General features: G+C 45.1%; 4 protein-coding genes across 10 annotated transcripts; 2 read left to right on the top strand and 2 right to left on the bottom strand.

Moving 5' to 3' along the window:
* Window positions 1-3,405: 3,405 nt before the first annotated feature.
* On the bottom strand, window positions 3,406-18,906 carry LOC308124152 (beta-1,4 N-acetylgalactosaminyltransferase 2-like). The gene is made up of 13 exons (XM_080486981.1): window positions 18,877-18,906; window positions 18,506-18,674; window positions 14,561-14,679; window positions 14,264-14,404; window positions 13,699-13,805; window positions 13,201-13,238; window positions 10,701-10,764; window positions 9,774-9,887; window positions 8,509-8,595; window positions 7,593-7,774; window positions 6,588-6,731; window positions 5,688-5,916; window positions 3,406-3,937 (listed from the first exon to the last, which is right to left on the bottom strand). Exons 2-13 carry the CDS (start codon window positions 18,506-18,508, stop codon window positions 3,744-3,746), a joined length of 1,422 nt encoding a protein of 473 aa, XP_080343107.1. The 5' UTR covers window positions 18,509-18,674; window positions 18,877-18,906; the 3' UTR covers window positions 3,406-3,743.
* A 51,262-nt stretch (window positions 18,907-70,168) lies between these two features.
* LOC308124785 (NACHT, LRR and PYD domains-containing protein 12-like) lies at window positions 70,169-82,641 on the top strand. Of its 4 annotated transcripts, XM_080488074.1 has the most exons (11): window positions 70,188-70,230; window positions 70,373-70,447; window positions 71,353-71,469; window positions 71,625-71,713; window positions 72,259-72,461; window positions 72,582-74,436; window positions 77,751-77,924; window positions 78,189-78,371; window positions 78,678-78,860; window positions 80,458-80,631; window positions 81,970-82,641. In XM_080488074.1, exons 6-11 carry the CDS (start codon window positions 72,755-72,757, stop codon window positions 81,977-81,979), a joined length of 2,406 nt encoding a protein of 801 aa, XP_080344200.1. In that variant the 5' UTR covers window positions 70,188-70,230; window positions 70,373-70,447; window positions 71,353-71,469; window positions 71,625-71,713; window positions 72,259-72,461; window positions 72,582-72,754; the 3' UTR covers window positions 81,980-82,641. The 4 variants fall into 4 exon arrangements, with proteins under 4 accessions (XP_080344198.1, XP_080344200.1, XP_080344197.1 ...); XM_080488071.1 differs by lacking the exon at window positions 71,625-71,713; XM_080488072.1 differs by lacking the exon at window positions 71,625-71,713 and having other exon boundaries at window positions 70,169-70,447.
* Window positions 82,642-91,220: 8,579 nt separating this feature from the next.
* On the bottom strand, window positions 91,221-103,582 carry LOC308124755 (NLR family CARD domain-containing protein 3-like). 3 transcript variants are annotated; one of them, XR_013936327.1, is made up of 9 exons: window positions 103,468-103,582; window positions 102,465-102,554; window positions 99,533-99,735; window positions 97,619-99,413; window positions 97,290-97,511; window positions 96,830-96,920; window positions 92,802-92,984; window positions 92,475-92,648; window positions 91,221-92,172 (listed from the first exon to the last, which is right to left on the bottom strand). XR_013936327.1 is itself a non-coding variant. In XM_080487994.1 (8 exons), exons 2-8 carry the CDS (start codon window positions 102,509-102,511, stop codon window positions 92,163-92,165), a joined length of 2,634 nt encoding a protein of 877 aa, XP_080344120.1. In that variant the 5' UTR covers window positions 102,512-102,554; window positions 103,468-103,582; the 3' UTR covers window positions 91,221-92,162. The 3 variants fall into 3 exon arrangements, 2 of the variants coding, with proteins under 2 accessions (XP_080344120.1, XP_080344119.1); XM_080487994.1 differs by lacking the exon at window positions 96,830-96,920; XM_080487993.1 differs by lacking the exon at window positions 96,830-96,920 and having other exon boundaries at window positions 92,010-92,166; window positions 92,471-92,648.
* Window positions 103,583-109,810: 6,228 nt separating this feature from the next.
* On the top strand, window positions 109,811-122,185 carry LOC308125207 (uncharacterized protein). 2 transcript variants are annotated; one of them, XM_080488768.1, is made up of 6 exons: window positions 109,811-110,034; window positions 112,046-112,290; window positions 112,389-112,635; window positions 118,196-118,381; window positions 119,369-119,500; window positions 121,138-122,185. In XM_080488768.1, exons 1-6 carry the CDS (start codon window positions 109,900-109,902, stop codon window positions 121,303-121,305), a joined length of 1,113 nt encoding a protein of 370 aa, XP_080344894.1. In that variant the 5' UTR covers window positions 109,811-109,899; the 3' UTR covers window positions 121,306-122,185. The 2 variants fall into 2 exon arrangements, with proteins under 2 accessions (XP_080344894.1, XP_080344893.1); XM_080488767.1 differs by having other exon boundaries at window positions 119,369-119,548.
* The last annotated feature ends 21,994 nt before the right edge of the window (window positions 122,186-144,179 follow it).

The following is a 144,179-nucleotide window of genomic DNA, read 5'->3' as shown; positions in this document are numbered from 1 at the left end:
CCCGCGTCACTCGAGCCAGCCGGTGATACGCTCCGTGAGGCACCAGGTGTCTCCCGGCGCCGCGGTCTTCCTCCCCGCAACGCTGGCTCCCCAGATGGACCCTCACCTGGATCTCCGCTATCTCCCCTCTCAACCTCACTCACCGATCCGCGGGTCAAACTCTCCCACGGTGTTAACTGTTTATAACCGCCCTTCTTCGCCATGTCTCTTGCTATCCTGTCTCTCTCTAAACCGCTATCTCTCGCTAATACTAACTCCCGCCGCTCCGCTACCTGCTCACACCACTTTCTCCAAACACTCCACACACTTCCGCCTCTCGGCAGACTTTTGACCCCACCGATCGCGCAATACTGCATTCTAGTGGCATCGATTAATCATTACAGGTAATGTCTCAGTATAAAGGCTCATTCATAAGGTGCGCCAGACATTTCTACAGCCCGCTGTGTAAAAAAATGAAAAACTCGTCAAAGTCGTCAATGGCAGTGAGCGTTACTATACATTATACTCGTCAAACTCGTCTTTGGCAGCCAATGAGTTAATATACAAAGTGACTTATTGAACTGAGATACTGAATGTCATAGGCCCACTAAAAGTAACCAAATAGCAAAGATGAGCCAAAATGGCAGCCACAGGCATACAGTTGTTGTTCCGGCTGTTCTGCCCTTTCTCCAACTGGAGTCCCCACCTTTAACCCTTTGTTGGATCGAGTAGCAATGTCTCCCTTTAGTCTCTGTGTCCCACTCTCTCTGCCAGATTTGAGACATCTTCTTACCTACAAAGCTATAGTACTCTTGAGTACCCGATAGACGTGATTACATTGATAGAGATTATAGACATCGATCTGAAGCCAGCTTTATGGAGAGACAGGTGCATTATTTGGTGAAGCCACGCCCTGCTTCAGGTGAGTGCACTCAGGTAATCAACTGACGACTGCACTCCTCCACACCTCACACAGCAGACAGGACACGCTCACCTTGGAAGAAAAGGAGGGAGGGGGAAGGGAAAAGTGCTGCCACGAGGCCGAGCCAGAGGTGGAGGTCATGACGTGTCTACCAGGACTAAAATGGGGACTTCCTGTTCACATCATCCAGATGTTGATGGTAGATGAAGAGACAGACAGATACTCCTTGCTAGTGATGGGCCGATGAGGCCTCGTGAAGCGTTGTGGCACATTACCCAAACTGTATCGGTCCTGTGTCACTGCATCGCCGTGTGCCTCATTACTGACACCTGCTGGATCTTAAAAATCATTGCAGGAAACCCAGTTGAGAGACTAAACTGACATACTGATTCATTGACATAGCATATTAAATCATATTTAAGTGATAGTATTTTATATTGTATATGTATGTATTTAAGATCAAAATATGTTTTATATATTTAAAATATGCAGTCAAAGTTGGAAAATCAAAGGGGAAGTGTAGTGAATGTGATGTTGCTTTTGTACTTTTATTTAAAAAAAAAGTGTTTTATGTATTGTTTTATGTATTGCTGACTGTGTCTGCAATTTTGAAGCATTACACTCCAGTGCATGATACAGTATTTTCATCATGGAAATATCTTTGAGTGTGAAACTCTCTTCTCCTCAGACAACTCCACTGTAGCTTGAAGGAAAGGAGCGATCACTCATCAGCTGTAAGGACTTCTATCTGTTTTCAATGAGACAACAGACACACACTGGCTCCTTCTCATCCTTGCCAGGATTTGATATGTGCTGTTCCAACATGTTGGTACCTTTTTGATAAGTTTCACAGTGGTTTGGTCCCTTCTGTTGTTGAACTTGAGCAAACTTCTCTTTGGCTGAGGTGTTTGATCTGAACTATGCTACGATTTGCGTCTGACTGGTGGAAGTGTCTGGATTTGATCAGATGGTTTCTTTACTAATAAATCTAGAGTGCACAATGCAAACTGAATGAAATTTGTTTCAGATTAACTCATGTGTGGTGCTGCATTGGTCACAAGACACTTTGTTATGGCCAGTCTGAAAAATTAAACCAAAAGCAAATCCAGAGGCGCCGCGACGGGGTAGGCAACACAGGCAACTGCCTTGGGCCTAAAGCTGAAGGGCCCCGAGGGACGGCTGACAGTCAATTTCCATGACAAAATAATGTACCTGCTTTGAGACGCTGCAACGACAGAACATCGAAAATGTGCTTCGTGTGTGTGTTTTGCAAATTACCTATCAAATATCAAAACATTGTAGTACTGTTTAGCTCACTATGAACATGAAAAAATACATTAATAAACCAAAGCTGCTGAAGCGGTGACTGAACTTGTTTCAACCTATTCTCCAGTCACATGTAGTCAGTGTTCCTCAGTCAGTCAGTCAGTGTTCCTCAGTCAGTGTTCCTCAGTCAGTCAGTCAGTGTTCCTCAGTCAGTGTTCCTCAGTCAGATGTTCCTCAGTCAGTGTTCCTCAGTCAGTCAGTCAGTGTTCCTCAGTGTTCCTCAGTCAGTCAGTCAGTGTTCCTCAGTCAGTCAGTGTTCCTCAGTGTTCCTCAGTCAGTGTTCCTCAGTGTTCCTCAGTCAGTGTTCCTCAGTCAGTGAGGAGGAGACATGAGAGGAATCTTAGTTCTGTTAGGGTGAAAGAATTACTGGTGAACAATAGAACCTGTGTCACCTGGTACAATGTGCTGGTCCGTGTTATACCAGCAGTATTTGGTTGATTTCTACTCTAGAATTCATGTGTCTTTTGTAATCTAAGTATGTTGTGGAATGTGATCTATAAAGTCTCAGTTGGACTAGAAGCAGGTGAACAGGCTGTAAACAAAGTCCAGATCATGGCAGCTGCTCTGAGTTCACTAGTGGACAGAGATACACAACAGTAAGTTTACATTCACTAAATTCAAACAATAGTAATGTTCCATCTAACTGTGAAAAGTAATCCCCTGAGCCCTGCTTTCTACAGTCCCCCCATTTGTCCAGAAATACTCCACACGGTGCTCTGGGGTCTTGGATTCTCTGCTGCTGCAGTTTGTGTTTACAGGTTGGGCGACTGGACCAAGATGGCGGCTGTATTTCCTGCACCGCGGTAGCCTATGTGGCGTCTACTCTTTATTATGTCTGTGTATTTCATCACTCGCTCTGTTGATCAGCATACATGTAGATCAGGGGTGTCCAACCTCGGTCCTGGAGGGCCGGTGTCCTGCAGGTTTTAGCTCCTCCCAGCTTCAGCAAACCTCAATCTGATGTTGATCATCGTCAAGCTTGTAAAAAAAGCCAAGTGACGAGGCCTTATTGCATTCAGGTGTGTTGCAACTGGGAGAACCCTGAAACATGCAGGACGCCGGCCCTCAAGGCCCGGAACTGGGGAACCCTGAGGTAGAGAGAGCCCATATGGAACCTGTATTGGCTGCCTATTGACACTCTATAAGTAAAATAAAGAAAGAATTACCAGAATTCGTTTAACTAGAAGTTTGTTTTTCTACATTTGTTTTTATTATGCAAAGTGTGAAGCACAACTCCAAATCCTACACAGGCCAACATATCACAATGTTCTCAAATGTTTTGAAGAAAGAAAGATGGAAGCTGAAACATCTGCCCAGAAAGGAATGAATCCTTTCACATGCTTTTAAGACTATTTTCCCTGAAGCTCATAATATAACATTTTATCACTGCTTTGACATCTTTTGCAAGTCACTAATAATCAGATTACATTTGATCCCACATCACAGAATAGATCATCATAAAATCTGATTAGAAAAAAGAAAGGAAGTAACTCTGATGTATTGTGTCCATACTGTGTTACAAATGAACGCACTTGAGGTGGTTTTTAAAGTAATAAATACTGAATCTGTAATCGAAGTCTCTATGTTTAACATATCTGAACTTGTTGTATTCTTCACTGTTGCCCTTGTGAGATTGGTGGAGGACGAACATGGACGCTGGATCATTGCAGGTGGCGACCATCAGGGTACCCAGGCCATCCGTGAAGATCTCTGCGGACAGAGGATATAAATATAACACTAATATAACATAAGGGGAAACTTGGAGCCTTAAGCTGGGGCCCCAAGTTTCCTACTGATTTCCTAATGAAAAATGGCGTCCGCTAGAATCCAGATAACATTTTAAACACAAAGAAATCCAGATGTATGAATCCGTGCCTATTCATGAATCCAAGCACATTTCCTTTGTACATCCTGATCAACGTGGAATTGAGCACACATGTTGGAGTAGCTGACTGCTCCTTGTCCTCACCCTCATTTAATTATGTAAATCATATTTAAATTAGCCCTGCACCTGAGATTCCCCTCTGCATCAGCAGAAAATCAAAACAAAACAATGAGTAAGACGAGATAGAAGAAGAACTTCAGAGGATGTGAATTGAAGACGCTTCTCGCCACGGGCACAGATTTACCTGCCTGTGGCGCCCTCCGGAGGGGGTGTTGATGCCTGTTTCGTTCAGGTCAGAGGGAGACTTTTATTTATGTAGATTGGCTATCCCCCAGTGGGTGCTCAATCTTTTCAGTGGCAGTGATCTTGATCACACACTGTTGTTGCACATTAATGCAGATGTGCACCGGGGGAAAGGTGGGGCTGATGAAGACATTTCACACTTTACACACGGGGTTATTAATATAAGTATTTTTCACACAGAGACAATCTGGGGCTTGTTACAAAGATCTGAAGCTGAAGTTCAACCAGCAAAAAGCAGCAAGTCACTAACTTTAACCACTGACTACTCTTCTCAGCTTCAGCGCTCTGTTCTTCATGTTGTTTAATTCTCTTTAACAAGAAATTCAGTCTTTATAGGTTAAACCCAAGGCTAGAACCTCGGCTAGTCATGCAGAACCATTTAATGTTTAAACAGTCAACCTAAAACTCAACATCTGGGCAACAAGAAACACCCGTCACTCACATGATCCAATGGTTTGGCTCACTTGAAAAATAGGTGGGTTCAAAGAAAGGATGCTATGACCTGAGGTGTTTAAAACATCGAAGTGTGTGAGTGAGTGTGTGTGTGTGTGTGTGTGTGTGTGTGTGTGTGTGTGTGTGCGCAGCAGGGAACACTTAGACAATGATGTAGTTACTATGCCGGGCCACAGGATGACGCTATTACCTGTTTTTGTAATGAAATGACACAGACATGTGCAGAGGCCAATGCACTATAAACGTGAAGACAATGGAGAGCACCCGACATCCGTATGGACTGATGACACATCAGATGCTATCAGGGGAGAGTCTCAACTATTAAACTACCGATAGGGACGATATAACTAAAATATGGACCGCAAGTCATTCCAGCACGGGGGCGCCATGTTTGTTTACTGGCGCATGAGCAGAAGGAACTATTTACCACGAGGAGGGATACGTCTGAGCAGTAAGAGCGCTCCATAGCCCCCAGCAGTCTCTGCAGGGGAGCCTGAAAGAAACGTTTGACCTTGGGAGTATAAAAACTTCTCTGAAGCAGTGGATCTGCACACCGATGTCGTGTAAACGGACCCCTCAAATGTGAAGAAAGTTCTGCTAGTTTTTTAAACGGGACCTTTGCCTACGGTTCAGTTTGAGGAACCAGTTGTAGACAATAAATACCAAAGGCATCTAACTATTCTGCTTCAAGTTTCTAAGTAGCTGTGCAATCATATTTTAATTTAAAACACAGGAAGTTGACCGATGAGGTCAAACCTGCAGTTTAGTGTGAGAAGAGGAACGTGAGGTGTGAGACTGAGTTGGTGTGTGCGGACTCACCATGGTGCGCCACGCGCTGCAGTTTGGGGTCGAATCGAACTCTGCGTATGGCGTCGGTACGACCCAGGAAGAAGTTGGTCATTCCATTGACCAGTGCACATTGTGGGTAGCCTGGAAGTGAATGGTAGCTCTTTCCAAAATGTGTGTGCATGCAGCCACCCTCTGTTTCATTTCCTTCCTGATAGTTAACGGTGAAGAAATAGCGCCTCCCCACGACTGCTCCGCCCACCTGGAACAAACGTAGACCTGATCACACCTGTGTTCACATCCAGGAAAGTCCACTTTGTACGTGGACCATGTGCAGCATCAGGGTCTGGAAGTGATCAGATCAACAGCAGCACTAGGGTTTGCACATTACCAAGAAGGTAAAACGTTGGATCACATGTAAATGATTCACCTACGTCCACAATAAGCTTTTTTCCTGAACATGAATGTGAGCAGAACCACCACACCGTTCTCTGGCAGCTTCATTCTTTCATCCATTAAAGCTTCAGCGGGACAGATGATGTCCCACTGGAGTTCTTACATTTGTTCTTAGCTCATCGTGTCGTCAAACTGATGTCGTACAACCTTTTTTACTTCCAGCTTGCTCAGAGTAGCAGCTGATAATCCTAAAATACTGATCAAGTCACAACGTGTGAAGGAACCCTGACATGAATTAAGCAAAAGAAACCATCTGTGAGAAAGTGGAAAAAAAATAACAACAAAAAACTAGAAAGTAAACAAAAAGTTTGTTTTAATAATAATAATGTTTGGAAATAATATATAATAATACAATTTGAGACACTTTTAAACAATGACTATTGAAAAATGTATCTTGATTTGTATTCTAGAATAATTTGAAATTTCACGGTTTGTAAATTAACTTATACTAATTTTGGGACGTAAACAAAGTCTCACCAGGTCCAGCTCAGGATTGGCCTCCATCACCTCCACAAATTTCTCAATCTTCGTTCTCTCTGAAAACAAAAAGTCGTCGTCCACCCACAGGAAGTACTTGGTGGTTACCTGGGAAATGGCCAGATTCCTCCCAGCGAACCAGCCCTGAGTGTGAGAAACATTTCACCGTTTATTTCTTTTCCTCATATCAGGTCCAAGGAAACACAGCACGGGATGTAGAATAGAATAGAATAGAAGAGAAGAGAATAGAATAGAAGAGAATAGAACAGAAGATCAGACTGGGCTCCTTCGGCCTCTGGTCTTGCTGGGGCTAACACCGCCCTGGGAGAAAGGATAAAGGACGCTCATGAGAGGAAGAGAGAGAAGCTTCAGGACTTGGTTGAGGACTGATGGAGGAACGGGTGGATGACCTGGCGGATGCCAGTGGAAGTGGGCAGTTTGGGATTTGAGACCCAGTCCCTGAGCAAGGCCTCCAGCTCACTGGGCATAACCGACACCAACCGGAGTAGAACCGCCAATAACAGCAGTAGAACGCCACTGGGACACAGGAAGAGCTGTGATCAGCCTCGGTCGGGTCGCCTGGAGGAGGGAGTCTCTTGTCAGACCCAAACCCCAGAGATTCCTATAAACCACACTGACCATGTGTCCAAGTTTGAGCTCCAGAAGACGCTTCTGTCACTTTAACTTCATTTAGAGGGAAAAGTAACAACATGCAAATACTCACATTACTACAGGAAAGTAGTGCTGTGTAGTATTTGTACTTTGTTGACGATACTAATTAGTATATTATTGAGTATACTAGTCTAACAATGTAACTTCACTTATACTTCATACTGTAACTTGTAGTTACTTTATTGTCTGAAAACCTTTGGATACAGATGCTCTTTCACTTCCAAACCCTACAATGTATACATGTAGCAGCAGCTGTACTCAAGTACACATATTCAGCATGTTTTCCACCTCTGGAGTGTAATATCTTTAAACTGTGAGGAAGCTGTTCTGGACCTTTTCTGGAGGCATGATGTGGTGTTCCACGTTCTCTCCAGTGATGGCTTCAGGTTCCATGCTGTCGTCTGCGATGATGATCGGTATTCTGGGGTAATAGTTCCGTATACTGTCCAGCAACAACCTCAGTTTTTGGTATCGCATGAAGGTTTTCATGGTGATGGTGACTTGAGAGTTGATGTCTGAAAGAAGCAAACAAAGAGTGTTGCTGAAGCCATTTTTGTTTTCATCAGTTCTTCTCTTATGGGAATTCAATACAATTACGTTTTGGTTCATCAGAAGTAAAACAATTCTAATTCAAATTATCACTCACCGAATATTTCTGTAAATGAACATTGAATAGGAAACTACTTCATTTCTATATAATATATGTTATGTTCCTTTCTGTCGGTGGGAGGACAAACTCACGATGGAGGGCAGGACGCACAGGTTGGGACTCCCACCGACCAATTGCTATTTTAACATGTGGACAGGGAGGGGTGGGGAATTGAACCTTCAACCTTCTGATTGATAGACAACCACTCAGCCACAGCCACCCAACTTGTACCAGCTCTTACCAATGTGGAACCAGTGGTGGTTTCATGAGAGCAGCAGATTGTTGAGGCGTCTTTATCTTATCAGGGATTTATTCTACATTTCCTTCTTCTGTTTGAAGACAAATGTCTGTCCTTTCTGACAATCTTTGAACTGACTCGATGTTTGTTTTGAAGACAGTCAGAAAAGACAGTTGAGTCCAACCAGATTAGCAGATTAGAGACAAACAGAGACGATGGTTTCACACTAAAGGACACATTTAAAATACTTTTTTAGTAGGTTGACTCAGTACTTCAATCAGCAAAGTCTTTTAGTAAAGTGTATGTACTTGTAATTACTTCAATGTGATCTACGTACTGAGTAAAGGAAGGGGGTCTCCTACCTTTTCCCATGTCCCACAGGATTGGCACTTTAGGTTGCTTGATAGAAATGGAGAAAAAAGCTTCATGGTCCTCGAAACGGAAGTTAACTGGGTACAAAAGAACACAGGACAGGATCTTTCTTTTAAGAATTCACGAGTAGACACCAGGAAATAAACTGACTGCAGTTTGTATTGATTGATATCAATAACAATCAGTGACGTTCACGTCCTCAGGGAACATTTATACTGTTTAAAGACACTGAAAAACAGATGTGTGCACCTTTATGCGTCCATGTCTCCTTTGCATTGGAATGAGGAATCAGGTCAAGGCCGAGACATTTACATGTCCTTGTAAGACTGTCGATGTCAGCAGTTCTGCTGAGTGAAATCAGTGTGTTCAGTTCAGTCACTGAACAGATGTGTGAAGTTCCCTCAAACTTAGGCTATTTATTTTGGTTGAATTGATGGACACAGCGGAGGTAGAATTATATTATTTTGTACGTTAGTGAAGATTTTAACAGCATCAATGTCAATAGTAGAAACTTCACCTCCAGGAAAGGAGTCTGTAACTTCACTCCTGATCACCTCATCAACTCTGACTTCACTCTTGAATCACATTTACACTCCGCTTCAACCTTTCAAATGAACATACATCGTTTATGTGTTTTGGTTACATAAAGGTTTGGCGTTTACACAGAAACATTTTGAAAACAATGTGCGTTTCCATGGAAACAGCATAAAGGTTGAAAATGATGTAGTCTTGGTGTTGGACCTCTTGGTGAAACCGCACACACATGCATTCTACTGGACAGACGATTGGATCGTTGTTACAGAGACTGTCAACCATAAAACTACCAAGTCGCAGGAGAAGATTGACTGGGACTCATGGCTCTCTGGAGGAAACGTTCTTCTTATTGTTCGTACAGTCTGTGATGTGATTGAGCTGAAAGAGTTTTCCTCCTCGATGGATCACCTCGGATCAGGTGTGTTTGTGCATAACTGAGCACCAGGTGAGACTAAGAAGGAATGTCAGTCAGGAATGTTGCGTAAATCATAAAAGTTATTAGTTTACTGCACATTTTGGGATATGTGAGGCCGGTCAAGGACTCAGGTCTACAAAGGATGCAGCTCGTGAGCTGGGAGTCAGCTATAAACTCATGACAGGAAGGGATGACATGTGAACACCTGAAACTACGATCTTTATTAACAGTTGTAATATCATGAGAGTAAAACACAAAACACACTTCAGGTCAGGATCTCTAACTTCACATGTCTTCAGCACTTACCGAGGTCTTTGCTGTTTATGTGGTAGTCAGAGCTTTTGTACATCAGGTTCTCCAGCTGGTCGTTGAGGGTCTCCAGGCTACTCGACTCGATTGTCATCTCATTGGTACCACCACCTGGAGTTTATTCACGAGGACACATTTCACATCTTCGGTTAATGCCTGAGCACTCCATCATTTTCTTTCCAGGTCAGTCCACACGGGATCGTTAGAGTAGAGCCAAGCCCAAACATCTCCCCGGGGGGACGCCAAGACTCTTTCAACCCAACCCAGAGGTCATTCTCTGCCTGGTGTCCTGGACCAACCTCAGTTGGATCTTCCTGATTGACCTCGAACAGGAGGCGACTTGGGACATCCTAATCAGGTCCTCTCATCCATCCGGACTGGCTCCTTCCTGTCCTCCTTCAATTCTTCCAACTGGATAATACAAGCTGTATTCTCCAGGATCATCTTTGGGATTAGCCTCTGAAGGATGTAGTAGCTTATTTATGTTGAGTTCTGCCACTCTCACCACCTGCTTCATGTCCTCCTGGTTTCTAGTCTACAGACGGAGAACAGCTGGAGAACCACTGGAGAACCGCTGCAGTAAAGAGTGCTCAGTGACTGATGCACACAGCGCTAATTTATTGTGCAGAGACCCAATAAACAGTGTTGATCGACGACCTGATGCCAGAGCAGTTTGATGAGCTGATAAATCATGATCAGCTAGTCGATAGTCAGTGAATGTGATGAGCTAGTAGTGAAGGTCCTGTCCTGGAGATCTACACCACTCTGGCTCAACAGTCAGGACCAGTGATTTAAAGGTCACATTGTCAACATTCTCAGTTACACCAAGGAGTGTTTTGGTGACTTCTTCCATGGAAACGAAGAGTGGACCTCTCAGACGTCCTGTAGCTCTGAAGCTCATAAAGTCTGAGGGTGAACGCTCACCTTTGACTGTAGCAGATGATTTCAGCCTGCTGGTCAGGAAACCTCTGGAAACTTTCAGGGACACCTGTGACAAACACACCTGGGACTGGTTAGAGTATCCACACTGGATCATACCATCAAACTCCAGTCAAACCATCAACTCGTCCATCCAGTTCCTACTGCCTGACTCTGTGGCCCCGTTTACCGCGTCACTTCGAGTGCAAGCACAGCTTCTTGGTTTTCATTTCAGAAACGTTTTGTGTTCAGACGGAAACATGTTGAAAATGAGGTCCAAACACACGGAAATGACAAAAACGCTGAAATCACCGTAGTTTTGCTGTGGAGTCATTAGTGGGTGTTGTTTCCTGTAATAACACCACTGATGTATAAACACACAATGTGAAGCTTTGAAGCTTCAAACTGTCTTATATCTTATTGTCAGTCTGTTGTTTGTGAGAAAAACAGTCTTCTAGATGATGGTGTAGAAAACTTTCTACATGATGGTGTAGAAAACTTTCTACGTGATGGTGTAGTAAACGTTCTAGATGATGGTGTAGTAAATGTACCAGATGATGGTGTAGAAAACATTCTAGATGATGGTGTAGTAAATGTACCAGATGATGGTGTAGTAACTGTACCAGATGATGGTGTAGTAAACGTTCTAGATGATGGTGTAGAAAACTTTCTACATGATGGTGTAGTAAACGTTCTAGATGATGGTGTAGTAAATGTACCAGATGATGGTGTAGAAAACATTCTAGATGATGGTGTAGTAAATGTACCAGATGATGGTGTAGTAACTGTACCAGATGATGGTGTAGTAAACGTTCTAGATGATGGTGTAGAAAACTTTCTACATGATGGTGTAGTAAATGTACCAGATGATGGTGTAGTAAACGTTCTAGATGATGGTGTAGTAAATGTACCAGATGATGGTGTAGTAAACGTTCTAGATGATGGTGTTGTAAATGTACCAGATGATGGTGTAGTAAACGTTCTAGATGATGGTGTTGTAAATGTACCAGATGATGGTGTAGTTAAAGTTCTAGATGATGGTGTAGTAAACGTTCTGGATGATGGTGTTGTAAATGTACCAGATGATGGTGTAGTAAACGTTCTAGATGATGGTGTTGTAAATGTACCAGATGATGGTGTAGTTAAAGTTCTAGATGATGGTGTAGTAAACGTTCTGGATGATGGTGTTGTAAATGTACCAGATGATGGTGTAGTAAACGTTCTAGATGATGGTGTAGTAAACGTTCTAGATGATGGTGTAGTAAACGTTCTAGATGATGGTGTAGTAAACGTTCTAGATGATGGTGTAGTAAACGTTCTAGATGATCCACAGTGAGAGATTTTCCAAAAGGTTATTTTTTAGTCGCTGTGAGTAACATTGTCGTGTAAACGGATCCCAAAACGTCCAGATATTTTACCGTTGTGTAAACGGGGCCTGTAGCTCTCCTGAGTACTTTGACGCTGGATTTTCTCTTATCGAGGTAACTTCAGCATTAATCCTGGGTTTTCTGTACTACGGCGCTCGCTCACTTCTCACCAGGATAAATCTCCCCGGCAACTTACGCTGAATGTCTAACCTGCTCTTGAGCAGGTTACGTTCTCGATAAGAGGTCAGAGCTCCGCCTCCTGACCAATCAGATCTTTGGAAAATGCCCCGCCCATTCTTAAATGATGGTGATTGGTGGGCAGGTTCAACACTGAGCTGCAGCAGAGCAGAGAAATTAATTGAGAGTGATCTTTTTGACATAATAAAATAAATCCTGGTCTCTGAGGCTCTGAAGGATGTTTTTGTTCTAAGTTCCAGGTCTGTTTGTCTTTATGAGGTTCATGATCACACCTGACTGAACTGCAGGAACATGAAGTTATGGAACAGAACTACTCCTGCCTTCACGGTGATGAATTAATATTCCAACATAAAACAACTGGATGAAAAATGTAAAGTTAGAGAAGAGCAGTGAGGAAGTTCTTTCCGACACGTTTCTGCTGTAATAAAGTGAAACTGAGTGATCACAGTCCGTTTATATCTGATAAATTAATCTGGTATAATCACACCAAGTCAGCACTAACAAGTCAGGAATGTTCTGGCTTTGGCTGCAGCAGCAGTGTTGCTTTATCCTGGTGGATGTGTTTTAATTCTTCATAATCTCAGAGAATAACTGATCCCTCAGTAATCTGTAAACTGCTCTGCAGGGTTTCTCCGTGTCTGTGATTGGTCAGACGCTGCAAACTCCGCCCCTTTCACGTGAACGCACACACGTAGGTCTGGGTTGAACCAGCGGGTTGATAACCTGCTTGGTATAAGTTAACCCAGGAAACAGAGAGAGATCCTGGTTATGTTTATCACGGGTCGTAGTACGGGCCTCGGAAGTCCTCCATCATGTCTCTTTGTTCAGCTGGAGTGAGATTGTCGACACCACCCGATAAAGTTCTCTGTACTGACTTCATGGCTGCTTCCATGGTTGTGCAGGAAGGTGAAAAGTTAAGAACCTTTTAATATCATACAGACCTTGTAGCTGCTTCTTTGTTCTGCAAACAGCCTCAAATCTGAAATGAAAACAAACAGATTAATTAGTGCTGCAGTTTCATTTATTTTCAGGTTCATGTTGAAGATGTTGAAGCTTTCAAGGGTGGAAATCCTCGTTTCATATCCGAGAACCTGATTCTTCCAGCTTCAAACTATCACAGGCATCATTTACATATTTAAGGCCGGTTGGCATGACAACGGCGCTCGGAGCAACTGAGAATTTAGCTTTTCAAAAACGGCTCCCAGGGTGGAACTTTTTGAAAACGGTGTGACTACGTCATCATGTAAACGGAGGACAACCTTCCTGATTCTTTATCAAAATGTTTGAACTGGTGCACACGGCCAAAGTGTGTGTAGATAACTCTCCCTACCTTGGATCCAGATTATTTAACTCGTCAGAGTTTCTCTTTCACTCCGTGGCTGTGCCACACTTCCTCCATACTGTGTGTGCAAAGTCCCAAAGGGACGTCACGTAGGTACCTGGTATCAGAGTCGGGGTCAGAGGTCGCACTGTGTACCCCTGGATGGGGTACTGCAGAGGAGAGTTGGCTAAAGCGTACTGCAGTCTGGGCTGTCGAAACGGGTTTCTGTTGAGGAGGTGAGACTGTTCAAACAGTACCCATGTGGATCGTGTGCACAACCAAAGGAAGGAGTAACGCTCATGTTGAGGGTGAAACTCACAATTCACTTGATTTGAAAAATGAGCGATACATTTTAATGAGCCAACATAAAACTGCCATACTGTTGTGATATTAGTTACTGGTTAAATTACTTTTAAGATTTCAAGAGAAAACAAAACCAATTTACATTTACGTTGACATGACAACGGTGATCGGAACCACTTGAAAACACAACTAGAAACAAAACAGCTCCCGAGGTGAAACTTTTAGAAAACGCTCGGACTCCATTGTCGTGTGAAGGAGTGAGAAGGAGTGAGAAGGAGTGAGAGGAGACTTTCTGGAGACGCTCAGGCTCAGTTCTGATCAGACCACAGCTGTAACCGTCGAGGTTATGACTCATTTACTCTTCAGTTCCTCCATCTTACCTGAGTTTGTACTCCTCATATTCCTGAGCTCGGCGTTGCTCCACCTCCTGTTGCTGCTCTTGAGGGATGTAAACCTGCAGCAGCGGCTTGAGAGGACAACTGCAGGAGCTGGGCTGGCTCAGGTGGGAGGGGAGCAGCGACCTGGAGGAGGGTGGGGGTGTGGGAGCTGAGTCACACACACACACACACACACACACACACACACACACACACACACACACACACACACACACACACACACACACACACACACACACACACACACACACACACTCACACACACTCACACAGCTTTACCTGTTTGTCGTCCCTCTGGCCTCACTGAGCAGTTCTCCTGAGCTGAAGATCTGAAGGGGAGATGGAACCAGAACCACGAGGGCCACAACCAAAACCCCCTGAAGCCACAATGGACGGATCTGTAAAAACACACACACACACACACACACACACACACACACACACACACACACACACACACACACACACACACACACACACACACACACACACACACACACACACAAGTTGCTGTGTGGTCTTTGCGATGGCTGGAGCGCGGCCGTCCGGTCAGCAGCTCGATGGACTGGGAAAGCGAAGAGGAGCCGGCTCAGAGTGGTTTGGTTCCAGCTTGGACCTCCAGCCATGTAGCCATGTTTTGGTCTGAGGTTGGGCCTGGGGGAGAGCTCCAGTAGAGCTATAGAGTAACACTGGAGAACAAAACGGCTTCTAACAGCCTGGGCTCAGCCCGGGCTCAGCCTGGTCCAGGAGGAAAACTATAGCGGGCCTCCAGAACACAAGAGGTAGCACTAATGTCACTTTAAATGGCTTCAGCTCAGATGATGAGTTTGCCAATTCTCTTAATTGTTTTTACAATCATTTTAATGTCCTTGATTTTAGCAAAGACACACAGGAAATAACCCTCAAACTGTGTGACATCCAGCACTTCTCTATAAAACCAGAGGAGGTGGAAAAAGCTTTTAAATGCTCAAATATTAATAAAAGTCCTGGAGCAGATAACATCTGTGGCCGGCTACTGAAAACCTGCTCACAACAACTGAGCCCAGTTTGTAATAAAATCTTAAACAGATCCTTGGAAGCACAGCATGTCCCCCGGATCTGGAAGGACGCTGTCATTGTCCCGGTCCCTAAATCCAATCGTCCCACGACTCTCAATGACTTCAGACCGGTGGCCCTGATATCAATCATCATGAAAATCTTTGAAAAACTGGTGCGTTCTGAAATCTTGGTAAATACTGAGAGTTCAATCGATAAATTGCAGTTTTCCTCCGGGCCCAGAAGAGGAGTGGAGGACGCTGCACTCACTCTGCACCCACTCTGCTTAACATGGTTTTTAAGCAGCTGGAGGGGAGTGGGCGTCACACACGGCTTTAATTTGTCCATTTTTCTTCTGCTTTAATACGATTCAACCACACATTGTAACCTGGAGGCTTTTAGAACATTTTAACCTTAACAATAATATGGTGGGCTGGATTTTAAACCTTTTAACAAACAGGACATGGAGGGTGAGAGTCAACGGGTGTACATCAGATAAACTGTGCTCCTGCACAGGCTCACCACTAGGGGGTGTGCTCTCACCATTGTTATATATTATTTACACTAATGTGTCAGAGCACTTTTAAAGACCGATTTATTTTAAAATATGCAGATGACTGGTAATTGTGAGGCTGCTACAGTCAAATGAAAACAGTCATGTCCCTGTCATTGATAACTTTGTCCGGTGGTGTGAAGACGCACACCTCCAGCTCAATATGTCTAAGACCGAGGACATGGACACTGACTTCAGGAGAAACACAAATACACCTGAGCCCACCATCATCCAGGGACAAACGATTGAACGAGTACAATCATATAAATATCTGAGGACTCTCGTTGACTCAAAGTTAAACTTTAAAGAAAACTGTGAGGCAGAGAACAAGAAGGGACACCAGCGTCTCTTCTGTCTGAGAAAGCTGTCCCGTTTCAATGTGGACAAAACCTTGATGACACTATTTTATCGTGCTTTTGTCAAATCCGTTTTATCTTTCTCACTGGTGGCTTGGTTTGGAAACGTTCATTTAAAAGAGAGGAACTCTGTCAGTCAATTAATAAAATGGGCCAGTCGGCTGATTGGACAGTCCCAGCTGAGCTTACAGTCGCTGTTCAACAGGCAGCTACAGCGGCTGTAAACTCCATCTCTGGAGATGACTCCACCCCCTGACCAGAGAGCTCCAGCTCCATCTCTGGAGATGACTCCACCCCCTGACCAGAGAGTTCCAGCTCCATCTCTGGAGATGACTCCACCCCCTGACCAGAGAGTTCCAGCTCCATCTCTGGAGATGACTCCACCCTCCTGACCAGAGAGTTCCAGCTCCATCTCTGGAGATGACTCCACCCCCTGACCAGAGAGTTCCAGCTCCATCTCTGGAGATGACTCCACCCTCCTGACCAGAGAGCTCCAGCTCCTGCCATCTAGACGGAGATTTAAAGCCCCAAAACTGAAGACGAGCCGCTACAGGAGCAGTTTTGTTCCTGCTGCCTTTTCATTTTTAAATCAATCTTGAAAGCTCTTTACTCTTGGGTCTTGTTCCATAATGAATTTTGACCTGATTTTTTATCTATTTATTGTTCCTTTTTTAACTTTATCAACAAATTGTCATAATGATTTTTCATGGCTCCTTCTGTTTATTTAGTTATTGAATTATTCACTTTTTCAGTTAGTGAGTCTGTGAGTGCCCGTCTATGTCTGTGTCCCTACTGTCTTTTACTGTCCTGCGTTTTAATATATCTGTTTTTAGATATTTAATAAATAAATAAATAAATAAATAAATAAATAAATAAATAAATAAATAAATAAATAAATAAATAAATAAATAATATATCTGTATGTACTGTCAGATGCCCTCTCTGCTGCACAAAAAATCTACCTTCAGGTATCAATAAAGTTACTTTGACTTTGACTTTGACTTGGGGCGGGATTTCAGATCCAGATGTGAAAACTTTGTTCTGCCCCTCCTGGAGAGTAGCGGCGGTGAAAGATGTGGAGTGCTGCCCCCTGCTGGGACGTGCAGAGTGGGGGTTGTTTCTTTGTTCTCAGAGGAACATGTGCTCCATGGCTTCTTTGTTTGAATCCCTGAGCTTTGGTCCCAACAATGTCGTCATGAGTAGGAGAGCAAGAGTGATGTCCGTGGTTTGGAGATTCTTTCACATTAATGAGATCGTAAGAGGAAAGTAAGACGGATTGTAAATTATGTTCTGACAAAATATCAAGAGAAAGAGAAAGACAGTTCCTACAACACCAGAGTTAGAACGATGTCGCTCAGTAGTTAAACTGCTCAGTGGATCAGGAGGGTTTTACTCTGAGCCATGCTACATGCTACATGCTACATGCTAAAGAGTTTCTGGGCTCACACACCAGTGATGCTACATGCTAAACGTGATCCAACTATGACTTTTACGCTGGAGATGACGTAATGTTGACGTAGAGGCTGTGTGGCGGCAACACATAACCTTCACATTGTTTGGGTATGGAGTATAAATTTAAGTACTCATATCGGTACTCTGTATTGGCGAGTAGCTAAAGGTTACTCGTGGTACTAAGTGGTATCGGTGCGTCCCTATTGTTAACCATAGAACAGTCTGGATGTCATTCAACAGTTTTCATCTCAGCTATTTTGGCTTTTAGTTATTTTTACTCTAAAATGTGTTGAATGATTGTTGTAAAGTGCCGTCCGATGACTCCGCTCACGTTCACTAATCCTGCCTTCAGTGGAAATCCCTCAAGTGCTTCTCTGCACTTTTTCACTGAGGTGGATTTTGCTAGACATTCTGTCCATCAAACCTGAAACATGCAAACCAGTGAATATGCATCTACATGAAAATCATGATGTTGTTTCTGATATTTCAGTAAAATTCAGAGATATTTTGATAAACATTTCCAAGGAGTTCACAGAGCAAAGCTGCCATGTTGCAACTTTATGTGACAAACAGCGAAGGTTTAAAAATGGTATTCACATGTTCTTGTTTTAACTTTCGAAAACAAAGGCTGACGTTCCTTTCATTTCTTTGTTACGCACAAATAAAAAAAGAAAAATACAACCCGTGTTCAGGATTAGTCGCTTCAGAAAACCTTCATCATCGCTCACAAAAACATGAAATGAATGGAAGCCTGCGGCACACCAACATTATAACTCACAATAAAAACTTAAAACCCAGTTAACTAACAGGATATCATAAGATTTTTACCATTTTGTCTGCGACAGTTCCAGTCTGGTTGTCTTCATGCAGAGAGAATAACTGAGTACGAGACAGGTGAGCAGTAAACCTGAGCTGACAGGTGGAGCCGACAAACCTGTTTGATTGTCAGGAAGGGAATTATGATGGGATCTGGTTGAAGATGAAGCTGGTCTTCTCACTAGAAGTCATGAGACAGGACGCAGACGTGTCTGTCCCTGTCAGACGATTCATACTTAGAGTCGAGGGTTTCATGTTTTAACACAACTCATGTCTTAATTATTACTCTTGTCTCTGGCATCCTTCTATCCTTTCCTTTCATATTAGTATTGTCAGTATAACCTCTCTGTAAATGTCAGTTTGTTTGTATGCCGATGACGTACCTGTGTAGGTTTGACTCTCGTCTCTGACACAAAGGCTTTAGCTCAGCATCAAATAGTTTTAATCCCTGTTCAGTAATCCAGTTCCGTCACAGAAAGTTGTCGGACTGGATTGAACCCGGTTTTCTGTTGATGTGGTTTCCCTTCAGGCAAAATGTTTTAAAACAGTTGAAGATGAAACTTCATATGTGGGCGTCTTCATTTCGTTTCTGTTTGAAATCATTTTTTAAGTCTTCTTTTTTCTCTTTTGAACATATTCCAGATATTTTAGTGCTTTAAACCTTTGATTCACTTTATTTAGTGATTTAATAAAAACCTTTGTAGCCATTCTTATGGGATATATATATATATAGATAGATAGATAGATAGATAGATAGATAGATAGATAGATAGATAGATAGATAGATAGATAGATAGATAGATAGATAGATAGATAGATAGATAGATAGATATAGATATCTATATATATAGATATATAGATATATATTCTTATATTCCTACTTTGATAGTTGTTCTATTTCTGAAATCTCTTTTGGAATTTATGAACTTGTGTCCTTTGAAAAACGTTTCATCCGGTGGTGAAATATACAGTATTTTGCTCCATTTCCTTTGCTTTAAGTACAATTACAGCACATTTCACAACTTAAAGTCTGTTACAATCTCAAAGAAGTCCAGGAGAGTCCAAAACACAAAAGTAGCATCAGCAACAACAACCATGTCTTGTCCAGAGTCCTCATTGGTTCTTTAACCTGCACTCTGTACCAGCAGATTATCCATCCAGCCATTGTTCATCCATCCATAATCCTTCCATCCATCCCAGTGAACGCTGGGGCAACTTGCTGCCGCTACTCGCCAGTAATTTTGTAACTTAACTTGGAGACATATGATTTGTGACCAGTGCAGTAGAAAAGTACTTTAAAGTCAGACTTAAGTAAGACTGAAAGCTTATATGAACCTTCTTTTTGGACATCTTTCCAGGATATTGCATGGATGTCTTCTCTGGAAGTCATATCAATGTCAATGAAAGAAAGAAAAAAGTGCAAACATAAACTTCTTGTTTCACTGAATCATGTCAAAACCAAAACCTGTTTGGCTGCTTTAACATCTAAATAACCTGGGAAATACCTTAAAGGGGTCATATTATGTCAAATTCACTTTCTACTGGTTTTACAACAGCAATAATCATCCCCATACCTGGAATGTTGTCCCAGAAGTGAAGACAGTCTGTCCTCTCAGCCAATCAGAAATCAAACCCTATATAGTGTCATCGGGGGTTTAGCCAATCACAATCAAGGTAGGCCCTCCCTTTGACTCCTCCCACAATCAGGCGGCTCTGCTCTGGCACATGGCACGATGAGAGGAAGTACTTCCTCCTCTTCCCAAGATGGGCATGTGTGGGCGGAGCCAGTCCAGCTCACCTAGACACAGCAGATTCTGAATGTAGCTCCTATGATCCAATATTCAAATCAAAATCAGATTCAGAATCGCATTTATTGTCATTGTACAAGTACAAGTACAGGTACAATGAAATTGTATATAAAGCTTGGGGAAAGAGAGACAACAAGAGGTGGGAAGAGGAGAAAACAGGCAGATTTCAGACTGTTGCTCTAAGGGAGTACAGTTTGTAATTAGGACAAAAAACACCTCAGCACATTTAAAGCATCAACACAGGTTACAACATATCTTCGGTACAAGCACTTGTGGGTATGGGGGGTGGGGGGGTTTGCAGCTCGCCGCCGGCGGGAGGGGGGTTCCAGTGCGCTACCACCAAGGGTGCACAGCTAGCCTACCCCCAGCTGTGTCTGCGTGGAGGGGGGCATGGGGCCATCGGAGGCGGTGAAGCAGAACTGTTGCTTCTCTCTGCAGTGCCAGTCCGGCATCTGATGTTGTGAGACGACCTTGATAGTCCTGAACAGAGACAAGTTCCCAGTGGGGCGGGTGTGGGGAGTTATCAGGGAAGGACAGAGCCTCCGTTATAACGATCACATCCAGGAGAAATAGAAAAACAACCCAGCCTTCGGCGTCTGGACGTCTGAGGGAATCCGAATGTAAATAAGATTTGTTTTCGGTCAGGACGACTTCAGCGTTGTCCTCGAGTGTCTCTGGTCTTCATGCTGCTCCAAATCAGGGGAAAATGGAGGAAAATCAAGGAAAAGCTGGATTTGGGGCAAGAAACCTTGAATAAAACATTGTAGGACCATCGAGACCATGTGAAAGTGTTGAACAGCTGAATAATATGACTCTTTTAACATGCATGAACAAACCATTGATTGACTCCACACATGCTTGACCGTCATAATAAAAAAAAAAAATAAAAAAAAAGTGTTCCAGGCTGTCTACAAGTGATCCGGTCCTCTGCACCATCATATACAACACAGAGTTCACAATTAATAATACAGTTTATACATATTACTCTCAGACAGAAGGACCACACAGGCCTGGATCAGCTTCCTGCTGAACTCGCCTGTTGCTGCTGTTAAGATATTAATTCTTAATATAACTGCTCCGCTTAAAAACTGTGTGAATGATACTAACTTGTTATGAGGAAATTTGCTAGCGCATGACTAACAATCTGCTGAGGTCTGCTCTAATGATAAACAACTTTAGATACAGTGATCATGGTTGCGCAATGCTGTCTGTAAAATCTGCTTATCTCAGTATTTGTAGGAGATATAGCGTATGAAACAGGAACTTGAGAGGGGAGATCGAAACCTTGACTGCAATCTGGGGAAACCCATTACAACTGGTTCCTCTGGCTGACCTCGCTCAAGTAACCCCGTGACCACAGCCAACCCTGCGGTGCCCCGTGACCACGAGACTCACCAATTGGACCGCCCTGCCTGCGAGCAGATGAACGCATAAATACACATTTTGCATAGGTAGACACGTCTTTCTTCCCGTGAAGTGCTCGCAGTTCACATCGCTCGGTTTAGAGTAGGAACCAGGACCCAGAATTCTGTAAATTCTGATTATTGCTTGGTCACTGCACTTCAATATAGTCTGAAGATTATTTTTTAAGAAACCTGACTCATGTGTCTTCCTTTAGTTCGACTGGCAACAAAAGGACTTGTGGTGCAACTAACGCACGCAAAAGTCAACAGCTAAACAACACAATAAAGTGGCCAAAACAAAATAGGTAAAACGGTTTCGACCGTTGAATATAATAACATGTAAACACTCTTTAACTGTAGTTTTTATTTGATAAAGATAACATAAGCTAAAGTTTTGGTTCATAAAGCATAATTGAATACAATACAAGATTCATTCTGAAATTTAAAAACGAGTTGGTTAAAGATTGTTAAAAGGTAAAAGCTGGTTACTCATGATGCTGTTGATGACTTCCGTCTCTTCCTGGATCAGACCGAGCGACGGGCTGCTCTTGTCCTGCACGTGGCCGTCTTGAGGCAGAGGAGACATGCAGGGAGTCATGTCTGAGGAGGAAGGACGCTGACTGACGTCAACACATCTCAAGTGAAGCTGTGTGTTTTACACACTCATTTCATGTAAACAATTGTGCTTTTTATTATTTTATTCATCATCGCAACCTTGAAATATTGAAATACGTCACATAATGTTTCAGTAGCTTCTTATTTCTGCAGTTTAAAGGTGTGACAACCTTTCAGTTCAATGCAAATGAACAGAAAATCAATCAAATCTAACAAAACCTTATTTTTACCAAAATGGTGGATCTAGATTCAGATAATTAGCATATTATTATCAATGACAACAACATTAATAATATTAATAACAACCCGAAATAATATTAATTCCATGGGTCTCTAAGGACAACCAAGGTCATGGTGAAACATTTTATGTTCAATTCAATATTGTAATGACAAAGCAAGAAAAAAGGCATTTGAACTATGACTTCTTTTTCAAAGTGAGAGAAGAAATAGAACTTCAAAAGATAAAAATTTAAATGGAAGAAAAACATTTTAAAAGAAAAAGAACAAAGATATGTAAAATTAAGATTTAAAAATATATGACTGAAACACTCAGACACAAATAAGAAAGAAAGAAATTCTCGTAAAAACAAAAAGTAAATGAAAAGATAACATTAGGTAGAGGATCTTTGAAATTAACTAAATGTGGAAAATGGCTCCAAGTGTGTGATAAATGGTTTGAATTCAACTGATTTTCCTCTGATATTTGTTGGGTTTCTCCCTGTTAAAAGCACCAAGAAATGACTTTGTTGTATGTGGTGCTATATAAATAAAGTTGAATTGAACTGAATTGATATTCTGACAGATTATTAAAATGGATGAACATTCTGGATCTGTGTTCTGGCTGTAGCACTTCTTAAAGATTTGACCTGCAGGGTGAGAGTGAAATGTGTTGTTGATTCAGCAGAAAGCTGCAGTGAAACTCTTCTTACCAGCAGGAGTGTTGTTCGGGACGCTCTCCAACTCCTGGACGATGTTGATGTCCAGCAGCTCGAAGGACAGAAGATCCTGAAGCCGGACTCTACAGGTGTAGTTACAGGTGCTGTTGCAGGCTCGGCTGCAGGTGCAGTTACAGGTGTGGTTACAGATGTGGCTGCAGGTGCAGTTACAGGTGTGGTTACAGATGTGGCTGCAGGTGTAGTTACAGGTGCTGTTGCAGGCTCGGCTGCAGGTGCAGTTACAGGTGTGGTTACAGATGTGGCTGCAGGTGTAGTTACAGGTGTGGTTACAGATGTGGCTGCAGGTGTGGTAACAGGTGCAGTTGCAGTTGCGGTGACAGGTGCAGTTACAGGTGTGGCTACAGGTGCAGTTACAGGTGCGTGATAAAGACCGACATGTCATCACATGTCAGATGATGCTCTGTCATGTCAGCCAGGTAAAAAAAAATCTTCCCTGTATTTTATCTATCGTTTAAGCATTTTCCAAAATAAAACTCAATGCAGACTAACGGACATTTAAATGGACATTTTCAAAATAAAAACTTTTATTCTCTCTTTGCGGCATCGCACCTGATGATCTTCAGACCAGTAGCGTTCCGTGGTTCGGTGGGTGGGAAGCTCTGCTTTCAATGATCCGTCACCTTCACACGTTTGAATCCCACACACAAAGAGGAGGTTCAGAACTCTTCCACACACAGACGGAGCGAGAAGGAGATGGAACTGCAAACCAGCGGCCCCAGTAATGTCCAAGACCGTGAGTGGCAACCAGTTCACATCCAGACCAACGACAACCTCCCAAGAAATCAGTGTCAACATGGACGAGTGATAGAGACTTTTCAAAGTAGTGATGGCCGAGTTCGTCGAGTTAAAGTGCAAGTTGGGGAGCGAAGACCTCATGAAAAACAAGACCCTCCGTCCAAACCCTGAGATATTGAGACCAATCCAGAAATTGGTACTCCTTCTTAAGAAGTGATTAGAAGAACGAGATTGATAACACTACATTTGTTGATTTATTGTATGATGCTACAGTTACACCGCTGATCGCTTAACTTGTCATACTTAATTTCGAGTCAAAAATCCTGTACAATTAATTACTTCCGTATATTTGTTCATTCATTGTACTATGTACTCGGATTTGGTGGAAGTGTAAATGCCTGATAGAATTTCAGAGAAGCTCTGCTCCGCATTGGAAATTCACGTATCATTAAGATATTGTGGTCCAACAGTGCCACCTTGTGGTCAGCTATGTCATCGTTTTATGGAGCAGCAGTCACTTCCTCCAATGTTTTTTTTGTCTGTGTTGAACGTCGTACGTACTGCTCCGTCTCCATCAGCAAGCGGACCAATAAATTCAATTTACAAAACTTAATTATCCGTTTGTTTATCTGCGGGACTCTGTCAGGAAAGTTTATATTGTTATTTACTCCATTACTTTTAATTCATTTTAATTTACGAGCTCCAAACCAAAGACATGTATATTGACGGCCCCAATGGCTGAAACCGTGAACTAGCGCCCTTTGGAAAGCAGATCGAGGTATGAAAATGTGGCTAGGATGCTATGAAATGTATTGTTGTCAAACGATTTATTCATTTGATTAAAGAATATCATTCTTTAGTTGTATATAAGTAGAACTTTACATGTTATATGTGTATCAATTACTAGTGTATTGTTTGTGGAACTCCAGAAAGGCGTTTTGTTTTGCTTCTGTAGTTTTCACAGTGTTTCGTTGATTGATTGAAAAATAAATCGACACAACACCCGTTTTGAAATTGTTTGCGTCTTCCAGTAACTACATCCGAGGGGCTGCTACACTGTTCAGTGGGAAACAGGTGCAAATGGCTTTGTGAGTGTTGAAGGTTGCCGACCCCTGGTCTACAGCAACATATACACTTCCCCACAGATTCAAAAGGACACACTCTGGACCTGGTGTGCCGAGGCAGTGTGTTATAATAACTTTTAAGGTAGAAAATATACCCGAGAAGTTTTGAGAATGTTCATAGAATAATTTAATACAAATATATTTCAATGTAAAATATAGAGCTACATTAATTCTTCCAGCATTCACACAGTTCTGTATAAATGTCTGTAAAGAGACTGAAAAGGAGGCGAGCATTGTTTCTGTCTCTATTCTGGATGGGGGCGTGGCTTAAAACTGATATGACATCACTGGATGTGGCTCAGTTTGAGCGTGGCTTTGTTGTAGTATGACACCACGGGGCACTGCTTTCATCTTATGGTTTTCATTTTGTGGCTTTGATCTTTTTGCTTAGGTCACAAGCCATGAGAGCAAAGTTCAGTTGGTTTATGTGACTTTGACGTGAAAAGAAGCATACAACATTCATCTCCACTAGGAAGAATAGAAAGATATAGAACGAGAAGTAGAAGTGTTGATAAACTTTAACAAGTTCAAACGTAGCTGGAGATTACAATAGTTTTTGAAAAAGGATCTCCAGATGATGGCTGAACGGTTGGAAGCACAAAGACAAAAGACTGGGGTCTCCTCAGAGAGCCACCACCCTCAAAGAATGATAAAGGTCTTAAAACGAGACATAATCGAGCTGAAGCTTGATAGCAGAGACACAGCCATTTTTGACCTGAAGACAGATGAGAGTCTTCCTACAAGGTGCCAGCTCACCTCTGAAGAGCTGCCTCACATAAAAAACCAGAACCTTCCAAAAGAAGAGGACTGGAGGCTGAAGTGCATAGCTCTTAAAGAGAGGCTCCGGAAGGAGGTGAAGGAGAGAAAGAGGGAGCAGCATGAGGCGGAGGCCCTGCTGGCTGAGATGGAGGAGGAGAAGATGGGTCTGATGGTTCACCTTGAGGTCTTCATGGCTGAAAAGACGAACAAGAACGAGACCCTGCAGGCTCAGTATGAGAAAATGCAGGCTCAGAAGGAGATCCTGCTGGCTAAGAAGAACAGCCTCCACTTTGACAATGAGACCGTGTTGGCGAGGCAAAATACCCTCAAGGCGAATAATAAGACCCTGACGGATCAGAATGAGATCATGATGGCTCAGCTTGAGACCCTGACGAATCAGAATGGGACCATGATGGCTCAGATTGAGACCCTGATGGATCAGAATGAGACCATGATGGCTAAAAACAAGACTGTCCATGCTGAGAATGAGACCCTCCTGGTCCGCCGAAAAACCCAGTTGGCTAAGAACAAGACTCTCCATGCTGAGAAGGAGACCCTCCTGGTCCAGCAAAAGACCCTGTTGGCTGAGCAGAAGACTCTCCATGCCGACAACGAGACCCTGTTGGCTGAGCACAAGACTCTCCACGCCGACAACGAGACCCTGTTGGCTGAGAAAAATACTCTCCACGCTAAGAATGAGACCATGATGGTTCAGATTGAGACCCTGCTGTATCAGAATGAGACCATGCTGGCTAAAAACAATACTCTCTGTGCTGAGAAGGAGACCCTCCTGGTCCAGCGAAAGACCCTGTTGGCTAAGAACAAGACTCTCCACGCTGAGAAGGAGACCCTCCTGGTCCAGCAAAAGACCCTGTTGGCTGAGCACGAGACTCTCCACACCGACAACAAGACCCTGTTGGCTGAGAACAATACTCTCAACGCTAAGAATGAGCCCATGATGGTTCAGATTGAGACCCTGACGGATCAGAATGAGACCATGATGGTTCAGATTGAGACCCTGACGGATCAGAATGAGACCATGCTGGCTAAAAACAATACTCTCTGTGCTGAGAATGAGACCCTGGTGGCTGAGCACAAGACTCTCTACGCTGAGACTGAGACCCTGCTGGATCAGAGTGAGACCCTGCTGGCTGAGAACAACAGCCTCCACGTTGAGACTGAGATCCTGCTGGTTCAGATTGAGACCGTGACGGATCAGAATGACACCATGCTGGCTAAGAACAAGACTCTCCGTGCTGAGAATGAGACTCTCCTGGTCCAGCGAGAGACCCAGTTGGCTGAGCACAAGACTCTCCACGTTGAGAATGAGAACCTGTTGGCTGAACACAAGACTCTCCATGCTGAGAATGAGGACCTTCTGGTCCAGCGTGAGAACCTGTTGGCTGAGCACAAGACTCTCCACGCTGAGAAGGAGAATCTGTTGGTTGAGCAAAAGACTCTCCATGCTGAGAATGAGAACCTGCTGGCTAAGCAAAAGACTCTCCATGCTGAGAATGAGAACCTGTTGGCTGAGCAAAAGACTTCCCGTGGTAAAAATGAGACTCTGTTGGCTAAGAATAAGACTCTCCACACTGAGAAGGAGAATCTCCTTGTCCAGCGTGAGAACCTGTTGGCTGAGCAAAAGACTATCTACGATGAGAAGAAGAACCTGTTGGCTGAGAACAAGACTCTCCACGCTAAGAATGAGACTCTGTTAGCAAAGAATAAGACTCTCCACGCTGAGAAGGAGACTCTGTTAGCAAAGAATAAGACTCTCCACGCTGAGAAGGAGAACCTCCTGGTCCAGCATGAGAACCTGTTGGCTGAGCACAAGACTATGTACGATGAGACTGAGAACCTCCTGGTTCAGAATAAGACCCTGCTAGATCAGAGTGAGACCCTGCTGGCTGAGAAGAATACTCTCTGTGCTAAGAACCAGAAGGTCCAGACCAAAACAAAGAAACTTCAAGTTGTGCAGACCCTCATAGCTCAGAACAAGACCCTCATGACTGAGAAGGAAACCTTCAATGATGAGAACAAGACCCTCCATGCTGAAAAGATCAGGTTAGAGGAGGCCACCAAGGTCTTACAGGAGGAAATCCAGGCCAAGAAAAATAAGAAAAGAGGTTTCTGGAGGCTGTTTTCAAGAAGAAAGGAAACTCAGAAGAAGAAGGCCGGAGAAACAGATAACAGCTGCTGACTGAGAAAATCAGTCATGGGGTGGAAAGTCCAGGTCAGTGAATTTCAATGAAACTTTGCATTCATGTTCCTTTTGATGAATTAAAACAAAAACAACTACTTTTACATCAAAATTTATTTTGGTTGACATGGAAACAAGCTGCAATGATTTATGCCATATTTTGGCTCTTACTGGGAGCAGTCTGAATTTTTACCAATCTTCTCAGGAACATGTACAGAAGGGTTTGCAAAGTAAAAATTAACTATACACATCATTGGAAGGTATAACTCTTGTGCTTTTCAGACACATGTTACTTTATGTCAGGATATAATTTTTTACCCTGAAAATATTAGTTTTGTTTCATGAAGTTTCCCTCTTTTGTAAAAATAAAACAAGGCCATCTTCATTGAGCTGCTGGTACTATAGCGCCCACTACTGGGCTATACCCATATATTGTGCTGAGAGAAGGATACCTGTACATATAAAGTTAATCAAATTTGACTTCTTCCTGTGTTAAGAGGCAATGCCAACATCTTTAAAGTTTCACTATTTTCATGGAATAACCTGATATGTATCAGTTGTTTTGTTCAGAGTTTATGTTGTCAGATCTTTGAGAAAATTGTTTGTATTTTTTGTGAAAACATAATTCATGGTTTGTCACTTGTTAAAATACAGAATGAATGATTCTTTTTTTAATTTCATAGATAACTGCAAGGTATCATTTCCAGTTGACTTTGGAAAAGGAGGAAGAGGCGATGCACCACGAGAGGTAGGGAGGACAATCAGTTTGGGATTTTACTGTGTTATTGGATCTTCAGCTGGACTGCGAGTTGTGCGAGGGTGCTGGTATTGGAGTGAGTCATTCAGGAGGATAAGTTGCGGACTGAGCGTGTCAGACATCGGCTGCCGTTGTCCAGAGGGCGGCTTCCTTTGTCTCCCCGTGAGGACGTCAGGAGACGGCGAGGATCCACAGAATTTTACCGGACGTTGCTGGAGTCGTGGTGGGTGAGAAGGATGGAGTTTTTCCCCTGCTGCCGGGTGAGACTGTGATTTCCTGCTGATTATCCCAAGGAGGGATTTCCTCGGGGAGGAGTGTTTCACATTCGCTACCAGGGGGCTCTGCTCCCTTTCTTATGAGCGCCAACGATAAGTGTACCAACTATAGTGAAAGCAAGCTTGCTTAAAATAACTGTGCACTGTTCTAACCCAAATAAAGACTATAAAACATACTTTTACACAGGTTCTTTTCTTTTCTTGTGCTGTTCAGTTATATGTTCTTAATACAGATTCAAAATGTGCCTGATGCTGTGTCTGCGTATTATTTAATGGTGCCGGTTCACACTTAAGTGGTTATTAGTGTTTTAAGTGTCCGTATAGTGAAGATTTTCCTAGTACTTCACTGTAACTGTAGATGTGAGAGACACTGTGTACCCTAGACAATTAATATTCATTGAAATATTCCCTATTGCCATGTACTACATGTTATTGGAAGTTAATAAGGGTTGATGCTCCATCTAGTGCAGCGAGCCAGTGACAAAAGGTTCTGACATGTTATGAAATGTCTTGGTTACCAATTGATCAAACACATTTTCATGGGCGTCTTTTCGCACCACAAGTCCTTTTGGTGCCAGTCTAAATAAAGGAAGACACATGAGTCAGGTTTCTTGAAAATTATTCTTCAGACTATATTGAAGTGCAGTGACCAAGCAATAATCAGAATTTACAGAATTCTGGGTCCTGGTTCCTACTCTAAACCGAGTGACGGGAACTGCGAGCAGTTCACGGGAAGAAAGACGTGTCTGCCTATGCAAAATGTGTATTTATGCATTCATCTGCTCGCAGGCTGGGCGGTCCAGCCTGGGGTCACGGGGTTACTTGAGCGAGGTCAGCCAGAGGAACCAGTTGTAACGGGTTTCCTCAGATTGCAGTCGCGGGTTTGATCTCCCCCCTCAAGTTCCTGTTTCAAAGGCTATGTCTCCTACAAACGCTGAGATAAGCAGATTTAACAGGCAGCATTGCGCAACCATGATCACGGCATCTAAAGTTGTTTATCGTTAGAGCAGACCTCAGCAGATATTTAGTCATGCGCTACCAAATTTCTTCATAGCAAGTTAGTAACAGTCCCCCTTTTGGCCTGAGCCAACAGATCAGGCCACAAATCAGTTAAACATATGACATATCTTCTTCAATATGGCCATCATCAAAATCAGACGCAGTTGGAACAAAAATAGACGAGTCATCAGTCCGAACCATTTGATAGGCATGTGGAGGGGGGCGGTCAAGGCTGGACTTTACAACGGCAGTCACAATAAGTCTGTTACAGAGGGAACGAATGCAGGGAATACAGCAACAGACACATGTAACTAGAACAGATAGAAAAATGGCCATAGCAATCAAAGCAGAAGTAACAAAATCCTTATATTTACCAAACCAAGCAGTCATGAATTGAGTGAAGGGATCCGGGACCGTACCTGAAACCTCCTTCATCTCTCTGGATAGCAGTTGAAACATATTGTGTCTTTAACGACGAGCGTAGGGCAATTAGAAGTGGGCAAAGGAGTGAGACGAGTCGTGTTAGTAAAGGAAGAAGACCGCGCATGTCTAGAAATGTTAGCCGTAGCGGCTGTAGGTGTATCAAGGAAGTAAATGAGCAAAGGCGGCAGTGGTGCTAACATCCAGAACAAAAGACACACACACACAATATCGCCTGAATGAACCCCGATCGGTCTTGCACCGTGTCTGGCCATGATTACGGTCAGTCCTCTTCCTGGAGAGGCGGAGCCAGAGTACACTGTGAGAGATGGTACCACGTGGGTCCTCTTCCGTGAAGCCTCACGGCGTGAGAAGTCCTCTCGACCACTTTGAAGGGGCCAGTCCACCTAGGCTCAGTCCACTTTCGTTTGAACACCTTCAAATACAGCCACTGAGATGGTGCTGGGTCTGGAGGGGGGCGGTTTGTCGTTCTCAGGAGGATCTGACGCCACCTGTCTAGCAAAAGCAGAGACCAGAGCATTGAGAGCCTCATAGTACGGCTTATACTTTACGTGTTCCACCGTGTCTCCAAGGGACAACGCTGCTGTTGGTCATGGAAATTGTTGTCCATGTTCCAGTTCATAGGGTGTGAAACCTGTAGAGGAGCAGATGGTACTTCGAACAGACATCAGAGCAACCGGCAGTGCTTGAAGCCAATTCATGCCAGTGTGTTTTTGGATTTTTGCTAATTTCTGTCTGAGATTCCCATTCATACGTTCAACTTTTCCTTGTGACTGGGGATGATATGCTGACCCGAATTTATGCCTCAGTCCCAGTGCTTGTTCTACAGCCGGCAAATGTTTGTTATTGAAGTGTGTACCATTGTCGGACCGAATTAATTAGGGAAAGCCGTGCATGGGAATGTAGTAGTTAATCAAACACTTAACCACCGAGGTCGCATCCTCCGATGCACATGGATATGCTTCTGGCCACCTGGTGTATGCATCCACCAGGACCAGGAGATATCTTTTGCCACTTACTCTCTCGCCCATGTCAGTGGAGTCAATCACTACTTCATGTCCTGCGGCCGCTGGGACAGGGAACTTTCCTCCGTCCGGAGTCAGACCTTTCTTCAGGTTCATCTGATTGCAGATTGAACAGTTAGTCACAAAGTCATTCACAAAGTCAACCATATGCGGGTGCCACCAATGTCTGAGCTTGGCCAAAACAGCTTTCTGGCCAACATGTGCCGGTGAGTAGGCTTCTTCAACTAATACCTTCAACAGAACCTGTGAAGGAATAGGACGTCCACCCTTACCTTTCCACAGCCCGTCCTCCCCTTTTATTGCCCCTGAAGAGATCCAGCCAGATTTCTCTTCAGGTGAAGCCTTACCTTGGTCATGGAGCAACATGTTCAGATCAATCTTTGGTCCCATGGGCTGTTTTGGTTCACTTACCATTAGTTGTAGGGTTGGTTTTTCCCAGCTGCCTTTTTGGCTTCTTCGTCAGCTTTGGCATTTCCTCGGTCAACAAATGTGTAACCCTTGCTGTGTCCCTGACACTTGATAATAGCTACCTGTTTTGGTTTGAATAGAGCCTGATATAACCTTTGAATCTCTGGCCCATGTTTAATTGGTGTTCCCGCTGCTGTTTTAAATCCTGCCCTCAGCCATTGTGGTAATTCAACATATATAGCTCCAACTACATATGCTGAATCAGTGTAAATATTTACAACTTCATTTTCTGACAATTCCAAAGCCCGAACGACCGCCATCAGTTCTGCTCTATGGGCAGACTGTTGTCCTTCCAATCCTTGTGCTTCCCATATCTGATACGTGCAATCCTGTCCTTGTCCTATCCATCTGGGTGCCTGTACCACTGCATATGCTGACCGTAATTCACCTTTCTCGTTCCCGTAGCAACAGCCGTCTGTGAAAATAGTGGATGTTAATCCCTCTGTAATAGGCTGAGCAAACAAACCTTCTCTCACTTGATTTTCCTGTTGCGCTCTTTCAGCACATTGGTGTGGTTCACCTTTCAACATTCCATCAGCCATGTTAGTGCCTTCACGGATATAAGTCAGATGAGGTGCACACAGGATCTTTTGAAGTCTGGTTTGTCTCAACGGAGAGAGTGTGAATGACATAGATGTGACGAATGAAACAACACTATGTGACGTCAGTATCGTCAGTGGGTGTCCCAGGACCAGGTGGGATGTTTTTTGCAAAAGATTTGCCAGTCCTGCTGCAAAACGAGTGCAACTTGGCGCTCGCTGTTCAGTGTTGTCTAACATTACAGAGCAGTACATCAGTACGTATCTTGCTCCCCCTTTTTTCTGAAAAAGAGCCCCAGAAACTGAGTGCGGTTTTTCAGAAACCTCTAAATAAAACGGTAAAGAGTAGTCTGGTCTCGTTAAAACAGATGCAGATGCCAGCGCTTGTTTGAGAGCAATAAAACATTCTTCACACTACATGAGTCCACAGAAGGGGATGAGTAAGATTTTTCATGCCCACGGAGGCGATCATGGATCGTAAGGGTGCGGTTAGTTCGACATAGTCTGGAACATATGTCCTGCTGAAACCTGTAAGACCCAGGAAAGACAGCATGTCGCGAACAGTGGTGGGTTCTGGATGGTTCAGGATAGAGGATTGGTGGGAGGAACTCACTGCCATACCAGTCTGGGTCACCAACCGGCCCAGAAACTGTACAGTGGGCCGAACAACCTGAAGTTTAGATTTAGAGACTTTAAAGCATAATCCTGCTAAATGAGAGAGCAGAGAGTGGGTAGCAGCCAAACAAGAAACTTCTTCCGGAGCCGCAATCAGCAAGTCATCTACATACTGTACAAGAAGAACATCGTCTGGGAGTGTCCAAGGTTGTCGGAAACTTTTCAGAACCTGGTTGAAAATACTTGGGGATAGCAAAAAACCTTGAGGCAGGCGAGTGTACCGATATTTACAGTCTCTGTGTGTGAACGTGAAGATGTCACGCAAAGCTGGATGTAAAGGGAGACAGAAAAAAGCATTGGAAAGGTCAGCCAAAGAGAAAAACTTGTGTAGGGGGCTAAGCTGGGACAGAGCAGAGAAGGGATTGGGGACCGATGATAATGGGGAGGAGGTAACAGCATTAATCAATCGCAAATCATATACCATTCTGTATTTACCTCCCCCTTTTGCAACCGGAAGAATGGGGGTGTTCCAGGAGGCAGATTAGGGTTCAAGCACACCTGCCTGCAAAAGGCCCTCAATTACCTGGTGCACGCCCTCCTCCGCCTCCAGATTGGACTTGTACTGGGACTTGTAAATGGGATCATGGGACAGGAGTGTAAATGTAACAGGTGGAATGTTGATGAAACCTATGTCAGTTGGTGTAGTGGACCACGTCTTCTGTACCGTCTGAGTCAGTCATTTCTCTACCACGGTCACATGTCAACCACTGTTCTTCGGCGGTGGCAGAATCCTCTCCTGTCAACAAAATCTTGTAAAATTTAGTGGAGCCTGAAAACCAAACGTTGGGGAGGTACGTAGGCTCCCAGTCAGTTAGAGAAAGAGCCTGCTCTACCATTGGACCCAATTCTTTGGCCTGGTGACCTGATCCTAATGCTAACGAAATATGTGGGACAGCAGTTTCACTCATTTTGAACCAGGGCAGCAGCGAGTCAGATAGTTTCACCACAGCAGCCACTCCCTGCGGTCCAGCCACAATGCCAACAGACGATAGGGTATGTGTGGTGCCTGCCAATTGAGTTTGAAACATCTGTTGGTATTCAAAATCATCATTGCGATCATAAAACAGAGTGCAATGAAATGAATCAATGGGAGGAGAGTAGGGATGGAGAGCTTGTAGCCAGGGTTGCCACAAACGAAACTGCGTGAGGATCGAGGACGATGTTGGCTCTCCAAGCCTCAACCAGTAGATGTTAGCCCCAAAGGAGACTTCTGGTTCAACCATCTGTGGTAGCATTCAAGAGAGAGTCTGGCCGTCATAGACATGAATCAAAACAGTTCCATCAGGCAGCATCACAGATAATCCATCAGGGGAACAGAGGATGCTGGCTCCCAGCTTGACTAGTAGGTCTCTTCCCATCAGGTTCACAGGGCATTGGGGTGAGTGAATGAACTGATGTAAGAGTACCTGCTTACCCACGCTGACAGGCAAAGGTTCGGTGAGGTGGCAGGTCTCCGTAGTCCCAGAGAAACCAATGAGTGGAACAGTGTCAGTAGATAGCTTTGCGGTTGGGGGTAAAACAGAAACAGTTGAATACTGTGCCACCGTGTCTACCATGAGAGGAATGGTAGATCATCCCACTATGGCTGTCACACATGGCTCTGCCACCTGCCCTGGGTGTGGCTCCTCCGGGCACCCCTATTGTCTCTGTGTCCACTGGCCCCCTTGTGGTTGAGGGGCGAACTGTGTGTTGGGTGCCTGGTGCGGTTGCGGAAGTGGCATCGGTTGCAGCGGTGGTGGTGGTTGCTGCATTATCTGGGGAGGCGGTGGAGGAAACGGTCCCCTGGAACTGAGGGTTCCAGGGACCGTGAGATAACCAGCATTACACTCACACGCCAGGTGTCCAGGGGCTACACACCGGAAGCAGACTATTGGTTGATACTGCATCGGAGCTTGCATGCGTCGCTGTGGAACCCGTGGCCTCTTTGGCAGGCTGCAGCGGTTGCGGAGGGGGCGGCGACTGTGATGGACCTTGCTGCTGGTTCATTTGTTTGGATTTTGCTTTTTCAGACGACAGTCGCTTCGCCTCCTGTAATTGTAAAGACAACAATTCGTTAGTTTTGTTATCAGTATTCGCTTTCTTTTGTGCCTTTTAGTCAAAAATGTTTTCATATGGAACAGGAAATGAGTCTGCCAATCCGTCTCAGAAGCAGTGTGGAGGGTTGGTGAGTCAGTCATCACGTCCTGTACCAGTTCAGGGCATCCTTTCAGCAATGCCGCCCTAAAAAGTGACAGCATCACTTCCGATGTCCCAGGTTGTTGTCCAGTCGTGTCCGTCCAAGCTCGCTTAGCATCCTGCAAATATTTCAATGGTTTGATTTCAGGTGAATAGGTAAAAGTCATTTGGCTCAACACACCAAGAGGAGGGGGAAAAAATGGTTCTCATTGCTGAGCCCACGGCTGTAGCTCGTGGACCAAATGGGGCTGCATCAGTTTGTCTGGCGGTACCTGCTTATCTTTCTATTTCCATAAGTGTGTGGTGATTAACAAGCCGGCCCATGATCGCTCTCCAATCTCCGAGAGCGACTGTCTGGCCTGCGGTCAAATCAGTAAAACGCTGCATAAAAATGGCACCTCCTTCTAATGGATTGGGTAACTTTTCAACCAGGCACTGAATGTCTCCCAACGAGAAAGGTACATAATGTTGTACTCCAGTAGTGGGCTCTGTTCTAAGGGGCATTGAAAAGCTAGTCACATTCTTTTCTTTGTTAGAGCTCAGATTATAATGTGGTGTTGATGTTGTTACCGGATTTGGCGTTGTATCCTCATCGTCATTCGACCCTGACAGCACTTCCCAAACGTCACCACCAAGGGGAGCCATTTCTCCTCTCACAGACTCATCCTGTGTGCCACCCATCTGAAAGCTTTTCTCCGCCCACTTCCTCATGATGTCTCCCTCAGTTTTGATGCTTCCTCTTTTAATTCCCTCAATTTAGATGTTTCCTCTCTTAGTTCTCAAAAATTTTCTGACAACTTCTGCTGCTTATGTCTTGCCTGATCCTGCTCCAGATGTATGTCTCTTAACACTTCTGATAATGCTGGCTGGTACTGTCCACCTCTCTGAGCACTCTTACAACTGCTATCAGCCCGTTCCACTCCAGCCCTTACTTCTCCAACCTTCCATTCATCCTCATATGTGTGTACAGCCTTACCTTGGGGTAGATGCTTGGTGTCAGGAGGTATTGTCGGGTAAAGAGTGTTACCTGGCTCCGTCTCCATCAACTGCTCACTTGCCTGGGCGTTGAAGTGGAAGCCCAGGCTCTTCCTCTTTGATCATGAAACCTCCATCTATGTCCATTTTACCCGAAATCTGTAACACTGGGGCTTGGAAGAACAGATTAGTGGAAGAGTAGGGTGGAGGCGTTTCGTGCTCCAGCTCAGACCATTGGGGACCCTCGGATGGTTTTTTAGTCCTGTCGGTTTTGTTCTTAGTCGAGTCATTTTTTCTGTCAGTAATAACTTTTGTCTGCATCGTCGCAGCCTGCGCTAACCGCAGACAGAAGCCCAGTCCGACTTCCAACACTTCCTTCTGCTTTCGTTGTCCTTTCTCAATGTCTTGGTCCAAATCTTTTATTCGCGCATTTGAAAAAGCAATCAATTGTTTTAATGCGGCAACAACATCCATCCGAAATTTATCATTTGGAAATTTTCCTTTTTTCTGCAGTCTGCCAATTAAATTTTTTGCCACTGTCAAACTCTTCTCTTTCTCTCTGTCCGTGCCAATTACTGCACTCCTGTAAAATGGCCATATTCTTTGCAATTGCACTCCAACCAGTTCAACATCCTCATTACCATCACCGTAGATATCCAAATGATTCTCCTCAATTTCCCGTTCAAATTCACCTTCCATCTTCAGCGGTCTATCGCTGACCCACTTTTATCACTTAACACAATCCTTCAATAAACTTCCAAAAATCCTCTCTCAACACAATTATTTCAACACAACAGTTTAAACAAAATTATTTCAACACAACAGTTTTAATAGATATACTAAGCCCGGGTCTCCCTGAGACCTCTATTTGGTCTAGTCTTCTGACCACTGGGCCGCCAATAGGCTCCTCAGTCGTAATCAGGCATCTGACCACTGGGCCGCATTAAAAGCTCCTCAGTCGCAATCAGGAAATTATTCGCAAAACTATTTATCTCACATTGATATTTCTTCCTTACCGCACACAAAACACTTAATTAAGCATTTCCACCCTTAATTTGAATTCACATCCAAATCTGACATTTTTGTCTTATAGAAACAGGTAATGTCTCACCTTTCGTCTTTCAGCCGGCTGGGATGGAATTCAGTTGCACAGAACGTCCCTCTGACTCAGTCCTTCAACTGACATCCTGTTCGTGTCGCCAATTTTCAAGTTTGTCTTTTCGCACCACAAGTCCTTTTGTTGCCAGGAAGAGACATGAGTCAGGTTTCTTAAAAATTAATCTTCAGACTATATTGATTTTTAAGAAACCTGGCTCATGTGTCTTCCTTTAGTTAGACTGGCAACAAAAGGACTTGTGGTGCGACTCACGCACGCAAAAGTAAGAAACAAAAAAAATTAGCACCTGATTGGTCAGACATGGTCACCTCTAGCCAATCAACAGGTGTCTGTGTGGTCACACTCCTTGATTTGTTTACCTGTGTCACCATCGGCCAGTAGCTGGAGGCGGACTATCAACAACTCAAACCCGAACCCTCCAGCCCAGGTGAAGTTATTGACCAGGCTGATTGCGACCGTCATCTTGTCTCTGAAGTGAAGTCTGAGGGATCGAGCTGAGCTACACACCAGCACGTTGTGTCGAGAGCGAACCGGGAATTATCCATGATGAACCATCCCCACAAATCCCATTGCCGCTTTATGCACATGTGGGTTTTTCAACGTCACATGCTTCTCGATATAAGATCTCTATTCAGGAGCAGATGATCTCCAGGGGAAACGTCCAGGTGATCTAGAACAGTGATTCTCCACCTGGGGTGTTAAACATAAGAGGAGGACGAAATGTGCCAAAATAAAGAAATAAATGAATGAATGAATGTACCATTAACTTATTAAAATTGTAATTGAATATATAGATGTGTCGTTAAATAGTTATTTAAATATGTCAGTAATTTATTAAAATTTGAAATCAATATATAGGTGTGTCATTAATTCATTCAAATTAGTTTTATATAAAAAGCATATATAATTATTTCACTATTTTATTAATCATTTCATGGTCTAAATGTGCCAAAATAAATAAGAAATAAATAAATAAATGTACCATTATCTTATTAAAATTTTAATTAAATATATACACTACCATTCAAAAGTTTGGGTTCACTTAGAAATTTCCTTATTTTTGAAAGAAAAGCACTGTTTTTTTTCAATGAAGATAACTTTAAACTAATCAGAAATACACTCTATACATTGTTAATGTGGTAAATGACTATTCTAGCTGCAAATTGCTCGTTTTTTGGTGCAATATCTATATAGGTGTATTAGGGTGGTCCTTCCTGAGGGGTACATTTTCAAAATAATATTTTTTCAGCTCCAACCCCCTAAATTTGTTGGAATAGCTGGAAAAACTCTCCTGGTGAATTTTTTCTCCAATTCCAACAACATTTACCCCTCCCTCAATGAGACTGAAGTTTAGCCTTATCTCGCCAAGTTCCACCAAGAGGAGTCAAGTTCCTAGCTCCAGGACCCATGCACCTTACAAGGTAGATGTCCAAAGTCATCTATGCACTGAAGGCATGGATTTTCCGGAGCCAATTCAAGCACACAGCAAGAGAGGAGAAGGGCCTGTGGCAAATCGCTGTCTTCGTACGTATGTCTCCTGTATGCTAAAGCATGGACACTGGCACCAGATGCTACCGCCGCCCCAAGACATGACCTTCAGTTGCTGAAGAATTTGATGGCCTACCCCTACACTCAATTCAAAGGTCACTGAGGGAGGGGTAAAGGTTGTCCAATTGAGAAAAAAATTCACGAGGAGAGTTTTCTCAGGTAATCCAACAAATTTCATGGGTTGGAGCTAAGAATTTCCAACTTCCATATTTAAGGACCACCCTAAGGTGTATAGAGGCCCATTTCCAGCAACTATCACTCCAGTGTTCTAATGATCCAACGTGTTTGCTCATTGTGGCAGAAGGATGATGGATGATTAGGAAACCCTTGTGCAATCATGTGATCACAGTGAAAACAGTTTAGCTGGTTAGAGAAGCTATAAAACTGACCTTCCTTTGAGCAGCTTGAGTATCTGGAGCATCACATTTGTGGGGTGGATTCAACGCTCAAAAATGCCAGAAAAAGAACTTTCATGTGAAACTCAACAGTCTATTCTTGTTCTTAGAAATGAAAGCTATTCTATGCGAGAAATTGCCAAGAAACTGAAGATTTCTTACAACGGTGTGTCCTACTCCCTTCAGAGAACAGCACAAACAGCCTCTAACCAGAGTCGAGAGAGAAGTGGGAGCAAGAAGAGAAGTACATTAGAGTCTCTAGTTTGAGAAATAGACGCCTCACAGGTCCTCAACTGGCAGCTTCATTAAATGGTCCCCGCAAAACACCAGAGTCAACATCTCCAGTGAAGAGGCCACTCCGGGATGCCGGCCTTCAGGGCAGAGTGGCAAAGAGAAAGCCATATCTGAGACTGGCCAATAAAAGAAAAAGATTAATGTGGGCAAAAGAACACAGACATTGGACAGAGGAAGATTGGAAAAAAGTGTTATGGACGGACGAATGGGAGTTTGAGGTGTTTGGATCACACAGAAGAACATTTGTGAGACGCAAAACAACTGAAACATCGTCTCTAACAATAGGCTCTAACAATAGGCTATGTGCCACAATCCTTTAAACTAGCAGTTATTAAACCTCTCATTAAGAAGCCAAACTTAGACACAAGCCTTCTCTCAAACTAAGAGGCTGCCAGTGGGGAATCCAAAATGGCTGACAATATGGCGGCTCCCAAGAGATCGCCGCCATATTGTTCCGACATTTTGTTCTGAATCACCACCACAGCACCACCCTTGGTGGGAGGCTGTAGTACATGAAATATGGCCACTTCCTTCTTGGGATCCTCGAACTCCACTCGCGTTTGCTCCGCTCCTCCCTTTCCTGTTTCTAGTCTGACGTCATGCGATCACTCAGGAACAGTTTATGATTACTCATACAGTATTACATTTTGAAAAGAACCGGAGAACTATATTCTGTACAAAACAACACGTGAAGTTAATATTGAAGAGAAAAACTTTATTACCTATTTTGAATTCAATGACAAGAAACTCTGCACTATTGTTACTCTCTATATTCTATATTATTCATCCTCATCACTCCAGACCCCCTACACACACACACACACACACACACACACACACACACACACACACACACACACACACACACACACACACACACACACACACACACACACACACACACACACACACACACACACACACACACACACACACACACACACACACACACACACACACACACACACACACACACACACACACACACACACACACACACACACACACACACACACACACACACACACAGTCCACTACTACGTGTTCTTCTAATCAAGGGTGTAGGAATGACTTTAACATTGGAGGGGACACATATTGGAAACCTGACAGATCCGTAAATAGTTTGAGCAGAAATATGTCATGAATGAAGGACACTGGAATTTTTTATATATCTCTTTATCTGGGAGACTCAAAGACGCTTTACTTTGCTTTACTCATTCAGTCCATACTGGACGTTGAAGCCTCAGCTACCCAGAGAGTGATGGCCAAATGAAGCTTCATGAAACACTGTCTTTATTTTCTGAAGCCACTAGATGGCGCTGTCTGTTCAACAAACGTTTGAAAGTCCACTTCATCGCCAGTCTTTCAGACTCTATCTTCAAACCAACAGTGCCATCTAGTGACAATCTGCACCATCAGCAACAACAACCAGCCACTCACGCTCACACTGCATTCAGCCAGGCAGTTTGGGGTTCAGTGTTTTGCCCAAGGACACTTCGGCATATTGGCAGGCAGAGATGGGAATTGAAGTTGCTAATTTCCAATTGGGAGACGAGCGCTCTACCAACCAAGCCATGCCGCCCTGCCCACATGCCCACATTGTTGAAATACATTTCAGTGACGATGACAAAGGAAGTAAAGGCAGAATAATCCCAGGAGGGGATTTCAACTGTGATTTGTGTAAAGAAAAAAAAAAGATCAATTCCCCTTGGATCGTGGACCCCCCAGCAGGAAATCCAAAGCAGTTAAATATGTGTCAGAAGAATTATACTTATTATACAAGTATAAGTTTAAAAAAAAAAGTTTCTGTGATACTTGATTCACTTATATATTTATGATAACATTCTAGAAAAGTCTTGTGGAATTATTACCATGAAATGTGAATGTAGACCATGAAACCTTGCACATTTGTGGAAAAACGCTTCTTCAACTAATGTCATATATGAACCATGGAGAACTTTGCCACACAAACACACACATCACTGTAACAGCATTGTTTGTTATTTACAGTGTTTACAGCGGCACGGTTTCATTCTTCTTTTCACAATAGATGCTTTTGTCACTTTACAGTTCATGTTTTTTTAATAGACCTCATAGGCTTTTATGTCTACTGTTTTTACAGGACGTTTCATGGTTCATCTCCATCACTGTCAGAAATATCATCTCATGTCACTATATCTTCTGTTTCCTTCAGAACATTCACACTGCTGGCACCCTATCAATCAGTCTTGTTGACATACAGGAACATCTGTCTGGATCACATTTGACTTGCTGGCAGGTGCAGTGGACGAACTGCAACACACCTTGAGGAGCAGGACTTGTAGTCCTCCAGGTCCCTGTTAACTCCACATCCTCAATGTGCCATCCACTGCTAATGGGTGAGGGTGAACACATGATACTTTTCAGACAACGATTCATTATTGCTGCTTGGTAGTTTGTCCTTTTGCAGTGTTGGTGTAGAGCGCCACATGCTGGGAGGCATGGATAGTTCTGACAAAGCTGAAGATGCCATGCAGAATGCTCTGTATCTTGCATTGTTCACATTTTCAGCAGATGACTGGACGTACAGGTGGCACACATATTTGTATAGTACTTCAAAGGCGGACTGGACCAGATAAAAGCTTCTACTCAGATTTGTAAATGCAGTGAGGTCAAATTGGCTTAAGTCAACGATTCTTGTTTTGTTAGAAACTCCTGTGTGAAAGTAGAACTACATGGTAGATCTTTCTCCAGACTTAAAGCAACGACTGCCACATCAGTACCAGGGCTCTTAATGACCGCAGTGTGATGTTCCTGTTTTCTCAAAGACAACCTTGGTATTTCACTTCCATTACCTGGAGTTTGAAGCATCAATGCTCTTTCACCATAGTGATGAACTTTCTTCTCAGCAATAGGTAGACCCAACCAGACCAGGACCAGAGGAAACAATAGGTAGACCCAACCAGACCAGGACCAGATGAAACAATAGGTCGACCCGTCTTGGACCAGAGTTTCTTCTCGGAGTTTCAGCATTTTCACCTCTCTGTGTTTCAATAACATATGGAGGCTCTCTTGTATGTTTCTCAGCGGAATCCAACAGCTTTCGATCAACTAATCGTCTGTAGCATGTTGCATGAAGCATCTTCTGGAACATTGTCAATGTCAATGTTGATGCAGTGTTTATAGATTTCCACTATGGTCTTGCTCTCACCACTCAAACAAAGTCATCTTTCGTCGCAGTTTCAGAACATTTCCCATCATTTTACCCAAAAGTTATGTATTTTCTTTACTGATATCAGGACCATATAGCCCATTGTTGATGGATTTTTAAAGGTTTTTGTCTTGTTTTCCTCCTCTGAACTGCTGTAAGATCTATACAAGCCACCGCCTGGACATAGACTGGAACTGTGTTTGGCTACTGCCCAGGAAATACCCTGTAAACAGTGTTATTTCAAAATATCACCTGAATGTAGATCCTCTGCTCTTTCTGTCATAACACTGAAGAATCAATCACCCATTTGTTTTGGGACTGCTCTTACACTCAGATATTCTGGAACAACATATTGTAGCGATCAGGGAGCTGATCGCTGTGTATGCAGCAATGCATCTTGGGTGTTTGGGGAATATGGGCTTTAAACTTCAATTAATGTTGTTCTAATTAGTTTTGGCTGTAGTGTTGGTGTTTGTGTTGTCATGCTTTTACTGTTTTATCAGTTGACCCAATTTAATTTATTGTTATTTTAGCACCAAGTACGAGAGTTGTACTGTGTTTGATGTGCTCTGGTCCGTTTTCTTCAAATGTGTTCGTTCTGATTTTTCACAATAAAAGCGCCTGTCTGTACAGCGTGCGGAAGGAAGCCTGAATCGTCCTTCTTCTTCTCGGCTCGCCACATTGGTGTCAGAAGTGGGATCTTCCGTCAGAAGAATGGAGATGGAGGTCCACGAGCGAAGCGTCGAGACCTCGACGTCCCCTGGAGGCCGGTGATCGGCAAGACGGCCTCAGCTCGCCACAACCTCATCGCCCCCTGGAGGCCGGGAGGGGTACTACAGCAGACGGCTCTAGTGCACCGCGGCTTCATTGCCCCCTGGAGGCCGGGAGGGGTACTGCAGCAGACGGCTCCAGTGCACCGCGGCTTCATCGCCCCCTGGAGGCCGGGAGAGGTACTGCAGCAGATGGCTCCAGTGCACCGCGGCTTCATCGCCCCCTGGATGCCGAGAGGATTACTACAGCAGATGCCGTTGGAGCTGTCGGCCACAGTTCATCAGAGAGCGTTCCTGCTGCTGCCTCAGATAACTCTTTGCCACTGATGGTTTTGTCAAACCCACAACCAATGATGATGCCCAGATTGCCAGTCAAACTGCCTAAATACAATGGCGCAACGCCATTAACACCATACCTAGCCCAAGTCCAACTAGCAGCACAGCACAGCGGCTGGAGTGATGAGGTTACTGCCACACATCTGGCCCTTGCATTAGAGGGGAAGGCGGTGCAAGTGCTTCTTGACCTTGCTCCAGCAGAACAGCGAGACCTTTCCAGCCTGACTACAGCACTGCAGAGGCGGTTTGGACTACGGCGATTCACCGACCACAGTAGGGAGCAGTTAGCTGATCGGCGTCGGAAGGAGGGGGAGAACTTGGGTACCTTTGCAGCAGATGTACAGTTATATGCCCAGCAAGGCTACCCACATTTTGACGCTGCTGCCCAAGAAGAGCTCGCCCTTCACGCCTTCCTACGGGGCCTCGCGCCTGAGAGGCTGCGGCAACATGTCCGCCTAGCCTTGCCTCAATCCCTCTCCGAGGCGCTGTATGAAGCTGAACGGGCTGAAGTAGTGCTCTCTTCTCAGCCAATGCGGCAAATGGCCCCTGCTCCACGACCACTTGTCAGGATGGCTGACTACGGTGAGGAAGAGGAGGCTGAAGAGACCCGCCAAGCCACGCCACGCCAAGTGCTGTCATCCCAGGAGAGGCCGGCGCGCTTCAGCAAACCATCCCGTTCACCTGGCCGCTGCTACCGGTGTGATGAGCCTGGTCACATGGCACGCAACTGCCCAGCTCCTGCCCCGATTATCAAGACAGAGGGAAACGACAGAGGAGTGGCTCAATGAGGGGACCGCCACTCCAACCTCCACTCCCCCTCCAAGGCAGATGCACGTTGGTGGGCCGTTGCGGCCACTCTAAAGGACTCTATCTGAATTGCCAACTTGATAGTCATCACTGCCGTGCTCTGGTAGACACAGGATCCACAATCTCCTTAGTACGACCGGGTACTCTCCCTGACACCACAGGCACCCCTTCCATGGCGTGGGCTCCAACTGATACGCAACTGATGACAGTGACTGGGGAAAAGGTTGGAATGGAGGGGAAGAGGCTGCTGACAGTCCGAGCGGGAGACCAGGAGGTGGTGCACGAATTCTGGCTTGCCAATATCCAGGACCCATGTATCATCGGGCTAGACCTGCTGAGCCGTTGGGGAGCTCAAATTGATGTGGTGAGTAAGACTGTCACCCTCCGTGATGAGATAGTAAGGCTCCAGTCTGGTCGGGAAGGAAAGAACCAGGGGAGAGAGCACCGTCGAGCAGCCGCAGCGGAGCAGGTGCCAACACCCAACACTAGCAACACACCACCACAATCTGTTGGAGCACCACCCATAGGGCTAACAGTCATTCCATCTGCTGAGACAGCTGAAGCTATACATCAACTCTGGCAGCGCAGCAGTAGCAGCGGTCTCGACTCTCAGCAGTGCCACAAGTTGAAATGCCTCCTCGATGACTACAGGGACATTTTTGCTGCCAGAGATGAGGACTGTAAGCAGACTTCCCTAGTCCAGCACACCATTGACACTGGGAATGCCCAACCAATTCGTCTACGCCCCCATCGGCTGGCCCTCTCCAAGCGGCAGGCGGCAGAGGAAAAGATCCACGAGATGCTCGCAGCTGGGGTGATTGAGCCCTCAGACAGCCCATGGGCCGCCCCAGTCGTTTTGGTGAAGAAGAAAAATGCCACCTGGCGGTTTTGTGTGGATTACCGTCGCCTCAATGCAGTCACCAGGAAAGACTCTTACCCTCTCCCACGCATCGATGACGCCCTAGACCACATTGCTGGGTCCAGCTGGTTCAGCTCCCTTGACCTCCGCAGTGGCTACTGGCAGGTGGAGCTGGCCCCCGAGGCAAGACCAAAGACCGCTTTTACCCTTGGCCAGGGACTGTGGCAGTTCCGGGTCATGCCATTCGGACTCTGCAATGCCCCAGCTACGTTCGAGCGACTGATGGAGAGGGTGCTGGCCAACGTTCCCCGGAGCCACTGCGTGGTGTATCTTGACGACCTGTTGGTGCACGCCAATAACTTTGACAGGGCTCTGTCCAATCTGAGTGAGGTTTTTGCAGCCATCCGCCGAGCAGGGCTGCGGCTGAACCCTGCCAAGTGTCGCCTACTGTCCAGGGAGACGGAGTTCCTGGGCCATGTCGTCAGTGCTCAGGGTGTTGCTACTAACCCGGCAAAGGTGGCTGCAGTTCGAGATTGGCCAACCCCTGCAAACGTCAGTGAACTGCGGAGCTTCCTGGGACTGGCTTCCTACTACCGGCGCTTCGTCCGTGGCTTCGCCACCACCGCCAGTCCACTGCATCGCCTCACTGACAAGGGTAAACCATTCAACTGGGACGACAACTGTGCGGCGGCCTATGCTCAGCTCAAGACAGCCCTCACTGAAGCCCCTGTCCTGGCGTACCCCAATCCGCAACAGCCCTTCATCGTGGACACCGATGCCAGCAACGTGGGCGTTGGTGCCGTCCTCTCACAGCAAGGAAAAGATGGGGAACATGTGGTGGCCTACTTCAGTCGAGGTTTAAGCAGAGCAGAGAGGAACTACTGCGTCACCCGCCGTGAGCTGTTGGCGGTTATCCTGGCCCTCCGGCAGTTCCGGCCATACCTGCATGGGAGTCGCTTCCTCCTCCGCACCGACCACGCCTCACTGACCTGGCTCCTGAACTTCAAGAACCCTGAAGGCCAGGTGGCTCGCTGGTTGGAGGCTCTTCAAGGGTACGACTTTGAGATCCAGCATCGGGCAGGGCGGCTTCATTGCAATGCCGATGCCCTCTCACGTCGTCCGTGTGAGGCAGAGGAGTGTCGCTACTGCTGGCGACAAGAAGAGCGGAGTCAGGAGACAGAGCAGGTGGCGGCCGCCTGCCCGACTTACGACACTGAGGGATGGCTCCCCCTCACCACTGAGCAACTGAAGCAGCAGCAAGAGGCTGACATAACCCTGTCAGTGGTGAGAGGCTGGATGGACGCGGGGCAGCGCCCTAAGTGGGCTGAGGTGTCGGCCCTGGGACCTGAGGTCAAGGCCTTTCATTCCCAGTGGGGCAATCTGGAGGCCCGTGATGGGGTGATGTACCGTAGGTGGCTGGCGCCCGGACGAGGGAGTGACCTCTTGCAGCTGCTGGTGCCCCATGCTCTGCGTCCCCAAGTCCTACAGGTTGTCCATGGCTCAGCAGGGGCGGGGCACTACGGGGTTGCGAAGACCCTTCGTCGCCTGCGGGGACGCTTCTACTGGCCTGGCTGTCGGCAAGATGTGGAGTTGCATGTGCACTGCTGCGACAGCTGCACCGCCCAGAAGGGTCCAACTCAGCGCTCCCACGCTCCTCTGCAGCAGTATCTGGTGGGGGCCCCGATGGAGAGGATAGGGGTGGACATCCTCGGGCCCTTCCCGATCACAGACTCTGGCAACCGCTATGTGCTGGTGGCTATGGACTACTTCACAAAGTGGCCAGAGGCCTATGCAGTCCCAGATCAGACCGCCGCTACCACAGCAGAGAGGTTGGTGGAGGAGATGTTCGCCCGTTTCGGGGTTCCTGAGGAGCTCCATAGCGACCAAGGGCGGAACTTTGAATCCCAGGTCTTTGGTGAGATCTGCCGCCGGTTGGGGGTGAGTAAGACGAGGACAACCCCCCTTCATCCTCAGAGTGATGGTTTGGTGGAGCGATTCAATCGCACTCTGGCTACCCAGCTTGCCATCCTCACCAGCCAGCATCAGAGGGACTGGGACCGCCACCTTCCACTGGTTCTGTGGTCCTACCGATCGGCTGTGCAGGAGTCCAGCCAATGCACACCTGCAGCTCTCATGTTTGGGAGAGAGCTCCGGACACCGGTGGAGTTGGTGTTTGGTGCTCCGCCAGAACCGGAGATTGCCGGAGGAAAGGAGATGGATTACCTCCGCAGACTGAAAGAGCGACTGCAGGTTGTGCATGACTACACCCGTCAGGCCCAAGCTAATTCCAACGTTCGGCAGAAGAGGGCATACGACACCCGGTGCAGAGGACAAGCTTTTGGGCCAGGGGACCTGGTGTGGATATACTGCCCTGTCCGCAAAAAGGGGATCTCCCCCAAGCTTTGCAGCCACTGGCAGGGGCCTGGCGAGGTGGTGGGCCGTCTGTCTGAAGTGGTGTATCGGGTGCGGATGCCTGGTAAACGCCGCATTGTGGTGCTGCACCAGGACAGACTTTCACCATATCGCCCCCTTGCTCCACCAGCAGTTGTCGGAGGGGGTGATGGCAACCCCCCAGGCTCCAACCAGACTGACACTCCGCCAGGTCCGGCTGCTGGCTGCTCTGGACGGCCTGATCGCCAGCGGAGGCGGCCTGGACGCTTGAGAGACTTTGTCCTGGGTGATGGGGTCGCCGAGGACGACTGACCCCTCAGGTGGGGGCTGTGTAGCGATCAGGGAGCTGATCGCTGTGTATGCAGCAATGCATCTTGGGTGTTTGGGGAATATGGGCTTTAAACTTCAATTAATGTTGTTCTAATTAGTTTTGGCTGTAGTGTTGGTGTTTGTGTTGTCATGCTTTTACTGTTTTATCAGTTGACCCAATTTAATTTATTGTTATTTTAGCACCAAGTACGAGAGTTGTACTGTGTTTGATGTGCTCTGGTCCGTTTTCTTCAAATGTGTTCGTTCTGATTTTTCACAATAAAAGCGCCTGTCTGTACAGCGTGCGGAAGGAAGCCTGAATCGTCCTTCTTCTTCTCGGCTCGCCACAATATGTTTGTTTGTGACTGGAAAGCTTAATATGGACATACAATTTGAAACAAAATATGTTATTTTTGGTATTTATGGAAAAAACATCCCTCCAAAAAAATCCTTTGTGATAAACCTGATATTATTAGCAAAATATCATATATCATATACACTGCTCTAAATTTTTCAACCAGAAACCTAAATTCATAGTATTCAAATCACTGCTGTCATCACACATAATCACTTTAAAGCACTGCACCAACTCCAAAGCTGTGAAGACCTAAGAACTCTGTATTGAATTTGATCTGTAAATTGTGTTATAGAATTACTTTCTCTCTCTTTCTGTATTTCTTTTCGTTTTTTGTATACCTGAAATGACTGATGTGAAAGGCCGACTTTTGTAGGCATACATAACTCAAGCCTCTTGCTATGTTAATGTCACCTTTTGTACTTTGTATTAATAAAAAAAAAAATACAGGCCGCCGCCATCTTGGATGCTTTACGCTCTCCTATTGGACCAGCTGGTTACACGTGACTCTAACCGCAGCAGGCATCACAACAATATCATTACGCTGATATTGAAGAAAATAGTACCGACTATAAACACTGATTAAACAAAAACTGCCGGATTACAAATGGAGAACTTTTACATCTAGCTCAGGACTATCTTTGCAATGTTGTAAATAGATTGTAGTGCCCCGATGTCGGATCGGGATGAAGCGATACGGCTTTCACCTTAAGGCCTGATGTGAATCACTGCGCCACCTCTCTGCCTATAAAAGACCAACCACCAAAAAGAAAAAAAAAAACAAAAAAAAAAAACAGACCAACCACCATTTGTGCGCAAGACCCGGGGCTGTAGAGTGTTCCGGGGGTTGTGTGAGGTTAATATTTAATTTGATTATTGAAACTTTGGCGAACTCTGAATCTGTCTCCGTGCCTCTGCAGGTGAACGCGACGGTGACGTGCAGCGGCTCCCGAGGAGACAGCTGAGGAGAAGTTGTCTCGGCTGGTCGTGGACTTTTCCCCGGTTTGCAGTGGGAACCCGTCCAGCAGGACCCGGAGCTGATGGACGCTCTCCTGTTGCTGCACGGGAGCATGGGGCGCCTCTTCCTGTCCCTGCTGTGTCACGGTGGTGGGGTGGTGGTGGCGTGCGCTGGACGATCATGGTGTCCCCTCATTGGTGGTGCCGTACCGTTTCGCTGGAGGTGGTGTATCTACCGAACGTGGTGCGGCCGAGAACTGCACCGAGGTGGACGATGGCGCTCAGGGGCTGCGGACCGGCGCGCATCGATGACGGTCGGGATGGCGGCCGCGGTGTGCCGGCAGACCATCTCCGGGGGGAGGAGAGCCGGGACGCTCCGGTCGAGCTCCAATTCCGGCTCCGTGGAGAACCGGGGTCTCAACGGGAAGGCGTGGAGGAGGTCCGGTGCCCCCCTGCAGAAGCTACCTCACCGTCCTGGGGCTGGTCGCTGTGGCCCCTGCCTTAGCTGCTGCCAGGGTGTGCGGAACCGTCTTGACGCCGTCCCCTCGACGCCCCGACTTTCTCCACGAAGCTGGGATTGGAGCCGGACCGGACCGGACGGGAACAGCGAAGGTGGGGGTTACAGCGAACAGCCCCAGGAAGGTGAGGTAGCTGCCTCCCTCCCCTGGAGACGGTCCTCCACCCTGACCGTCAGCGATGTGCGTCCTCCGGAGCCTCGGAAGTGTCGTCCTCCTCCGAGGTGCGGTGATCTTCTGCGTCCTGCTTGTGTGGGTGCGCTTCCTACTCCTCCTTGGATCAGTACGACAACACCGGTGTCGGGGCACAACGATCCTCTGGTACCCCCCCACCGCTAAGAGGAGACTCGAGGACTCGTTCCTGCATCCCCTTCGGCAGCAGCAGAGCCTCTATCACCTCCTGGTTCTGCTGGGCAAGGGTTCCCACTGCAGCCAGGGGAAGTCCATGAGCAGCCGAGAGAAGGTCTCCTCAGCTGTCTTCTCTGGAGCCGCTGTAAGTCACCCACAGAGGCCACCCAAATTTAAATTTAAAAAATTAAGTGGTAAAACAAATTGAGACAGATTCAGAGTTCGCCAAAGTTTTAGGAAAATTTTCTAAAATTAAAAATTGGTAAAACAAATTACTAACCTCACACAACACTCTGCACACTTTGCAGCCTTGTCTGGGGCCTGTCAGGGCACATCAGGGGCTTCATCACCTGACTGCCACAAGTATATAGTTAAAAATAATTTCAAGCTTTATGCTCCATCCCTAGAGTGTATGCATCAGCAGATGCATGAGCTGCAGTTGGACAACGCTGAGCTCCAGTCAGCTGTGGCCGCCATGTCATCGGAGGTGGACCGGCTGAAGGAGGACAACCTGGGGCTCAGGGAGACCATCCTGGATGTCCAGTCGCCATCGACGCTCGACAGCCTCGTCCTTTCAGGTATCCCCGAAAACGGACAGGAGCATTCGGAGGGAAAGGTAAAGAGTTTCTGATCACAGCTTTCAAAATGCCTGAGGAGACCTTGAAACCATCAGGTTCCACCCAGTCCACAGTCCACTCTGGCAGGGAAGAAGCACCAGACCCTGACCTGTCATTGCTAAATTTGAAAAATTCAAAGAGAAAGGTGTAGTAAAGGGGATCCCCAATTAAACAGACGGAAGGGAAAAAACATTCTGGGATTATTCTGATTATGTGATTATTACAAAACAAACTAATACAAACAAACAAACAATGAAGCATCAACAAAACAAATTCTATTAGCAATTATGTAGATCTGATTAGGTATCAATATGTGCAGTTGGGTAGTTTGGTCACGGTTTAACCAGTCGCTGCTTGTTCTGGGTGTTCTATCGGGAGGTTCCAAAGTTGTTTTTTTTCTTCATTTCACTTGTATTTGAGTGAGAGGAGGGCCGCAGCGGGATTCTGCATGCAGAGTTTTGACGGCTAATAAAATTGAAACCGCTTGACTTTTGAAGCCGATACGATATTCTGCCTCTGTGTCAGATTGCGTTTGGGTGAGGGCCTTTTTGGGGGGGGAAATATTATTGTGAAAGGCAAATAGCGGACTTCCTGTTGGATTTAGGTCTGGGGTATCGGTACATGACTTTTAGGTCTTGTTGAGACGAACAATTGAGTTTTGGTTTGATCTCCCTATGACATTCCTACGGGCTGTGGTGGCCATTTTAGTGTTTCTAGGTGGCGCTAGACGTTTGGGTACTCTGGGGGTTATTTTAATATTTCCTTAAAATGTTGTCTAATCTTGATGAGCGTGCATAATTTGGTGATTTTTATTTATTTTATTTTTTGAGTGTGTTTAGGGATCAAATTTGGGCCCAATGAGGCGTCAGGAGCCAAAGAAGAACCAATAAGAAGCTTGACCCATACAATCGGGTCCTGGGCCCGGTTGTTCAAAACTGGGTTATCGTTTAACCAGCCGTTAAATACGTTTAACGTGCTGTTAAAGTTAACGGTCAGTTAAACGTATTTAACGGCTGGTTTAAGTGAACGCGCCTCCGGACCTCCATTAACCTTTTAACAGTGGTTAACGCTCACCATGGCAGCGCTGCGTTCATGATGCCAGTTCAACAAAGGAAGGATAGGGTGGACCGTGGACTTAATTTTTTCAGTATAGACTTATATCAAAGTTAAGAGCCTCTATGGAGCCCCGGAGTGGCCATAGAAAAAAATATATATATTATGCATGGAAATTAGATAATAATTAGTAACCTCAAATTGATAACTGGAGACAGTTACTATCTCGTTCCCTCATATGATATTTTTTCACCAATGACGCTTGCAAATTTCTCCACATGCGAGATAAATAAAGGGATATCTTATCTTATCTTATCTTATTCCATCATATTTGCTGTTTATGACGCTTTAAAAGCCTTGTTTCCACGCACCACATTAGATATTGGTGTTTTCTAACTAAAGCATGTGAAATACAGACATGTTAAACTCACCTTGATCTAAAAAGAGAGGATCTAATTCTCAGCAGCTCCGAATCACATCTCCCCTCTTTACCATAAATACATGAGCTTGGGGCTTATTTTTCAACATTTGGGCATTACATGGTGAATTTCTACTCCTTTCACTTTCAAATGTTTCAACATGGAGGAATGGAGGTGTAGAATGATGGAACGCTGCTCTACAGCCCTTTCCAATAGCAACCTATGTAAACACACACTGATTAAAGTTTTTTCACATGAAGCCATTAAAAGGCTCATTTTATGTCTAAAAACTCCAAGTTTTCATTTACAGTAGTATGTTTGGTTCATCAGTAACTACTAAACAAACTACACTTTCCTTCATTATAAAGAAGTTCTGTGGAGCGTCTCCAAGCGGAGCAACGCAGCCTCATATAGACCTCTCCCTTCGTGGCCACAAGTAAAGAATCTCACGGCCAGAGTGTAAATGATCTCGTTCCCTCGCTTTATTAATTTGAGGGAACTACTTATCTCGTTCCCACGTGCTATTATTTTTTTTCTCTATGGCCACTCCAGAGTTTCGTACAGTCCACTTTCTATATCGTCCTCTCGGGTCTAAATTAAAAAAACGAGGTAACATGATGTGTCATAAGATCATCCAGCTCAGATTTCATGTTCCACTTTAATATCCTGGAAGCAGCGTCGTTTGTCATGTTTTATGGTCGTTTTAAAGAGCAGATAAAAACACTGCGCTGCCTCCACCGCAACGTTTAAGGCAAAACACAGAAGCACAGAGACTTGAGAGTGGGCGGAGCCTTGGGCGGAGCCTTGGGCGGAGCCTTGGGCGGAGCGCGTCAGGGACGCTAACCACTGTTGTTAACCTCACTGTTAACTTTGACGGTGACGTTAACTAACGGGATGACTAACCATGTTTTAAACAACGCATATTTAACGGTCGGTTAGCTAACGGCGGGTTGAGGATTTAACCGGCAGTTAGGGCTTAACCAGTGGTTAAAATATGCCAGTTTTGAACAACCGGGCCCCGGCCTTTCAGGCTTGTTCCCTAATTAAAGCTGCAAGCAGCCTTGATCAGGACCTGGCACTCTGGCCTCTGGCCCGCCAGGGTCCAGCTCATCATGCCCTCTGGACCAATCATGGCTTCTGGCCCATTTGAATATTGATCAAATATAAATTTTGAAGGCTTTAACAAAAAAGGACTTATTTTGAAAAATGTGGGGGCTTTTATTTTGAAAGTCAACAAACCTCTAATCGAGCTAATGCTAGAGATGGGGACGATCCGATCCAGTATTGTGATCCGATATCAACATCTATGCTTCACTGTTACTGAAATGACTCAACAGTGTTTTCCTGCTGCTGCTCTGCTCGCTGGCTGCAAACTGTGGACTGGATTTCCTGAAGGGAGGCGGGTCTCAATGAGACGCGGAGTACTGAGTCAGGAAATCCATTCCACAGTTTGCAGCCAGCTTGGAGGGTAGCGTTGTCGCACTGTGCTATCCAACTTTTCATGACATGTTGCTGTTTGGACGTATTTTACGCTCAAAACAACACAAAGCAACACAGCAACGTGGATGTTAGCAAAGCCGTAGTACAGCCAGGCGGTCGCTGTGCCGCCAGACGTCACCGTTTTAAAACTCCAGCTCTCTGAGGAGAACGGCACTGACCGCAGCATCAAAACAATGAAAAGCAGCTCTTCCGCTGCAGCAGGCGATTCACAACTCCTTGAAGCTGCGTCCTACTCCACGCTAAACTCCTTGAAAATAGTCCCAGTCATTTGTGTTGCGTTCGAGCTGGAAACACTGCTGTTTGTGCTGCGTTGCTAAAGAATTTCTCCAGGGATTAATAAAGTGATTTTGAGGTTTTAAAGATGGAACTAGTTTATTGTGAGATGATGACCCCCACATTGACCCAATTGAACAAAAATAGTTTGTACTTCTTCCTTTTCTGACCTTATACTAACCTCAAGTTGCATTTTGAGAGAATACATGTGTACATTTCATTCTTGCTTGTATAGAGGAGTTTATTACAGCCTCGTAAAATCAACAATAATGATGATAATATTAAAGCAAACAGAGCTCTGGAATCGGGATCGAATCGGAAGTGAAAAAACTGGGGTGCTTCCCCAGTTAATACCTAAATATCAATTTTGGGGGGTGAGGGGGGTTTGGTGTCATTTTTAATAAACAAAGACTTATTATGAAAAAAAATTGGGGATTTCATTTTGAAAGGCAGCTCACCCCTGTACAATGTTGACTTCAAACTTTATATTGTTTCACTTGGTAGTTTTTGATAGGGACTTTTTTTTATTCTTTTCTGGGTGCATCCCTGGTGTGTTTTAAATTGCCGGGGACACAGGGGGACTGTCTCTGGTGTCATGGCCCTGGCTCTCCAAAGGCCTGTACTACGAAGCTGGATTTTCACTTATGGAGATAACTTCAAGGATTAACTCTGGGTTTCCTGGACTACAACGCTCGCTCACTTCTCACCAGGATAAATCACCGTGGTAACTGACGCTGAAAGTCTAACCTGCTCTGCAGGTTATGTTGTCGATAAGAGGTCAAAGCTCCGCCTCCTGACCAATCAGATCTCTTGGAAAATGACCCGCCCATTCTTAAATGATCGTGATTGGGGCGCAGGTTGAGTGCTGAGCTGCAGCGGAGAGATGAGAAAGTAATCCAGAACAATCTTTTTGACATAATAAAATAAATCCTGGTCCCTGAGACTTTGAAGGAGGTTTTTGTTCTTCGCTTGTTCCAAGTCTGTTTATCTGTAATAATGAGGTTAATGATCACACATGAAACATGAATTTATGGAACGCAGAACTACTCGTGCCTTCGCGGTCATGAATTAATATTCCAAAACAAACAAGAGAAATTCTGCCTCAAAACAACTGGATGGCAAATCCTCACTGATCTTCTTTTAGTTTAGGAGTTTCCCGACACGTTTCTGCTGTAATAAAGTGAAATTGATAGATCAGCAAAGGTGCCGTCTGTTTATATCACTGATAAATGAATCTGGTATAATCTCACCAAGTCAGCATTAACAAGTCAGGAATGTTCTGGCTTTGGCTGCAGCAGCAGTGTTGCTTTATCCTGATGGATGTGTTTTAATTCATACTCTCTGAGAATAATCGATCCTTCAGTAATCTGTAAACTGCGTTGCAGGATTTCTCTGTGTGATTGGTCAGACACTGCAAACTCCGCCCCTTTCACGTGAACGCGCACACGTAGGTCTGAGTTGAACCAGAGAGTTGATAACCTGCTTTGTAGTAACGGTGATCAGGATCCCGCACATCTCAAAGTCAACCCAGGAAACAGAGAGAGCTCCTGGATATGTTGATCAGGGTTCGTAGTACAGGCCACTGTCCTGTGTGTCTGGCTGGGATGGTGGGGTTTGTAGATGCAGGTCACGCCCATGGTTTGGACCCGCCCCCTGCCTCTCTCAGGCTGGCTGATTAAAGGCCAAGTGGAATCAGCTGTGTGGAAGCTGATGAAGGCCATTGACAACTACTGAGAGCTTCTGCTGACCACCGAAGCCTTTCTTTGTCCTTTAAGTACTGGATATATTGTAAATAAACGGTGTTCACTCACCACCTTCACTGCAAGCAATGGGGTGACCTGCTGAACTTGTGAAGTCTGGTTGTTTGGGTTACTGAGTGAGATTAGCACTGTTCAGCGTGCATCAGCTGGGGGTTCCCTGTTAGGCAGAGGCACTTTTTCCTCTAGGGAAATTGTGTTGATTTGTTTGTAGTGTGGCACGGGCTGCGGCTAGTGTTGGCTGTTCACTCAGTCATCTCGGGTGCGTTCAGCGGGGTAGCGCTGGCGGTCTGCTCAATCGCAGAGAGCTTGCGTCCTGCGTGAACAAGAGCATAATTCCCACTGCCGAAGTGCACGAAGACTAGGCTGAGTTAGTTAGAAACACTATTAAGTTAGAGGGAACACTCCAGAGAGCGGAGTTTGCTCTGTGTTTGTGTGTCTGGGCAGTGCGACACTCACTCGGTGATCTGTGGGATTAAAATGGACTTAAAACTTTTGCACTCGGTGCCTCAAAAAAAGCGTCTGTTTTCCTGTACGAAGGGCCAGCTGTTATAAATCGCAAGGCATTCCAGAATTCCTGTGGAGGAAAGCAGCTGAGAGATGAGGTGAGAGCCGGCCCACTGTTAACTTTGTATGATCAGGGTGTGTTGTGGAATGAGTGGACCGAGGCAGAGCCATTGGTGGAGCGTTCACATTCAGCCAGGAAGCATGAGGAGCCGCTCAGGGTTCATCAACAGGAGCGGTTGTTGTTGTTCAAGCTGGAGGTCGAGCAGGCAAAACTCTGTATATTGGACAGAGAGGCTAATGCGACGGCGGCGGGTGATATAGGTCCCGTGCGTGCGTGTGAAAGCTCAAAGTGTTTCATTTGCACTTTGGGTCCCGCTAATTGAATTTAGAGGCAGATACATTTTTCAATCTGTTTGAGCGTGTGGCTGCAGCGAAGACAGCAGGAATGATGGAGTTTCTGCAGTGTGTGTTTACGGGGAAGGACAGGAGGCTTACTCAGCTGTGTGCACAGGAGCGCCTGACTTACCAGGTGGTGAAAGCTGACGTGTTAAAGGCCTATCAGCTGACGGCAGTGTAAACGTTTTTTAAACAAAACACCAAACAGGTTCTTCAAATATATACAGCTCTATTTACAAACACTTCATGCATTTAGGAGTTACAGGAGTCTCTCTCACATCCCTGCCTTCCTCATCTGCACCCTGTCCCAGTGCCACCACAGGTTCAGCTTCATCACTTGCCTCCACAGTGTGGCTCCATCCGTTGCTGTACTCGTCTCCATGAGTCTCACAAACATTGTGCAGAGCACGACACGCCAGCACCATGGATTTTACCAAGCTGATGTCACTGTCATTCCGCTTCAACAGGCAGCACCACCTGCCTTTCAGCCTTCCAAAGGCGTTCTCCACCACCACTCGAGCTCTGGAGATCTTCCTGTGGTACACCTGCTGTCAGCCGCCCAGTGTCCGTGATGTTGTTTCATTAGCCAGCTCTGCAATGGGTAGGCGGAGTCACCCAGGATGTAGAAGCCTGCATCCACCCCGCCGATGTTGCTGGTGCATGCAGGGAAAAGGCAGCCACGGTCAACCAATTCCCAGAGGGTGGACATTCTGAGGACATGCGTGTCGTACAAACTGCCAGGCATCCCAGTGAACACACTCCAGAACAGACCCCTTCCATCCACAACTCCCTGAAGGATGATGGAGTGCCAGCCTTTCCAGTTGAAGTAATCACAGTGGCAGTCCTGTGGTGCCAAAATGGGAATATGCGACCCATCTATTGCACCAACACACTGCGGAAACCCCCACCTGCTCTGGAAGTAGGCTGCCATTTCCTGCAGCTTCTCCTGGTCTGGATATTTGATGTGCTCAGGAACCAAGAACTGACAAGCAACGTCACCAAAGTCCTGCACACAGCGACACGCAGTGGACTGCTGACACCGTACAGATGGCCAATGCTGCGACAGTCAGCATTAGTTGCAAGTTTCCACACAGCAATGGCAACTCTTTTGGTTAGAGGGACACACACACACGGAAGCTTGTTTCCCGCCTCTCCATCGCCGGACACACTCTCTCACACAGGTAGTGAAAGGTCTCTTCAGACATCCAGAAGTTCTGGAGCCACTGTGTGCTTGTGAAGCAAGGCACTATCCTCTCCCACCAGTCGTTGCTTCAGGTGAAAGAACAACTTGTCGGCCTGCGGCAGTGTTGTTGCAGCGCTTCCTGGATGACCTGGGAGGTATAACAGCACATTTATACACTATTAAACAGAATTAAAAGCCAGTGGGAAATTACACTAAGAAAATTAGAAACACTTTTAAATCAATAAAAAAAAAGCCTCGTATGAGGCTTCCCCTTTTCGGTAACACATAATCTGAAGAATTATGAATTACAGCTGAAATTTAACTCTTCACAACTGTACAATAAACTAAAGTACAAATGGCTTCTGCAGCGGTAAAACAACTACTAGTAGTAACTATTGAAAAAACATAACATTTTTATGAAGGTGACATTTTAATGGCTGATTAATCATGAGGTGCATTTTAGACATGTAATGGAGTAAAAACTACAGATAATCGCGACCAAACGTAATGCGGTGAAAGTAAAAGTATGCTCTATATTTTTACTGAAGTAAAGTACAGTTACCCGGTTGCGTCGCCTCTGTCTTCTCCTCTCCCGCAGTCGTCTCTCCCCTTCCCATCGCTCCTCCCCATTCCGTCTCTCCTCCTCGTCCCGTCTCTCCTGCTCACGGCTGTCCTCCTCGGAGCTGTCCTCCTCGTCTAAAGCCTGGAGCCTTCTCTGCAAAACAGCCTGTCTCTGTTTTGCAGAGAAGCAAAAGGCCAAAAGAAAGAACACGACGATCTCATAGTCCTCCATGTTTGTTCCTCGAGTTCTCCCGCGTTGACCGCTGCGTAATGGCGTCACATCCTGCGTGATTACGCAGCCGTTCATAACCCCGCCTACATTTCAAACCGTTCCCCGTGTAATGGAAATGCGGCACTGATACGGGTTGGGTTACGGATAGTCAACCCCCACCTGACTGGCACCGGTACCAAGGGGCACTGTGGAAACAGGGCTTAACAGATTGACATTGACTCAGTCACGAATATATGCAAAGAAAATATATGTACATTGCATTTTCTTCATACACTCATCTCTAGCACTTTCGGGTCACAAGCCAATTAAAGCCAATTAAATACAGGGTGGTAGAGGAGGTTTCCCAGAGAAAGCCCCTGCAGCCACAGGGAGATCATGTAGACTCCATGCAGAAAGGACCTTTCAGCCAGCAGGTCTGAACCAGATACCATCCCTCTCAATGTGAGACAAACGTCTCAGTAGGGAGTTGACAAGAGCAGAAAGTACACAGGCAAATACAAATATGGAGAGCCAGCAGCATGAAGACTACAGGCGTGATAATTGATTCAATTAAATGTGGTATGGCCATTTTAATTCATTCATACTAAGGTGGGAAACTCTGGTTGATTTCTTAAAAGAGGCTCTTGCTTCAAGATGGATGTACTTATTAAGTGACTTTAAAAATATAATCAAAACTTTTCTATGATAAAAACTGAGCTTGAGCCTCCAGTTGACGTGACAGCTTGTCATCATTGACGTCTCGGAAGTTTGGTTCACCAACATTTGGTGGCTGGGACTTCCACTGTCCGACCCCAGGGCCATCGCCCAAAGGCTGGAGCACAAACTTCCATCGCTATGGTGATGGGGACAATCTCGTTCTCAGAAAGCAAAACCACTGTATTCCCTGGGAGACTTGATTTAAATAGACAAAAAGATGACTGTCAGGTAATTTGTGACGCTCTCTGGTGATGTGCAGTTTCAGGAAGATGAATGAAGAATGGACATTGACTCGGGTTTGTTATTCAAAGTCTCAGCCGGAGCTCCTCTCTCCACACGCCTGCAGGATACAGACAGGACAAGACTGATTGTGGTACCTCGATCTCCCCTTCTTAAGCTACTCCTCATCTAATCAGTACTTCCCCAAGGCCGGGTTTCTGCCTCAGTAAAACACTGTGAAGTCGTAAACAGCGTGATGGACAATACAGCCTCCTCTCTGGAATCAGCGACTCTCTAATCACTGATAGAGTGTCGACAGGAAGTCAATAGACCATAAAAGGGCGCAGAGGCACCCGAGGCCGGGAGATGACCGAGACCCATCTGTACATTCCTGTAGAAAACACTTTTACAAGGAAGTCTCTGTATCGGCAGGTCAGAGAATCTTGAGAAGCCTTAAGATTCTCCACAACAATGACAACAAACTTACTTTACTCAATTACCATGGAGGTGTGACAGTTTCATTTCATTGTCTTGTATCAAGCAGACAAATAGTCAATGAGATTTTCATCAGTACAGTTTCAGTCGCAAGCTGCAGAAAACACAGCATTAAGTTTGAATTATTAGGTTTGTGCTTACATCCTAAAGTTAATTGTAGAATAAAACATCATATAAAAAAAGGCATTTACCTCTGACCCTTCTCTGGCTTCGTAGAAGTCACCAACTTTAAAGTTTGCACTGAAGCTGAAGTTATCCTGGAGATTTCTGGTATCTCATTCTTGACTCAGTACTGCAGACAAGACAAAAGTGCAGACTAAAGTATAGGTAGGGACCTTAAACCAAAGTAAATTATCAACCACTGAACTTCAAATGCATAACGCTTCACTAATGCAATTAGGATATGCAATCAATGAAAGCTTTAAGTTTACTTTTATGTTTTTAGAAGAGGAGCACATTGCCTTCATTACGACAGGATACTGACGCAGTTGTTTCCCCACATGGAGCAAAGTTCGCCCCTCCCCCTGCAGACGACCTGCCACAGACTTGATCCGAGTCTCCCACCACCAAGACATTTCAAACAAAATAAGATGTTCGGTGGTATACTTGCACTTGCATCATCATAAACAGTTTTTTTTTATGAAGGAATGATAGAAGTTTTAAACAGATTATTTAATTTTTAAGATATTGTCATTTTAAAATCCCTACAAAAGTAAGTGTGATTAAAAAAGGATAGTTGCGGAATGAAATAAAATTGTAGACGTAGCTGTGAGTTGTACTATTTTTAGAACAGGCCTGCGGGCGACTCGTGTGGTCCTTGGGGGAGACCTGGTGCCGGCCTGGACCGTGTTGGTGACCCCTGCTGTAGAGCACTTTGGTGGGATGAGTCTGGGACTGAAGCTGCTCCTGCTGTTGGAGGACATCATGGAGGACTGAGAGACATTGTTCAGGATGGAGCTCAGTTTGGACTGGATCCTCCTCTGAGACCTCCTGTACAGAGTCCATCTCCACCTCCACCTCCACCACGTCACTGGCCTCCCTGGTGAGTTTGTTGAGCCGGTTGGTGTTGGCCACCCTCAGCCTGATGCTACAGCTTCAACAACATAGAGCGTCGTGCTCACAACCACAGACTCATAGGAGACCTTCAACATGGTGTGACAGATGTTGAAGGACCTCAGCCGACTTAAAGGAAAAGAGACGCTTTGGTTCTTCTTGTAAAGGTCTTCAGTGTTCCTCACCCCGTCCACTTTATTGTCAATATGGACCCCAGGTACTGGTACTCCTCTGTAACGTCCACACTGTTCTCCTGGATGGAGATGGGGACAGAGACACCCTGTTCCTCTTCAGGTCCACCACCAGCTCCTTGGTCTTCATCACATTGAGCTGCAGATAGTTCTGCTCACACCAAGTGACAACGTTCTCCTCCCTCGCTCTGTACTCAGTCTCATCACCCCGATGATACATCCACCTCCTGCTGGGTTCAGTGTGTTTGTTTGCTTCCTCCTGTGAGGAGCTGACCTCCTCTTCTTCACTGAGAACGTGTGTCAGTGACACAAACATGATGAGAAGATCATCTCTTTAGTTGAGTAGCTGTTTCTTCACACTGCAGCTAAAACACTTGCTCTTATTCAGTCAGCTGATCTGTGTCACACATTTACACTCAACAAATCAACTCTTTGGATGAACTTAAAAACAAAACCTGAAAAGAATTTCCACATGATTATATGTCTTTCATTTAACATGAAACATTTCATTTCATCTATCTTAAGATACTTAAGTTGGTTTGACATAATTTACTTAGGGCCACTCAACTTGTTCACAAGGGTTGGTCCAGTTCATTTACTCAGGTAAGGTTAACACAACTTCATAGGGTTGGATCAACTTTCATGAATTAAGTTGCTCCAACTTCAGTTTATCGAGTTTGTCCAATGGAATTGCGTAACGTTTAAAGAAAGACATTTAATCATGTGGAAATTCTTTCCATGGTATAATTAAGGCAAATCTAAGTATTACATTTGAGTTAATACTGTAAAAGGACATTTCCAATGCCAGCAGACTTGGTCTCAAGTGTGTAAACCCAACACAAGACAAAGAGATGTCATGAACAGTATTTTATTTGAGAAAACAATGGCAGAACAGTGGCTCCCTTTACCAAAACAACAAAACAGGTCAGCCTAAACAGTATTTCAAATCATCAAAACAAATTATGAGCAGCTCATACCACATTACAAAGGTCTCTGAAAGCCTCTTACCAATTTTAAAACTGTTTGCCCACAAGGAATCGGTATTGGTACTTAAAGTGATGATTCCTTTACTGAAGATTAAGGTAAATTAACATACCTTGTTTCCTTCATGAGCCTCTGTTGGTCTTCACTGACGTACGCAGACAGTCCCTTAAGGATGCATTCTCATCTGCCGTCGATCTCCTCGTTCTGCAGAATAGAGAATAAACACAAACACGCATTCAAGTAAAACAATTTAAGCCAAACAGTCGAACAGGTATGAAACATTTAATGAATTATTATATTCATCATACTGAAAAGTATACAGAAGCTTTGCTGTTTTAAAGAATTGCTTTGGGGATTTTTGAACATAGGCTGTATTTAGGATTGGCCAGCAGTGCAACTGAATGACAGGAAGCAAAATCAGGCCAAATGTAGTTTCATTTTTGCCTGTAAAGAATAATAAGTGAAAGATGTGCGGACTATTTTTGTTTGCGTCAAAAGTATGCCAATAAAAGTTTTCATTTTGCGACTGAGGCCCTGTTTACATGACAACGTTTCACGTGACAAAACCTAATCTATAAAAAAAAGGAGTGTGTTTACACTGCAGCAGCGGACACAGAGACAACGATGTAGTTAGTATACCGGGCCACTGGAGGGCGCTGTTGCTTGAGTTTGTTATGAAACTAGACAGACGTGTGCAGAGAACAAAACACTATAAAGGTGAATAAAATGGAGAGAACCTGACATCCGTATGGACTGATGACACATCGGATGATACCAGGGAGAGTCTCAACTATTAAACTACTGATCTGGAGGATAAAACTAGAATATGGACCGCGGGTCGTACCACTACGGGTCGTACCACTACGGGTCGTACCACTACGGGTCGTACCACTACGGGTCGTACCACTACGGGTCGTACCACTACGGGTCGTACCACTACGGGTCGTACCACTACGGGTCGTACCACTACGGGTCGTACCACTACGGCCGCCATGTTTGTTTACAACTGGATGAGCAGGAGGGAGGGGCAGAGATGCACATGCTCAGTAACAGGCTCTGTAGCCTCCATCAGTCTCTGCAGGAGGGATTTGCGCCATGAAAGAATCTTTCCACCTTGAGAGCCGGATTAAAAACTTTGTGGATACAGTGGATCCGCAAACTGGTGCCGTGTAAACGGACCCCCCAAAAGTGAAGAAGGTTTTGCGGATACACTCGAATTCATTGTCGTGTAAACGGGGCCTTACAGGCTTAGATTGTTCTAAGAATACTACCTGTACCGTTTTATTTTATGTGACGTGGCTTTGTGCCTTTGTTTACATCCTGTGTTACTGGTGAGTGTGTGTGGGGCTGCAGGGCCCCCCTGTGGTTCATTTCTAAAGTCATGGCATATTTAAGTTTGTCACATACTTATCATTGTAATCTCAGTAGTGAAATATCAGTAAATGGTGGGAGCACAGCTGCCAGTTCCAGCTCTCTCTATGTTCCTGCGTCTCAGCGGTGCCGTCGCCATTCACTGAAGTTTTGACTACTTAAGATTGTTATCAGACAGACGCACACAGAGACACAGAGACACAGACATTTTGATGGTTATCATACCCGGGTCACTGTTACCATGATTTTCTTGAGCCTTCTTCCGATAATCCCACCTTTCTTGCTCCATGCCTTCATCAGGTTGGCAGACAGAGCGTCCAGCTGAGAAAAGAAAACTTGGCCTGCAAATGGACTGTTGTGATTCTTTTGAATTCTGCACACACCTGTAAAACCATAAAATCAAAGCAGAGGTACACAAAACTCAAATTTCCTACAGCAGCTCAGTCATGCAAATGCATATTCCACGTATGTCAATTAGTTTCCTGCATATAAATACAGATGTTGCCGGTCTTCAAATCATTGCTGAAGGAGTCATTTCATTTCATGAAGAGCATAATGTGCAGTATAAGTACTCATTGTATACTAAATACTTGGGAAAAAAACAGAGGCTGTTGCTTCACTTACCTCACGCTCATGGAAGAGCGCTGGCCACCTTGTTTTGAAATCTGCTATCTTGAACTACTTCTTTCTTCTGTGAAAGCAGCCTTGGCTTTTTCCAGCTGTAGTTCAGCATCATATGAGAACCGTGGCACCTGGAAGACCACGGGCCATGCAGAGGATCTTGAGGAGGTGGACTCAGGAGAAGACAATATGTCTGTGTCACCTGAGCTTAATAAAAGGATGGATGGAACAGGGGGGCAGAGCCACAAGTCAAGGCAGAGCATGGCAACTGAATCAAACATGACCTTGATGGTGCTTCTGTCCTGAACATCGGACATTGAGGTCACATTAATAAATGCATTATCAAAGTCAGCATCCGTGTATTGAAGAAGGAAGTCAGCCTCCACACCACACAGCCTCTTTATGTCTTGAAAGAAATGCAGTTATTAGTTTGTTCTTTAAATTGATGAAGGAACAGAAAGATGTTGTTCACAATACGTTTATTGATAATTACCTTCAGGCAGAGTACATGATTCACAGCGAGATCTCGGGCTCAACCCTCTGACCGTCCGGAAGGACCAGACATCAGAGTGAAAAGAGCCCCGAGTCTCCAAAAACATTGGTTTTTAAGCATTTTCTTTCACCCCTCCCTTCATATATGATGTGGATGATGTCAGAGTTGTTTTTACCGAAGCTGAACACATCTCTATTGTTCTGTCCCGGGAAGATTTGTGATCTTATAATGGTACCAGGCCTTACCTCTTCCCGGCTTTAAACTAGCGACTTCTTGATTTACGACCTTCTCCAGCTGGTTTTCCTCTAAGATTCTCTAACTCCCCTTTCCAGCATGGCGTTATCTGCCTGTGAACCAAGGTCAGTTGTCTGCTTATTCCTAAGACTCAATAGTTCGATTGTTCTGCCTCACACACCGAATGGTTCTTACATATATGGTCATGTTATTAACAGTTCTAAACAGAAGAGATACAAACGGATTATACTGCTATACAAACTAATGTGTTGATCACTCATAACACTGGTTTCTTCCTTTAGTCTTTATAAGTTCACTGACAGACTCTGGCATCCCGTCTGGAAGGATCAACCTCCCAGAATGATTCTGAGCTTCACTGCGGCAGGGGCAGTCATTTCACAACTGTGGAGGAGGAAAGAGGAGGAAATATGGAGAGTTGATAGAACAGGACACAAATAATATTGAAAATTGAAGCACTTAAACTGAATAAGAAGATTAACATGTTGTATATCCTGGCTTCTCATTATTTTGTAACTTAAGGTCCTGCTCTGATTGTTGAAACATTTCTGCAGAAAGTTTTACAATTTTTATGTTACATTATTTACAACATTCGCACATTTTTATGACTTCATTCGCAGGTTTTGTGACTTGATGTATAATATTCGCAATTTATTTTTGACATTTTGTCACTGTACGTACTTTACAAAAGTAATGTGTGACTTTGTTTGAACTTGCAACACATTTTGCCATTTTAAAAACATGTAAAATCACCTAGTTTCCCGCTGTCAAGTTATTCTACATTTTGGAGGATTTCCTTTCCATTACATTTTTAACGCCTGAGACATGTGAGGCCTACTCAGTGCCCTCCGAGGCCTACTGGTGGGCTGCAGACCAGTGGTTAAGAACCGTTGCCTTGTATGATTATGCATCTTTTCAAAGTCACCATTCTCCGTGATCCAATTAAATAGTCTGCCAAAGGGTAGTCATCAGCTAGTTCCTTGAGCTCAATCAAAACAGATTCTCTGGCTGGACATGGACTGTGTTCCCTGTCCCACCCAGAAAGCCTTCTCAGCATGAAACAGTCTCTCCTGCTCAACACAAATCTGAAGAATCTCTCCAAAATCAGACAGTCCACTAGCGCCATAAACCACAATCATTCCATTTCTGGATGTTGCACCCCTGGTGGACACACATTCAGCAAGGTGGACATTAGTTGTGCCGGGAAAGTTCTGTTCAATCGTCTGTGCTAGTTCTTGTTTCAGAACATCCACAGGAACTGTTAATCGACAACGTCTCTCCTTTCTAGGAGCTGCTGCAAAGACTTCAGTACAGGCACATACTGAAAACTGCTTTTTTCCTTGGACTCAAGAATGTACTAAACGGGTTCTACCACATTGAAGCTCTCCCTGTGGAGATGGCATGTGCTCAGGGGCCCGCCCCTCCCTATGGCTGTGAGCAAAGGGTGAGATATGTGTTGAGACTTCCTCTGTTGTCGCAGACTTATCTAATGTGGTGTTACGTTTCTGAAACAGATTGTCCAGAATGTCAACTGAGAGTGGCGATGTAGCAGAACATAATAAGTAGTGCAGTTCTTCTAAAAACTCAGCAATTCTTTTGCCTGGCACATGAGCAAAATCCTCTAACTTGAGCAATGCAGCAGCAAAAATGTTGCTTGATTACTTCAGCCAAGTTCTTCGGTCCACTGGCATCATGACCTGAACTTCCACCGTCTGTTTCAACAACCCTCTCATCTTCATTGTGTGCATCTTCCTCAGGATCATCATGTGTCTTTTGACACTTGAGTGGTTGTGAGTACTCCTGGCTTGAAATCTTTCAATGTATGTGGGTGAAATGTTCCATATATATTTGTTTGAAAACGGCAGCAGTAACGGTGTCAGTACTCTTCAGATTAACTGCCAATGTGTGTAAAATAATCCCTCTATAACAAGATCACGGCAAGAACACAAAGGACAACTGAGTGTTGACAGTTCCACTCACTGCTGAGAAATTACTTTGGGATGGAACCTATTTAAATGAACAGGGTATTCCATGTCTTAAAAGTAGGGCAGGTGGTATGTGGGCATTGGTCGCGTTGTCTGTCAGTGTTCCAGTCTAATATGTTTCAGTAGCATATATCTACTAGATAGAAATGCACTGCATACACCTCCACATATACATTAACTGTACTTGCTGCAGGTTGGAGACCTCTGAACTAGGGGATTAGGGAAATGTGGAATGTTGTACATGAACACTGGATTTAAAAAGTAATAAAAAAGAAACGTTCCAGATGACATCTTTAACCTTTCGTCGCTGATGCAGCTGGACAGGAGACTTGCAGGACGTTTGGCTCAGCTCTTCCAGACCTCCCGTTGTGTTTGTTTCATGTTAAACAATTTTGTGTTCCCGGTCAAAAATGACCGATCCATTTAAACTCATCATAAAAACTGCAATATTACATATATTATCACTGCTTGTTGTGTTCTGGATTATTTGGACTATAAAAATAATCAGATGAAACATAGTATATTGTTTATCACAGACTGCTTAGAGCCAAAGTTACCGACAACATTTGTTTTGAAAGCATTTTTTTTTTTTCTACACTCACATAAATTAACACGAGTCGTGTTTCCGGTCAAAAGTGACCAGAATATTTAATTTGTGTACAAAAGGAAATTATCCCAAAACAATTTGACAATATTACAAGATCAATGTCTTAATACATTAAAGAACAACTAACAAGAACAAGAAGATTACGATATTCATCACTCTATCAGATGTGTTTTGGCCTGATGACAGAAAAACAACTGAAAACTGTTAAAAATCAGGATTCTAAACCTGGAGTGGCTGGACTCAAACTTCTCATGCACATTTTGGACAATATGTGCAGGTTGTTGGACGTGCCTTGCACACATATATACGTTGCATTTCTGGCACGTTATGTTAGTTTGTACATCTCTTGGTGCACACACTTTTGTCACCTCTCTCTCCTGCAGCCGGTGATCTTGCTTCTCCACCTTGTATCTCTCTCACCAATCCTGCAGAGGCTGGCGTTCGGGGAAGGTGGTGGCGTTGTTGAATGCAGGGTGCCAGCGTGGCTTTCCCCAACTCTTCCAGGAATAGCCTCCTCTTGAAACATTTCCCCTGCTTCCATCTTGGATTCACCTCCACCCGCAGTACGAATGCTTTGTACGCTGACACGTCTAACATGTTGAAAAACACCACCATGGGCCATCGTGTGCTGTCTTGGCATGTTTTGTAGGTCCTGGCGTCCTCCTGAGGACATTTCCAGCTGAAAGCCTACCTTGATTCTCAGGTGGGGATGAAGACCAGGATAAATTCTCATTCTTTGACTTGAATGTGTCAGCAGCCTCAGCATGGCCATCCTCTTCATCACTGGATTCCTCCCCATCAGTTGATTCTTGGTCTGGATTATATTCTGTGTCGTCTTCAACTTCTGACACTTCCTCCTCGAATCCATCCTCACTGTCAGTTTCCTGGCCTCTCTCTTCCTCACCAGTGCGGTGATCACATATGTGATCAATAGCCTCACTTCCGATATATGGACGTGCCATGGTGCTGCCACACAATGAACTGTGAACAAGGCCTCGAAAAAGCATTTCTATAGGCGACCAAAGCTGCGAGAGAAATTCAATATTATTGAAACCATGTTGGAACTTTGTGAGACCTGGTGATGTTCCCCCGGGAGAGAAACTCTAACTGGGCTGAGGTTCCCGTGGTGGTTTCCTGGGAACCAAGGTGTGTGTGTGTGTGTGTGTGTGTGTGTGTGTGTGTGTGTGTGTGTGTGTGTGTGTGTGTGTGTGTGTGTGTGTGTGTGTGTGTGTGTGTGTGTGTGTGTGTGTGTGTGTGTGTGTGTGTGTGTGAGACAAATGAGGATGTACCTGAGATCAGTTTTTTACACTAATTGGAGTCTCCCCCATTCATTTCTGGTCATTTTTGACCGGGAACACCAAGAGTGTACAAAAGTTGAATAAAATACACAGAATTCTATGCAAATAAATACTATTTATTTTGTGTGTTAAAATCCTCTTTGTGGACAAAGTCATGAACTCTTAGGTCAGTCTGATCAATTTAAGTACTTTTTTCAGAGATAAAACTTTTAAATCGGTCAGATTTGACCGGAACACGACATAAGGGCTAGAGGAGCAGCCAAGTAAATAGCGGAAGGCCGGCATTTTTAATTAAAAAAAATTTTTTACCAAAGAAAACATTAACTTAGGTCAAAATACACTAATATCGCGCTCAGGTAATGCTTGATGGTACTTATTTGAAGTCTTCATTTGCATTTTGAGGCATTTTAAATGCAGATGATAGAGGAATTTTACCTTTTCTTCCGCATGCCACCCGGAATGTTCTGGATGGACAGGTTGTCTCCTCCCGTCCCTGCTGATCCTGTGATGTGTTCTCGTATTATCTGCCATCATTTCCCCGGAAGCGCATGACAACTTGATCATGTCTTGTTATTTTGACTTTATTGAATCAAATAAAAGCTAAGCAGTTCACTTCCAACTAAATCCTGCAGGATTTATTCACATTCATTTTGTAAACATGAGTTTGTATTGTACAAAATGCATATTTCACTTAAGTAAAAGCCCAATATCTTTTTTTTTTTAGTCTGCTGGAATGTGAGGGTGAGATTTCTGATAAGAATAAAGGAGGAGGAGCAGGAAACCAAGACCTGTGGAGTCACCGTGTGAGTTCAGACTCCAACTGACAGTCGATGGTGTCAGAGAAGAAGAACCAGGTGAGTGTTTGTCCAACTTTTATCATAACGTCAAAGTGTGAGACGGTTTTTTCTATGTGGGAGTCAAACGAAATGATCTGTGTGCGCGTGTGTGTGTGTGTGCGTGTGTGCGTGTGTGCGTGCGTGCGTGCGCGCGGGACAGGTCTGTCCTGATTCTCTCAGCCTGATTCAACATGAGTGACGTGGATGAAGAGGACAGATTAGAACCAGTGCAGAGGTAAGAGATGTGAGATTATCCTGCAGTCATCATACAGAATCGACTAAACCAAAACAGAACAAAAACTCCCCCACCTGAGGAGGGGGCTCCAACCCTCTGGAGAGTGTTTGCTGGATTATGCTCCAGAGCCTCATTTGGATCTTCTGACAGTCTTTTTCCAGGGCCTCATTGAAATCCTCTCATGTCACAGATGTTGCTTCATCTGCATTCCTTTCACCAATACCTGTCTGCTCAGTGTCAACCAGGCTCTAAAGCTCTCCTTTTCCAGCTTGTGAGCTTGCCAGACCTCTGGCCACCATCATGGTCTTCAGTTGCCGCCATGACAGGCAACAAGCTCCAGGCCACTGCTGAGCCACTTCCTCAGTGGAGGTCTTGAACAGAGTCCCCTCTGACTCCATGTCTCCAACCTCCTCTGGTAGTGGAAGTGGAAATCATTTCACAGAGTCCTCTGCTTGCCTTTCCCAGCATACCCTCACTATGTGCTTGGTTCTGCCGGGTCTATCTTCACCTGAGAGTCCAGAACATGCAGTCCCAGGTGAGGTGGAATAACAACTAAGTTGATCATCAACCTGGGACCAAGGAGCTTTCCTACCACACACACCGGTGCTGGATTGTGTTTGTCATGGACAGTCTATGACGAACACAGAAGTCCAATAAAGACTCGCTGGGTTCAGATGGGACCGGCCTTTCCTCCCAATCACCTCCTTCATGGTCACCCAGTCATTGCTAATGTCAACGTTGAAGTTGTGCAGTGAGACAAACCAACAACCTGTGTGTGTGTGTGTGTGTGTGTGTGTGTGTGTGTGTGTGTGTGTGTGTGTGTGTGTGTGTGTGTGTGTGTGTGTGTGTGTGTGTGTGTGTGTGTGTGTGTGTGTGTGTGTGTGTGTGTGTGTGTGTGTGTCTAGAGATCAGAAGCTCAGACCCACAGAGTCTTCAGTATCCAGCAGGTTGTCTCTGAAGAGTGACGAATCCAAATTCCTTCCACCAGCTTTCAGTGCTGAACCTCAACCTTCAGTCACAAAGTAAGAAACTCTTTGTTTCCTTTTATTTGCTCAAAACCAGAGTGAGAGATGTTGTGCTCGATCTAAGATCCACTTCCAGTGTTTTGAATCAGTGTGAGAGTTGAAGCTGGATCTGACTTGACTATTGCAATTCTGTCTTCCCTCGCTTCAATAAGGCCATTCTCAGCAGACTTCTGGTCGTGCAGAATTCTGCTGCTAGACTTTCGACAGCTTCGCCTAAAACAGCCCACATATCTGCCATTTCGTATGTTTGTTTATTTATTTATTCATTTATTTATTTTATTGCTCAGTCTTATTCTCCAGAGGGGAAATTCCTTTCCCAAATTGACCCATTGGTACCAGCCACACAGACCGAAGCTCAAAGGAGCTCGTGGGGGCCGAGGGTCTTGCTCAGGGTGCATGTTTTTGAACTGTGAGAGGAAACCGGAGAGCCTGAAGGAAACCGAGGCACACACAGGGAGAACCTGCAACTCCTGATAATAAGGCCTCAGGTGGTATATTTCTTGCTGTGAGTTGAGAGCACGAACCACTGCTCCACCATATGGGCTTGATGTTGTTTGTTAGTGCTCCTAGTTTATGTGCAGCACTTTGTGATTTTTTTGTTTTTAATCTGTGAAAAGCACTTTCTGAATAAACTTTACTTACTTTCTCTCACAAAACCAGAGTGAGAGATGTTGTGCTCACTCTAAGATTCACTCCAGTATTTTGAAGCAGTGTGAGAGTTGAAGCTGGATCTTTGTGTCTTCGCTGTGTGTTGTGTTGCTCAGTAAATGTTGCTTGGTGCCACAGAGAGAAGAAGAGGAGTGATGATGAGGAGCTGCAGCCGTCCCGCTGTGCTTTGTGTGAGGACGTCCTGAAGGATCCAGTCTGGTGGAGCTGTGGACACCAGGTCTGCAGACAGTGCAGCAGCTCACACTGGGACCTGGGTTCTTCATCAGGAGCCTCCTGCTGTCCTCAGTGTGCAGAAAGATCCAGAAGCAGAGCTGCACCAAGTAAGAGTGGACATGTGTCTGCTGAGGGACTCGTCTGTCTTCACTGGACTCGTTGTGTTGTAGAGATGTGGAAGCTTGCTGTTTGTGTGAAGTCTGATTGTTGTTGTTGTCTTTGAGCAGGTGCTGGTCTGCAGAAGGTTCTAGAGGAACATAAGAAGAGTCTGAGGAGCAGGTGTGAATGTGTGAGTGAAGGAAGTGATGAACCAGGAGGAGGAACCCTCCTCAACAGGATCTACACTGAGCTCCACATCACAGAGGGACACAGTGAGGAGCTTCAGAGGGAACCGGAGCTGATGCAGCTGGAGACAGCTTCCAGGAAGGAGAGCCTCCATGACACTGCCATCAGGTGTCAGGACATCTTCAGAGCCTCAGCTGAGCAGCACAGACACATCCGAGTGGTTCTGACCAGCGGCGTGGCCGGCAGTGGAAAAACCTTCTCGGTGCACAAGTTCACTCTGGACTGGGCCGAGGGCCTGGAGAACCAGGACGTCGGTGTGCTGGTGGTGCTCTCCTTCAGGGAGCTGAACCTGATCAGAGAGCAGCCCTACAGTCTTCTCATGCTGCTCCATGTTTTCCATCCAGCCTTACAGAAGGTGACAGCAGAGGAGCTGGCTGTCTGCAGGCTGCTCTTCATCTTTGACGGCCTGGATGAAAGCAAACTTTCTCTGGACTTCAGCAGCTCCCAGCTGGTGGTCGATGTCTCACACGAGTCTTCAGTCAGCCTGCTGCTCACAAACCTCATCCGGGGGAATCTGCTGCCCTCGGCTCAGGTCTGGATCACTTCCCGACCCGCAGCAGCCAATCAGATCCCTCCATCCTGTGTGGACAGACTGACAGAAGTGCGAGGCTTCACTGAGCCCCAGAAGGAGGAGTACTTCAGGAGGAGACTGAGTGATGAGGAGCTGAGCAGCAGAATCATCTCCCACATCCAGACATCCAGGAGCCTCAACATCATGTGTGGAATCCCAGTCTTCTGCTGGATCACTGCCACAGTTCTGGAGCACATGTTGACCACAGAGCAGAGAGGAGAGCTGCCCCAGACCCTGACTGACATGTACTCCCACTTTGTGCTGGTTCAGACACACAGGAAGAAGCTCAAGTACCATGAAGGACATGAGACGGGTCCCCAGGAGCTGACACAGGCTGACAGGGAGGTTCTTCTGAAGCTGGGCAGGCTGGCCTTAGTACATCTGGAGAAAGGAAACATCGTGTTCTACCAAGAAGACCTGGAGGAATGTGGTCTGGATGTGACTGAGGCCTCGCTGTACTCTGGAGTCTGTACTCAGATCTTCAAGAGAGAGTCTGTGAGCCTCCAGAAACCCGTCTACAGCTTCGTCCATCTGAGTGTTCAGGAGTTTCTGGCTGCAGTCGACTTGTTCCACTGTTTCAACAACAGGAAGGCAGACGTACTGGAGACCTTCATTGGAGAGGACTGGGAACACATGGAATTAAAACCAGAGACATTTTCTGAAAAAGTGTCTAAGTTATTTAGAAACCCTGATGGTTTCCCATCTCTGGACCACTTCCTGAAGAAAGTCCTGGAGAAATCCCTCAGAAGTCAGAACGGCCACCTAGACCTGTTTGTCCGCTTCCTTCATGGCCTCTCTCTGGAGTCCAACCAGAGACTCTTAGAAGGTCTGCTGGGTCAGACAGAGAGCAGTTCAGAAACCATCCAGAGAGTCATCAAGAACCTGAAGGAGATCAGGAGTGATGAAATGTCTCCTGACAGAAGCATCAACATCTTCCACTGTCTGATGGAGATGAAGGACGTCTCAGTACATCAGGAGATCCAAGAGTTCCTGAAGTCAGAGAAGAGATCAGAGAAGAAACTCTCTGAGGTCCACTGCTCAGCTCTGGCCTACATGCTGCAGATGTCAGACCAGGTCCTGGAGGAGTTGGACCTGGAGAAGTACAACACATCAGTGGAGGGACGAAGGAGACTGATCCCAGCTGTGAGGAACTGCAGGACGGCTCGGTGAGTCCACATGTCATCATGATCACATGTCTCAGTGATGTTTGTAGAAAGTAGTTCCTGTAGTTCCTCTGGGCAGATCTTCTCTATCATCTCGAGACTATCTCTCCACCCAGTTACGTACATATTTCATATGTATGGGGAATGACCCCCCCTGCTCTTCAGGGTACCAGGATATTTCTTTTAGACACTCCGGCTTGCCCGGTCACGCCCCACAGATTACCCATAAAGCACCTGTGTGGGCGTGAATTCAGTGATTGTTTGATCTCCACTGAGTCAGGGTGCAGTGTGTCAATCTGTTCTACTCAGAGAGACAAAATCTGTGTGTGGGTTACAGCATTTATTCGCTTACCTGTTGTGGTTTGGACGTCTGTCTGTGGGCAGCCTCCCTGGATTGCGGTTTCCTTACCAATTAGACTTGTTTCTTGTCTAAAACCAGCCAGTCTCTGTGGCTGTGATTCCCGATCTTGGCGTATTGCTGTGGTGCAGCTGACGTGCCTGGTGGGGGCCTGTGTTGATGGGTCTAATGGCCGCCATGGTGCAAGTAGTCCCTCTTGCACTCCTGCATATGCAACCTGTCCAAAGGTGCCTGTTGAGAACAAGTTTGTCCACAGAAGTCCCACCGGACCCCAGTGGTGGTTTCTCGGGGACTTCACCAGCCCTTTGCTAGTGGAGGGACTCGGCCAATATAGCAAGGTGGAGTACTCTATGAGCCGTGCTCTATCGCCAGCTAGTCTTCACCGATGCGTCTCTAAAAGGCTGGGGCACTGTGCACGAAGTCTGTAGGGACAAAGGTCTCTGGACTGGCCATTGGGTAACCCAGCACATAAATGTACTGGAAAGGAGAGCTGTCCTCCTCGCACTTCGACAGGTCCAGCCAAGGTTGAGAGGCTACCACGTCACCATCAGGACAGACAGTACCGTGACTGCAGCGTACATCAACAGGCAGGGAGGCCGAGGTTCCCCTGCCCTTTGCAAGATGGCAAGCCCAACTGTGGAAGTGGGCTCACCCACTCTTTTGCTCACTCAGAGCTGTACATGTGCCAGGACTGTCAAACACAGCAGCAGACATCATGACAAGAGGGGGCCCACATCCCGGGGAGTGGCGGCTCCATCCTCAGGTAGTTAGGAGATTTTGCATTGCTTCAGCGGGTCATTAGTCGACCTGTTTGCTTTGAGGGAGTCGACACATTGCCGACTCTTCTTCTCTCTCAGGAATGACAATCCACCTCTGGTGGCAGGGTTGAAATGGTTTTCCTTAATGACTGCATTTATGTTGGTGATAACCTCTGCTAGGAGAGTAAGTGAACTCCATGCACTTTCAGTTCACATGACTGCTGCAGGTTCTTGCCGAGGGGGTCGGGTGTAATTCTCTGTCCCAACCCAGCTTTCTGCCTAAGGTGTTATCCGAATTCCACCTGTCCCAGTCCATTGAGCTGCGCTCCCTTACCAACTTTGAGGGGGACCAGGAAGACCGTAACCTGTCTATGCTATGCCCAGGTAAGGTTCTGGCAGAGTCCATCCAGTGCACACAGTCTTATAGGAAGACCGATCAGCTTTTCGTCTCCTTTGACACCAGCAAATTGTGCAGGCCCCTGTCAAGATCTAGACTGTCCCACTGAGTTGTGGAAGCAGTCCAGCAGGCATATGTGCGCTCAGGGATGCCTGTCCCATCCGGGGTTCAGGCACACTCAACCCGTGGCATCACTACCTCATGGGCCGTATCCTTTGCGGAGCGAGTGCTGGGCATGGCTCATTGCTATATGACTGGACAAAGACCAGGCCTCTGCCAATGTGTAGGGACTCCTTTGTGACTTACTCATCGACCTGAGTCTCCTTTGTCTTTCTGGCGTCTTGCGGTCCGACCTAAGCAGTCCCTCCACCTTTCAGGCTTGGCCCTTGCAGGGCCTCATCTGACTGGCATGTAAATAGTATACATTTGTAAATAGTTTGTCTGTTACATTTCGGTGTATTGGGTTATGAACAGCACCGTCTCCTCACGGAGTGTATTAGTTACCCCATACATATGAAATATGTAACTGGGTGGAGAGATAGTCTCGAGACGATAGAAACATATGGTTACATTGTAACCGTGGTTCTCTGAGGGAGAGACTATCTCTCCAGCCCTTTGTGCCACTCGGAGACATGTGTCTATCAAAACTATCGCTGAATTCACACCCACACAGGTGCTTTATGGGTAACCTGTGGGGCGTGACCCGGCAAGCCGGAGTGTCTTAAAGAAATATCCATGTACCCTGACGAGCAGGTGGGTCATTCCCCAAACATATGAAATAGTCTCTCACTCAGAGAACCACGGATACAATGTCACCAGATGTTCCTCTATGATCTGTCATGTAGAAACATGTGGCTCAGCACTGTGTGTCAGACTTTGGATGTACTGATCAGATATATGATTAAGATCTGATCAGTGACGGTTTATTTTTCCTCATGAGATCTGATGATGAGAAAAATCCAGAAAAAGACCAAAGATGATGATTTAGATTAAAGTACGAAGTGAACAAAGATCAATTCAGTGAAGTCTTCTTCATGGTGTAAAATATATAAAGTCAAAATATGGTAAGAAACAAAAGAATTTATAAAACCATGTCACCTACTGCTTTTAACCAGAGATATATTCACATTAATCTGCACTGAGTAAAACTGAGCTATTGGCTGTCTCCAGTGGTCCAAGAAGAAGAAGAATCCTCTTCTTCACTGACAAATGTCCAGACAAAAATAATGAACCAACTCTGAGAACCAAGTGTTCTTCTGAGTAATGTGAAACAAACGGCTGTTTAAAGTATGAGGGAGCCTGGTTGTTAAGAGCTTTAAAGAAGGATTTAAAATTCTATTGTAGAATTAACTTGAAGCCAATGAAGAGAAGTCCATATTAGAGTGATGTAATCTCTCCTGCTGGTTCTTATCAGGACTCTCGCTGCAGCATTTTGCATGTATATTGTGAAAAGTATAGGTCCTCAGACAGAACCCTGTGGAACTCCATATTCAACATTAGTCTGAACTGAAGAGTGTGTGTGTGTGTGTGTGTGTGTGTGTGTGTGTGTGTGTGTGTGTGTGTGTGTGTGTGTGTGTGTGTGTGTGTGTGTGTGTGTGTGTGTGTGCATACGTGTTTGTGCATATGTGTTTGTGTGTCCGTCCTCTGGGTACTCCAGTTTCCTCCCATAATCCCATTGATGGTTCAATTTGGGAATCTCCCCTCTGGTGATCTTTGGCTTCAAGTCCAGAGAAGATGATCTGAAGCTCTGAGGTCCAACAAAGTCCTCATAACAACGTCCTGTCCTCTCTGTGTCTCATTACAGACTTTCTGGCTATAGACTCTCTGATTCTCACTGTGAAGTGATCTCCTCAGCTCTGAAGTCTGACCCCTCCCATCTCAAACATCTGGACCTGAGTATCAACGAGCTGAAGGATTCATCAGTGAAGGTTCTGTGTGCTGGACTGGAGAGTCCAAACTGCAAGCTGGAGACTCTGAGGTCAGTTCACTGTCTGAAGTTAGAATGTGTTGAAGTCAAACCACTGAGAGGAGTTTAGGAGGATCCAGATGTTGGAGGACAGAGATGGACTGAGCTCTGCAGCATGTTAGTGATCAGCATGTTGATGAGACTCTTCTCCTCCTGGTGGCTTCAGCTGTTTGGACTTTACATTTCTAAACTCTTCCAGTCTGAACTTTCTTCATTCTCAATGACTTCAACATCAAACTTTGTCCTCTAATCTCACTTCTTTCTCTCTTTAAACAGGTTGAAGAGCTGCAGGTTGTCAGAGATCAGCTGTTCTTCTGTGGCCTCAGCTCTGAAGTCCAACCCCTCCCTCCTGAAACATCTGAAACATCTGGACCTGAGTCACAACCAGCAGCTGGATTCTGGAGTTGAGCAGCTGTGTGGTTTTCTGGAGAGTCCACTCTGTAGTCTGGAGACTCTGAGGTCAGACTCCATGTTTGTCTTTGTGAACAGTGAAAGTTGTGTTGACACTAAAGGTCAGACATCAGGCTGATATGAGATGATCCACACTGAGGTTCTCCATGAGAAACTGAGACTGTGTGTGTGTGTGTGTGTGTGTGTGTGTGTGTGTGTGTGTGTGTGTGTGTGTGTGTGTGTGTGTGTGTGTGTGTGTGTGTGTGTGTGTGTGTGTGTGTGTGTGTGTGTGTGTGTGTGTGTGTGTGTGTGTGTGTGTGTGTGTGTGTGTGTGTGTGTGTGACAATAATCTCACTTCTTTCTCTCTTTATTCAGGTTGGAAAGCTGCAGTTTGTCAGAGATCAGCTGTTCTTCTCTGGTCTCAGCTCTGAAGTCCAACCCCTCCCTCCTGAAACATCTGAAACATCTGGATCTGAGTGAGAACCAGCTGCAGGATTCAGGAGTTGAGCAGCTGTGTGGTTTTCTGGAGAGTCCACTCTGTAGTCTGGAGACTCTGAGGTCAGTTGACTGTCTGTTACTGTTGTAGAAGGCAAGGCATATCTATAGAGCACCATTCAAACACAAGGCAATTCACAGTGCTTTACAAAGAAATTAAAGAAATACAGAAAAGCTTTACAAAGACATAAGCAATATATATATAGAATAAATAAGGTAGGACACTTATTAAGATAAATTTAATAAAGCAAATAAAATTGTTTGAGCCAGTGGGAGCATGTAGATGTTAAATAAAAGGGGCCCAAGGATGGAGCCTTGAGGAACCCCACAAGTGATTTTAATTTGCTCAGAATCATAATCAGCTATTGACACAGAATAGTCGCGATCTTGTAAGTAGGATTTAAACCAACTTAGAGCAGTGGAAGAAGTTCCAACCACTGTTCCAGTGGGTCCTGCAGTATGTTGTGGTCAACTGTGTCCAAAGCAGCACTAAGATCCAGTAACACTAAAACTGAGACTGTGGAAGCGCCACTGCTCGTGTAGACGTCATTCAGCACTTTAATAAGAGTGTTTCAGTGCTTTGACCTCAATCCAGACTGGAAAACATTCAGCTCAGTGTTTTGTGCCATAAAAGCATTAAGTTGTGTAAAAATGACCTTTTCAATAATCTTACTTAAGAAAGGTTTGATATGCTCCTGTAGTTAATATTTACTGAAGCATCCAGATTACTCTTTTTTAAAAGAGGCTTGATAACGGCTGTCTTTACTTTTTGGAAAAACGCCCATCTGAAGAGAGCTGTGTACTCCCTGTAGTACCTCTGGAGCTGGACAGTTAAAAACATCTTTAAAAAACTTTGTTTGCAGAGGGTGGAGGCTGCATGCTGTGGGTTTGAGGTGTTAAACAATGTGGGTTAGTGCTGCTCAGTCTAACAGGAGAACATCTGCCAGATTAGACAGAACATCTTTGTGTGGAGGTTCATGGGTTCGAGTCGTAATGCCTGAGCTCCACTGACTGACTCTCAGTCTGATCTGATCTTTGGTGAAATAGGATGAAAATCATTACAAGATGCATCATATAACAGTTCAGGAGGTCCTGATGGTGAGGGATTGGTCAGTCTGTCACCACACTAAACAAAGTACGAGCGTTATTACTGTGTTTGGTGATGATCTCAGAGGAGAAAGATTGTCTGGCCCTTTTTAATTCATGGTTCTACATGCGAAGCGTTTCTTTGTAGATCACATAATGAACGTGGAGCTTAGATATTCTCCACCTGCGCTCTGCCTGTCTGCACTCTCTATTTTGGGCCTTAACCAGTCTATTATTCCTCCATGGAGCTTTTCTCCCATCATACACTACTTTAGCTTTGACTGGCGCTATGATATCAAGGATGTTTACAACTGTAGATGGAGAAATGTTTGTGATGTGAGACTCTGATCCTGCAGTGAGAGATGGACTGAGCTCAGCAGCTTGTTACTGATGTGTGTGGACATGAGGAGGAGTGGGAATGTTGAGCTGACATGTGGATGATGAGTGTGATGAAGAGCCACAACAACAGAACAGCTCCTTGATCAGGACTCAGTAATGTGGAGCTGCTCATTTCTCCATCAACACATCTGATTGGTTCTCCTCATTCATTCTGCTGCTTTCTCTCTTTATTCAGGTTGAAGGACTGCAGTTTGTCAAAGATCAGCTGTTCTTCTCTGGTCTCAGCTCTGAAGTCCAACCCCTCCCTCCTGAAGATGCTCAACCTGTGTTACAACAACCTGCAGGATTCAGATGTGCAGCAGCTTGTTGGTCTTCAGCAGAGTCCAGACTGCAGCCTGCAGACTCTCAGGTCAGTAGATGTTGGAGTGAGTCCATGCTGCTTCCAGCAGGTTTCTACTAAACACAGTTAGTGTGAGAACAAAGATCCAGAGTTGGACTGCTCTGTGAGGTTGTGAGAGGAGAACGCTGAGCAGCTTCAGGGTTGGACAGCAGAGGACACAGTAAGTAAGTAAGTAAGTAGTAAGTAGTAAGTACATTTTATTTCTATAGTGCTTTTCACAGACATGGAGTCACAAAGTGCTTCACAGTAAAAACAGATAAAAACAGATAAGAGAAAAAAACATCTTAAAAACACAACAAATGCCGAGAGTCAGTGGCAGCGTGGGTCGATTAGACTAGAATGATTTGGAAAACAAATGTGTTTTTAGGCACTTTTTAAAGATGTCCGCTGAGTCCAGGGAGCGCAGGTCCAGTAGGAGTTCATTCCAAAGTCGGGGCGCAGCAGCGTTGAATGATCGGCCTCCCCGAGTTTTAAAGCAGGTACGTGGAACCTTTAACAGGTTCTGCCCAGACGATCTCAAGCTCCGAGTGGAGCTGTAGGGCTTTATGAGGTCAGCAATGTAAGGAGGAGCTGGACCATGTAGGGCTTTATGAGGTCAGCAATGTAAGGAGGAGCTGGACCATGTAGGGCTTTATAAGGTCAGCAGTGTAAGGAGGAGCTGGACCATGTAGGGCTCGGAGCGTTAGCACCAAGATTTTATATTGAACATGAGACTCAGCAGGGAGCCAGTGAAGAGATCTTAACACAGGGGAAGATGGTTCCTCCTGGTGGTGCTGGTCTAAAGTCTGGCGGCTGAGTTCTGGACTAACTGTAACGAGCAGCTCTTCTTTGTTAAGGCATGTGAAGAGGCTGTTGCAGTCGTCCAGGCGTGAGGACACGAATGCGTGGATAATCATTTGGAGCTCTTCTCTGGACATCATGGACCTGAGCTTGGTGATGTTGGGTAACTGAAAGAAGCAGTTCTTTACCAGCTGTCTCCAGTGATGATCCAGGGACATGGACTGCTCAAAGATCAGCCCTAAATTCCTCAGCTTTGTTTTGGCTGAAAGGCTCGGTTCACCCAGGTTCTGTTTGATAGAGGCGGTACCACTATCTGGGGCCATAACAAGTGTCTCAGTTTTGGCAGAGTTTAGTTGTAGACTATTTTCACTGAACCACTGCTTGACTTGTGTAAGACAGAATATGGAGCTCAGTTTGTCAGCCAATCAGAGGAGCCTCAGGCTTGTTGTGTTGGTCTGACGGTGGTGGTCCTTCATGAGCTCTGAGCTGCTGCTGTGGACAGGACTGAAGTCCTGGCTGCTCCACAGAGACTCTCCTCATCACCTCTCATCTCTCTCATCTCTGCAGATGGATGTAGAGCAGAGAGGACGCTGTGTGTCCTGAAGATCCACTGAGGAGAGCAGAGAGGACGCTGTGTGTCCTGAAGATCCACTGTGGAGAGCAGAGAGGACGCTGTGTGTCCTGAAGATCCACTGAGGAGAGCAGAGCTTCATCCAGCAGTGAGTGACAGAGGAACCACCAGAAGATCTGCTGAGTGTCAGTGGTGCAGTGTGAAGAGCTGTGAGAGTCCAGCATCGAACCAGGGTTCCTCTGGATGTGACGCAGGACCACCACTGTGTGGACTGAACCTCCTCCTCCTGCTTCTGCGTTTCCTCGTCCTCCTCCTTCACAATAAAATGCTTGTATGTTGTATATCTTGTTGCCGTTGCTTCCTGTGGCTTCTCTTCCTGCTGTCGCTCCCTGAAGCAGCTCCTGTGTGGAAGAAGACCGAGGCCACATCACTCAGCTCACATTTCCAGGGTCGGACTGTTGATGCAACAGAAAGAGAGAAACTCTCAATGTGCGCTCAGCCAAGCTGGAGGTGTTCTCTGTGTGTAAAGCGTGTTGAAAGGTGTTGTCAGGACTGTGTGTAAAGAGTTCTCACTGCTTTCTTTTCCTTTCTGGTAAATAACTATCTTGTCTCTCGTTGTTTGTTTCTGATTGGAAACAATAAAAACACAGAAAGTCAAAATGTGCAGTAAATCTTCTTTGTTTTCTTTCAGACTGAAATGCTCCTTTTATCAAGAGATTAGTTTTTAGTTTTTGTTAGTATGGAAGTTGTGATAACACCATTTTGAGTTTCTGCAGATGCCGTTTGGTCTGAAAGTTGCTGCACAAACATTCAGCGCTTGATGGACTCTGTGTTAAGGGGCTTGTCTTTTCTGTTAGTATATCTGGATGACATTCTGGTGGTCAGCGCCTCACCTGAGGACCACCTGTTACCCCTGTGTCAGCTCTTTGAAAGACTTAATGATCACTGCTTTTCTGCGCCCACAAACCATCAAGTCATTGAAGGAATTCCTGGACATGGTGAACTTTTACAAACGCTTCATCTGATGCGCCCCCTGTATGAAGCTCTGAGGGGCTGAAAGGACAAGCAGGATGTGGACTGGTCCCCAGAAAGGATCCTGGCTTTCGAAAAGGTCAAGGTTGTGCTCGCCAACACCACCATGCTTGCGCACCCGTCCTAATCATTTAACCCTAACCCTAACCCTAACCCACCATACATCATTTTAGAGGCTGCCAGTTTACTGCTTTTGTGGACCATAAGACCCTCACCTTCATCATGTCCAAGACCTCAGAACCATGGTATGGGGGGCAGCAGTGCCACCTTTTTGCCATTTCAGAGTTCACCACAGACATTCAACATGTTGCCAGGAAAAATAATGCTGTGGCCAACTGCTTCTCCCGGACATACGTGAACTCTGTGCCCCTTGTGGTGGACCATGCTGCCATGGCCTGTGACCAGCAGACTGACTCTGACATTCCAGCCTTCAGGACGGCTGCCACAGGTTTACGGCTGCAGGATGTGGTATTCTAGGACAATGGTAACACAATCCTCTGTCACGTGTCTACAGGGCACATCCCCATCGCATCCAGGTGCAAGAGCATCGGTGAAGCTGGTGGGGGCAAAGTTCGTCAGGCGGGGCATCAGGAAGGACATCAGGAGCTGGGAAGTTTCCTGTATGGCTTGTCAGCGGTCCAAGGTACACTGCCAAATCAAGGCCCCCCTAGAGCCGTTCCTTATTCCTGAGAAGAGGTTCGATCATGTGCATCTGGACTTGTTGAGTCCGCTCCCTCCCTCCCAAGGCTTCACTCACCTTCTACTATTTTACTGTTATGTTTTCTATCTACTTGGTGCTGGCACTATGCCAATTCTTTTTGTCCTTTATTTTACAATTTTGAAAAAAACATTTGTTTGGATCTCACAAGACCACAGAAAAGTTGGTTAATTTCTAAGGAAAGACAATCTTCAGTTGTCATGATATCAGGTCATGACATGTGGAGTCTGATTTAGGAATGTGCCTGAATATCTCACCACAGGGGGTCCTGCAGACACTGACTGCGCCACATCTGCAGACGTCGTGGAGGACAGAGGGACCGCCTCTGGCCACCTGGTGGTTCAATCCACCATTGTGAGCAGGTGGGTATAACCCTGCGTCTGGCCGGAATGGGGAACGGTTCAAGGGGCGACTTTGTGTGCTGGTGGACCTTAGCACGTTGACAGGCCACACACGCAGCTGCCCACTCTTTGACATCCCGGCAAAGGCCAGGCCAGACGAACTTGGCCCTGACCAGCTTCACCAACGCCCACACACCCGGGTGCGAGAGGGAATGAATCGAGTCAAAAACACGACGTGTTCTTAAAACTGTGTTCTCCAGCATGAGGCCCATACCCGTAGACCTGAGAGCCAGGATGTACGAGTCTTCGGGCTGGTCAGCAGCCATGGCAGAAAAGTCCACCCCCAGATGCACAGGACACACAAGCACGCGAGACAGACAATCAGGGACACAGTTTACTTTACCAGCCACGTGCCGCATGTCAGTCGTGAACTCAGAGATGGACGCTAAGTGGCGCTGCTGGCGAGCAGACCACGGCTCCGTCACCTTGGACATGGCAAAAGCCAGCGGTTTATGATCCACATAAGCTGTGAACGAGCGGCCCTCCAGAAGGAAACGGAAATGACGGTTTGCAAGGTACAACGCCAACAAAATGCTAGACTTGAATTAGAATTTTGAATTTTGAATTTATTGTAAGGAAAGCCCCTTGAGATGCAACATCTCGTTGCAACATCTCGTTTACAAGGGGGACCTAGATACTTGCGTTCACTCTCTCGCAACTTGTGGCTGAAAAATGCAAGGGGCTGCCAAACTCCAGCCACCTGCTGTTCCACCACAGCCCCCACTGCTATGTCAGATGCGTCAGTCATTAAAGCGATGGGTGCTGAGGGTGCCGGATGGGCCAGAAGGGCTGCCTCAGCAGGGGTGGACTTAGCACCTTCAAAGGCCTGGACATGATCGGGTGTCCAGTCAACCGGGTCAGAGCCCTTCTTCAGTTGCAGAGCCCCGTAAAGTGGCTGCAGAAGGTGTGTGGCACGAGGGAGGAAACGGTTGTAGAAGTTAATCATGCCCAAAAACTCCTGCAGGGCCTTAACCGAGGCCGGACGGGAAAAATCCGCCACCGCCTGCACTTTATAAGGCAGTGGAAAAGCAGCCTGAGATGAAATACGGTGACCCAAAAAGTCAATAACCAGCAGACCAAACTGACACTTAGCCGGGTTGACAATGAGGCCATGTTCCTCAAGGCGCTGAAAAACTTGTTTGGGGTGTGACAGGTGCTCGTCAGGCCACCAAGATGTCGTCCAGATAAACGAACACGAAAGTTAGGTCGCGCAGCACCGAGTCCATTAACCTCTGAAAAGTCTGTGCTGCCCCTTTAAAGGAGACATATCATGCTTTTAAATCCTTCCTTTTTACATATAAATCATACAGTTGTGGTCTATATAAAGCGGAACTGCAATGCTTGGGTCTGAATTCCTCATTATTAGAGCTCCACAGGCCCCTTTTCTACCCCTTTTCTGATGCGCTTCTGAGAGCAACTCGTTTTGGGGCGGTCTCTTCATACCCCGCCTCCTCTCCAGGTTGCAGAGGTGATACTCGGTTCAACGTCACCCTGTTCGGCCATCTTTGTAGTTTGATAGAACAGATACAATTATCTAGCGGCGCAGAAACTTTATATTCACACATTATTTACAAAATGTCAACAACGGAAGATTTGTCCATCCAGCCATACATGTTGGAGCCAGAGTCGGACCCGGCGGAGCGAGATGAAAATGACCATGATGCACCTTCAGAACAACGTCTTCATATGGATGTAACGCAATGGTGTGTTACTATATTTACACTAACTTCTCCATCCATGCCCACTACTACAATACTGCCTGTATTACAACGACTATTTAACACAGAAGTTACATTATAATCTAAAACGAGCACACAGCGCTAACATATGAAGACGGTGCAACTGCTAATGCTAACAAAACAATGACAGGGACGTCTTATCATCACACTTTTTAGCGTTATATACAGCTTACCGAAGTGCTCTGTTCGTCGTCTCCATAGATAGAAGGAACTGACCGCTCAATCAGACCAAGTCTTTCGGCAAATCCTTCTTTATACTGGCGGAGGTTGCTGAAGCAGTCGTCCTTAAAGTGCTTCGCGCACACAAAAATGACCTTACCCACAGATGTGGGTACATTTCTGTGAAAAATAAAACTCAACCAGGCACTTGGAAAAGGTTCTGATGCTGGGAGACGGTGTAACGAAGCTTGTGGGTTACTACATCCAACAACCGAACATTTCGACTTATCCTCTCGTAACTTCGGTTGGACTACAAAATCGCAGCGAGAAACAAAAATGGCAGATTGCTCGAAATGTCGATGTCCTAATTTGGCAGTTCCGCTGAGAATACTGTGACGTCATTGTTCAAAAAACGTAATAGAGAATAGAAAAATCGAAACGGATCGCAAAATATGACCAAAACAGAATATAAAGATATCAACGGAGCACCTGAAGAGACTACTTTGAACTTTTCTGTACTTCTAAACACTCTAAATATACAACAACATGCATTTAAGGGCTAAAAAAGTGGATTTAGCATGATATGTCCCCTTTAAGGCCGAAAGGCATGCGCAGGAATTCAAAAAGCCCAAACGGGGTAATCACTGCAGTCTTGGGCACGTCATCCGCATGCATGGGAACCTGGTGATAACCGCGCACCAGGTCCACCTTCGAAAAAACGGATGTGCCGGTCAAACGCACGGAAAAATCCTGAATGTGTGGGACTGGATAGCGGTCATGCCCAGTGACATTGTTGAGGCGGCAAAAATCCCCACATGGCCGTTGGATGTCTCACAACGTCCAAACGCTCCATAGTGGCAAACTCCCCTTTAGCTATAGCCATCTTCTCTGCATCTAAGTGTCGTGCGCGCGCAAAAACCGGCGGCCCTGCAGTAGCGATGAAATGCTCAACGCCATGCCTAGTCACCACGGTGGAAAAGACAGGCTTGGTCAGAGATGAATATTCCGCCAGCAAACACTGAAACACATCCTCTGAAGCTAAAAAGGTAACGCGGGTTAACGGCCCAGATCCCCCGGACTCACACGGGAAAGTAGCAAACGTCACTGCATCGATCAACCGGCGGTTAGCAACATCAACTAGCAAACCATTAGTGAAGAGAAAATCAGCTCCGATAATAGAAACAGTAATGGAGGCGATCACAAAGTCCCACTCAAACTGGCATCCGTGGAAACATACTGACTTACTGCCAAAAGAAGGGATGGAGGAACCACTGGCCGCGCTCACGGAGGTCCGCCGTCCCTAGCCGACATGTCCGTGCCGGCTGGAGAGCGTAGGCTCAGCTGCCAGCTGGAGTCCACCAAGAAACATTTCCCTGACGCCCACCAGCACCCACAGCTGCTGCTGAGTGCTGGCCCTGGCGTTTCCTGGCGCCTCGAACCGCTGATGGAAGAAACACAGGCTGGTCCCGCGTCGTCTCCGGCAGCCACTCCAGCCACCGCCGCCGGGTCTGCGTCTTCCGTCGCCAGCCGGGGGGGCTCCGATGTCACACCCTGCACAGCGAACCGCCTCACAGCCAGCAGAACCCGATCAGCCTCCTCGGCCAAACCGCGGCAGTCCCCCTCCGCCAAACAATCGACGTTAGCCAAGGCCGCGCGCACGGGCGGCGGGAGTTGGAGCAGGAAAACATGAGGGAACAGGAATCCACCTTCGTCCGAGCCCAACAGCGACAGCATATTGTCCATCAGGACCACAGCCGAGCCGTCACATAAACCAGGCAGGGAGAGGAGTCTGTCCGCCCTCTCAGCGGCAGACAGGCTGTACCTCCGGAGCAGGAGACGCTTGACAGCGGCATAATTCCCAAGACGCGCAACAGCTGCATGGCCCGACGAGGGGACTGCTGGTCTAAGGCGGTCGACGATCAGGTAATACCTGGACCTATCCTCGGTGATTCCGCGCAGTCAGAACAGCGCTTCGACATGCTCGAACCACAAAGCCGGGTCGTCCTGCCAAAAGTCAGGAAGCCTCAAAGCCGCGGTGAAAACTGCTGAGGCTGAGGAGACGTCCGTCTTCTGCTTCCTCAAACTTGTTCAAACCGGGGTCACCAATGTGGCAGGATAAGGAATACTCCAGAGCTAAAGGTGAAACTCGTCTTTATTCCACAACCGCCAAAAACCAACAAAGAACAGGTACAGAACTGGCAAGCCCGGGAACCTTAAACCACGCCCCCTTCCCACAGTCCTGCTGGGTGAGAGGCCTGGGTCCTAGTGGCCGCCACAATATAACTGAAATGTCTATCATTTCCTGTTAAACAGGTGGCGCTCCCGAGGTATCTGATACAGGTCAGATAAAATTTTCAATAACATAAGTAATAACTACCTTTGATAATTAATCATCATTATTGACAGGTCTAAAAACTGATTTTCTGTTTATAAGTATCATCCTGTTATTCCACAAAATGGATCTATACAGAGTAAAATTGTGTGTGAATATAATTGTCCAAAATTACAATATTGACTGAAATTTTGACAACGCAAACTGCATTTTGGTTGTTTGAAAGTCACATCTCAATAAAAAAAAAAAAAATCCAGACATCCAAATTGATCAAATATAGCCTCAGGCATGTGAAAACCACATGATTGTTAAGAAAATAATGTTTTTAAACAATTAACTCTAAAGGATCTAATCAATGATTGAAAATCTAACACTTAAACATCAGTGTAGTCTTTAACCAGATTAGACCTCTTTAAATAATGTGTTTCCTTTTACCATAAAAACTGAAAAATTATTGACATGGCCTTTTTAATGTTGTCATCCGAGATGAAAAGAGAATGACAAAGGGATAATAACTTAGACACACCCTCGGCTTTAGACAAAAGAACTCTGACTATGTTTTCTAGCTGTGGACAAACGCAGGCCTGCATTGAAGCAAAGTTTATATTCTCTTCATATAAAAGAAAATGTGATTTTGTGTTCTTCTGCTGGATTTCATCTAAAAAAAAATAAAACTATATAGTTTTGAGACCGGCAATAAATGTGAAGATGAATTATGAGGTGAATGAGCAACATTAGACCGCTAGATGGCGGCAAAGTACTTCCTCTTGATATCTGCTTTTGTAGGAATCAGAAATCGATGAACACGTTAAACATCAGCATCTTCACAGAGAAGTTCGATACATACATACATACATGCAAATGCAACACAGTACTCTCTTGTAATATACTTTTACAACACACACACACACCCACACGTACACACACACACCTCCATATATGTATCTATATATGTTAATCACTGAATACCACAAACCTCAACAGTTTCATTCCAGGCTATTGTGGAATCTTTGTCATACTAAAGCCTGTGAACATTTGTTTACATTCAGACATGTCCGGACACAAGTTGGGTGTTTGTGTACGTGTGTGTTTGAAAGCAGCGGTGGACTGTGGGCCGACACACTCAAAGAATTGGCCAAAAACTAAACAAATCTACATCGTTACGGCAGTTTGTTTTACTCCAACACAACTGAGTAAAAAATGACTTACTCAAAGTTTGATACGAATTTCAGTGAGTTATATGAGGTGTGTGTGTGAGAGAATGAGGAAGCGAAATAAATCCAAATTTATTCAGACATTTATTAATTTGCCATCTGTTTTTGTTAAAGAGCATAATTCAAAGTATTTCAGCATGAAAGCTCATTTTTAATATGTCAACATTTTTGGAGTTATGATTATTATAGTTGAACACACCTTCCTCAATAGAAGTAAACGCAGGGCTGCCCCATCCAAGATGGCGGCCACCTGACACGTCAGCTCCAACAGGCAGCGCCAGTCAGTGAGGCGACTCTGTATATTATGTCTCTGGCGGAAGTAGCCTGAGAGTGGAGGTCTGCTGTCAGGTTGTCTTGACAAATTAGGATTTATTTGTGTAAGCTGCTTGTACATTGCTCACATTTTATTCATATTACCAGAATTTTGTCTAACCAACTACACACTGTTGGGCATTATGAAAAGCATTCTCATCTTTAGTATGCTTCCCCATAATAACAAAATAGTTCAAATTGTAGAGAATTCTTCAGATTATCCACATTCACAGAAATATTTGCAGACACACACATTGTTGAAACATGTTTTTGAAACACCAAACAAGTCCGTGTAACAGACGCACAACAGATACATTTACAGAAACAAAAATCTGCTCACAAAAAAAACAATGAAACAGTAAATTGAAGAAAATAGAAAAAAAAAAGAGGCAATAAAATCAGACTGACTCCAAAAGACTGAAGGGGCAGCACATTTTCCTCTTTTTATCAACTCAACTTTACTTTTTACTGTTCAAGCAAACTATTTTATAATCACACCCAGGTTGTTTAAACCAAACTTGTCTTCTTTAATCCAGACCTGGATCTGTATGCTCAGGGCAGGATGAAGGCAGTCATGGGCCCCAAGGCTATTCTTTTCTCTGGGGCCCCCTGCTTGTAACCCCTCTTAACTTTTAGCTTGTACAAAGAGGTATTCAACCAGATTTTAGCGAAACCAAGAAACAGCAGCATCAAATATAAAGATCATAATAGCAGCAATGCAGCAGCCCAATAAACTGTTGTATTTGGTGCTATATAAATAAAGTTGAATTGAATTGACACACTTTATACCTTTACAGTCTTTGGTGAAGCTGGTAAAGTAAATTTTCTGAGAACATCAGTCTCATTATCCATCAGGGAGGTGATTCAGTTTGTTTTGGCCCGTCATGGATCTCAGTTTAATTTTCACAAGTTTAGAGCGCCCCCCACTGGCAGTGGTTAGAGTTAAAGTCAAATAGAGTCTCAGTGCCAACATGTGGAAACACCAGTGACCTTGCTGAGATGTACTCCTGAATGAATCCCCTGAATTCTAGATCAGTGGTTCCCAACTCTTCTCCTGAGGAACTCAAACTTCTACCATCGGAAACCCAGACGGCCCTCCACCGCCCTGTACAATTACAAAAACAACCTGAAGAACCTCATAACAATCTGTGTGAAAGAGAACTTCTTTGTTCTATTCTGAAGGAATGACCTTGTTTCCTCTGAGGTTGATCTCTTTGGTTCACACTCCATCTCGGGGTGTTTAATGGACTGGTGCTGCTTCAGCTGGACAGTTGCAGGTGTTGTTAATGAGGTGGTGATGATGTGAAGAAGAGGAAGAAGGACTTCGCCGACGCCTTCTTGCGTGCACATAAAAATATTTATTTACAAGGTTTATTTACATCAGGAATCACAGACGGTGGTATAAGTCTGGGAGAGTCCGCGGCCAATATACGTCTCACCCCTAACAACAGACTGTCTCCTCATTTTATTCATTCCTGGCACAAGCTCCACCCGAGCAGACGTCAGGACGTATGGTTCAATTCAGGAGGAACAAATCCTCATGGAAACTTCCTCGTCCCAAAGTCTCCCATGGACTCGCTGTCAAAACAAGAGGAAAATATACCTCACAGGTTTTACACCTCAAAAGATTAATCCCGCTTTAATTTAGTTTGTTGCGTCTATAAAACCATAATTCTCTGTTAAAAATATATATACATATGTTTTATTTGAAATTTTTACAAATTACTTGGTGGTCCGGTCGGATTGGAGCCTCTCAAATCAGGTATATCACATGAATATTTCCTGTGAAGAGCATATTGATTTTGGAAATCTGAATCGATACTCAACTCTATGTGATGCACTGATCAATGAATGGAGTGAAATACAATTCGTCTTTGTCTGGAACACGTCTGCAGCCTCAGTTGGGCCAGTTTGAAATTCTCCTGTTGACCAGTGTGTCACATCACCAGCAGAATAAAACTGAATCAACAAAACTGGATCTGCGACTTTAAGACGTCAATCTAGTTAAATGAATCACATGGAAAATAACGTGTAGGAATAATGGAGGAGGAGGTTCAGTCCACACAGTGATGGTTCTGCGTCACATCCAGAGGAACCCTGGTTCGATGCTGGACTCTCACAGCTCTTCACACTGCCCCACTGACACTCAGCAGATCTTCTGGTGGTTCCTCTGTCACTCACTGCTGGATGGAGCTCTGCTCTCCTCAGTGGATCTTCAGGACACACAGCGTCCTCTCTGCTCTCCTCAGTGGACCTTCAGGACACACAGCGTCCTCTCTGCTCTACCTCCACCTGCAGAGATGAGAGAGATGAGAGGTGATGAGGAGAGTCTCTGTGGAGCAGCCAGGACTTCAGTCCTGTCCACAGCAGCAGCTCAGAGCTCATGAAGGACCACCACTGTCAGACCAACACAACAAGCCTGAGGCTCCTCTGATTGGCTGACTGTGACCTCTGCTGTCCAACCCTGAAGCTGCTCAGCGTTCTCCTCTCACAGCCTCACAGAGCAGTCAAACTCTGGATCTTTGTTCTCACACTAACTGTGTTTAGTAGAAACCTGCTGGAAGCAGCATGGACTCACTCCAACATCTACTGACCTGAGAGTCTGCAGGCTGCAGTCTGGACTCTGCTGAAGACCAACAAGCTGCTGCACATCTGGATACTGAAGGTCGTTGTAACGCAGGTTGAGCATCTTCAGGTGGGAGGGGTTGGACTTCAGAACTGAGACCAGAGAAGAACAGCTGATCTCTGACAACCTGCAGTTCATCAACCTGAATCAAGAGAGAAAGCAGCAGAATGAATCCTCCTCATGTCCACAGACATCAGTAAGAAGCTGCTGAGCTCAGTCCGTCTCTCACTGCAGGATCAGAGTCTCACGTCACAAACATTTCTCCTTCTACAACAGTAACAGACAGTCAACTGACCTCAGAGTCTCCAGACTACAGAGTGGACTCTCCAGAAAACCACACAGCTGCTCAACTCCTGAATCCTGCAACTGGTTGTGACTCAGGTCCAGATGTTTCAGATGTTTCAGGAGGGAGGGGTTGGACTTCAGAGCTGAGACCACAGAAGAACAGCTGATCTCTGACAACCTGCAGCCCCTCAACCTGAATAAAGGGAGAAAGAAGTGAGATTAGAGGACAAAGTTCCATGTTGAAATGATTGAGAGCTGAAGTCGGTTCAGACTGGAAGAGTTCAGAAATGTAAAGTCCAAACAGCTGAAGCTGGAGGAGAAGAGTTTGTTGAGCCAGATCTCCAGCGAACACAGCCGCTACACACCGAGGGTTTCTTCTCTTTTTCATCAAATCAAATCAAGTTTTATTTATAGAGCACATACATTGTGTAAGGCAACATAAAAGGCTTTACATGTTGGAAATAAAGCTCATTAAAAGCAAAAATGCAAAGACACACAAACCCAGCCCGCCCACTGACGACCAAGCCCCGCTGCCCACATCAATTAGGTACTCTTAAAACAGGCCGAACAAAGGCCTGCCACTGATGAACCAGGAGAGAAATGGGGCCGTGTACCTTTCGGCCCGTCGATTTTCCTTTTGATGTCAGAAAACGGGAAACTGGAAACCATCCAATTCTTGTTTTCCAATTTAATATTGGGAGACAAAAAACTGGAGTCGTCTCCCGTTTCTCGTTTGGAAATTGAAAATCAAAAAACGGAAATCGGGTCATTTTCTGTTACGTGTTAAAATTCGGGCAATAAAATACGACCATAATTCTTTATTTCAAGCTGGATTTGCCGGAAAACCCAGAAGTCAAGTCTCTTCTTCATTTGATGGGAGAGTAAACAACGGCACATTGCGTCTGTTGAACTTGAACTTTAAATGAAACTTTAACTCACTCTTGAACTTGCTTTTCTACTGCATTGTATGTTTGAAATGAAACAAAAAATGAAAAATAAAATCTTACTGTTGTTATTTGAAATATCATGGAATAAATGTATTTTTATTTCATATCCCAGGTGTTGGTTAAATATGTTGTTTTTCATTCATTTTTTCATTCATGAACAAACCTTGTATTAATATTGTGCTGCAAAAAAAAAAAAGATTTACAAATCAAACTAACTTTAAAAAAAAAAATGTTGGAGTGCCTGGCCTGCAGAGATTGTTTGGCCCCACTCCAGGCGGAGGATGGCCATGACCTGTGTCCTTCTACCCTCGGTGTGGATCACCTTTGGGAGGCTCTCACAGAGTACGCCTGTACCAACTGCGTGATTCTGCCCCGGTCTGTGAGGGTCGCACGCCTAGCCAATTTTGAGGAACCTCATAATTGGGACGCCATGTCCTTAGGCCAGCTGCCTCCTGACCAGCCGGCGGACTGTAAGCGCTCTTCTTCAGAGACCCAGCCTCGTCAGAGGAAGAGGCGGAGAAAGGAGGATTCTGGCAGGTTGTCCAGTAAAGTGGACACAACAGAACTGACTCAGATGAAGGCGCTGCTTCAGAACCTTCAGGCTGAGCAAGGCCGCAGTGTGGTCACTCCTCGGGAGCTGGAAGTGGCAACACATGACGAGGATGTGAGGTCTGTGGCTGCTTCTCATACCCTATTTCAAACGGATTATAATGAATGAGCTCCCGAGTCTCTGAGGCAGGCTCCCATACCTCTACGGGCTCATAAGCCGCGGGAGAGGAATCTGTGACTGGGGCGATAAGAACTGCCCCTATAACCCTAACCCTAACCCGGATCACAAACGACCTACTCTGCAAGGCGTATGAGATGGGTGCCCGGATGGGCCGCATCGGAAACTCTTTGTCCCACCTAATGTTGGATCTGTCTGCGTCATTAGAGGAGGGGCTCCTTGACCAGCCAACACAAGGCTTAATGGACGCGTCCCTGCAGACATTTGCCTTAATGGTGAGAGAGCTCGGCCGCTTGATGTCCACTCTGGTTCAGACCCGGCGTCAAGATTGGCTGGCACAGTCCCCGCTGTCGGAGCCTAGCCGTAGGACATTGAGGAGCGTACCGGTGGTTCCTGGGGAACCGCACTTGACAGCAGTTGGCGGGACTCCAGAGACACACCCCTCAGCATGTGAGTACTGGAGCCGCAGCATCTTATGGACAGAGGTATTCAGCCCCGTCCAATCCTTTTCCTGAACCTCGTTGGCAGGGCTTCAGTACGGCTCAGGACCAGAGCTCACACGGTCCTGTTCAGCCCCCCATGCTTCTAAAGCCGGACCGGCTAACCAGCGGTCCCCCAGAGCCTGGGGCGCACGCAGATGAGACCTGTAGGCCGGCGGTCAGATTTTTCACCCCGGGTCCACTCCGGGTCTGGGCTGCCCACACCCCAGACACTTGGGTATTGACTACACTGTCTCAAGGGTACTGCATTATGTTCTGCCGCTGGCCTCCAGTACACGGTCGGGTCAGGATGACTGTGATCCAGGACCCGGTCAGGGCACAAGCGCTGTCTCAGGAGATTCACACTTTGCTGACCAAAGGTGCCATTGTGCCTGTGGACCCCCTGTGGGAACGGGGGGGGGGGGGGGGGGGGGGGGGGGGGGGGGGGGGTTATTCAAGGTGCTTCCTAGTACCAAAGAAAACTGCCAATCTACGCCCGTTCTGGGCCTGAGAGGTCTGAACAGGTTTTTAAAAGTAATTCCGTTCAGGATATTGCACGTCAACCAGGTCCTCCGGGCAATTTCTCCGGGCGACTGGTTCATGTCAATTGATTTGACAGACACATATTTTCATGTCCCAATTGCGCCTCAACATTGGCGTTTCCTTTGGTTTGCATTCCAACGGGAGCACTGCTAGTTCAGGGTGCTCCCTTTCGGGCTTTCCCTGTTCCCCAGGGTATTCTCCAGATGCGTGGCTGCAGCTCTGTCTCCACTGCAGGCTCGGGGGTTACAGATCCTGCCATATCTGGAAGACTGGCTGATATGTGCACTGACCCGGGAAGAGGTCATTCGGGACATGCAGACTGTACTAGATCATGTGGCCTCTCTAGGCTTGCACGTCAACCTAGAGAAGAGCAATCTGGTCCCTTTCTTGGTATGGTATTGGATACGCGGACCATGACCGCGTGCCCTACACCTCAGCGGATCCAGGATATTTTGGAGATGCTACTATAGTTCCAGCATGGGCGGGCACTTCCGTATGTGCTATACCTTCGCCTTCTTGGCAAGTTAGTGGCAGCGTCTCTTTGGCCATTTCAGATGTGGCTCAACAGGTTGCATCTGGGCCCTGGGCATCACGATCACAGACGCAAAAGGCTTTGCGTGTCTCCTCTGTGCCTGCGGTCCCTGTCTCAGCGGAGACAGAGAACGTACCTCACGCAAGGGGTTCCCCTGGGTGCCTTCCCTTCTCGTTGGGAGGTCGCCCATGCCGATGCGTCTCTCCGAGGCTGGGGAGCAACGTGGCAAGGACAGATGGTGCAGGGAACATGGGCAGCCCGTCAACGGACACAACACATCAATGTGCTTGAATTGATGGCGGTGCAGTTGGCACTACAACAATTCCTCACACAACTTCGGGGAAGACATGTTTTGGTGAGATCCGACAACCAACAGTAGGGAACCAGGTCTGTGAGCCTATTCAGGTTGGCTGCTCAGATCCTGACGTGGGCAGCACCACGTCTGGCCAGTCTGAGAGCCACGCACATACCAGGAGGCCAGGATGTGGCTGCGGACTTTCCCTTCGCCGGCATGTCTTCCTTTAGAAGACAGAATCCTGTCATCATTTCAACCTATCAATTAAAGCAATACATAAATCAGTAAGATTTATGTGTTGCATTCCTTTGTGATTTCCGTTTTTCGATTTCCAAACGAGAATTTCCGACATGAAAAGTAAAATCGAATGGCCGAAAGGTACACAGACCGAAATCACCACCCTAAAGGACCAACCACATCGAAAGGTGCCACAGCCCACAACTATGGGGGAACCGCCACAAGCACCAACCTGACCCAGTCAGTTAGGAGCCCACACCGAAGTGCAGAACACCCACCAGCAAAGCCAGAACAGTCCCCGGGAAGACACCCTCACAGGCAGACCAGACACAACTCTTGGGATGCACAGGGCCCCGATGAGGTGAGACACTGGGGTAAAGATAAATAAAATATTGAACTAAAATATTGAAGTTATGTCATTAAATAATTTAATGCTAAAGTTTAAAAGGTAGGTCTTGAGCCTGCTTTTAGAAAAACCAACAGTCTCTGAGGCCCACCGGCAGACTGTTCCACAAATGTGGGCCAGAACAAGACCTCACCATCGGTCCTCGTCCAGAAACTAGGAGCTCTTAAAAGGCCGGTGCCAGAGGACTTCAGGGACCACCGCAGCTCATAGTGTAAAAGCAAGTCTGATGAGTAAGAGGGTCTCAGACCATTAAGACACTTAAACGCTAAGAATAAAACGTTAAAATCAATCCTGAATCACATGGGGAGCCAATGCAAGCACACACAACTGACCTCAGAGTCTCCAGCTTACAGTTTGGACTCTCCAGTCCAGCACACAGAAGCCGCGTTGATGAATCCGGAAGCTCGTTGTCCGGCCAGTCGTTCTGAGTCTGGTAAGTCATGTCCAGTTTAATCAGATGCGAGGGGTCAGACTTCAGAGCTGAGCAGATCAATTCAAACTCAGAATAAGAGAGTCCACAGCTATAATCATCAGAGAGGTCCAAGTAAGAAAGCCTGTAATGAGACGCAGAGGACAGGAAGTCATGAGAGAGGACTCTTTGTTGGACATGCTTTCTACAAACATCACTGAGATATGTGATCATGAGGACATGTGGACTCACCGAAACTTCCTGCAGTTCCTCACAGCTGGGATCAGTCTCCTTCGTCCCTCCACTGATGTGTTGTACTTCTTCAGGTCCAACTCCTCCAGGACCTGGTCTGACATCTGCAGCATGTAGGCCAGAGCTGAGCAGTGGACCTCAGAGAGTTTCTTTTCTGATCTCGTCTCTGACTTCAGGAACTCTTGGATCTCCTGATGTACTGAGACGTCCTTCATCTCCATCAGACAGTGGAAGATGTTGATGCATCTGTCAGGAGACATTTCATCACTCCTGATGTTTTTCAGGTTCTTGATGACTCTCTGGATGGTTTTTGAACTGCTCTCTGTCTGACCCAGCAGACCTTCTAAGAGTCTCTGGTTGGACTCCAGAGAGAGGCCATGAAGGAAGCGGACAAACAGGTCCAGGTGGCCGTTATGACTTGTGAGGGATTTCTCCAGGACTTTCTGAAGGAAGATGTCAAGAGGCATGAAAATATGATTAAACCTGTCAGCAATGAAGGTCTCCAGTACGTCTGCCTTCCTGTTGTTGAAACAGTGGAACAAGTCGACTGCAGCCAGAAACTCCTGAACACTCAGATGGACGAAGCTGTAGACGGGTTTCTGGAGGATCACAAACTCTCTCTTGAAGATCTGAGCACAGACTCCAGAGTACAGTGAGGCCTCAGTCACATCCAGACCACATTCCTCCAGGTCTTCTTGGTAGAACATGATGTTTCCTTTCTCCAGATGTTCCAAGGCCAGCCTGCCCAGCTTCAGAAGAACCTCCCTGTCAGCCTGTGTCAGCTCCTGGGGACCCGTCTCATGTCCTTCATGGTACTTGAGCTTCTTCCTGTGTGTCTGAACCAGCACAAAGTGGGAGTACATGTCAGTCAGGGTCTGGGGCAGCTCTCCTCTCTGCTCTGTGGTCAACATGTGCTCCAGAACTGTGGCAGTGATCCAGCAGAAGACGGGGATTCCACACATGATGTTGAGGCTCCTGGATGTCTGGATGTGGGAGATGATTCTGCTGCTCAGCTCCTCATCACTCAGTCTCCTCCTGAAGTACTCCTCCTTCTGGGCGTCAGTGAAGCCTCGCACTTCTGTCAGTCTGTCCACACAGGATGGAGGGATCTGATTGGCTGCTGCGGGTCGGGAAGTGATCCAGACCTGAGCCGAGGGCAGCAGATTCCCCCGGATGAGGTTTGTGAGCAGCAGGCTGACTGAAGACTCGTGTGAGACATCGACCACCAGCTGGGAGCTGCTGAAGTCCAGAGAAAGTTTGCTTTCATCCAGGCCGTCAAAGATGAAGAGCAGCCTGCAGACAGCCAGCTCCTCTGCTGTCACCTTCTGTAAGGCTGGATGGAAAACATGGAGCAGCATGAGAAGACTGTAGGGCTGCTCTCTGATCAGGTTCAGCTCCCTGAAGGAGAGCACCACCAGCACACCGACGTCCTGGTTCTCCAGGCCCTCGGCCCAGTCCAGAGTGAACTTGTGCACCGAGAAGGTTTTTCCACTGCCGGCCACGCCGCTGGTCAGAACCACTCGGATGTGTCTGTGCTGCTCAGCTGAGGCTCTGAAGATGTCCTGACACCTGATGGCAGTGTCATGGAGGCTCTCCTTCCTGGAAGCTGTCTCCAGCTGCATCAGCTCCGGTTCCCTCTGAAGCTCCTCACTGTGTCCCTCTGTGATGTGGAGCTCAGTGTAGATCCTGTTGAGGAGGGTTCCTCCTCCTGGTTCATCACTTCCTTCACTCACACATTCACACCTGCTCCTCAGACTCTTCTTATGTTCCTCTAGAACCTTCTGCAGACCAGCACCTGCTCAAAGACAACAACAACAATCAGACTTCACACAAACAGCAAGCTTCCACATCTCTACAAACAACGAGTCCAGTGAAGACAGACGAGTCCCTCAGCAGACACATGTCCACTCTTACTTGGTGCAGCTCTGCTTCTGGATCTTTCTGCACACTGAGGACAGCAGGAGGCTCCTGATGAAGAACCCTGGTCCCAGTGTGAGCTGCTGCACTGTCTGCAGACCTGGTGTCCACAGCTCCACCAGACTGGATCCTTCAGGACGTCCTCACACAAAGCACAGCGGGACGGCAGCTGCTCCTCATCATCACTCCTCTTCTTCTCTCTGTGGCACCAAGCAACATTTACTGAGCAACACAACACACAGCGAAGACACAAAGATCCAGCTTCAACTCTCACACTGCTTCAAAATACTGGAGTGAATCTTAGAGTGAGCACAACATCTCTCACTCTGGTTTTGTGAGAGAAAGTAAGTAAAGTTTATTCAGAAAGTGCTTTTCACAGATTAAAAACAAAAAATCACAAAGTGCTGCACATAAACTAGGAGCACTAACAAACAACATCAAGCCCATATGGTGGAGCAGTGGTTCGTGCTCTCAACTCACAGCAAGAAATATACCACCTGAGGCCTTATTATCAGGAGTTGCAGGTTCTCCCTGTGTGTGCCTCGGTTTCCTTCAGGCTCTCCGGTTTCCTCTCACAGTTCAAAAACATGCACCCTGAGCAAGACCCTCGGCCCCCACGAGCTCCTTTGAGCTTCGGTCTGTGTGGCTGGTACCAATGGGTCAATTTGGGAAAGGAATTTCCCCTCTGGAGAATAAGACCGAGCAATAAAATAAATAAATAAATAAATAAATAAACATAAAAATAATATCATAAGATAAATAACAAAAGTGGAGAATCAATTAACCAAAATCTTTCCTAAATTGAAAAAATATTTCAATTCTTGAAGCGAGTCTGTAGATTTGAGAGTGACCAGAGGAAGTCTGGGGTCTGGGGGCTTCGGCCTGAAAGGACAGGACCCCCCCAGTTTTTAAAGCAGGTCTTTGAGACCTTCAGGAGACTCTGGCCTGAAGATTGGAGGGTGACCCCGAGGAGTAGGGGCACAGCATGTTGGCAATGTACTGAGGGGACATGCAACAAAATAAATTTGAAATTTGACTGGGAGCCAATGAAGCGCTGACGAAATGGCAGATATGTGGGCTGTTTTGGGGCGAAGCTGTCGAAAGTCTAGCAGCAGAATTCTGCACGACCTGAAGTCTGCTGAGAATGGCCTTAGTGAAGCGAGGGAAGACAGAAGTGCAATAGTCAATGTGAGACCCAATGAAAGCAACAATGATCCTTTCAAGGTCCGACCTTGACGTCATTCTCAGGTGATAAAAGCAGTTTCTGGTCAGCTGTCAGGGGGGGCCCTCTGAAGACGTGGCCTGGTCCGACACAAACCAGAGGTTTCTGAGGCGGGTTTTAACGGACCAGCGTGGAACAGGCTTCTGACCAGGGGAATGTTTTTATCAGGACCAATGATCAGAGGTTCAGTTTTGTCGTTTATCTGAAGGTAATTTGAAGAAAGCCAGTCACACATTCCAAAAACTTCCATAAGAAATGAAACTCTGAGTCACTGAAGGAGCAAAACAACTAGATATCGCCAGCCAATAAGTGATGGGACACATTTTTAAAAGCGCCAGCGAGACGACAGGTACAACAGAAACAAGGCCACGGGACAGAGCCCTGATCAGACTCAGACATTGTTAATAGCAACATGGAAAGTTCTTCCTTTTATATACGAGAACATTCCCTGAAGAACAGACCTGGAGAACTCAAACTCAGACTTACATTGGTCAATCAATATATTGTGGTCCACAGTCTCGAACGCAGACATCAAGTCCAGTAAGACCTGAACTGTGTCGTGACCAGAGTCTGCAGCCACCACTACTTTTCCGAGACAAACAGAAGTTTTGATATGTGCCTGTACTTTTTCAGCTCCACAGGATCAAGATGAGGCTTTTTTTCCTTTTTTAAATTTCAATCAAAAGTAGTTTCAATTTAAAAAAAAAAAATCTGTCTTCGCAACAAAACTTCCAACGTTTAAAGAATGGGATTCTCCCATAAAAGGAAAGAAGAAGTTCCTGTCCTTGTGGCTGAAGGTCCAGGTTCAGCACTGAAGTTTGGTGGATCATCTCTGGACCCGTCGCTCTTCAGGAACTTCCTCATAAACACAGTTATAAAGAGATGAACCGTGACGAAGGCCACTCCCACACAGCCCAATAATGAGTCTCACTTCCAGTCAAAACGTCGGGTTGGGTCACTGACAGATGACGTGGTTCCAGACATTTGCACTTTGAGAGCAAATGAACATAAATTCAACTGTATGAACATCAGATTCTGGCCAATACAGTCCAAACCCGGCCGTGTTTTAAAATCAGCTTTGAAATGTCCTTTTGTGGCTGAGAGCAGCTTCAGAGGTCTCTGCACGGCTCCGCCCGTCATCGTCTCCCTCTGTGTCTCATCAAGCCCTTCCTCCTGGTGATTCTAAACACTCAGTCCGTCCCTGTGTCTCCTTGATCGCTCAGCATTGTTTCTATCAGTTTGTCCTGCTTTCTGAGCTTTGTCCCGTTTGTAGACGAGTCGACTCGTCTGAATTTAAACGTGAGTTTAGTCAAGAGAGAAGTTAGTGACATCGGGGAACAAACCAAATTCAAGGAAGCATATTGTGTTACATCTGGAGAAAAGAAACTGTCAGTTGTGTTCAGGTTTTTAATTTTAGGAGAGTTTTTAATACAAAATATGGTGAAAACTTCAAGAATTTACCAGTAAACCTGATGTCCAATGAGTGCAGCTGTAATTCTACTGAATCAGTACAGATGCAAACTGCAGCATGAGCCATGAAACGGACAAAGTCAGCCTGAAGATCAATAAACTACCAGAAATCAGAAGTTAGAAACCAGCGAATGCTCACTTTGAGCAAACCAAAACAGAGTGCGTCATCTTTTCTTCTGTTCTGGGTTTTTGTGGTTCTGCTGGTGGAACTTTACAGGAGCAGCTGACGTCTCTTACCCGTCCACAGACTCTGATCGGTCCTCCTCTTCCTCCACGTCACACATGTTCAGTCAGGCTGAGAGAAAACCAGCAAGAATCGGGACAATCCTGCTCAGGACACACACAGAAAGAGAGAGAGAGCTTAAATCTACGTTTTACTAACCCCAAAAAAAAAATCAAAGAACAAATCAAATGCATTTCATGATGCTCAACTCTACTTTGAATACCTCATTAAAATCACAGCACAGAACTACCAGGATGACATGTGAAGTCGTTTATGTTGTAGTTGTAGTTACAGATTAATGCCTTGAGGGGGGGTAAGAGAGCAGAATATGTCTAAGCATCCAGTACTACTAGTCATAGCAGGGATAGAGCAGGAATGCATGTATGATGCAACAAATGAGCAATATGCGTGTATAATTTAGTTGTACTTAACACACACACACACACACACACACACACACACACACACACACACACACACACACACACACACCAGGGATAAATAATATGGGCACTCTGAGCAGTCACACTATAAAGTTTAGTTAATAACTAACCTGGTTGAAGTTCTTATCTCAGCTGGTCTGAGTTTATAACACCACACGTCACCACAACAACCACTAGTTCCGCGTCCACCTCCTTCAGTGGAAAGTTTAACCCCTGAACTCCTTCAGACATTCAGTGATTCATTCATACGACTCTTGGCCTTAAAAAAAAAAAACCTCCTAGAAGAATGATTTTATTTCGGTTTTGTAGCTTTTCAAAGTCAGGAAATAAACAACAATACATAACACTGATATAGAGTCAATCCTTTGGAAAGTGTGAAACATTCCTCGAGTATTTGACGAGTTTAAGTTTAAAAATCTTTAAAAAAAAACACACACACACACACACACACACACACACACACACACACACACACACACACACACACACACACACACACACAGACACACACACACACACACACGCGCGCGCGCGCACATACAGACTAGAAAACAACCGTAGCTGAAACACTCACCTGCTTCTCTCCTTCTCTGCCTGGATCGACTGTCAGTCTGATTCTGGACTTGCTGGTTTCCTGGTTGGACTCTTGCACACATAGACATAAACACTAGACGGGCGCGCGGCCTGCGTCCGCCCACCGCTGCGTTACGTCAGAGCGGCCGCCATCTTGTGAGGGGCAAGTCTGCCCTGTCAGCCTAAACAAGTCTGTGTGACAGTGAAGCGTTTTCTGAAGAAAACCACGCAAATATACATTTACATGACGGTGAAGAATCATTGTTTTAATTTTTAATTTATTTAATTTATTTATTTATTCAATGTAGCGTACTAATAGAAAGTATAGAGAGGAAATGGAAGAAGTTTGCAGATGAGACGCTGTCCTCTCCTTTTAGAGCAACATGATGGAGCCATGACAAATATATGCAAAAGCGTTTATTTACACACAATGTGGCATTTATGTGCAATGAACATGTACATTAGGGCACAAGTTATAACTTCTTTGTGTAACACGTTTAGATTTTTTTTTTTAACATATTTACACACAATAACATATTTACCTATTATACTTTCATTTATTTTTACAGTTACCTTTAATATTACATAGACAATTATTGTTAGATATTTACCTATTACATATTTATTTATTGTGACACTTTTATCTATTATTCCATATTATATGGCATATTCTCTTTCAGCTCTTCATTTATTAGATGTTTCCCTCTCAGTTCCTCCAGAAGACCCCCCACTGAGCTCTTTGCCCTCCGTTCTCCATCTCTTCATTCCTCTTCTCTCTTCTCAGACTCTCCACCTCGGCCATGGCTTCACTGAGTCTGGCTGTCAAAGCATCAGGACATGTGGGCAGTGCATAGGAGAGGTCCTAGTGAGGAAAAAAACATTTACATGTTCAGAGTCCTGTGTTATCACATTAATTCACTGCTTGTTCAACGTGCAATCAGTTGATCTGCTATCCTAATCAATATATATAATAATACTGTTTGTGTACATGTCAGTATGTCTAAAAGGAGTGAGGTGTGACATGTTGCTCAGCTGTTTGAGCACAGCCAGACAGTACTTCCTACTGGGATCAGGCTGAGGTTCTCCTGCTGGAACAGGCGGGGAACAGTACACTGACTGGTTCTGAGAAACTGATTTCTTTTGAAATGTAATATTCTACACACTGCAACTAACATAGCCTCTGTTAGATTAACCCAATAGATGTTGATATTGTTGTTGTTGTTTGAGGGTGAGCTTAAGCCAGGGAATAGAGAGCATTTCCCACGGCTCCAGCTCATCTATGTCCCAAGTTAATTTTATAGGAGCTAAAGACAAAGACAACAAAAACAGTTTTTCCTACCTGTGGAAGGTAATCCCACGCTGTCCAGTGTCCTGATTTTGTCTGTTTGTACAACCAAAAGCAGAACAGTGATGCGGTATCGTTGCTGAAGCCCTGACAAATGCCCCTCCCAAGATGGCGGCCGCACTGACGTATGTTCCTGCCAGTCGGTTAGGCGTCTAGTGTATATATGTCTATGGTTGTACCTGGATCACCTGACCACAGTTGCTCCTCCTCCTCCTTCAGGTCCAGGAAGTCCTCCACCTCTGTGACTCAGGTTGGATTCAGGGCTGAAGATGTCCCTCTTTACATCGGGCTGCTCAAACAGTGGAAACACAGCAGAGTCCAAACTGAACTGATTGTCGTCGTTTAAGAACGGGGGAACATTGAGCAGCTCAGGAAGGCAGTTCTAGATTAAGATCAGCACCAGGGATGAATAATATCAGCACTCTGACAGCAGTTACACTATAAAGTTTAATTAATAACCAACCTCAGTCTCAGGACTCTCAGGCTCATTCGTTCAAAATCAAACAATCTGAGCTTGAAATAATGTGAAATCATAACATGATTTATTTTTGGTAGTGAGGGTGCATCAATCACACTTTTTTAAAGGATGAGAACATGTACAAGTTGTACAGTACCTTTAGCTACTTGACGATTATGGAGGGCTGACTCTACCAAAATTAAATAATTGAATACTGTACACCATTAAATAATTAATTGAAGGTGTCATTAGTTTGTGAAATAATTATATATGGTTTTACATCAAATTAATTCATATTTTAATTAATTAATGACACATTAAATTATTCGATCTGTTCTGACTTGATGTGCAGGGTGTAAGGTGTTCATGAAGCAGTGCAACTCTGGACCATGAAATGATTAATTAAATAGTGAGATTCAATTCAATTCAATTTTATTTGTAAAGCGCTAAATCACATCAACAAACATCTCAGAGCCTCTTACAATGATAGAGAACAACAGAACCCAACTAAACCTTCCAGAGCAGCAGATGGAACAAGCAACAGTGGAAACCAGGAAGAACTCCCTCTCAGGAAGAACAGTTCATAAGAAGTCCCTCTTCAGGAAGAAAGGGGGCGGAGCCTAGACTCTGGAAGGGGGGGGGGGGGCATCCGCCTTGACCGGTTGGGGGGAGAAGTACATGGGATAGGACAGGGAGAGAGAGGAATAGAAGAGAGAGAGAGAGGAATAGAAGAGGGAGAGAGAGGAATAGAAGAGGGAGAGAGAGGAATAGAAGAGGGAGAGAGAGAGGAATAGAAGAGAGAGAGAGAGAGGAATAGAAGAGAGAGAAAGAGGAATAGAAGAGGGAGAGAGAGAGGAATAGAAGAGGGAGAGAGAGAGAGGCAGACAGGCCAGAGAAGTACAAATACTAAGAAAAGTCTATGATGAGCGTTGGTCTGATGATGAACCAATCTCAGTCTGGAGTTTAAGGGCCGTGCCGTTGTGGGGGGGTCCCGGTGCTGCGGTGGGGTCCCGGTGCCTTGGGGGGGTCCCGGTGCTGTGGGGGGGTCCCGGTGCTGTGGTGGGGTCCCGGTGCTGTGGTGGGGTCGGGTAGTAGGACCGTGGTAACTCCACTCTGGGAGTCTTGGGTCTGATCCCCTGGATCCTGCTCCCCTCCTGTCAGGATCTGGTGGCTCCAGTAATGTTGTTACACAGAGAGAAAGAAAGAAAGACAAGAAACAGAAGCTCCAAATGTAGAGTTCCTCCCTTTAACGGGAGAGAGGAAATCCCCTCAGCAGTCTAGGCCTAGAGCAGCTCAACTTAGTGCTCCTATTTTATTCCTAATGAGAAGCTCTATCAAAGAGGAAGCTTTTTAGTCTCCTCTTAAATAAACTAATGGTGTGGGCCCTTCGGACCGAGGCTGCTAGTTGATTCCAGAGTAAAGGAGCCATATGGCTGAAACTCCTATTTTCATATTCATATTTTAATTAATTCATGACACATTTATATATTTAATTCAAATTTCTTTTAATTAATGACACATTAAATTAATAATTCAATGGTTTGTTTATTTATTTAATTTTGGCACATTTAGGAAATGAAATAATTAATTAGACAGTTAAATAATTATATGTCTTTTACATACAATCAATTGGTATTTTACTGTTGACATTTATATATTCTATTCCAATTTTAATAAATTAATGACACCTTTAATGAATTATTTAAAGGTGTATTTATTTAGTTCCGGTACAATCAGCCCTCCATAGGCCGATATGAGTACTTATTAAATGCCATACGCCCTAAGTCACATTCCATATGCGTCTATCAACACACTGCGCTATACGTACTGTAGACTGAGGGACCGAGCTCGCTGTTAGTGAGTGTGTCAGACCCATTTTAATCAAGTTTAGCATGTAGCATGTAGCATGTAGCATGACTCGAAATGAAATCCTCCTGATCCACTGATCAGTTAAACTACTGAGCGAAGTCGGGCGAACTCCAAATGTCTCTGGGGATTAAGTTGCTGGTGTCGTACCAACTCTCTCCTCCTCTTGATATTCAGGAAAAAAATTAATCTACTGTCGGTCTTACTGTAGTCAGTCTCATTGAACATACAACAGACAACAGGTCTTGACAACAGACAATACCCTTGGTAATTCTCTATATACTATTCACCATTAATAAAATGATCCAAACACTTTCCAACTGTTAGTTTAAATGAAATTGCGCAGCACTGTCCAGATATTAAAATCACTTTCAAGCAGGAACATAAATTAGCAGAGTAGCAACAATAAATGCAGAAGTACATCATTTTGACGGTTAAATAAATGACGGAAACAACAAGCAACAACAGCAGCACACTGGGAGCTCCGTTCTCTGGAACTGTTGTGGGGAGGCCCTGGACGACCCCCCCGGGATCCAAGGCCATCAGGCCCGGACACGACAGGCTGCACAGGGCCTGTGTTTTCATTCAGACCTCTTTGGGTTGAAGAGAAACACGAGCTCGACTCCAAAACAGTTTGTAGAAGGAACTTTCTTCAAGCTGTGGTCTCCAGCTTTCCGGAGGACCATGAACTTCCTGCAGTATAAAGCTGTCTCACGCATCATAGAACATCACTGGGTGTCAAGTCATTAAAGACTCAAAGATGAGTGAATGAATTAATGACGGCCTTTCCTCACCTTATTTACATCCTATTGTGAATCTGTGAGCTCCATTGAAGGAGATCATTACACTAATTTCTCAAGGCTGGTTGATGCTCCAGGAAAACTAAATAGTCAACAGATCAAGTAACTGCTTCCAGGAATGAGAAACCTTTTAATGTTAGTAAAAATAAGGGTGGCTATGTTGGTTACTGATTTTTCTAATGTGACAAATGTATATTTGTAAATGTTGACATAAGCAAGAGTGGCTATGTAGGCCCTCTCAGCAATCAGAGAGTCATTTGGTTTGTTTTATATTTGCTGTTTGCTTTTAATTTTCAATGGAAAAAGATTATTTGAGAGAACGAGGCAGAGTATATAGGATTGTTTTAGATTTATAGTTTTAACATTTTCATTATTACATTACAACACAACACACGTAATACACAAACTATAACAAGACTGTAGAATAAACCCTTCCCATGAATATTACAATGCATTAATAAAATCAAATATCAATAAAAGGCAGGCCGGAGGACATGAGAGTACGGATTGAGCCTAAATAAAGCAAATAAACGAAGCTAACAAAAACAGGAAAAAATGAGTAGTTTTGCGACGGTACACAATGAGATGGAGTTCAACTTTTTATTTTAGTGAATCTTTCTGCTCCTTTTCATTCAGGAATTTTAAAACATTTGTTCTCATTGAATTGTGTTGCTTTCTGTTGGTTTGGGTTGTTTTTTTTACTATGAAATAAATGAACTAGATATTCAGGTTCGATGTTCCTCAATATTTTGGACTGGCCGAGAACACTGTTGTTCGATAATAGAATAAATCTTGAATAATGTTTATCAGTAAATAGACCAAGTGCAACACTACTAAACTAAAAGGTGTGTTATCCAAGGTGGAGCTGGAGATGTCTTTTGTCTCTTCTTCTTCTTCTTCTTTTGGGTTTTACAGCAGCTTGCATCTATAAAGTTGCATTACCGCCATCTGCTGGTTTTATCTATCCACATTGATTCCCACCACTCTTGTCGTCCCTGATGACTGTTTCCCTTCTTCCTCTTCACCTGGGTTCGCAAAGCTGCACCACCGTCATCCGCTGGTTCCAGTTAGTCTACACCATTCCCACCACTCTATACTTCCCCCAATAGTCCCGCCTCATCTTTAGAAATTCATTTAAACATCTTCTGCCCCTTCCCACCCCAGTATCTCCTTCACTCTTCATGTTTAGACTTTTGTAACAAACCTTTTACCTGTTTAAATCAGTCATCTCTAAACCACCTTCAAACAGTCCAAAATGAAGCTGCTCGTCTTTTAAGAGGAACAACTCAAAGAGCCCACATTACCCCTGTCTTATCCTCCCGTCACTCGCTCCCAATTACCTTATGTGTTCATTTTTGAAATACTAGTGCTAACTTTTATACGTGGCCAAACACCTTTTTAAATTGTCAAACTCCTTCATCCGTATGCCCCAAACAGAGCGCTCAGGTCTGGCCAACAAACACTGCTTGCAGTCCTACAGACTAAGCTCAAAACCTGAGGTGACTGTCCATTTGAAGCTCTTGCACCTAAGCTGTGGAATACTCTTCCCCTTCAGCTGAGATGTGTTAACTCCTGTGGTACTTTGGTAATATATTTTTATTTAGGCAGGCCTGTCACTGTTCATTTTTACTTTTTGTATAAATATGTATTTTTTTTGCTTATCTTCTCTCCGTTTTATTTTTTTTCTGTTTTTAGTGCGGTAAAGCACCTTGTGACTGGTCTGTGAAAGGTGCTGTATAAATACAGTTCTAGTCTATTCAGGTGTCGTCTTCTGAGGCGGTGCGGTTTGGTGCAGTTCCCCTCCCGTCCAGCGGGGACAGTAACGCCCCCCCGGTGTCATTATGTGTGCCGCCAAAACGCTCGTTGAACAGAAGAACTATTTTCTTTTCGGAAGAAGATCCGACAAAGCGGCCTGTTTCTGTTTGTCTACAGCCAACAAACTACGAAAACACGAACCGAACGACGATGTACGCCAGGACAAACACCGGCAGCACACATGGAGACTTCCAAGACAGAAACGGAGTGAACTATGTGACATCGACAGAGTCTTTCAGTCACTGCTCCCAATTGTTCTGGAAAAAGGACCCGAACGACTCCGGAGTAAGAAAGCAGCTGCTCCGTTAGCCGCCGATGCTTCGCTGCAGAGCCGCTACACAAGCACCGCAGTCACACACGCACATTTCGCCCGTACATCTCCTCGTTGCATTCGGGTTTTCGCCGCGGTGTAACGCCTCCTGACGGTCCGGAGCCTCTTGACACAGAGCAGTACCATTAGCATTATGCTAACGCAGCAGCCGTCATGCTGAGCGGCTCCTGGCCTAGTGGCGAGCCGCCGTGCTAAACGGTTGCAACACATTTATTTTCTCCCACTTATTCACTTCAACCGCCTCGGAGGCTTCAGCGACGTGTTGAATTATTTTATCCGGAAGGCTCCTGCCGAGGTAACGGTGTTAGCATCGCTAAGCTATTGCTAACGAGAGACCCGGGCTGCCTCGGAGCGCCTGAACAAAACCCCGCAGCTCGGCTCATCTCCGGGAATCCCGAGGAAAACATCACCCGTGTGTTTTTCATCAGTGCGATCTGCCACGAATTTAAAGCGATCCGTACATTGTAAATACAGCCGGGTAGGTCCGCAGAGCGACGGGAGCGGAAGACGCCCCGCGGAGCGTTGTGAAAGCCCCCTTTGTAGGGGCAGACAGTGCGGGACAGCCACCGACAACAAACCCGCACTGGTGTTTTTATACAATATACACACGTGTCTGTCCACAGATTCCCTCAACACAACAGAAACGTTTTATACCCGGCGTCAGTCATCTAACAGAGTTGTAATGTGTTGATCTAAACTGAGAGAGTAATTCTCGGCTTATTTATGGGGTTTTTAATGCACCTTATTAAAATCTACTGTGGAAGAAGTTTCTATGCCAACCAGCATTAAATGGCTATAACTTTTAACTTTGAGAAAGCAGGTTTTTTTAATGTATACAATGTAAATAATAATATTTTAACATAATAAACAATCCAAAAATAAAGATGCATCATATCAGATGTATTTTACATATCTGATTTGAGAGCTTTGAGAAGCTTCTTATATGGAAATTAAGAAAAATGTTCATTTATTAATATTTGTTTTCAATCTGCACTTTACCAACGTACACACAAAGCTTTTAAAACTGGGCAACCAGCTTCTTTTGGTTCAGGGGTCACACACTGTTGCTTTTATTAATTGTTCCTTGATTGTTTTTTATTTTTATTTTCTGCCTGTTGTCACCAGGTGTGTTTAGATATTGTGAAATATGAGCTGTTGTCACAGTCTAGAGCAGCCCGACTGAATTATATGATTATAAAGGACTGAAGTCAGCCCACGTGTGTTGGGTTTCAGTGAATCGCTGTAGGGATCAGCCTGGTCTCGGCCTGTAAATTGGAGTTATGAGTTCATCTGACGTTGACACCCGCTGCTCTGTGTTGTCGCGTTATACTGACGAGATAACAAGGGGAATTACTTCATCTTTGTATTGGCAGAAAACAACTTCTCGGCTCACAACATTTTATTGGAAACCTTGACACTATTGCTATCTGGTATTCATATGTTTCACACAGATTTGCTTACAACCAGAAGCTAAATGTGACGTTTCAGGCTTGTTTTTGAGTCACCAAAACTTTACGTTAGAGAAAATGTCTTTAGTGACAAACCTTAATGATTTCTAATAATGTTTTATTTTGTCTACGTTTGGAGTGTATAAGGACAAACGGAAAGAAGTGTTTCTACATCCTAAGAACAGTTGAACAGACACTGTTTGACTTGTAAAAGGGCCGAGGATGACTATAACTCGCAGCTTTACATACGACTTGTAGATCTAAATGTGGAAGTTTTTCTTCAGTTCCTCGAGAAACCTTATTTTGGCGTTTTTGAGACGATGCTTCTCAGTCGTTTGCTTCGTCTGTGTGTGATCAAGCCCAGTCACTCACAAATCAACAAGTCGGTGTAATATTTAGTCCAAAGCTCCAGTTTATATACATTTTACAGGTTATACACCCTGACATGAATAGACGTAGATGATCTACATGCACATTGTGGTGGTGATTCGTAATTTTGTCCTGTCCTCTGTCGCAGCCAAGTTCGACCATCAGCTGGTGCGATCAGCTCCCCTCCTCCTCAGCAGCGCTCTCCAGCTCCGCCCTCTCCGCCGCGGCTCTCATGGAGTCGCGAGCCCCGGCTCCGACGTCCACAGGAGCATCAGCGTCAGACGACCTGGACTCAGATGAGCGGCCGTACGTCTGCGATATGTGCACCTGTGCCTACAAGCACGCCAGCTCGCTGCTCAACCACAAGCTCACTCACAAAACTGGAGACTTCAGGTTGTCCTCTCAGACCACGCCGCTCGTCACATTGGTTAAAACAAAGCAAACTCTATGGCTAAAGATTCTACCCTGTTCTTCCACTTTCCACATCCCAGGTGTGACTTTTGCAGCAAGCCTTACACCAACTACATGTCATTGCGTAACCACATGCGAATCCACGGGCAGAAGCGCTACATGTGTGACTTGTGTGGCAAAGCTTTCCGCCTTGCCCGGTACCTCCGCAACCACCAGAGGATCCACGACGACGGACCAAACCGCTTCGACTGTCCCTCCTGCTGCAAGAGCTACAGGACCATGCTGGAGCTGGCTCAGCACCGCTGCACAGCCGCCTCGTCCACCCAGGTACGTCTGCTCAGCAGGAAGTTACAAAGATCACAGTGACACGTCAGTGAGCACACATGTTGCCACCCAACATGTGAGTACATGCATGTTTTCTGGTTGAAAGAAAATGTCTCGCTGTGATTCATTAAGATATTTCTTTGGACAGAGTTTCACTGGAAGACTACGACAAAAATATCAACAATTTTGAGTAATTATACACTTTCAACCCTTGTACAGTGTACGTCCGGTAAAGAGTCACTAAATCATCCAGCCTCCGTCTCTTAGGCCTCGTTCACACGGCAGGCCAACGCGACCCAATTCTGATTTTCTACTCACAAGTGACCCGCGTTGATCTGTTTTGTCAGTGTGAGCGTTGCACTTTTGGTTTTTGCACACCAGACCCAGGCCTCCATCACATGTGGTACCGAATCAGATGTGTATCTCATGTCTTTCAACGTGACCACTGTCTGAATGGTCACGTCGCATGTATCCTACTTCTACGTCATTGACGTAAGACTGAGTCACGAATCTGCGCCGGAGGAAGCGGCTCCCCCAAAATGATAAAAGCTGTGCTCTGTTTTTTCTCGATCTCCCTTCCCTCGTGATTTTGTTCACATTTTGTCGACTCCCATTGCACAACCACTTGAAAATGGATCCTACACTAGACTGACCAGCGTTGCCAGATCGGGAGGGTCTCCCCCATTGTCGGAGCCAAATTCTCTTACCTTTTTACTTTATTTATTTTGTGCAGTTGGGTTCTTATGACGTGTTCTTTACTACACATATATTAGTATTGTGGTTTTAACATGATTTCTCCACAGGCTGAGATTTGAGCTGGGTTTATTTTGTGTGTGTGTGTGTGTGTGTGTGAGTTTTATGTTTTTTTGGGCTGGAATCGGTGAGTCACATCTGGCAACCCTGGCACTGACCGGTATGGGATCCATACGTACGTCTGGAAACGGTGTGCTCGTATACACATAACGTTCACACTGCAGTCTCACGTTTAAAATGTAATATGAACAATCAAGCAAAGAAATCTGAGCTCATCAGAATTGAGCATCAAGACCTGCAGTGTGTACGAACCATCAATCAACAATATGGGTGATGAATTTCCCCGGCATGTGTTTATGTTTGTGCTTTTGAAGAAATCATGACGAAAAGAAATAAGTGAGGGTAAAAAATGTTGCTTATTTTTTCAAATGAACAGTGCTGCACAATAATAATGTTTTATTTTCTGCCATTAGTCCCATTGTTACACATAACAATATTGAAGGGGGGGGTCTAATATTCAGCTGTGGGTGTTACGCAGGGTTCTGTCAGGTCATGAGCAGTGGCGGTCATGCCAGCAGGAGGAGAAGCTGCAAAGTTTCACTTTTAAACACTGCGTCTGTGTGATGTTAGTGACATGTAAGGAATGTAACGGCTCTTTCACTCATTTGTTGTTATGGTATCGGTGCAAAAGCATTAAGGTAACAGTGGAAATCTCAATATCAAGATGTCTACATTTGTTCAAATGGCATTAGAAAGTCATTGAGGGAATTATTCATACTGAGCCTGTCGGTGTCTGCAGTGCCAGCTGCTCCTCATGTTGGAGAAAGACTGGATAATAACCGACTTCACCATCACAGAGTATTTCTTTACAACAGTCCTGCTTATCCACCAATCAGTGGCTCTTTTGTAGGAGCATGCACCTGTGGGATGAGCCACAGATTTATAAGATTATATATATATACACACACACACACACACACACACACACACACACACACACACACACACACACACACACACACCCAGGCCAAGTGTCCCCCGAAGACAGGTGTCCTCTCTTCGGAGGGACGGGTCACCAGGACAAATTGTAGAACTGGGTGATATTGAGCGAAACAAACACCAAATATGTTATGGGAGAAACATACTTATTTAAAAGCACATAACTGAAGCAATATGTTTACATATATACACATGTATATAATGTATACAAAATAAACACTAAATATGATCTTACTTCAGGGGCCACATACAGTCCAGTTTCATCTTGAGTGGGTCGAACAGGTAGACTATTGGTGTAATGACCATTATCTTTACACAGGAACGGGTTTCTTTGTTGTGGCGCACAGTGGACGTGATGACATTGTCTATATTTTTGCAAAATGAAACAATTAGTACTGAACATGATTCCAATCTCAACATAAAGTCAATTTTAATGAAGTATCCTGGTGTAAAACACAGTGAAATGTTAAAAAACCTTCTCTAAATCCTACATAACCACGTTGCTTGGTGGTTTCGCCAGATTGGAGCCTTTTGTGGCCGGTTTGGGCCCACGGGCCTTATGTTTCCCGTCCTGGTGTATTATGGTGAAAGTAAAGCTGGGAGGAGTCACAGCACTGTGCTGCGGGGCGGAGGCAATTAATCACATCTCAAAATGAATATCTGGACACCACAACGACCAAATGGTTGGATAATCGGGTCCAGCCCAAGTATTTCTGGCCATTTTAGTGTCGCTTGGCTGGAAATTTTTCCAGGAAAACCTGTCAGTTGTCTGCGTTTGGCAGGTTGTCCGCTCATTGTGGGGTGTTAACTGTTAAGTCTGTGCAGGGTTAAAGTGTCTGGGGACATCTTTTTTAAATGTGCTGGACTATGTAAAGTTTGGATCTGGGTCATTTGGGTAGTTTCTTTTGTCGCTATGATTTAAACAGCGTAAACACATAGACGAGGTGCTTCTGCTGGTCTGTGAGGAAGAGGAGGTGGAAATCTTTGTGACCCTGAAGCTCCTGGTGAAGTGTGAGGATTTTGCCGTGAAGCTTCTTGTTGGAGAATAGAAGTGCAAAAAGTACTGAAAGTTTTCAATGTTTCAGTACTTTTTGCACCGTACCTTGTAGAAAGTCACATTAAGTTCAACCGGAAAGGTTGTAGTACATTTTAGGTTCATCCTGAAATCTCACCCTCTGTCAGTAGTGTGTATTTAAGTGTTGTTGTGATAATCGTCTGTGTTGTGACCTGAACAGCGAGCATTAACCAGTACAGTTACTACCATTAGTATGAAAAGCCACATTCTATTGTACAAAACCGTCCTGGACTAAACTACATGTTTTCTGTGTCACAATCCAAACCGGGTGAGACATGTTGTAAACTCAGAGTTCAGATTTTTTTAAATCTTCAAAAAAAGTGACTGTACTGGAGAAGGCGAGGGTCCTCATCCAAGATGGCAGCCACACTGCTGCCTGGAATCGTCTATGTTTCCACTGATATTTGTCTTTGGGGCTGGATGCTCTTGTGATTTGAACCCCGATCGACCACTAACATGAAATTGGTTTTAAAAATGAACCTGATGGTTCGACCTCGGTGTGGGGATGGTAAAGTGTCCACATGTTGTCCTCTTCTGCATGACGGACGCCCTTGAGGACGGAGCCTCTGCCTCCCTGTGGTGAACTGGAGGAACAGAAGCTCCAGCATGCAGGAATATCCACGTGTCTGGCTCTGGAGGATATTCTGCATTAGTTGCACTGCATGTAACATGACGCAGTGTCGTCCTCCCCCCGTCTTTCCTCCAGCTCCAGCTGTTTCTCCTGCTCGTGACGGCCGTGTGGAGTCAGGGTTAGTCCAGGGTTAGGCTCAGCTTAGGGACAGAGTCAGGCCTCAGATTGACTCAATACAACTCAGTGGATTTTCTCTCACAAGTGTAGTAATCCAAACTTATATGTGTGTGTGTGTCTGTGTGTGTGTCTGTGCATGTGCATGTGTGGGGTTGGTTCATAAGAACCGGTTCAACTGTCCGTCCTGCTTTAAGAGCTACCGAACCATGCTGGACCTGGCCCAGCACCGCTGCAGCGCCGCGGCCAAAAACCAGGTTGGTGTGAGCATGAGCGTGTGTGTGTGTGTGTGCGTGTGTGCGTGTGTGCGTGTGTGTGTGTGTGTGTGTGTGTGTGTGTGTGTGTGTGTGTGTGTGTGTGTGTGTGTGTGTGTGTGTGTGTGTGTGTGTGTGTGTGTGTGTGTGTGTGTGTGTGTGTGTGTGTGTGTGTGTGTGTGTGTGTGTGTGTGTGTGTTAAAGAAACCCCTGGGCAGGGTATCAAACATGCGGGTCATGTTGCCTACAAGGTCCATTAGAGCTGGTGAGCGGACGATAGAGAGTAAAACTGACTTTAATCTGGAGTCTAATCCATCCAGATTATTGCAGAGGAGTGAGAACCTTTCTCTTTTCTGAAGGCAAAAAAAAAAATCCAAATGAAATGATGAGAATCCTGGTTTCTGTCTTTCACAGAATTTTACAGAATAAAATCACATGTTGACTTTCTGCTTATTTTTCTTTGAAAAATCCAACTTGTTGACGGTTTGTGAAAAGAAAAAATGATCTTAATAATGTGGGGGGGGGGGGGGGGGGAGCGTCCAAATGGTTAAAACAGCTATAGAATGACAAAATGGTGTAAAGGGTTGAAATATCTAAAACAAGCAATCAGAGATTTCTGGCATCCGCCAAAGGATGACCTGGGTCACCTCCAAAGTTAAAGGAATGTCTCAGGGCCTAATATTTATCTGTGGGGAAAGTAACGACATAATCTGTGCAGTAGTTTTGACATAATCTTGTCAAGGCATTCAAATATACGTAACCTGATTAAGTCCTTGGCAAATGTAATGAGGTAGACAAACAGCTGGAGCTGCAATGAAATGTTCTCCGTCCTAATTTGTGTTGGAAACTTCAGAAATGCGACATACGACACAGTTGCTGTTCTTGTATCGGAGCCATGAGAACCTTGAAGAGCTGCGTTCGCCTCCTTAGGAAGGTCAACGTGTTTTGTGGCTCCAGTTCTGGTTGATTTGGTGGAAAGACGTTTCTGGCCATGGAGGCTGGAGGCTCCTGCTTCTGGAAAAGAACGTCACACAAACTTCTGAGGTTTTCCCACTTCGTTCACCTTAAACTGAAGTTCCATGTATTTCTGCAGCTTCTTCCTCAGATAAAGATCAACAACATATCCAAACTCTTATTTTCCCCTCAGACTTTTTTCTCTGACGGTTTCTCTGTGGTTATCCTAAACTGTTTGTTAGATGGAATGAAGTGGAAGGAGAAACTCTAAACATCCGTGGTGGCGTTTCAATAAGATCGTTCACCTTGTGGGGGAGCTGCAGGGGGTGTGTGTGTGTGTGTGTGTGTGTGTGTGTGTGTGTGTGTGTGTGTGTGTGTGTGTGTGTGTGTGTGTGTGTGTGTGTGTGTGTGTGTGTGTGTGTGTGTGTGTGTGTGTGTGTGTGTGTGTGTGTGTGTGTGTGTGTGTGTGTGTGTGTGTGTGTGTGTGTGTGTGTGTGTGTGTGCGCGCGCGCGTGTGCGTGTGCGCGTCTTGTCCGTCCAGCTTGACCACTCCATCTCATACGAGCAGGTTTACAGAGTCAGGGCAGTGTGAGGCAGAGTGTGTGAGACGCAGCAGGAAGTCTTGTTCTGATCAGCAGGAGCTTGAGGACGCTGGTTGAATGTGGACAGAATCATCACATTCATCCGTCACCTTCCCTGAAACGTGTCTCAGCTCATCGTCACGTCTCTGCTGGTTGGTGGAGGGCTGCTTGTGAACCGCTCTCTCCCTCCTCTTCCCTCCAGCCCGCCGGCCGCCGGGGCAACTTCACCGCCAACGCTCGCCGCCGGCAGCAGCAGCAGCAGCAGCAGAACAGTAGTAACTCCATGATGCAGCACGGAGGTCACGGACAACAGGAAGCTCTACCCTCACACATCTCCTCCATGTCCCAGGGCGGACCGGCCGGCCAGTCGGTGCCCGACCCCCACCAGGTACGGCCAGACCCCCGGAGACTCTTTAGTGTCTTTGAGGTGGATGTGACAGGACTTTGTCCCTGAAGGAGAATCCAGAGCCACGGTCAGCCTCTAAAGGAGTCATGGCCCGGAGATCACTTTTCCTTCTTAGAACATGAATATTGGTGCTGAAACTCTGGAGTGTTTCTTTGTTCAAACCAGAACCGACCACAGGACGAGTAAAAGCTTTGACCCCCGTGTCATTTACAGACGACCCCGTATTTCATTTGAAACCTCGGCTCTGCAGCGTGGACGTCTGCAGACGCTCCACCCTCATTTTTCATGTCCGCTATGCTATCGCCATCCTGCAACCAATCAGAACGTCCGAACGTCCAACCAGTCAAAATGTCCCATGAGCTCACTAGAGGAAGTTACGGGATGAAAAGTGTCAGAACGAGGTCTGCTCCATCTTTTAATAATTGATTTCAGGAGCCAGGATTGATGAGAAGAGTGCAGGGGAGGAGTCCTGTAACGTCTGCTGGAGTCGGAGGCTCTGAGCCCTGCCAGACTCTGGACCTTAGCATTTAGCATTTAGCATTTAGCTTCCAGAAACTCCCCGGAGCCTTTAGAGCAGCGGGCTCAAACTCATGTCAGTTCAGGGGCCACAGGCATCCCAATTCCATTTCAGGTGGGCCGCACCGGTAAAATAGCGCCGTAATAACCTTTAAATTTAAACTTTGGATCTTTTCTTTGTTGTGGCGCCGAGTGTACGCCGTGGAAACGTCTTTATCTGAGCCAGTCTGAACAATTACAACCAGAAGTTACTGCGATCTCAACATGAGGTCCATGTTAATGATGTGAAATGTCAGCAGCTCTGGTTCTGCCTGTTTCACATCCGCCTGCATGTTTTTACAAACAACCTGAGACTCTGACGCTTTCATGGCCGCGTCACAAACACCTGAAGACGGAGGGAGGGGGTGTAATGTGTGTGTGTGTGTGTGTGTGTGTGTGTGTGTGTGTGTGCAGGGCCGCTCCAGCTCGGTGTCGTCTCAGAGCAGCCAGCAGAGCATGAGGAGCTCCTCCTCCAAACACGTGTCCTCCTCCAGCGCCTCCTCCTCCTCCTCCTCCTACTCCCTGCTCCAGCCGCTGGTGCCCGAGGTAAAGGAGATGAGTTCGGGATACACTAGGCTGAGCGCCAACCCCATGGTAGGAGAGAGCGCCGCCACACGCCGTCTCCCCGCCCGCTACTAACCTCCGGAGAGAGGAGCGCTGGAGGCTCTGCTCAACGCTCTTCATCCTTCTGACGCGCCAGGTTCCATAGTTTCAGTTCAGAGCCTTTTATTCTGAAAGGACAGGGGCCGTTCAGCCGTCAGCATCCGCCTTTCTGCCGATGAGCAGACGTTCGCCTCAATATATAGTATTGATTAACTTCTAGTTCATTAATATACTAATGATTTTCTGAGCAGGTCAAATGTTAAATGTTCCCTGCAGGAGTCGTTCTGCAGCTTCTCCATCAAACTCACTAAATTAATACAAAATAAATGTTTTCTCACTAAATTAATCCAAAATAAACATTTTCTCACTAAATTCATCCCAAATAAAGGTTTTCTCTTGTTTTTATTATATTTACACGCCAGAGTCACTTTCTAAATGATGTTGGACAGGAAAGGTATTAGATAAAGGCACAATAAGTAAAATGTGGAAAAAATAAATGAGTAGAACTTCTAAAAGAAGAAAAAACAAACAAAACTGTTTAAAAAGAGATAAAAAGTCTAGAACATAATAGAAGTTGTTTCATTTCATCCTTTCTGTGTTTATAGTCACAGTGAAGTCTTCATACATCATATTTAAAATTACTTATTTAATTTGTATCCCGTCTTATTTGATATTCCACTTCCTTTCTATTTATTCAGTGTGGAGCGATGGTTTGTACAAATTTCTCTTCTAATCTAAAACTCCGAGATTATCTGGAAAATGCTGAAAAAGAAGGTAGAAACCACTAAAACCAGCTGAAGATGTAAAGAAATGTCATCGTCTTCATAAATAAGATGCTGGTTTCCTGTCAGAACTCTGGTGTCTAATAAACTAAGAGGCGACGTCGCCTCCCTTTAGCCTCGCGGCTCCAGAGAAACTTCAATCCCCAAAAGGCTGTCGGCCAGAGATTGGGTCCAGATCTATGGTGGCGTCTGCGCTGGACTGTGGATCTTGTTGGTGGTGGAACTCTAACATGACTAACCTGGGGCTGTGGGCTCGCTCTTCCTCCTCCTCCTCACCACCCTCCTCCTCCTCCTTCTTCCTCCTCCTCTTCTTCCTCTTCCTCTTCGTCGTCCTCCTCTTCTTCCTCTTCCTCCTTCTCCTCTTCTTCCTCCTCCTTCCTCTTCCTCCTCTTCTTCCTCTTCCTCCTCCTCCTTTTCCTTTTCCTCCTCCTTCTCCTCTTCTTCTTCCTCCTCCTCCTCTTCTTCTTCTTCCTCCTTCTCCTCTTCTTCTTCCTCCTTCTTCTCCTCCTCTCCCTCTTCTTCCTCCTCTTCCTCTTCCTGCATGAGTCTCGGCTTTTTCTGCTGTAAAATATTTAAACTCTTTGGTTGAGGCGTCAGGTCTTCCTCCTGTAGCAGCTTTAGCTCCGCCCCCTCCTCACCACTGCTTTAGTCTTTCCCTCAGCTTTGACTTTGCTCTCGATGTCCTCCAGGTTGAGATTAATGAGATTAACTTTCCTCCGCCACCGGGTTTGATGTCTTCCACTTGATTGCCGATGAGTGTGTCCTTCACGCCGTGTCCCTCTGTCTGCTCTCCCGCAGCCCAAACACCAGGACGCGTTCTCCCTGGCCCCCCAGCGGCCCCTCACCACCATCAACCCCATTGGCCACGCCCTCCACCCCAACGGCGCGCCCACGCTGAAGCCTTCCCCGGTGCCGCGCACCATCCAGGCCATGCCCTGGGAGCAGCGCTCGCTCTACAATCAATGAGACTCCAGCAGCTCCACCCACCTCACCTCACCTCACCTCGCCTCACCTCGCCTCCACGCCCCTCCCCCACACCCCCATCAGCGCCCGGGACGAAGGGCCGCGGACGCCGCCGCCCTCCCCGCCGCCCCCTGTGGAACGTTGTTTGGGGCGGGGTGGCGTCCCGCCGAGACTAGTAGAGAAGGTTACTGAGTAGTTAGGTTGAAGACGATGTTTTGCCTTGACCCTCATGTATGATCGATCCACGTACTGGATATAAGTTAAACTGTCTGTTCTCTCCCATCCTCCTGCTGTAGGTATATCTATCACTCCCTTATGAATACCCCCCCCCCCCCCTTCATGTATTAAATACCATGAAAGGTTATTTTATTGAAAATCTGGCCAACGTGTGGATGAAAACGTTTTAAAACTCCACTTTTTATTTTGTCAAGAGAAGAAATGTGGAAACATCGACTGTTTTTGTTTTTTTATTATTGGGATTCCCCCCCCCCCCCCCCCAAGAAAGTGTTTGAGAATGAACATTGTGTTGTTGTGTAGGAGACGTTTCCTCCGCCCGCCACATTTCACCCTCCATCCACCCTCGACGCGACCTCCTGCTCTCGAGACGTGCCTCCACACGGACTCGCCTCGTTTTAACACACAACTGAAAACTCACCTTTTTTTCTAAACTTGCGTCAGACGGCTGGTTTGTGGATTTCGTAGTTTTTATTAATAATAATAGTAATAACAACGTTGGCTGGGAATCAACTGTAGAAGACCACAGTTTGTCTCCACCCTTCTGTTCCTGACTGTTACGTCTGTTCTTCACCTCCAGGCACTTTAAGACGAGTGCTGTGTAATTATAACTGCCCCCCTCCCACCCCCACCCCCCACACCCCACCCACTCCCCCACCACCACCACCACCAACGTGTAGAGCTGGTTGAAGATGGCCTTACGCTCGCTTCACACCCCCCCCCCCCCCTCCCACTCCCCCCCCTCCCCCCCCCCCACCCCCCCCTGCCCCTGCGCTGGCTGGAGGGCTGACGGTGCAGCCAGCGCGTCCCGGACAGAACCCAGCCAGTAGTTCACCTCCACCCGGTTCACCGCCAACAGTCCTACTGACATTGTATTTTTCTCTAATTCTTAAAGTCGTTTCTATTTTTATTCATGACATGTTTTCATCGTTGCTTTCTCTCTCCTTGTAAAGTGTCTTTGAGTATTTAGAAAAGTGTTATACAAATAAAATGTTTTATTATTATCACCATCAGCACTGCTTTGATTAGACAGCGACTCACAGAACAAGGTTCTACCCGGGGGGACGCGCTCGGCACCATGCGCTTCAAAATAATCTTTACTTTTGGTTTATGCTTGTTTAAATATAAAGATAATAAATCAGCAGGGACAAATTCCCTCCTGGACGTTTGGGGTCGCGACAAGGTTCCTTGTCTCAAACGTTCAGCTGGTGGGCCTCAGAGGGTCAGTTTGTGGTGTGTCCACTGGGGGGCGCTCTGTCTCTGAGGACAGCAGCGGCACACCTCTGATTGCTGGAGAAGAAGAATGTGAGTCTGGATCAGGTTCCTCCTGGTGGTTTAAAGAGAAGAACTGATTTATTTTGCATCATTAAAAAGTCATTTATTCACTTCAGACTTCAGTTTTTAAACTCGAGACCAAAAACAACAAACATGGGAGGTCAATGGTTCTGATCCGGTTGAATAACAGCTATTATTACTTAGTGTGTTATAGGTCATGTTCCTCTATTGTTGAACATTTAACTATATTATTTTTACTCTTTTGTTCTGAGAATGACACCCTGAAGGAAATACTTCATTGTAGATCAAATATTTGTTTCCCTTGTTGAGGTTTATGTTCATTTCAAGTGTTTCTTACAAAAGCATCACATTGTTTGTCCTTTTCTGTCTTTTCTCATTTAGTGCAGAATAAAAAGTCCCATAACTAGATTTTACAGACAAAATCGTTTAAAAATGCATCTGACGTATTACGTAAATAACTATTGTTATATGTAAATAAGGTTTGAGAGGCTAAATCATGTTTTTAAAAAACATTTTAATGAGAATGATTTAACAAGAAAGAGTGAAAAATGTGTGATTTTAAGTCGCTGAATTTTATTGGTTGAATAATTGTGTTTTTTTTTCATTGAGGTTATTATTAGAAGTTACATATTTGTCTAAAGAAAGGTCTTCGCTATTTAATCATGTGAAGGAGCAGGTTCATGTTTTATTATTATAGATCAACATGTTTCCCTTTCGAAGGTGAATTAATGTCCGACACACTAAGAAGACGATTTTAATCCTCCAGTTGTCCAACAGCAACCTAAAGTTGGGAATTAGGTTGTAAAAGGGTTTAGTTACTCTCAAAATCCTTTTTTTAATTTTAATATTATAAAAAAAAAACAATTCCTTAAATAATAGAAGACATAAGAGGATGTAGTTAGTTGACTCTTTACTACATAAACAAGATAAACAAAGAATGAACATTTATTTAAAAACTTGACAAAAGACTGACGATAAAAGTGTGTGTGCATCAACCAATTACACAAAATGTTTTTAAAATAGAAAACTATTGGTCTTTTCTAAAACATTTTGGAGAATGTTGGACGCTGTCCTGTTGGTCTCTGGTTCTTCACTGGACTGGAGAAGCTTTTCCTCGGCCGCTGCCGGTGGAACCGCTGAGCTTCACAGACCAGAGGATTCAAGGTTTCAGGTGGATCTAACAACTCTTACCGGTTTACACATCAACTCTGTGAGAAGGAACCTGGCAGTGGAGTTTCCTCCTCCCTGATCTCAGTGAAACGCTTCAGTCGGATCCACGATGGTGTACAAAGGTCAACAGTAAGAGAAAGACGGAGGTGACGTGGTGGGTGAAGCTGTGACGTTGTGGTGGCGTGTAAAGTAAGAAGCTGAGGGAAAACTTTTAGTTGGAAATGTCATCTGATGTTCAATTCATGCATTTTTAAACAATATTTATTATCCTATTTAATTTAATGTTCTTGTATTAACAAATTAGAGGTTTTTTTTATGTTTTTTGGTGGAAGATCTGTTTTGTGAACTGTTGCTGAGGACAAATACAAAAACATGGACCTTCCAAACACAGAACATTATTAAAGAAACTGTAATAATATGAAAACAATATTCACAGATACTTTAGGTTTTACTTTATAAGGAAGACAATCAGGGTGAAATTCCTGATTGTTTTAATGCAAATTAGATTTTCTATGTATTACATGTTTTGTCCAAACTCTCCTGAATGAGGGACGTCTGCTGGACCAAATGAAGGAAACACGTACGATTGGTCCAAAACGACCCACTTCACACACACACACACACACACACACACACACACACACACACACACACACACACACACACACACACACACACACACACACACACACACACACACACACACACACACACACACACACACACACACACACTTATGTGTTTATGGCAAAATAATTCAGCAGATCATTTGTATTTATTGACCTAAAACTTTCAAATGAAGCAATAAAAACACAGAATCAGCCTGTGTGGGAAACATTTCATTAAAAATAACAACCAAACTGAACATTATTTTCTGTCACGACACAAAAGTTTGGATTTCCTGTTTGTGTCTCACTGGTCCCAGTTTAAACAGCTTCAGGAACAATATTGTTTCAAACAGTGAAGATGGAAACTTCAGGACGTTTCTCTGAATGAATGTGACTTAAAGACGTGTAGAATGATATTATTCTTATATGTACGTGTATAAGACTTTAGAACACAGAAGGATAATCATTCAATTAGACTAGAATAGTGGAGAAGGGGAAGGATTCCATGTTGTAGTAGAAATACCACTCATGTATGTGTATCAGTACATATAGTTGTGGGTATACTTCAATATAGATTAGTTATTTTGTGTAAATATATTTTCATAATATACAAATTGAATTATTTATATAGATTATCAACTACGTTTACATGGATATGTGTGTGTATGTAGTTGTATCAGTGTTTGTATGTGCATGTTGTGTTTGACATGTCTGAAATGAATTAATTTAAAAAGAAAAGAAAAGAGATTGTGATGAGACAGAAACATCATCGATTCCTCTTCTGCACATCCCACCAGCAAGGCAGCTTCACCAGGAGAGTCTGCTCAGGGAGAACATGCAGTGTGTGTGTGTGTGTGTGTGTGTGTGTGTGTGTGTGTGTGTGTGTGTGTGGCTGGCTGTGCTCACATATTAAACTCTACCATATCTTGTATAAAACTCTCCATCCTCCTAATTATATCATCTTAAATCATTATGAAAATAATTTTCTTCCTATTCTGTGTTTGGAACCATAGAAAAACACCTCAACTTGCTTTGTGGCATAAAGAAGAAATATTATTATATTATAAGAGATCCTCATTAATTCTTATTATTATTATTATTATTATTATTATTATTATTATTATTATTATTATTATCATTAACAACAACAACAACAACAACAACAACAATAATAATAATAATAATAATAATAATAATAATAATAATAATGTTTCGTCCACTTAATTGCTTTTATAGATGTTTCCTATCGTGAGTCGTGCACGCAGGTCGCGGGAGCGCGCCTGCCGGCGCCACGGGCCGCGCTGCTTTGCGGGCCGCGTTGCGGCTGCGGGAGTTGCGTGGCGCTGCGCGGCGCTGCGGGCCGCACGGACTTCGTGTCCCGCGGTGTGCGCGGCCGGAAGCTGCTCCGAGCGGTCGCCGGTTATCGAGCGGAAATCGTTTCCGTGTTCGATGCCGCTGCGGCGGAGGACCGCAGAGCGGGAGTGTAGTGGTGGTGGAATGGGGTGGAGTGGGGTGGAGTGGGGTGGAGTGAGGTGGAGTGAGGTGGAGTGAGGCCTCCGAGGCTGCAGCGCCGCCATGAAGGCCCCGATCAACTAGTCATTACCCCGCCAGCAGCACCAGAGCCAGCTCGCTGGAAAAGAACCGAGATATATCTATATATATATATTCAACGTTAATTTACATTAGTTTGTGAGGTAGTAGTGTTTATGTATATTTATATTTATATTTATATGTATATGTTCACTTTTGTACCGGTTCTTATAAACTATTGTGAGCTGAACTGTGTTGTGTGAAATGGCGCCTATAAATAAAATGCATTATTATTATTATTATTATTATTATTATTATTATTATTATTATTATTATTATTATTATTATTATTATTATTATTATTATTGTCTTTAAATAAAGAAGGACTGAATAAGGCCCCAGATTGACGCCTTCAGGCTGAAGACCACCAGACGGGGTCCTGGACTCAGGGCTCCTGGACGGCTGCCCCAAACTCAGGGTCTTGGATTGAGACCCCCAGATTGAGACCCCCAGACTCAGAAGTCCAGATTCAGGACCCGGGTGGAAGGCCCTGGACCGAAGGCTCCGACTCTCCTCTGAGGCCTTGCTGTTGCCACATGTGGCCCCTTGGTGGCAGCAGCGGGCCACACAGGAGGAGGCGGGCCGGTGGGGGGGGGGGGGGGGGGGGGGGGGGGGGGGCTGCTGGAGGCCTGCAGCCACGCCTGGACCCCCGCCTTTAATCTGAAAGGACCTCAGCCCACTTCCAAATGTTCCTGTGCTGAGAGCAGGAGGAGGAGAGTCACTTCACCTCCACCCAGACTCCATCACCTTGTTCACCTGAGCTTCAGTGGAAAAGCAGCAGAAAATAAGAGTTTGGTTTCTAATCCTCTCGTCCTGGAGGCCGCTTGGACCGTCCTGGACCGTCCTGGTTTGACCGTCCTGGAGTCCTGGAGGCCGGTTGGACCGTCCGTCCTGGAGGCCGGCCGGACCGTCCCGGTTGGACCGTCCTGGACCGTCCTGGAGGCCGGTTGGACCGTCCGTCCTGGAGGCCGGTTGGACCGTCCGTCCTGGAGGCCGTTTGGACCGTCCGTCCTGGAGGCCGGTTGGACCGTCCGTCCTGGAGGCCGTTTGGACCGTCCGTCCTGGAGGCCGGTTGGACCGTCCTGGTCTCGTGCTTCTTATGTTTGACGCTCCACAGAAAATCATTCAACAATAACAAGAAGTGGACTTTGGATTCATTAAATCTCATTTCAAATTGATTTAAAAAAAACAAACAAAACTGGATTCTCTTTCATAATTTGCGGACACTTTGAACTAGTTTGTCACAAGAATCTTTTGTTTGTGTTTACAGCTTTATTTTGAAAAAACAATAAAGCCTTTTTCCTTCCTGAAACGATTTGACATTCAGTTTTGACAGAAATTAAAAAGTGAGAAGGTTCCAGATGTTTGCTGTTTGTTTATTAACGTGTGACTCTGGTTGTTTGTCACTCACATGTTGACACGTGGTACAAATAAGTATTTGTTATAAAGGACATACACTTCTGTTCATTTACACATGATGTAACTGAACGTTGAATACAGGGAGGTGTGTTGCTTCAACCAGGAACCTGGATGAATTATTACAACTACATTATTCTGCTTAAAAAAGATTTACACTCATAAACTCATCAGTGAATAATAAAGAAGCATAAGCTTGTACTAATACAACAATAATAATAAAACAAAGAAAAGTATACAATAAATGAATCCAATGAATATATAGAATAAAAAATAATAAAGCACTTGGAGGAACAATTAAATCACTTTAAACAGCAGGAAGTATGTACAATATACATTACATAGACATAAATACCTTTTTCTTGGATACTTTCCTTCTTAAATCCGCTTCTGTGTTTTTCTCTTACTGCTGTTTTGCAGTTTTTCATGTCTTGTTGCACAATTTTACTGTTTTTATTGTTTTGCACCAGAACAACTTCTTCATATTGTGAAAACTGGATTCTGATCAGCTGATCCGTCAAAATGAACTGCGTGTTCTCAAGGTGCAGGAGTATTTGGTGAGAAACTATTAACTGAGGCAGAATACATGTGTTCAGCTTCATGTTTTGTAGTACTACCCCTCCAGGTACTCATTAATAACTTTTAGCTTCGAGCTCATAGCAGCAACCAACTCATCAAACTGGAGCTTTAAGTTAAATAATTCTATCTGCGACACCATCCAAAGATTATTGTATCTGAGAGGTACTTTTAACTTCATTGTGTCAAGTTAGTATCTGGTATTGAAGTAAAAAAAAATATTTGTTCAAACTGTAAGACACTGTGATTATTTCTTTTCTTTTTTTTTCCAGGAACATGAATAATTTAAGTTTTTATATTCATCCTCACAAGAAGAAATGATCTTATTATCTTTACTGGGCTTCAGTCTGTATTTCAAAACACCAAATACTACAATACCCATAATCCTTCAGTGTTCCCACTGCAGATGAATAGAATGAAGACACATAAAGGTGAATTAAAGTTCACTTCACATGGATTTTATTTTACGTGTAAAATCAAGTAAGTCCTTTAAACCAAGAACATTTTTACTTGATCAACGTAAATTATGCAAAAAGGTGTCATACTTTATTTGAGTAGATCTGGTAGAATACTTTGATGGGTGCACTTTCCTAGTTTTTGGTCTCCAGACCAGATTAAAGTGAGAAACAGGAAGTTTCATCTTCAGATTAAATCAGAACAACGGGTTTCTGCTGCGTTTCAGGAGGCGACAGTGACGATGATGAAGATGATGATGCAGCGCAGAGAATAAAAGTACATTATCATGTAAAAACTGAGAAATCAAAGCCTGCTTGAAACCTTCATCCTCCTCTTCATCCTCCTCTTCGTCCTGTGAGCTCTGAACTGAGCCTTTCAGGTCCATCCCCTGTGTTTGTCCAGAACCGCTCAGCCTCCCGTGTCTCTCCTGGAAACTCTGTTGGTCTTCATCATTATTATCTTTTCTTTCCTTGCTGGTATTTGATTTTCTACTTCATTTCACTGCTGTTCCAGGTTCTAACGTCGGCGGCGTCCAGAGGATCCAGAGGATCCAGAGGGTCCAGAGGATCCAGAGGATCCAGAGGATCCAGAGGATCCTGAGGATCCAGAGGATCAGCCAGTGGTGATTAGAATCCTGACGGCTGCACAATGAGACTGGTTCTGTTGATTTACTAAAGGAGGAGAAAACGTCTGTATTCAATTATTTAAAGTTCAAATGAAAAAGTGTCAAAGCTCTTTGTTTATCTATCATTTCTATTTATTTTCACTCTTTTTCACCTGAAAGCTTCAAATGTTTAAAAATCATAAATCTGAGAAGAATCTACTTAATTCTGGTTATTGGAAGAATTTACTGAATAAACTTTTATAAAAGGCTCGTCCTCTTTCTATTCTATTCTGTTCTGTTCTATTCTATTCTATTCTATTCTATTCTATTCTATTCTATTCTGTTCTGTTCTGTTCTGTTCTGTTCTGTTCTGTTCTGTTCTGTTCTGTTCTGTTCTGTTCTGTTCTGTTCTGTTCTATTCTGTTCTGTTCTGTTCTGTTCTGTTCTGTTCTGTTCTGTTCTGTTCTGTTCTATTCTGTTCTATTCTATTCTATTCTATTCTATTCTGTTCTATTCTGTTCTATTCTGTTCTATTCTGTTCTGTTCTGTTCTATTCTATTGAAACCATGTTTGGTTTGTTGTTGTTTATTTCTTCAGTTCTACAAAGTTTTAGTTTAGTTTTACTTTCCTGGTTTTTAACATTCTGACATTAGAATCTTTTAAGAATCTCAAATTAAAATCAACCCTTGATTACATAAATAAAGACTCTCTATTGGTTATTTTAAATAAATAAACACTTATTTTATGTGTTAAGTATTTGTTTACCATGTGTTCAGAGTTTTGTCGGTGACTTTAGGATTAGATAATAAAGAAAAAGAGAATTTACAGTAAAGTTTTCCTGAATAATTAAATGTGTCCCCGTGTTGTTTTGACTCTGACCTGGTTTTAATGTTATGGCTCACGGCCACCTGGAAATACCTTCAAATACTTTATTTATCCAGAATATTGAGTTTGATTTAGTTCTCATCACTTCTGTTGTGTATTTTAAAATTATTCTGAAATACAGGATTTTAATTTCTGAGCATTTAAGAGTATTTCCATTGGAATTCAAAACCCAGTCTGGTTTCTGGGAGAGGAAGAGGAAGAGGAAGAGGAAGAGGAAGAGGAAGGGGAAGAGGAAGAGGAAGAGGAAGAGGAAGAATCAGCAGTTCAGATTTTCTCCTTTTGTATTTCTGACTTCATGAATCAGAGTTTAAAACAATAAATCACAACATCAGTTGAATTGATCCCAGAAAGACTTTAATCTAATGAATTAATCTGTCAGGATCTGAGGAATCTGGAACAATCTGATGAATTTATACACAAAGAAAAATAAAACTTCTTCACCTCAATGAAACTGAAAAATAAAAGTTCAGCAGCAACGTTATTTTGTGACACAAGAAGATCGAGACACTTTCTACCAACGACGGACATTTTTATTAATCTGTAACATTAAAGATTATTCTATTCTGTTCTGTTCTATTCTATTCTATTCTATTCTATTCTGTTCTATTTGGTTCTATTCTACTCTACCCCGAAGTTTTCCTTAATACTAATAATCAAACTTCAAAATAAGAGACTTCCTGTCCAGTTTTTGTGATGAATCATTAAACTCCAGACATACTCCATCACCCCATCCTTCATCACTCCATCAGTCAATCCTAAATCATTCATCACTCTCTCCTCCATCACCCCATCCTTCATCACTCCATCAGTCAATCCTAAATCATTCATCACTCTCTCCTCCATCACTCCATCACCCCATCCTTCATCACTCCATCAGTCAATCCTAAATCATCCATCACTCTCTCCTCCATCACTCCATCACTCCATCACCTAGAAGCTGAGGAGGTCAAAGGAAACGATCCTGACCAGGAGGTAAAACATCAAGTCAAACGTCTGGAGGAAGAATTCTTCTAGAAACTGACACGCGTCTGGTTTTAAACGCTGAACGGCTCCTGATGCAGTCATGTGACGTCATCCTGTTTCACTTCCTGTCACATGACCACCAGCCTGTTCAACCAGGAAACCAACGTCACTGAGAGACTGAAGTTTAAAGTCCCGAGGAGCAAAAGAAATAATGCTGAGTGGCACTGACACATTCACGAGCATTACTATGTGTATTACATGTTTCTGTGTCTATATGCATCCAGGTCGTTCCTTCAGAATAAAACCTTTTCACTGTGCATGAATCAGGTTTTCTTTAAAAGTCAAGTTTTCTTTCTCTCCTTCACTTTTATCAACACTGAGTTGATTGAACTGCTTTGCTCCATTAGAATCTACATTTTGATTGCCTGAACAGATTTACAGAAGTTTCCTAAGTGTCAATGTGAACTTTAGAAACGGCTTTATTTTGAAGGTGTGGACGAGTTAAAGCGTCTCCGTCTGGACTGGATCACAAACCTACTGTCACATGTTTCATTCCACTGAGGAGGAGATCCGCCTGCATAGAGGAAGAATCAGACGTCAGTCGATGTTGATTAAACACCTTTAACGTCAGCGCAGGTTTAATTCACACGACAATAATGTTGATTATTCTTTTATTTTTTCATCTTTTCTCCTAAAAACTGACAGGAAATGGTACTTTAGAGTGATTTCACTGAGTAAAGAAACGTCTGCTGAGAGGCCTCGTTCACATCACGTGTTTATTTCAGCTTCAACTACGTTTTAATGCAAATTAACTCCAAACGTTTCTCTTTCAGTGGCGACATTTAAACAAACCTTCTCATTGAATCGGCTGGTGAATCGACTCAAGATGAAAACCCAAGAAGTTTTACATTTTGGTGAAAAATACGTGTTTTCAGTGACTGTGAGAGCAAAATACTTGGAAGTGTCCAAATCTATAGAGGAGTATTTTTCTGCAGTTTTTGATAAATTCACCTTCACAGTTTGTTTGTTTTTTCTTTCTATCCTGGAACAGAAGACGTCTCCACCTCTGAGTCTGGACCTGCAGAAAAGTAAAAGTCCTGAATGAACCGACCAAACGTCATGGTGTCCCGCTCCACTCTCACCCCTTCAGGACAAAACCCTCGGTTCAATTCCCGCTTGGCTTCAGGGTCTTTGTGGGTGGAGTCCTCACGTTCTACCTGAGCTCCGTCGAAGTGGTCAAACTCTGTCTCTTGGTCAATTTAAGCATTTAGTAAAAATGATTACATTTTAATTCCTTTGCACTAAAGCAAACATTTGAACCTCTGGTTGTTTGTAGAGCCGCTCAGATCTGCTCCACTTTGGTTCCTGACCTCCAGAATTAAAACGCCTCAACAGGCGGAACGTTTCAAACTCAGAACAGGAAGAAGAAACGTCTGTTAGTGAGTGTTGATGATCAATAAGGTGGTGAAATGTTCAACATGTAACTGATGTTCTGCAGCTTCACCTGATGTTAACGCCCTGACAGGAACGAGCTTTTATTACAGAATAGAATACAATAGAACAGTGTAGAATAGAATAGAATAGTATAGAATACTATAGAATAGTATAGAACAGAACAGAACAGAACAGAACAGAACAGAACAGAATAGAACAGAATAGTATAGTATAGAATAGAATAGAACAGAACAGAATAGTATAGTATAGAATAGAATAGAACAGAACAGAATAGTATAGTATAGAATAGAAGAGAATAGAACAGAATAGTATAGAATAGAATAGAAGAGAAGAGAAGAGAAGAGAAGAGAAGAGAAGAGAAGAGGAGAGAAGAGAAGAGAAGAGAAGAGAAGAGAAGAGAAGAGAAGAGAAGAGAAGAGAAGAGAAGAGGAGAATAGAATAGAATAGAATAGAATAGAATAGTCCCTCGGTCTGGTTGCTCAGGTCACATCATGGCTGCTTCTTTCACTCAAACAGGAAATAAAATAATAAACAATAATTTGACTCTTTGTAGGGAGGCTGTCCAGAACAGCAGGGCCGCCGGGCTGCTTCTGGCCCGGGAGCCACAGGTTGGACCAACTCTCCTCTAAAACTTCACCCAACTGGAGCGAGACTGCAGTCAAACTGCTTCTCCATGTTGATAACAACAACAACAACAACAACAACAACAACAACAACAACAATAATAATAATAATAATAATAATAATAGTATTATTAATAATAATAGCAATGATAATAATAATAGTATTATTAATAATAATAGCAATGATAATAATAATAGTATTATTAATAATAATAGCAATGATAATAATAATAGTATTAATAATAATAATAATAATAATAGCAATGATAATAATAATAATAATAATAACTAATAGTGTTATTAATAATAATAGCAATGATAATAATAATCATAATAATAATAATAATACACAGTAATTCATCCAGTGTAGCTGTTTATTTAAATTAATGAAAGTACATTTAGTGATGTTACTTTACAGACCTCTCAGATGTTTTCATGTTGTTGTTTGGATTAAAACACGACGTTTCTTTCTCTTCAGCTGTAAAAACACAGTTTCCTCCACATGCCTGTTACATCTCAGTGTTTCCAGCTCACTCTTACAACAAACTGACATAATTCAGAGTTTTAGGGAAATAAAGCGCCTCCAGCTCAAGCTGCTGAAGTGTTTCCAGTACACAGAATCCATCAGTGATAATCCAGACTGGGACTATGAGCCCTTCATTCAGCTGATCTGCAGCTTTTTATTTTCAACGGCTTTTACTTTGTTTCTGGAGCTTTTCTCCTCGTTATCTCAGCGCTGAAGTGAAGGAAACTCCCCAGTGTTGGAGGCTGTTTGTCGGTGGAATGCAGTGGTGGCCACAGCGGTGGCGGCTGCAGACGTTACGACCGATCTGAGTTTTTATCTGACCTCAGCTCACATCAGGTCCCAGCTTCATTTCACCGAACTCTGAAGAGACGCGTTCACCTCCTGGAGTCTGGACTTCCCTGGCTGGAAGCAGGACGTGCAGACTGGAACGTGTTTATAACAGAAACACACCTGGTTCACAACACACTCATTTGATCCTGAATTTAAAAAGAAATGTAAAATATCTTCTGGTGTGGGGGGGGGGGGGGGGCACAGCAGCAGAACAGGACTTCAGTTTTTCTTCCTCCTCCAACGATTTAACAAACATTTAATCACAAACAGTCACGTGATCCCAGATTTTAATCCCAGTTACCAGAGACCAGGTCAAACTTCACAGCTTCTTCTCGTTTCTGCAAAACCTTTAGTAAACACATGAATGATTAACTCACTGCTGGGGTTCAGGTGGTGTATTGCTTTGTTGTCGTTCATGAATTTGTCCAGAGATTGAGATTATTTTTGCGGCTTCCTGTCAATGCTCCTGGTTCATTTCACTTAAAAATGTAAAAAAAAAAAACAAATCCATCGTATATTAGAAAATATACAAATAAAAGAAATAGAAGCAGAAAATACAAAATACTGTAAACGGGGAAAGATAAACTCTGGATTATAAAACATTTCAGCAAAATACAAGATGCCTGTGACTGATGCAACAGCATAGTGACACACACACACACACACACACACACACACACACACACACACACACACACACACACACACACACACACACACACACACACACACACACACACACACACACACACACACACACACACACACACACACCATGGATCTTCAGCTCAACCAGTTGCAGTTGGATCCATTTTGTTCACAGGAGCCATTTTCTGCTGGAGGATCTCCAGTGTTTCTCTGGGTGGAGGCTTCAGTGTTTCTCTGGGTGGAGGCTCCAGTGTTTCTCTGGGTGGAGGCTCCAGTGTGAGTTTGGGTGGAGGCTCCAGTATGAGTCTGGGTGGAGGCTCCAGTATGAGTCTGGGCAGAGGCTCCAGTGTTTCTATGGGTGAAGGCTCCAGTGTCAGTTTGGGTGGAGGCTCCAGTGTGAGTCTGGGTGGAGGCTCCAGTATGAGTCTGGGTGGAGGCTTCAGTATGAGTCTGGGTGGAGGCTCCAGTGTGTGTCTGGGTGGAGGTCCCAGTGTTTCTGCAGCTCTCTGGAGGTAACTGATTCAAGGCCCTGGACCTTTTGTTCTCGAGCTCCACACCGCCGGGTTCACCGTGGGTCATTTATGTAACATCATGAAGGCAACTCCACCACCACACACCCTGTGGAGGAAGGGGGCGGGGCCTGGGGGGTGGGGGGTGGGGGGGCAACAGGCAGCCCTGCTATTTAAATGTTAAACGGCCACCGAGGCTTCAGGAGGGTGGGTGATGGGCCGAGAGGCGAGGAGCCACAATAACAGCTCCTCCATTCACTGAGCCTCCATCACTGATTCATCACCGCCAATCACATCGTCACAACCTGCAGCACCTGGACATGTACATACACACCAAATACACACCAAATACACACTACATACACACCAAATACACACCAAATACACACTACATACACACCAAATACACACCAAATACACACTACATACACACCAAATACACACCAAATACACACTACATACACACCAAATACACACTACATACACACCAAATACACACCAAATACACACTACATACACACCAAATACACACCAAATACACACTACATACACACCAAATACACACTACATACACACCAAATACACACCAAATACACACTACTTACACACCAAATACACACTACATACACACCAAATACACACTACATACACACTACAAACACGCTACATACACACCAAATACACACTAAATACACACTACATACACACTACGTACACACCAAATACACACTACATACACACTACATACACACCAAATACACACCAAATACACACTAAATACACACCAAATACACACCAAATACACACCAAATACACACTAAATACACGCTACATACACACCAAATACACACTAAATACACACTACATACACACTACGTACACACCAAATACACACTACATACACACTACATACACACCAAATACACACCAAATACACACCAAATACACACTAAATACACACTACATACACACCAAATACACACTACATACACACCAAATACACACCAAATACACACTACATACACACCAAATACACACTAAATACACACTACATACACGCTACATACACACTACATACACACCAAATACACACTACATACACACCAAATACACACCAAATACACACTAAATACACACTACATACACACCAAATACACACTACATACACACCAAATACACACCAAATACACACTAAATACACACTACATACACACCAAATACACACTACATACACACCAAATACACACCAAATACACACTACATACACACCAAATACACACCAAATACAGACTACATACACGCTACATACACACCAAATACACACTTCATACACACCAAATACACACTACATACACACCAAATACACACTAAATACACACTACATACACACCACATACACACTACATACACACCAAATACACACTACATACACACCAAATACAAACTAAATACACACTACATACACACCACATACACACTACATACACACCAAATACACACTACATACACACCAAATACACACCAAATACAGACTACATACACGCTACATACACACCAAATACACACTACATACACACCAAATACACACTACATACACACTACATACACACCAAATACACACTATATACACACCAAATACACACTAAATACACCAAATACACAATACATACACACCAAATACACACTACATACACACCACATACACACGTCATACACACCAAATACACACTACATACACACCAAATACACACTAAATACACCAAATACACAATACATACACACCAAATACACACTATATACACACTACATACACACCAAATACACACCAAATACACACTACATACACACCACATACACACTACATACACACTACATACACACCAAATACACATTACATACACACTACATACACACCACATACACACTACATACACACCAAATATACTGTACATACACACCAAATACACACCACGTACACACTACGTACACAGCAAATACACAGTACATTGTGGTAGCGGGTAGCCCAGTACTGCCTCCGTGAGACCCAGGCTCAGCTGCTCAGTCAGTACCCGGGTAAGGCCTCCACTCAGGGACCCGAGTACCACTGCCTGGTAGCTTACCATTGCTCTGGGAAAGGCTAAGGCAGTAAAACCCAACAGAAGATCAGGGGTGGAGCCCCTGAAGCGGGTGGTGGAAACGCTGTGACACCTTCCAGAAACTCTTGTAGCTGCGCTGACACTAACTGCAGCTCGTCCTTTCTGTTGACTTTCTTTGTTTTTAGTTATTTTTATTGTTCGACATTGCTTTTATTCTGTCTTGTTATTTAATTTATATATTATATATATTCACCTCTTTCCAGGGCTGATGGAGGTCCTGGGGGGTCCAGACATCAGAGTCCCCCACTCGGCCTGGCAGGATACAACTCAACTCAGCTTTATTTATAGAGTACTTTAAAACAACACTGTTGTCCAAAGTGACAGGAGACAGGAGCAGATTAAAAACTAAATAAATAAAAAAATCATTTAAATCATGTGATTTTTTTTATATATATGATTTTTTATATATATATATATATATGTGTGTGTGTGTGTGATTTATTTATTTATTTTTTAATCTGCTCCTGTCTCCTGTCACTTTGGACAACAGTGTTGTTTTAAAGTACTCTATAAATAAAGCCGAGTTGAGTTGTATCCTGCCAGGCCGAGTGGGGGACTCTGATGTCTGGACCCCCCAGGACCTCCATCAGCCCTGGAGAGGTGAATCCAGTGTGGCTGTCCCAGCCACAGAAGCAACACAGGAGACAGATACAGGTTCTACCTGCAGCAGATCCTGCCTTTCAAGGATCGTCTGCAGGTGCTGCAACTCCTCCACACATTAATCCATGGCGCAACTACCATACACACCAAATACACACTACATACACACCTCATACACACCAAATACACACGTCATACAATCTACATACACACCAAATACACACCTCATACGCACCAAATACACATTACATATACACCTCATACACACCAAATACACACCAAATGCACACCAAATACACACTACATACACACCAAATACAAATTACATACACACCTCATACACACCAAATACACACCAAATACACACGTCATACAATCTATTTACGCACCAAATACACATTACATATACACCTCATACACACCAAATGCACACCAAATACACACTACATACACACCAAATACAAATTACATACACACCTCATACACACCAAATACACACTACATACACACAAAATACACACGTCATACACACCAAATACACACTACATGGATACCAAATACACACTTCATACACATGTCATACACACAAAACACAAACAACATACACACTACATACAACATACATATCTCATACACAAATACACATTTCATACACACCAAATACACACCCCATACACTCCACACTCGTAATACACACCACAAGTCTCATCACAGAAGTAAGCGTGTAGAATAAGTAAATATCTGTAAAATGATTTTAAAGAAGCAGGTATGAAGATAGAGAAAGGTACTGTGGGTTTTTGACAGTAATTAAGTAATTATTTCACAGGAGAAAGAATAGAAGTATTGTGCAGAGTAAAGTACATACACAACAAATACACTCTACATACACACCATATACACACTTCATACGCACTAAATACACACTAAATACACACTCCTCCACAGATTAATCCATGGCGCAACTACCATAGTACTCTGAGACTGAAGGATTCCAGAACACGACATACACACCAAATACACACTACATACAGTAAATATCTGCAAAATGATTTTAAAGCATGTATGAAGATAAAGAAAGGTACTGTGGGTTTTTGAGAGTAATTCAGTAATTATTTCACAGGAGAAAGAATATTATTGTGCAGAGTAAAGTACTGCGAGGTGCAGTGAATACAGAAAGTATTATGTTGTCTGACTCATTTCTTTATTTTGTTTCCCATTTTAACTTTATAGGATCAACTGTAGCCTGTTTAGCTGAATTAAGACGTTTCAGTACTTTAGTATAGGTTTTCTTTTGTTTGCTATACTTCTTCACATATTAACGGTGAAACACTTCAGTATTAATGTCAGTTAAAGTATCTGTCAGTACTGGATGTTGTCTAAAGTTAAATCCCGGCTGAGAGAACGTGAGGATTTATTCTAGGAGACAAACGAGCGAGACATTTTTCTCGAGCGGATTTGGTCGTGATGAGTCGCGGAGCGAAGAAGTCCAACAGACCCCTGTAGTGTGAGGAGGAGGGGGAAGCCCCCTCCTCTTCCTCCTCTTCCTCCTCTTCCTCCTCCACACAGACCACATGGTTTCCTCTCCGCAAACAAAAAAAGAGAAAGAAAGGAGAGTTGGAGGCTGCAGGGCGGCGTCACGTCACTCCGGCCGCTCTGACCACCGAGAGGCGGAGAGACGCTCACTTCTCCTCAACTAATCCCGCCATAGTTTGTCCCGGTGTTCCAGTGGAGACCATCATCCAGGCCAGCAGCAGCAGCAGCAGCAGCAGCAGCAGCAGCACCTCCTCCTCCTGCTGCTCCTCCTCCTCCTCCTCCTCCTCCTCCTCCTCCTCTCAGCTCGCAGGCTGCAGGCTCATTCGTCTGCTGGGGCCGGCTGGAAGTCAGGGACTCCATTTCTTCTGCTGCTCCACTTATCAACTGGATCTAACAGGCTCACCGCCTGCTCACTTTACTACTTTTTATTACTACCCGCTCTCCACATTTTAATAAATCTCCTTTTCTTTTCTTTTTTTTTTTTTTTTCATTTTTATTTTAGATTTGTTTTTTTTTTTCTTCTACAAATTCCTCGCTGCGCGATCCCGTTCGAGAGGAGATCTTGTTGCGCTCTTTGTGGATTTGTTTCGTGGTATTTTTCCCCTCTGGACTTTTCTCGGGGTTTTATTTGTTGCTTCTTTCTTTTTCTGTCTTGCGCTGGGAAACACGAAGCCTCGCCATGCACAAGCTGTACATTGGGAATCTAGGCGACAGCGTGACTGCCGAGGACTTGGGGAAAACCTTTGACGACCACAAGATCCCGTACTCCGGACAGTTCCTCATGAAGACCGGCTATGCCTTCGTGGACTGTCCGGACGACCAGTGGGCCATGAAGGCGATCGAGATGATCTCCGGTGAGTGTTTACCGGACCGCTGACCCCTCCGCGTTACGTTGCGTTTCATTCATTCATTCATTCCGGGGGAGCGCTGTGTTCTCCGGGGCGCGCAGCCCGGATCCGAGCCACCTCGAGCGGCGCGTGACGCTCCGTGTATAAAGACCACCGGCGCGCGTGAAGCCTCCGCGGCGGCCGTGGAGACGACGAAACGAAGCCTCACACTTGTTCTGTGTGTGTGTGTGTGTGTGTGTGTGTGTGTGTGTGTGTGTGTGTGTGTGTGTGTGTGTGTGTGTGTGTGTGTGTGTGTGTGTGTGTGTGTGTGCAGGGAAGCCATTCAACTTTTGCAGGGGGGAGGGGACGACGCACGTAGTGAAGAAGAGAAATACAGTAAAAAAAGCAGCTGGTTTCAAACGTGTCGGTAGAAATTGGGACGAGGTTCGGTTGAGGCTGGTTCTTCTCCTCCCGCTCATGCTGGAGATGACCGGGGGGGCTCGCGCAGCTCGCATGGCCGTGTGTGTAGAGGCTGTGTGATATAGAATGAAGCCTCCCCTCCCCCTTTAAGCCGGCACTTCGCCACGACAAAGATAGAAAATATCCCCCCTGCATGAGAGCCGCTCACCTCATCGGGCTTTTCCAAAACGAGCCGGAGAACCCGGCTCCGGCCCAGGCCCCCCGTGGAGCCGGTCTCCTCTCGGTACCGTCCGTCCAGCAGCTCTGGCTTCACGGTTAGAACGTGGGGACGCAGACCACCGCCATGCCAGCCCCCCCCCCCCCCCCCCCCCCCCTCTCTCTCTCCAGCGTCTTCCTCCCCAAACTCTCCAAACAGCCTCGTTCTGCCACATGTGACCGCGGACAGTCAGTCTCACGGTGGAGGGGCTCAACCGGACCACCGTGGGCCACAAAGTGACCTCTCTTCCTCTCGTGTTTCTTCCTTCTGCTTTCCAGAGAAAAGTTTACCCCCCCCCCGCCAGAACACACCCTCCTCACACACCCACACACTGATGAAGAGCCTCCACTCATTCCCATTTCTCTTTATCTTTGCAGGTAAAGTGGAAATTCAAGGCAAACGCATTGAGGTGGAGCACTCTGTCCCCAAGAAGCAAAGGTAGAGAACCCCCCCCACCCCCCCACCCCCCTAAAGAAACCTTCATGTGTTGCATCACCTGGTCCAGGCCTGCTCCATGACAGTGGAGCTCTGATCACTGCCCTGGTGGAGGTGGAGGTGGAGGTGGAGGAGTTGCTCCTTCATGGCGGGTTGAGTGTGTGACAGTGAAGTTATTGGAGCTGGTGGATGAGCTCCAGGTCTTCATCACCTTCATGTTTCTGACCACAGCCAGGAAATGTGGACGTGTCACGTTACTTGACTCGTTACGTGGATACTCCCTTTTTTTTTTTAATTGCTTCGCAGATAAAAACAAAACAAAACACAAAAGATTCCACAAGACAGATTGAATCCTCATATTATTATTATTAATAATAATAATAATAATAATATTATTAAAAAAAACTAGAATTCATGTATATAAATTCCTATTACAGCCTCTGGTATAAAACAAAATAGTTCCACGTCAATTCGTTAATTATTCTTTATTTAAAGACAGATTTTTGATAATTTTGTCTTCAGATAAAAATACATTGCTGTGTGTGTGTGTGTGTGTGTGCGCGCGCGCGCTTGTGTGCGTGTTTCATTTGAATTGTGTGTGTTGTTGGACTCCTGGTCGCGTGGAGGTCAGCCGCACGGCGCACACACACTCGGGCAGTCTTAACCTGCTTTCACGTGCGGTCCTCTGTCCTCCCGCAGCCCATCGTACACGCCTGCAACCTTTGACACAGATACGAGGCGCGCGCGGCCCCATGTTCCGCCATTTGGCTAAAAGACGCGTGTTTCTCCACCAACCATCCAGCACGCGCACCGCAAACCCATTGTGTGCGTCAACCAACGAGAATTCAATTAAAAGGCGTGTTTTTGTCGCGCCCCCACACGACGCACGAGCTGGTAGTTTTCCGGCGGGTTGTTGGAGCTCGCCGGGTGGAATCTGGTGAAACGGCGCGCGCGGCCGCGCAGGCAGCCAACATGGCAGCAGGCCGGGAAAGTGTTGTAACGTGGGGGAAATGTTCCACCCGTGGTAACCTTGAGGAGTCCGGGCGGGTGGAGGTGCCTGTGTGCGTGACGGGGCCCCCGCGCTGGAGGCCTCCGCCGGATCCACGGACACGTGGTGCGTCCCACGCAGAGGGGAGTCGCTCCACGTCAGGCAGGGAGGCCAAAATGGCGAAACTGAGTGGAGGAGGCGCAAACAGGAGGCTGCTGGGAGTGGAGGGCGCTACGGGCCGCCACGCACCGCACCGCAACAAGCTGCGGGAGCCTCGGCTCGTGCGGGAGGCGGCTATTGTCTGAAACAGTGTTTGGGGGGGAAACCCGTCTTAAAATGGCCGATCACACCTCCGTTCAATTATCAGCACAACCCATCGATCTGTTGTTATTACCACGTCATTACTGTTTCACACGTCGTGGAAAATTCAGGGTGGAGGTCCAACAGGGTGGACGTCTAACAGGGTGGAGGTCCAACAGGGTGGACGTCTAACAGGGTGGAGGTCCAACAGGGTGGAGGTTCAGTTTGTGACTTTGGTGTGTATAGACAAAAACCAAAGGCTGGATGGCTGCGCCAGGAGCTGAGGGTGTGTGCCGGCAGGGCCGCACATTGGTGTGGTTTGTAACTTTGGTGGAGGTGTGTGTGTGTGTGTGTGTGTGTGTGTGTGTGTGTGTGTGTGTGTGTGTGTGTGTGTGTGTGTGTGTTTGTGTGGGACAAGCCCTTTATGTGCTGTGGGGGTGGGGTGCATCTAGTGTGTGTGTGGGGGGGGGTCTATATGTTTGGGTCAATTCCTGTTTAGCTTAAAGACCTTTTATATAAGCTGCAGGGGTCCGTTGGCCCTGCTGTCACACACACACACACACACACACACACACACACACACACACACACACACACACACACACACACACACACACACACACCGTGTAGGTGTGGGGGTGTAAAACAGCCTCTGAAATCAGCTCCAACCAAAGATGGAAATGAAGTAAAGAAACTTAACATTTGAATTCCTTCCGTTCTGTTTGAACATGAGACTCATCCCGTCATAGTTCAGTTATTAATTCTACTCCTGTGATATTTTAGTCATATTTATTTTAGTTACTGAATCGATTCACACAAGTACTTTTTTCTAAAGTACACACATTTTAAAGTAGTTTTACTTCACATGGAACCTAATCGTCTCATTTCAATGTGAATTAATTAATTTAGGATTTTGATTATGTGTGTGTGTGTGTGTGTGTGTGTGTGTGTGTGTGTGTGTGTGTGTGTGTGTGTGTGCGTGCGTGCGTGCGTGTGTGTGTGTGTGGTCGTCCAGGTTGAAGCGGAGCCACCAACAAGTGTTTGAACCACATCCTGGTCTCATGCGTTCTCTTCCACTTGTGTAATTGACCCACATAGATTATCTGCACGTCGCAGGTGAACAAGAAGAAGTTCTGTGTTTGAGCAGCACATTCCTGCTGTTAAAAACACTTTGTGACCGACTGGAGCAGCTGATTGGTTCAGTCTCAGTCCCTCTCCGTGTTTGGTCGTTGTCAGAAGTCAAACCAAGTGAAGAGAGTCTGTCACACTTTAATAAACCTCAGCTGATTGATGTTCCCACTCTGACCCGGTGCCGGGTCCCCAGCAGGTTCCACCCAGGAGCTTTAGTTTGGCTGAATGTCGTGTTTTACATCCCATAATGTCCAGAGGCGACCGTGGGAACATTTAAAATGTGTTTGGTTGCTTTCGCTCTCTGGACGCTTCCTCCGGTGCTCGGCCGTGTTTCTCCCTGTG

The sequence above is a fragment of the Lipophrys pholis genome (assembly GCF_963383615.2).
Source record: "Lipophrys pholis genome assembly, chromosome: 19".
Lineage (NCBI taxonomy): Eukaryota > Metazoa > Chordata > Actinopteri > Blenniiformes > Blenniidae > Lipophrys > Lipophrys pholis.
This window is presented reverse-complemented; position numbering and strand designations above follow the sequence as displayed.

What these genes read in the sequence shown, in the direction of transcription:
- LOC308124785 (XM_080488072.1), top strand. Translation starts at nt 70,404, where the DNA reads ATGAGTGACGTGGATGAAGAGGACAGATTAGAACCAGTGCAGAG. An exon ending in AGATTAGAACCAGTGCAGAG is followed by an intron (nt 70,448 to 71,352) that starts GTAAGAGATGTG and finishes GTGTGTGTCTAG; the next exon opens with AGATCAGAAGCTCAGACCCA. An exon ending in TGTAGTCTGGAGACTCTGAG is followed by an intron (nt 78,861 to 80,457) that starts GTCAGTTGACTG and finishes CTCTTTATTCAG; the next exon opens with GTTGAAGGACTGCAGTTTGT.
- LOC308124755 (XM_080487993.1), bottom strand. Translation starts at nt 102,511, where the DNA reads ATGTGTGACGTGGAGGAAGAGGAGGACCGATCAGAGTCTGTGGACGG. An exon ending in CGATCAGAGTCTGTGGACGG is followed by an intron (nt 99,736 to 102,464) that starts GTAAGAGACGTC and finishes TTGGTGCCACAG; the next exon opens with AGAGAAGAAGAGGAGTGATG. An exon ending in AGGAACTGCAGGAAGTTTCG is followed by an intron (nt 97,512 to 97,618) that starts GTGAGTCCACAT and finishes GTCTCATTACAG; the next exon opens with GCTTTCTTACTTGGACCTCT.
- LOC308125207 (XM_080488767.1), top strand. Translation starts at nt 109,900, where the DNA reads ATGTACGCCAGGACAAACACCGGCAGCACACATGGAGACTTCCAAGAC. An exon ending in AGGACCCGAACGACTCCGGA is followed by an intron (nt 110,035 to 112,045) that starts GTAAGAAAGCAG and finishes CCTCTGTCGCAG; the next exon opens with CCAAGTTCGACCATCAGCTG. An exon ending in GGCTGAGCGCCAACCCCATG is followed by an intron (nt 119,549 to 121,137) that starts GTAGGAGAGAGC and finishes GCTCTCCCGCAG; the next exon opens with CCCAAACACCAGGACGCGTT.
- LOC308124152 (XM_080486981.1), bottom strand. An exon ending in AACAAAGAAGCAGCTACAAG is followed by an intron (nt 10,765 to 13,200) that starts GTCTGTATGATA and finishes TGTTTGTCACAG; the next exon opens with GTGTCCCTGAAAGTTTCCAG. An exon ending in CCAATCCTGAGCTGGACCTG is followed by an intron (nt 5,917 to 6,587) that starts GTGAGACTTTGT and finishes CGTTTGTTCCAG; the next exon opens with GTGGGCGGAGCAGTCGTGGG.